We start from the raw sequence: 131990 nt of genomic DNA, 5'->3' as shown, positions 1-131990 counted from the left end.
GGTGGGTGTGTGTTTTTCTTATAGCGAAGCCATATGGGGCTATCTACTTAGCCCACCTAGGGAGTCGAACCCCTGATTTTAGCGTTGTAAATCCGTAGATTTACCGCTGTACTAGCGGGGTACAACAATAGTGTCTGTTGTCTATATAAATGTAACAGTATTGTCTGTTGCATGTCCATGTTACTACTTCGTAGGGTGGATGTATCTTTACCAAAATCGGTGTGGAGGTTCGTTGGGTACATGCAAAGTTACGGTTTGACATTTTGTATCTTGCAGTTTTTATGGGCAGTTTCTCGTTTTTACAATTGCATATAAGAGAAGCAACTTTTCATGTCCTAAGATAACCTTTTATTAAAAAAAAAAGTTCAAATACCTTTTAAAACACGGACACTGTAGATGTTTCAGTAAGAGTTTTAAACCCATGCCTTAATGGAATTGCTGGGGTTGTAATATATTCTCGAGTTTTCATTTATTTTCACAATATCATGCACGCTCGCATGAATTTTATTCATATCATTTGTCTGTATTGTTTTAAAAATCAAGGAAAAAGGTAAATAAAAGCAATGCTAATGTGAAGTTTAAAGTGGTTTTAAAATACTCTACAGTGTAACCACTTGTATTATTCTGAAAATTCGTTCCTCCAGAGTAAGTAGTTTACATATTTTAATCACGATTTTGTCCTCAAAATAATTTTTTTTTGCTTTATTCTTTGCTCGATCAGTTTCGTGTCAGTTAAAGTTTTATTGGCTCAGAATTTTTTTTTAGCTAAAGTTTAGTTAAAATGCGATTCAGTGAGACGAATTGTATTGAGTGAAAGCAATTGTTGTAATGTATTATTAAACCTATTTATGCAAAATTTATATTCTACTCTTGAATCTATAAAGGCCTGGCATGGCCACATGGTTAAGGCACTTCACTCGTAATCCGAGGGTCGCGGGTTCGAATCCCCGTCACATCAAAGATGCTCACTCTTTTAGCCGTGGAGGCGTTATAATGTGGTGGTCAATCCCACTATTCGTTGGTAAAAGAGTAGCTCAAGAGTTGGCGATGGGTGGTGATGACTAGCTGCCTTCCATCTAGTCTTATACTGCTAAATTAGGGACGGCTAGCGCAGATAGCCCTCGAGTTGCTTTGCGCGAAATTCGAACCAAAGCAAACCAAGATCCATAAAACATTCATTATAGAAATTTGCAGATGATGTAACATAATTAAAATATCCATTATTTAATTGTTTGAGAAAATGATAGCATTTTTATGATTGGATTCTTGTAAATAAAACGTTTTGTTACGTTTTATCGTTGAATAAGCTCCAAGAATTGTATGTTTTACATTTTTTTTGTTTTTTTAAAGAATGTTATGCAGGTTAGTAGTGTATGTACACTGTCTTTGCTTGCCTTACATGCCATGTGAGTGATTTATTCAAAACACTGTATGCGAGCATATGAGTTTGTATGTGAGTTGAAGTGTTGTAAGTAGGTGTGAGCGTTTTTGGTTTTCTAAGAATGTGTGTGTGCAGAAGACATTTTATGTGCACGTGCGTAATTTACTACTTTTTTTTAAGAACTATTTTCTTTTGTGTGTACTTAAACTGATTAAACCGCCGTATCGGTTGCACGCGGGTATGGAAGATTCATTTAAATTGCATTTGGAGTTGCGTGGTAGTGATCTATTTGAGAGAGAGAGCATGCGGGTATATCTGAGTCACTTCTTGGAGGACTATATGTGAATAAATGTGCGACTAATTAAAGGACTTTAGGTAAGCCTGTGTTTGTGTGAGATTTTTGAGAGGAATGTAAATGCGTATGAATGAAACTAGTTTTTGATTGGGTGTGTATTCATTATTCATTAATTTAAAAAATTAAAGGTAGGAGTTTGTGTAAGACAACCACAACATCGATTATCGAGTTTTTCTTAAAATATAGGGAATGACAAGGACAAGTTATAACATATATAATTTATAATTGAGTGTAGGAATGTAGAGGGCGTCGGTAGATGCTGAAAATATATGGTTTCGTGATTTTACGCACACATTTAGACAAAAAGCAAAATGAACTAACAAAAGTAAATATACCCCACGATTTAAAAGATCAAGAAACCATATACTGCTGCATACCATATACTCCCGAAATTAGCAGAAAAATAACCAACATTTGGCAAAAGCTAGTAACAAAATATGGCATTCCAGTTAATACCAAATTTATTCAAAAAACCAGGCACAAAACTAAGGTCTATACTATGTAAAAAGTACACTGATAAACAGCACACCAACATTATTTATAAAATGCAATGTGCTAATTGCCACGACTTCTATATTGGAGAAACAAGTAGTAAAATGGAAACTAGATTCAAAGATCACAAGAAGTCACCTTCACACGTTTTCGAACACTGCAAATCAAATAAACACAACATAACTATAGAAAACACTCAAATACTAAATAAAGAAACAAACATGAACAAACGCAAAATTAAAGAAGCCTTACTTATACAACAACTGAAGCCCCAAATAAATCAACACAAAGGAACACCTTTATACCTATATTAATAAATATATCCAACATATAAGCATGCCCTTCACATTCCTACACTCAATTACACAACCGCCTTCAAATATTTGGTCAGCTATCGGTCAATTACCTTTCTTTCTTTGTGAACCTGATGATGACCGAAGAAGGTCGTAACGTTGTTCGCTCCTCTACATAAAAATTTTCTCAACCCATACCAGCCGTTTTTAGACAAATATTTTTCCCTACAAGTGGGTTTTCTCGTCATCACAGATTATAAGTTATAACATAAAACATCAGTAAATCTATTTACTGATTGTATTATATGTAAATACAAGTTGAAATGTAATGTACGACCTACAGTTAGCAGGGTGCTCACCATTCCTCAGGCTTAAAACTTGCAGTGGCGACAGGAATTGTAATCTTAGTAATATTACGCGCAAGTAACATTTGTATGGATATGTTGAATTTTTTAGGGATATTATATTGACGAGTGTTTAGTTGAGGACTGTATGGGTATTTATAAAAAGGGTATATTAGGTAACTTTCTACTGGTTTATGATCGGCGTTGTTTGAAGTATCCTATTCACGTGCGCACGATTAATTTTGTGTTTATTTGAAACTTCGGGTGTGTTATGTGCAAGTGTCTCCAAATGCACAGAAGTATGTTTGTACGTGTGCACATCTAAAGTATTCTATAACAAAGTATGTGTGCGTGTTATTTATTTGTGGTGGCGCATGCGTTTAAGGGTGTAATTCATCTCGATTAATTATATGTGTTCTTAATTTGTTTTAGTACATGAAAGTGTTTGTAGATGCGCGATTCGTTTGAGGTGTTGTGTTTGTTTGTTTAGAATTAAGCACAAAGCTACACAATGGGCTGTCAGTGTTCTACTCACCACGGGTATCGAAACCCAGTTTTTAGCAGTGTGAGTCTGCAGACAAACCGCTGTGCCACTAGGGGGCGACGTGTTGTGTGTGCTGCCGTTATTGATTTCTAAGGAGTTAATCGGTAAGCCTAATCATACGTTAAAAAAACAAACAAATATAACAGCTAGTTTTGCAATTTGAAATTGCGAGTCGTAATAATTTTAACGTGTCTAAACATTAAGATGGAAGAGGAAGCTTTTTACTGAAATTCCGTTTTCGCAAATGATATCAAGGAGAATGAATGCACTGAATGAAGTGGAATCTTTGAACGAGAGGTTTTGTCTACAGAGAAATACGTTACTGAGAGAAAAAGGAAATTTGCGTTTTTCGTTACGGAAATTACAACTCTTTCCGGCAACAGAATTTCGGTGTTTTACCAGTAAAATGATGAACGCGTCTGCTAACTACATACCGAACATCATATCTTCTTACTTGCGCGTAATATTACAAATATTACAATTCCTGTCGGCATTGGAAGTTTTAAACCTGCGAAATGGTGAGCACCCTGGTAACTGTAGGTCGTACGTTACATACTAACTTGTACTTAACGTATAATACAATCAGTAAATAGATTTACTGTATTTATTTATTGGTGTTTCATGTTACAACTTGTCCTTAGCATTCCCTATTTTTAAAGAAAAACTCGATAATGGATGTTGTGGTTGTCTTAGCAACGTTGTATGTGTTGTGGACATTTTATTTTTTTTACAGGATAAATAAATAAAGCATTGTCAAAATGACCTGCCGTTGTTTGAATTCAAATACTATTTTAGCTAAAACTTTTCTTGTTGAAATGTATAGTGACAGATAAAAGAATCTTTGTATAAGCACTTGTAATTTCACAAATGTTGACGGAATATGTAAAGTATTAATCATTTGAAGATAAATGTTTAATCAACACTTATGGGCATGACAATTATCAACCAGTATGTAACGAAGATAGAAAAAGTGTACCACTCAAAACCATCCATGTCTTTCTAATCAAATTTAATTCAGCTTCGGAGATATTTGTTTCATTTACCTAATATTTCTTTAAGGAAAAATGAAATAATTTAGTGTTGCCATTAAGTTGTGAGAAACGAGATTTTGAAGTCGTAATGTTATGCCTAACTTTGAACTTACGAAGTAAGAGAACTTATAGTTTTTTATGACTCAGTTAACTGCGATTTTGTGAAATGTGAAATCTTATGTGGTAATTCAGTTAACTTAGATCATGTGAGATAAAAGGTTATGTTGTTTCTTAATAATTCGGTTAACTAAGATCTGGTGAAATAACGGGGTCTATAGTTTTTAATGATTCAGTTAACTAAATTCTGGGGAGATGCGAGATCGTGTAGTGTGTATAGTTTCCAGCGTTTCGAGTACACTGAGGCAACTTCTTTGTACAGTGGTCATCATTGTCTGTCTTCTCGGTAGCTCTAGGTTACTGAGTGCACTTCTGTGACATTTGATTTTTCTATAATTCTTGAATTGTTTCTACAAAGTTACTGGACAGGAGTTACAGCTCATGGAATCGTCCAAAATTGTTACATGTGGTCCTATATCCAGAACCTACATCTAATTATTAGACCGAATCTGGAAGGTAGTACTCGAATTATTAGAACAGATATGGGAGAAAATACTCTATTAGACCAAATGTGACAGGTAGTACTCTAATTGTTAGAACAAATGTTGGAGCTAGTACTTTAATTATTAGACCAGATGTAGCAGGTAGTACTCTAATTATTAGACCAAATGTGACAGGTGGTGCTCTAATTATTAGAACAAATGTGGGAAATACTACTTTAATTATTATCGTTAGACTAAATGTAGAAGGTAGTACTTTAATCATTAGGCCAAATGTGTAAGATAGTACATTAATTATTATTATTAGACCAAATGTGGAAGGTAGTATTTTATTGGACCAAATGTGAGAGAAAGTACTATAATTATTAGAACAAGTGTGTGAGATAGATAGGATGTGTGAGTCTACTCTTATATCAGTTAACTGTTATACAATAACTGTTGATAACAATTTTATTTACATATAAAAAACCGTTTTTTGTATACAACAGAAGTCTCTTTAAAAAAACATGTAAAAGTCCGCCATTTAGTTTCTGTTGAAACTATTCACCTGAAACTAGTACAAAGAAACCGATTTTTTCTTCAGATACTACCTTGACTATTAACTCTGAAACTGGGTTTTGGTTGCTAATGTTGACGGTCTTTCTTTATAATTTGCTTAAATATAGAAAAATTATTAGCGTTTTACTTTAATTTTGTCTTGAAATAATATTATTTTGAAATAAACCCTTTTCATCATTCTTCGCTGAAAGGATTGTTCGTTTGTTTTTGAATTTCGCGCAAAGCTACACAAGGGCTATCTGCGCCAGCCGTCCCTAATTTTGCAGTGTAAGACTAGAGGGAAGGCAGCTTGTCACCATTACCCACCGCCAACTCTTTTACCAACGAATAGTGGGATTGACCATAACATTATAACGCCCCCACGGCTGAAAGGGCGAGTGTGTTTGGTGCGACGGGGATTCGAACTGGTGACCCTCAGATTTTGAGTCGAACGCCTTAACTCACCTGGCCATGCCGGGCCTTCGCTGAAAGGAACCGAATGCCATGTTTGAAAAAAAAAAATGTTGCAATGCGTTTATAAGTAGGTTTGTTTTGGATAATTACTTTTCAAGAGCGAGACAACATATTTGCTAAGATCAAATACCCTGTTCTTCATCCACGTTTCTCCAAATTTGTTCTGCGTTTTGTCGACCTTGATTGCAAGGAATGATGTTTGTAATGTTTAGATACAGCGATTTACATTATCAGTAGTGTCATTCTCACAAACCTTTTTATTGATGAGTTTATGGACTGCTAGTGTCTGCAGGCGTTGGTGTTTTTTATCAGTTTATTAATATTTTACATTTACTAATGTTATAAACTGATGAAACCTTAAATGAAGCAGTCTGAGGCCTGCAACACCCATGGATGTCTAGAAGTGATTTTTATTCTTGAACCCCACTAATGCAATAAAAATTAAAACAAATCTTACCTCTTTTCTCCTTTAAATTTTGTGAATAATATAACAAAGAAAAAACATTTTAGTTAATATAAAGCAATAAGGCCCAGCATGGCCAGGTGGTTAGGACAATTGATTCGCAATCTGACGGTCGCGGGTTCGAATCCCTGTCAAACCAACCAAACATGTTTGCTCTTTCAGTAGTGAGACGTTATAATGTGCGGTCAATCTCTCTATTCGTCGGTGTAAGAGTAGCCCAAGAGTTGGCGGTGGGTGGTGGTGACTAGCTTCCTTTCCTCTAGTCTTACACTGCAAAAATTAGAGATGGCTAGCGCAGAAAGATCTCGTGTAGTTTTGCGCAGTATTCAAAAACAAACAAACAAAAATGACAATTGTAGCATTATTTCAATATGTATATATACTGCTGGCCAAAATCTTAAGGCCAATGAACATAAAAAAAATATGCATTTTGCGTTGTTAGACACAACTACTTATTTGAGTAGAGCTTTGAAAGATGAAAATAAGAAGAAGGGAAAACAAAAATAAAAACCTTTTTTATGATTTAATAGGGAAAATGTGAACACTATGAAATTAGCCCAAATATTAGTTGGTGAAAAGTTTAAGACCATACTGAAACGAAGCGTTAATCGGTGAACACGTAACGAAATTTAGTCATTTGTGTTCAAGCATTAGCGTTGTCAACATCTCCCACTAACATCTCCTGTGTTACATTAGATAAATACATGGCAAAGTTGACAGAGTTTGAGCGTGGCAGAGTTGTCGAGCTGCAAAAGCTGGTGATATTGGGCGTAATAAAACTGCTGTTGCAAATTTCTTAAAAGACCCTGAGGGATTTGGAACGAGAATTTCGAGTGATCGGCCCAAGAAAATTTTGTCGGCGTTGTGCAGAAGGATTCGACGGGTTGTCCGGCAAGACACCAGCCGATCGTCGAACCAGATTAAAGTCCTTACAAACGCAGAATGCAGCTCAAGAACAATAAGACGGCATCTACGAGAGAAAGGCTTTAAAATCTGTAAACGTCCTTAAAGGCCACGCCTCTTTCCACGCCACGAAACAGCTCGGTTAAACTTAAATGGTTAAATGGGCGTCAGTTCGAAACAGAGCATGATCTTTGTGAAGCCATCTTCACCATTTGGAATAACATTCCAGCATGTCTTTTGCAAACGCTTATATCGACCATGCCAAAGCGAATGTTTGCAGTTATTCGCCGTGCCATTTACGACTGAGACCTCTTTTTGGGCATTTCCTACCCTGTTTAGGACTTCTTTTGGTATGGTCTTAAACTTTTGACCAGCTAGTATTTAGGCTAATTTTATAGGGTTCACATTTTCCCTATTAAATGCTTTTTACTTTTATTTTCTCTTTTTTATTTTCATCTTTCGAAGCTCTATTCAAATAAGGCAAGACACTAACGTGTCTAACGATGCAAAATGCATATGTTTTCTTTATGTTAATTGGCCTTAAGATTTTGGCCAGCAGTGTATATATAATAAAAAGGTTACGAAACTTCGACACTTGGCCTCAGGGTCCTGCATGGCCAGGTGGCTAAGGCGGTCAGTTTCTAATTCGCGGGGTTGACTCCAAGTCACACCATAAATCTCGTTTCTTTCAGCCGTGGAGGCGTTATAAATGAAGTTCAATCTCACTATTCGCTGGTAAAAGAGTAGCCCAAGAGTTGGCGGTGGGTGGGGATGACTAGCTGCCTTCCATCTCGTCTTAGAGTGCTAAATTAGAGATGGCTAGCGCAGATAGTCCTCGTGTAGCTTTGCACGAAACTCAAAACAAAATAGAGGAATACATTAATACACACACAGCGCTAACGTAACCAGATTTCATAGTGGTTAGTGTGAAAGTACGGAGGTCTGAAGGTATACGCTAACATTAGTGAGGATCTGTCGGGAAAACCTTTTAAAAAGTTAGTTTCCATTGCAAAAATATATTTATTTAGCAAAAATTATAACATAAAATACAATGTAGACGTATCATTTCCTTAAAAACGATTTATCCTGATGATTTTAATGAACTTTCATACTACAGTTTGTTTGTTTTGGAGCAAAGCCACAGTTGGCTGCTTGAGTTTCGTTCGCCCCTCGCTAGTACAGCGGTAAGTCTACGGATTTACAACGCTAAAATTAGGAGTTCTATTCCCTTTGGCAGACTCAGCAGATAGGCCGATGTGGGTTTGCTGTAAGAAAACACACACATTGCGTTTCGTGTGGTACAATAATCGCTACGCTATGATGTACAATGGTACAGCAAGGAAAGCTATTGTCCTTAAATTTAATTGAACTCCAACTTTTGTTTAAAAAAATCTGTCTTTAAGTATCACGTAATCACGTTCTACTGATTATTTTTTTCACAGATATATATACAACAAAGCCATATTTTCAGCTACATTCAATATCTTATTCTCAATTAATGCAAAGACGTCTTGGTAAACAGCACATCTTTAAAGCCAGTTGTGACTTATTAAGAGGGTTTGTACACTGAAGTGTTGTTTTGTTTTTTGAAATTCGCACAAAGCTATTCGAGGGTTATCTATGCTAGCCGTCCCTAATTTATCAGTGTGAGACTAGAGGGAAGGCAGCTAGTCATTACCACCCACCGCCAACTCTTGGGCTACTCTTTTACCAACGAATAGTGGGATTGACCGTCACATTATAACGCCCCCACGGCTGAAAGGGCAAGCATGTTTGGCGCGACGAGGATGCGAACCCGCGACCCTCAGATTACGAGTCGCACGCCTTAACACGCTCGGCCATGCCGGGCCACACCGATGTGACAGAATAATATATTTCATTGCTAATTGTCGTAAATTTAATTAACATACGAATAATTTATTTGAATAGAACAGTGTTCCTGGTATATAAGAAAATATGATTTTGTTTCCGTAGTTTATGATATTTAGTATTATTTAAAATGAACATGTTTCTAAGCCTAAAGACTGTTAGTCATCAGGTTGTATTAAAAACAACTGTAGTTACTAACTATTATACATGATATTTATATTACTACGTGATCACCAGCAGTGAAAAAAACACAACAAACAACCATACCGTGTATAAATTACCCCCTCCAACTCACCCGATACGTTTACGGACTTGCAACGATAAAATTATGGTGAGCAGAGTGTATATTATCCGTTATATAACTGCGTTAAAATCACAAATATTTGACTCCCTTTGGCTCAGTAATAAGCCTTTTCGCTTATATTTTTAAAACTGGGTTTTGTTACCCACAATAAACAAAACATAAGTAACTCATTGCCTAGCTTTAGGCTTAACAACAAACAGTATTTTCACAATACGTTGGACTTTTCTGAGTAGGTATTTTCTTCCCACATTACCTCACTGTATTCGCTATGCACTGCTGTGCGTATGCACTTACCGAACTAATCGACAATATATTTATTTTTATTTGCATTCAACAGTATTTTAATTTAACCACGTAACAGTGTTGTCTCTATTCTGTTATGGAAATTTGTCACGGAGTTTAACTTATCTAAATTTCCTTCAGTTAATACATACAGAACTGTAGCACGTGATTCAGTTAATACGTATTAAAGTTAAAAGTTAGAAAGCAACTACTTTATAATTTATGTTGCAACTAATTTATTCTTTAGGTATATTAGAGAACCAACCATGCCTCAAGAGAAAGAGATAGAGCAGTAATAATTCTAAGGCTAGTAAAAGTTTGAATTAATGTATTTTAAATACCAATTGAATGTTATGAGTGCCTCGGAAGCTTTTTTTTTTATGCGTGGTGTAATACATTAGGTAACTTTCAACTCTTAAGTATTAAATAGTATGCTATTTGTTGTCGTTAACATAAAGGGAATACGTGACCTGTTCGTTGACCTCCAACAATGATATTTTCCAGTGTCATTTATTCCATCCTATCTTTAAGTTAATATTGACATTTCCAGTGATTCGCGTAAACAACAACAAATAAGTATCATATTTAATTATTAAAAATAATTTGTTTACTTTTATTTTACTATTTTTTGATAATCTCTATTTAGAATATGAAGATACCAAAAAAAAATGACAGACGGTCTAAAACTTCTCAACAGCTGTTGGTAAGAGTTAATCAACTTTTCTCTATTTTTCTGATGAGATTAGGAGTTTTGTGGCTGACAGCCGAGTTCTCCAGGCTGGGATCAAAAAAGGAAATTATAAGTTGATAAATCCTTAGAAGGAGGAGCAGGTGTTAAAGGCAGGACTAAAGCAGAGGATTGGAGTTTAACGTAAGCATTTATTAAATTAACAATAAATTATATCATACTTTTTATTCTTATAAGAATAAAAATTATTTCTGCGTCTACGAAACTGTGTCTTGTTTGTATTTTTTTAACAAGTAGGGTGGTGCCACCATACGAAGATATTGAGAATTAACTTGGCGGTATTAATACTACATTTGTATTTCAAAAGAACTGAGCCTATATAATTATTATAACTTTCAAGAAAAAAATAGTTGTAGTGTTAATTGTTTTATGTGATTACACTAACAATACAACACATGTGTTTCACTGAGAACTAAGTGTTAAGATTCATCACTAGTTGTCCGGCATGGCCAGGTGGTTAGGGTGCTCGACTCGTAATATGAGGGTTGCAGGTTCGAATCCCCGTCACACTAAATATGCTTGTCCTTTCAACCGTGTGGGGGCGTAATAATTTGACGATCAATCCCACTATTCGTTGGTAAGAGTGTAGTGGGTGGTGACGACTAGCTGCCTTCCTTCTAGTTTTCCACAGCTAAATTAGGGACAGCTATGAGAAATAGCCCTCTTGTAGCTTAGCGCGAAATTCAAACAAACAAATTTCATCACTAGTTTCAATAAAAAAATTAGAGTTAAAATAAATGAGGTGAACCTTTCAGGCGGTTTGGCCCGGCATGGCCAGGCGGGTTAAGGCGTTCGACTCGTAATCTGAGGGTCGCGGGTTCAAATCCCCGTCGCAACAAATATGCTTGTCCTTTCAGCCGTGGGACGTTATAATGTGACGGTCAATCCCACTATTCGTTGCTAAAAGAGTGGCCCAAGAGTTGGCGGTGGGTGGTGATAACCAGCTGCCTTACCTCTAGTCTTACACTGCTAAATTAAGGGCGGCTAGCGCAGATAGCCCTTGAGTAGCTCTGCGCGAAATTCAAAAACAAACAAACAAACCAGGATGTTTTCGGAATACTTCAGACGTCCTCGATTTTCATCTCAGTTGGTTGACAATATTATATATTTATTAACATATTCTTTGTGTTTCCTCTAAAATATAATTAAATAAAAATTGCTTTAAGATTTCTATAAGAAAAATGACATACTTTTGTTGAATAAAACTGCATTATTACAAACTGATTTAGTTAAATTATAAACCTGGCACACCTAAAGAAGTAATAAGAAACTATTGTAATGCACAGTTTATATTATGAACCGTTAACTTTCACATTAGTGATATTTGTATCAAGTAAAAAGTAAAACATTGGAGAACATTTTAAACCACACACATACACCAGTTATTGGATGATATGTTGTTATGCAACTAAAGTGATAGTTTCTTAGACAGAGTTTAACTAGGAAACCAATGAGAATATGTTTATTACTGAAATTATTACGAGTCGTTCCGTTTTCTGATTAGTTTAGCACAGTCTATCACCTGTTAAAAATTAGTTCAGTTTCTCACATGATGATGAGGTATTAAAAACTTATGGTTAAAAAGTAAATACATTTATTACACTAATCAGCTCAGTTTTCTACATGATAATGTCTTGAAAACGTGTGATTAAAAATCAGAATATATTTATTACTCTAATTAGTTCAGTTTCTCATATGATGAGCTGCTGGAAATTTGTGCTAAAAACATATTTTCATGAGATGTAAATAAAAATAAAACATTGATAAGTCTGTACCATTCATTTATTTAAAACGACTCGTGCAGAAAGATAGTAATGACATGACATTCTTCTTCGCCAATATATGGCTTGGCATGGCTAGGTGGCTAAGGCATTCGACTGATAATCCGAGGATCGCGGGTTCGAATCCTCCTCATACCAAACATGCTCGCCCTCTCAGCTGTGTGGGCATTATAATGTGACGGTCAAAACCACTATTCATTGTTAAAAGAGTAGCTCAAGAGTTGGCGGTGGTTGGTGATGACTAGCTACCTTCCCTCTAATCTTACACTGCTAAATTATGGACGGTTAGCACAAATAGCCCTCGTGTAGCTTTGCGCGAAATTCAAAATAAACCAAACCGATCGCCTATACATCCTTCTCGTGTTCGTAACTAATCACATGATTTGTAGTGTTTAACTTGTTTTTTAGGGAGAAGCTCGAATGCGAGAAAGTATTTCAATGAGACAGGTTAGATCTACTTTTCGTTTATTTCAAAGACAAACAAGCTAACAATACGAGTCAACCTGAGATGAAGTTTCAAGTTCTCTCTCTGTGTGCATTTCACCCAGGGAGATAGTACATTCATCTGGGAATTGCAAAGACAGTCTTTTAAATCCTGAAATTGGAAGCAAAAGTGTGTTTGGAAATTTTTAATTGAAATATTGACTTTTATAACCTATTGTCCAGTCTCTTACTTTTGGAAGCATTCTGTTGTTTTTAAAACAGTATGTAGAATCAGTGTAGGGTTTCATGTTGTTCTAAGCTAGATAGAGATATAACTTGTTTAACTCATAACGATTAATTTAAAAACTGCATTCCTCAAAAACCCCTTTCGTATTTTTCAGTACTTGTACTAAGCATAACACTATTCTCAATGATCAACTAATATAATTAATTTTTATCGTAGACTGACAACAGCATTATACAGTTGTTACACATAATAGATAGTTAATATAGTGAGTAGCCCATCTTCAGTTTAGAGGCTATAAAAACAAATAGAAAGTTTAATCTTGGATACAAAAGCTTCATTAATCTTTTTCAGGAAAAGCTCAAGCCTGTTCATTTATCTTGTAAAAAACAGGTTTTAATGTTCTAAGTGCTGTACAGTAAAATTTATTTTAAGCCACGCGGTTGTCCTATAGATTATATACTAACGTATTAAATTTATTTTGTTAAATATCTATATGTATTCATTATTTATGTATTTCTGCAGGATTACTCAGATGTTAATTTCAGAGAACGCTACATAACAAATTCTAAACAAAGAAACATATGAAATATTTCTTTAGTTATTTTGTGGATATGTCCCCCGCTGGTACAGCGTTAAGTCTACGGATTTACAACTCTAAATTCAGAGATTTGATTCCCCTCGGTGGACTCAGCAGATAGCAATGTGGATTTGCTATAAGAAAACACACACACAGACATCTTGTGAAAATAAAAGAAAGACAAAACTTAGTAGTTTTATCTAAATGTTTCAAACCTAAATCTACCTGGTTTGTTTAGCTGTAGTTCCTGTATTCATATATTTTATAAAATAAATATATATACAATTGTTCATCTATATTCATACCAAACTGTCTCAAATTCTCTTTACGAATTTGTGTGTGTGTATATATATATAACACTAAAGCACTATTTCTTTCAAATGTGTTTAATATCATAATTTTTAGAGAAATGACTAAACACCAAAAGTTTACCTACTATTGGAAGCCAAACATTAAGCTACTTTCGTTAAGGCCCGACATGGCCAGATGGTTAAGGCACTCGACTCGTAATCTGAGGGTCGCGGATTCGAATCCCCGTCATACCAAACATACTCGTCCTTTCAGCCGTGGGGGCATTATAACGTGACGGTCAATCCCACTATTCGTTGGTAAAAGAGTAGTCCAAGAGTTGGCGATGGGTGGAGATGATTAGCTGCCTTCCCTCCAGTCTTAAACTGCTAAATTAGGGACGGCTAGCGCAGATAGTCCTCGTGTAGCTTTGCGCGTAATTCAAAACAAACCAAACTACTTTCGTTGGTTTATCATTGTTTGACAAGTGTAAATAAGATTTTAGATAAAGCTTGTGGGTTACCATCCAGCTAAGTGACGAGTTCTGGTATTAAACAAAAAGCTTTACGAGCAGTTATTTGTAGCACAAAATAGACAGATCTGAAATACCTGCTTTCTGATTTCTTATTTGAAATCCGTAATGCATGTAACAAGAATAAAAACAATAACAAATTGTCTACAACGTAATGTGATTGTTATCAAAAACATAGTATAAACATTGTTTGAAAGTAAAAAAAAGGAGAATTTATGGTACAAGGATTTGCCAACATTGTTTAGTTTTGTGATACACCTAGCACGAATAAATTAAAAACATATTTTTTCATGAAACAAACTGTCCATAAACAGTTTTTATTCTATTAGAAAGTTGTATTGTAAATCATTGTGTTCTTAGGACACTGTAATTGTTGTTGTTGTTTATTACAGAGATACCAAATGTACTATTTATTCTCCAAATTATCCAAATGTAGTATTTATTTAGATACTCTTGTCTGGTATCTAAACTTGATTTGAAGCGTCATTAGTCCGGATATTTGCTTTTATCTCTTGAGGGGATATCATCTTGGTTATGGTTGGAAGAGTTTCATCACTTGTGGAAAATAATTATCTTCGATAAAGAACTGAAACATGTTGACTCTTCTGGTTAAAACAGACTTCCTAAGTGTTAGACAGACAGCTACATCACTTAAGAGTTTGTACATCATTACTCCTTATAAGGTTTATCGTCATCGTTAAGAAGGAGAAAAAAAAAAGATACATTTATGTTGTTAATAATATATTAAGTCGTTTATATATACGGTAAAACCTATTATTGAAAACGGACCAACATGTAGTTTTGCTTTACCAATATCACTTTCTCTGAAATAACAACATATCATAAAAACCCTAATCTCGTTACATTCAGTTGAATCGAGAACCTAATAGACGTAAGTGTTTCTTTAAGTCCAAGTGTGCTGTGATAAGTGCCCAAGATAAAGTTAGAAACAGCGGGTGAGAAATAAACTAAAATAAGAAACACCAAATTCAGTTAAAAACACGTATGCTAAAAACTAATTAATCACGTTAAAAAAAAGGAATGAAATCTACTCGATTTAAACACGTTGACTTTTGTTTGTAAGAAACAAAGGAATTATAAGAAATTATCTCTGATGTGTTTGTTTGTGTTTTCTTATAGCAAAACCACATTGGGCTCTCTACTGAACCTACTGAGGGGAATCAAACCCCTGATTTTAGCGTTGTGAATCCATAGTACTTATCGCTGTACTAGTGGGGGAACATTAGCTCTTATAACAGTAAAGTTACACAAATGGGTTTAGCAACTGTTCGTTCATAATGGGAATCGAATCCCGATTTTTATGGTTTTAATCCCTGAAGCTTATTCTGAGCCAAAAGCAGGGTGCCAAATAAAAAAAAAAATTCGCATACAAATACACAAACGAAATGTACTTCTCATTAAATATGCTAATTAGTCGAATTGGTAATTATTATTTATGAAGTAAGTGGTGCAACAGTTATTGAAAATACACACCAAATAGGCACGTTTTATTCGAGTGTTTGTGTGTATAGTTGATTTTGTAATTATAACTCTGTATGTTTATTTGCGCTTCTATCTGACTGAAAACGTTTTATCACCCTCGTCCATTGAAAACCATTTTTTTAATTTTTACTTAATATTTGCATAAATGTTTTAACGATGATTAACAAAGTTTTACGTGTTTTACAACAGTTTCAAAAACATAAACTTAAAAGTCGTTGTATATTTCAGTTTCTCTTAATAACAGATCTTTATTTCTCTGTATTTTTGTTTATTACTCATTAGATACGTTCATCACACATTACTAATATATTTATGTTATCGATCACATGTCTTGGTTTTAATATTGGTTTTATGAACACATTAAATGCTTTTATTCCAAATTTATTTTCACCAGATGTAAAACTGAATGTATAATTTCTGACGTAATTTTTTTAATTATTCACAAAACTACACAATAAGCCATCTGTGCTCTGCTCAACACGGGTATCGAAACTCAGTTTCTAGCGTTATAAGTCCGCAAACATACTGCTGTGACACTGGTGGATTACATAGCGGATTAATACATTCTCTTATTTGCAACACATTGCTCTGTGCTGCACTTTCGTATATTCAAGGATCCGTTATCACAGCTTCAGTGAACTAACTAGAGATTTAGAGTTAGGCCTCTTGAAATGGTGATATCTACGTAATACTTATGGGTTTTTGAGTTCCTTTTAAATCACCATATAGTAACCTAAATTAGTTTAGGTATGTGAATGACATTATGGCATTGTGTCTAATTTATTATTTTATACTGTACAATGGACCAACTCTTTAATAATAAAACAGTGGATCTTTTCCTCAAAGATAAAATTGAAATATTATCCCTAAATTATTTTTTTTTTCATTCCGATAGTTGCTAGTCTCAATGTTACACAATGTGTTTACTGTGCACTGTCTTCCAGGGAGACGTAAACCCGACTTGTAACGCTGGGGAGATTTGTGACTTGAAAGGTCACTCTTTAGTATGTAGTAAACTGAAACATTTACATATCACCTTTCGACTTTAACATGCATTGAACTAACTGCAGTTTGTTTTCGAAGTGACTCGATCATGAATGATTACATCATGAATAGATAAACTGGAAATAATTTCTTTTTTTTTTCCGTCACATTATGTTTAAATAGTGAGAGTAAACAACACACCATATCTCGTTTTTTCTTGGTAACATCTTCATTACTGGATATAATTGACCAGTTTCGCTAATACAATAGCCTCTAGTTCTAATTATGGTAACCATGTTACTGTAACTAATCGGTTATAACTACTGTAAACACTAGCCCTGATCATGGTAATTGTGTTGTCGAAACTAGTCGGCTACAACTAACAATAAAGATTTTAACTTTCAATGGATAAAGATGGAACTTTGTGGAATATTTATAAAATGGGTTCCAAAGTTTCACCAAAAACAATTTATTGTTATCAAGAAGCCAGGACAGTGGGATATGCATATGATATTCAATATCAGCCTGTAACATAACTCTAAACTTGAGTTTTTCAATGCGCAGGAAGCAAACAAAAGGAAAGTTTTTTTGTGAAAATCTACAGAGACAATGGTTATGAGAATATTGATGCAATATTAAAAGCAGTTTTATCATGTTACTGGAGCAATTCTTGGATCAGGCACAGACGAATCGCTGTAGCAATGGTAATGAAGTAATCCAATATTAGCATCTTTATATTAATATGGATCGGCTATTAATAGCATGTTATTAACGCGTTTCTTGTAAGAAGAATGTAGCTATCACTTGGGATTGGATACATTTGGAATAGATGATATTGTATCAACTGATGGACAACAATAATCCACGACTCATTTATCACTTATGCTGAATTTCACGATTCTTCATCTATTGTTTCGCTTATTCTCAAGACATTTTATGTATTAAATACGCTTTTAAAATACATATGGCCAAGTGGTTAAGGCACTCGACTCGTAATCTGAGGGTCGCGGGTTCGAATCCCCGTCACACCAAACATGCTCGTCCTTTCAGTCGTGGGGGCGTTATAATAATACATTCAATTCCACTATTCGTTGGTAAAAGAGTAGCCCGAGAGTTGGCGGTTGGTGTTGACGACCAGTTGCCTTCCCTCTAGTCTTATACTGCTAAATTAGAGACGGCTAGCGCAGATAGTCATCGTGTAGCATTGCGCGAAATTGAAACCAAACGAAGATACAACATGAATTAAACTGATGGACAAAACACCAACTAGGAAATTTTGTGTCGTATCGTGCTATTTAGTCTCCAAAATTGTTTACTTATTATAAGACTTCAGAACCAGGTACACTTTGCTTACTTTTGCATCCATTTGATCACCCAAGGAAATATAACAAACAAACATCTATTTCCAGAGAAACATTGAAAAACCATGGTAATTTTCTACTGTTTTCTTCTTAGAAACACCGTATTACTTCATGACATCTGAATTTCCGAGATTTTATTCCGAGAATAGTGGAAAACTTTCATGGAGAAGCTTTCTGTTTATGAAGCTATCATATTACACGATGTTCGAGCTTGGAAACAAAATGGAAATAGTATATTTTTCTTGTGAGAAGAGTTAACGTAAATATATACATTATCTATATATCTGAGACTCATAATCTGAGGGTCGCAGGTTCGAATCCCCGTCACACCAAAGATGCTCGCCCTTTTAGCCATGAGGGCGTTATAATGTGACGGTCAATTCCACTATTCGTCGGTAATAGAGTCGGCGATGGATGGTGATGGTGAGCTGCCTTTTCTCTAGTCTTACACTGCTCAAAAAGGGACGACTAGCGCAGATAGCCCTGTGTAGCTTTGCGCGAAATTCAAAAACAAACCAACTCTGAGTCCATTACTTTTTGCAAGGGAGAATAACACTAAAACTCTAGAGCAATAAGTTCTATAATTATGCTTTCGCTTACGTAAGAACATTTCCTTCTTCGCAAAATAACAAAAATATGTTAGATATGGCTAAAACCTGATAAAAATGGAACTGTTCCCTTGAGCAACTAACGAAATTCTAAGAAGATGAGAGTTTAGTGAAGCGCTTTGAACAAGCATAAGGAAGGGGTGGGTCTAACTCTCATAATGAAAAAAAAGTACAGAAGTTAGAAGCGACAGCACTGTTGTCTTACTGTCTTTTCATATTTATTATATTTTCTTAATCAACTTAGCTAAACATATTTTTGTGTTCTAAGTAAGAGTACAGTGTATTAGCTCATAGCGAGGTATTATTATATCAAATAAGGCCCGGCATGGGCAGGTGGTTAAGGCACTCGACTCGTAATCCGAAGGTGGCGGGTTCGAATACCCGTCACACCAAATATGCTCGCCCTCTCAGCCGTGGGGCGTTATAACGTTACGACCAATCCCACTATTCATTGGTAAGAGAATAGCCCAAAGTGTGGCGGTGGATGGTGATAACTATCTGTCTCCTCTCTAGTCTTACACTGCTAAATTAGGAACGGTTAGCGCAGATAGCAGATAAATTAAAGAGAAATTACGTAATCATTGGCAGCTGTTAGAACTTCAGGCTGTAAGGATCTATAGAACAAGGTTAATATAAGACATTCTAAATAATTAGATGTTTTTGTTGGTTACGTTACTTTAATTTGCTGTAAGCTTTATTTGTTTAAATAATTAACTAAATGTCAAAAGAAAAATATGGTCATTTTTTTTCATCCAGTAGTTTTGGAGTACATTATTTAGTATTAATGAATATAAAAAAAACTTTTAATTATTTATGTTTATTATTTATTTATTTATTCATTTAGAAGTGTCATTAAATGCTATTTCTTTTAAGCATAATTTCGTTGGATAATTTTTCAGTGAAAGATGCTCAGGGTTTTCTATTGAAGGTGATGTCTTTGGGTTATAGAACGACCGATAAAATTTGAAAACACGTTTTAAAAAAATCTTTAATTAAAACGTAAATATTGGATTGGCCTGTCATGGCCAAGTGGGTTAAGACGTTCGACTCGTAATCCGAGGGTCGTGAGTTTGAATCCCGGGCGTACCAAATATGCCTTTTTAGCCGTGGGGGTGTTATAATGTGACGGTCAGTCCCACTATTCGTTGGTAAAAGAATAGTCCAGGAGTTAGCGGTGGGTGGTGATGACTAGCTGCCTTCCCTCTAGTCTTACCCTGTTAAATTATGGACAGTAAGGACAGATAGCCGTGGAGTAGCTTTGTGCGAAATTCAAAACAAACAAAACTAGTGCATTACGATATTAGTAAGTGTAGAGTAACGAAAGAAATTTATATGAGGACTTGCTTCGTATCGATTGTAAGTTTATCGTAGGCTACCTGCGCTCTGCCCACCACGGGTATCGAAACTATATTTTTAGTGTTATGAGCTACCACAGTAAAGTCATACTTCAAGCTGAAATCAATAAATTATGATTTGATTAAAAACTAACTTTAATTACCTAGTACTTACGCACGTAATTTAGAAACTATATTCTAATTTCTTAACGAATCTGTCTAAACCCTTTTTCTTGTATGTTTGTTTTAATTTAAGCACAAAGCTACCCAGTGAGCTATACGTGCTCTGCACCACGGGTATCGAAACTGAGATTCTAACATTCCCAAAGAACTTTCCATGCTGCTGTATTCTGTGCTTAAAGTGCCAGCCAAACTAGAGTTATAAGATTTTTATTTTACCACATTTGGTTAATTATAGCATTCGCACTTTTATTATCGTGATGCAAGTTTCACAAGTTATGGAGCCGTCTTCTTTGGAAACCGAATTTATCATTTGAAGATTATTTAACGAGTCGTGAAATATATATATCACCCTGGGACTTTCCGGTGGCAGCTGTGTATTTCGAAATTTAATTTTGTGTTCGTTATCACTGAAGTAACTATATATATTGGACTGTTGTTCTGATTAGCTTATCTACTACAACTTTTAACAGAGGCTTTAATTAACGGTCATTGGCGTGACATGTTATTGACGTCATTAACTAGGCAAATGTGAGCTTTCATTTCAGCCGAAGTGAGTAAAAGAGAAACTCAATAAAGTGTATCAAAATAAGATTAGAGTTAATGTTTCCACTATTTGTAACAATAGTATTCACATTCTACGTAACAAGACTGCAAAGTGCCTATTACTTGTTAAGCAACAACAAATTTGCAATTAATGAAACAGCTTCGTGAAAGAAGTTTAAAGTGCCAGAAAGAAATACGCATTACAACTGGTGATACGTCTATTTCACAAGCATGTGTAGGTTGTCATGGAAGTCCCACGACGTTAATCGCGTTGTTAAGCCTCGTACACGGAAACCTTTATCTGAATAACATTTATCACTTGATCCTAAAGTTTGACTAACTAAAGCCGTAGAAATATAAAGTGAAGTGATATTTTCCTCTAAAAATAACATTTTGGAATATGTCACCGAAAGAACAAACTGGGAGGAAAAGCTTTGTTACATAGACAACACAGGTTATTATTGGCCTTCTAGAAAAAATAACAACACACTGTATAATGTTTCGTATTAGTTAAATTCCACGACGAATTTACTAAGGCACTATAACGTTCTATTGTTTAAGTTTAAAAATAGTCGACTCAAATTCATGATGACGAGAAACCCACTTGAAGTAAAAATGTATCTGAGGACGGCTGGTATGGGCATTAACCTGAAAATGACTTAACGAAACGTTGTTCTCTGCCTTACTAGTAAAAGTGTTAATATCCACACCAGCCATCCTGAGATACAGCCGACTCGAATGTTAATCAATAAAAAGCACGCAGTATTATTGTTATTAAATTACCATCTTATCATTTTTCAAATTTATGTTTATTACTTTTCTGTATCATATTAATGCATGTTTATAGATCCACGTCAAAAATGTTTTTTATAACAATATATTATGTCAACGTGCTACTCGCGTGACGTAAGTAATTTAGAATATCTGTATTCTAATCCCTCAAAGAATCTCTGTTGTAAGTATATTTTGCTTGAAGTTAATCACAAGGCTATTAGGGCTATATGCGCCCTGCCCACCACGGGTATCGAAACCCGATTTTTAGTCTTGTAAGTTCGCAGATATACCACTGTGCCAATGGGTACCATTTTTTTTTATTTTTCTTCTTCTTTGTAACACGGTTTAAAGCTACCTAGCGAAAAGCTTTTGCCCAACACGTTGCAAATTAATATAAACTTATAGACGTATGTATTTACTTATTTTGAACACTTTTTCGCTGTCTCAGAAATTAATGTGTTTTGGAAAATAAATCTGATTATATAAAGACAACAGTTTTAAGTACCGAACACAAAAGATTTTTGTTTTAAATTTTGCCCAGAGCTACACGAGAGCTATATGCACTATCCGTGCCTAATTTCGCAATGTAAGACTTGAGGGAAAGCAGCTTGTCATCTCCATCCATCGCCAACCCTTGAGCTACTCTTTTACCAGCGAATAGTGAGATTGACCGTAACATTATAACTGCTGAAAGGGCAAACATGTTTGGTGTAACGGGGACTCGAACCCGCAACCCATGCCGAACACAAAAAAGTACCAAACGTTTGAGTAATTAAATGATATCTAATTACTAAGAAAAGTACAATTTTTGTTCGTCTTTTATAATGCAAGAGGAATTAGAACTTAAAGAGTTAGTGAAACACAACACTTCATTCTTTACCTGAAAGAAGACTTGAGACAAATAAAATAACAATTGATTTTCAGGTTAGCATGAAAGGATGCGTATCTAAGAGTCCAAGGTTCGAAATGCGATGATGCATTTTCAATAGTTGGGTATTACAAAAAGTGACAGTTAACCTCGTTAGCTGGTTTAAAGAGCGAAACAAAAGTCTTTTGCTGACGGACTCTACTGACTGGCTGATTTCTCCTGGTCAATAGTTCAAACTTAGAGGCGGCTATACTACAATCCAAAGGGTTTCATAACCTGTTGATAAACTCACGCGCATATCGTCTGATGTTCACGGTGGAAGTTTCAGTTTCTTCTGGAAGTATAATTCATTTTTACCTGTTACTGAAATCAACGTCGCTACGCTCAACAACATAAGAAACTTTTCGCCCAGATAAGCCAACTCATGAAACATAACTGTGCTTAGTTCTGCGTTGTCAAAAGCATTAATGATTCAAGAGAAAAAGAAACGAATAAAAAATACAAAGGCTAATCTCATAGGAAGAAAATCAGTACTGAGAGACACAAGGTAAGGGACATACTATCCATCTCAGGTGGTGTGACCCAAACATATACCACAGCTATGTTGATTTACATTGTTGATCGATTTAACAAGCAACAACGAAATGTTGACTGAGCTACGACATATTGTCACAATTATTCACTTCGAAGAGCACCTGGTGACGAGAATAGCCTCCAGACATCAAATTGTTTAGATCAGAGCTTTACATTCAACTTTACTGTACATCAATTTGTACTTAGTTACCTTCATCACTGTGATTAAATATACAACGTTGAAGATAAAGAAAATGTAGATCTCTCGAAACTAGAGTTTATATACTCGTTCAGTGTACGAGTTAGGTTTCACGTGTTTCGAATGGCAGTGAAACCAAAACAAAAACTACTTTTCAGAATTGAAAAACAAACAACTCATAAGAATGTTCTGTGCCTTTCCATTTCTCTTTTATTTGTAACATACAAGGAAAATAATTTAGTTGAAATGACTTTGCTTTGTGAAACTCTTGTTTTGCAGGTCTAAGTAAGAACTTAGGTCCGACATAGCCAGGTGGTTAAGGCATTCGACTCGTAATCCCATGGTCGCAGGTTCGAATCCCCATCACACCAAGCATGCTCTCCCTTTCAGTTGTAGAAGGGTTATAATTATGAGGTCAATCCCATTATTCGTTGGTAAAAAGAGTAGCTCAAGAGTTGGCGGTGGGTGGTGATGACTAGCTGCCTTCTCTTTAATCTTACATTGCTAAATTAGGGACGGCTAGCGCAGATAGCCTTCGTGTAGCTTTGCGCCAAATTCAAAAATAAACAAACAAAAACGAGAATACAAATACGTCTATAATTTTCACACGAAACAACTCGAGGGCTCTCTGCGCATAGGCGTCTCTAAGTTTCAACTGAAACACTAACCAGTAACACCCCTTTCCAACTCTTCTACTGTCTGATCTTTTAGTGAGAACACTTTACAATAAGATTCTAAAGTGATTTTTGTAGCTGCGGGACGCGCACCATATACCTTTGGATTCACAGCCCAGACAATCTTATTGCTGAGCGACACCCGATTAATTCCCCACGAAAACTGGATATTTGTCTAAAGTGTTTGGACTTTTGTTAATGCGATTTATCATTTTATTTTATCCTAAATGTTTGTTGTCCTAACGAAGATGCATTTTTGTTCATTTTCAGTCAAGTTTGTTTGTTTTGGAATTTCGCGCAAAGCTACACACTCTGCTTATTAACAGAACAACATATATTAAATGAGGCACTTTGTTATACATCTTTCCTTGAATATGAGAAATATTATATTTATAGATAAGGGAATAGCCTTTCATTCACTTGTTTCTGTTTAAGAAAAAAGCTGACAAATGAGCTAGTTGCGGTGTACCTACCTTGATAATCTAAACCCGAATTTTAGTGTTTTAAACCTGCGGACTTACCGCTGAGCTATTCGGGGCAAACTCTTGTTCAATTATTTTTTATGGTTGTAGAAAAGTATGACAAAAGATGTCACCCTTGCAGTAGTCTAACAACAACTACTAAAATCTGTCAGAGAATACTAATATACATATATATTTTTAAATGTTTAACCAATTTATATTTTTAGACCGGCATGACTAGGTAGTTAAAGGCGCTCACCTTGTAACCTGTGGGTCGCGGGTTGAAGTCCCCTGTCACACCAAACATGCTCGCCATTTCAACTGTGGGGGCGTTATAATGTGATGGTCAATCTCACTATTTGTTGGTAAAAGAGTGGCCCAAGTGTTGACGACAGATGGTGATGACTAGTTGCCTTCCCTCTAGTCTTACACTGCAAAATTAGGGACGGCTAGCGCAGATATCCCTCATGTAGCTTTGCATGAAATTCAAAAACAAACAACTATTGTTTATGACAGTTTATTTAAACATTTCTTTTATTTATCATAAATCTTTCATGGCGTAGTCATGAACTACGTTAACTATATTTTTTAATATGTACTCTGAAGTAGACTGTTCTGGAAGGGAAACTTGGGACATTTGGGAAATAACACCCATGATGCAATAAATTAAAATAATTAATAATAAAACGTTTTATTATATTAATTTCGTGAATTCTTGAAACTTCTACCCTAAATAAATATCTAATAATTTATTATTGATTATTCTGCTCGAAATTCAAAAACAAACAAATCTAGTTTCATTAGGAAAAAAAAAATCATTTTCTTAGCCTGTACACACACCTTTGCTTCGTAATTACGAAAATAATGTCGAAATAACAAATAATGTAATGGGCCGATTGAAATACCTTTAACGTCGACGTTCTCCTGAGGTTTCAAACTTCCATAGCAATGAAACACACCAGAACAGCTGTAACCTGCACATTGTGTTTATATTGAGTTGCTTCTCACGGAAAGCTTTACGCGAGCAAGCCTCATTGGATTCAGAACTATCTAAACCGTCTGCCTGAACGGAAAATACCATTAAATATCTCATCAATATACTTCGGTTTGATCATGACACCTGATTTCGTCTTTATTGCGGGAATTGCTAGTTCGTCAGAATACTCGATGATTAGTCATTCGCCTTCTTTACGGAGACAAGACTTCTCTAACGAGACGCACAACGTGTGATCCTCTCAAATAAAAATGGTAAAACAAAATAGGTTTTCTGCAGTTTTAGAGGTGCAATTGCATCACATGGAGCTCACGAAAATAATTTAGTGTATTAAGTATACATCATTTATGTTTCAAACAATATCTTAATACTGTTTTAACATAAAACAGTATTCTGTGTGTAAAATGTAAAAAGAGTAGATAATAATAGTACACTTCGCCAAACAACATATATCGGCACGATAATTCATTCACAAATATAACACCTTTACATATATGTATAATAAAACACTAGAAATATAAGGATATTCCGTTTTTTCTCACCTTCATTAATTTCGTTAACTGGTCACGTGACTTCAAAGGTCACTCTTCAGAATATGAGTTTAATGACAATAAATAAGGATAATATTGAAATACCGTTTTACAACTAAATATAAATAACATACAGTAAATAGACATATTTTCCAAATGTACAAATCAATTGTACAAAAGTATAAATTAAGTATATTAAAATAGTCAAAAATAAAAATTTGTTAATTTATCTAATACACTTTCCCTTTTAAGTTAAAATATTATTATAATTACATTTTCCCTTGCCATTATCGAAATGTAACTTACTGATTCCGTAATTTCACACCTCTTACTTATTTTATTGTCTCTTCTACAATTCTCAGTAACAGTTTCCATGGTTTCACAACTGCTACTGGCTTTGGCCCGACATGGCCAGGCGGTTGTGCCACTCGACTCATAATCTGATGGTCGCGGGTTCGAATCCCCGTCGCACCAAACATGCTCGCTCTTTCAGTCGTGGGGGCGTTATAATGTTACGGTCAATCCCACGATTCGTCGTTAAAAGAGTAGCCCAAGAGTTGGCGGTGGGTGATGATGACTAGCTGCCTTTCCTCTAGTCTTACACTGTTAAATTAGGGACGGCTAGCCCAGGTAACCCTCGTGTAGCTTTGCGCGAAATTCAAAAACAAAAAACAAACATTACAACAAAACAAAAAATTAAAATTACTCCAAACATATTAATAATAAGATGAACTGTAATAAATTGAAAATCAGACCAGGTGGTTAGGGCGCTCGACTCGTAATCTGAGGATCGCGATTTCGAATTTCCATTAACCAAATATGCTAGCCCTTTCAGCCGTGGGGGCGTTGTAAAGTGACAGTCAATCCCATTATTTGTTCATGACACGTTACCTTCACTTTAGCCTTAAATTGCTAAATTATGTACGACTAGCCTAGATAGCCCTTCTGTAGCTTTGCAAGAAATTTCAAAAACAAACAAACTGAAAATGATTAAACAACAAACAAAATAATCATTTCAAGTCTCTCCATCGTGTATAACCTTGTACATTTCAACTTAACAAGTGCCCAGACTCGCGATAAATCGTTATGTTTATAACAACATAGGTCATACACAAACGCATAATCAGAAGGAAACCAGTATAGTTTTATACGTCTACCACTGGTTTAGCGTTAAGTCAGGGGACTTGTAATCCTGAATATCGGATTTCGATACCCACTGTTATGAGAACACAGATAATCAATTTTGTAGCTTTGTATTTTACAACAAATAAAACGTTGCTTACGTTATTCGCATTTCTTAATAGTGAAAAGTTCAAATTTATTTTATTACACCTCTTGTTTGTTAACTGTCAAAATTTCTTTCATGGCGTTGTATGCTGTTAGAAAAAACACAGTATGTCATGAAAGTAGACAATTACTCGAGGTAAGACGAAATACATTTTGATACCTATACATCAAATGATACTTTAAGTACTGTAATATAATGAAAACAATACACTGATGGTATTAAATTTAGTTCTGTCTTTAAGTTCAAGCAGAAAAAAAGAGAATGCATTATCATTTGGACCTGAGAAAATAGCATTAACATTCATGTTTTATTAAACTAAGGGCTTGGTTTATTTTGAATTTTGCGCAAAGCTACACGAAGGCTATCTGGGCTAGCCGTCCATAATTTAGCAGCTAGTCATCACCACCCACTGCCAACTCTTGGGCTAATCTTTTACCAACGAATAGTGGTATTCACCGTAACATTATAAAATCCGCACGGCTGAAAGGGCGAGCATATTTGTTGCGACGGGGATTAAAACTCGCGATCCTCGCACCTTATCCATCTGGCCATGTCGGGCCTAAACTAAGCGTTTAACACTCCTACGAAAAGTGGGGCCTAATAGGCCCCAGAGCAACTTGAAAGGTTATTAATATTAGGCTAATAATTTTGTATTTAAATGAAATTGCCATTTAAATCCATTAATGAATGGATTAACGAGATTCCCACTGTCCCTATCTACTATCTAGCGAAACCACAGCCAGGGGAACGGGCTTGGAGAAATCAGGACTAGAAACGTCTTTTCGTAGGAGTGTTAACAGATTATGATGAAATCGAGCGATTGTTATTTACAGGTATATTTAATTTACTTATAAAGCGACAGATGGCAGAATTATAAATGTACGAAATGTACAAGAACTGTAATTTCGAACGTTAGTGGTCGTGTTTTCAGTTCGTGTATAACAAAGTAACCTAACAACAGGACACATGATTTATTAGTTGCACTGAGATGATGAAAAATGAGTTGCAAATATTTTCCTGTAAATCGTATCTGGGCTAATCTTGAATATACAGAGTGTTCGAAAAGTCACTCTGCACTTATATATTTATTGCCATGTGGAACAGGTGTATCTGGGAATTTTTCAGCAAATCGCTGTTGCACCACATCTGTGTATCTACCACTTCTCGGAATACGCGTTCGACGAGCCATACACGTTCGTCAGTTGTTAAAACCATATTAGGATCAAAATCTGAAATATAATAACATATGATTACAAAACTGCACAGTGACTTTCCGAACACCCTGTATATCTATTAAGACGCTCAACACTGATCATTTTGTATATACTGAACTTGTTTCAAACATCAAAATAAACTGAAGAAAGGATAAAAAGTAATGCATTTGCTTAAATTACTAAAATAATTAATTAAAAAGGTGCTGGTATTTCAGAATGTCAACCAATTTCTTTATATAATTATTTTTTAGGGACATAGTGTTATTATATTAAGAGCAAAAACTCGACGTTTTTTAGTTTTGTGACAGGTGAAATCCTTAACATCAGTTACACCCAACTAGTTTTTATATTATGGTTACCATTATAAGGGCTTAAATATACAGGGTTAATTTGGTATATATTCAGTTACAACCGTTAATGGATCGGTGCATTTTTATAAACAAGGTCAAGGGTTTGTTTGTTTTTGAATTTCGCACAAAGCTACTCGAGGGCTATCTCCGCTAGCCGTCCCTAATTTAATAGTATAAGACTAGAGGGAAGGCAGCTAGTCATCACCACCAACCGCCAACTCTTGGGCTACTCTTTTACCAACGAATAGTGGGATTGACTGTAACATCATAACGCCCCCACGGCTGAAAGGGCGAGCATGTTTGGCGCGACGGGGATGCGAACCCGCGACCCTCAGATTACGAGTCGCACGCCTTTACACGCTTGGCCATGCCGGGCCAAGGTCAAGGGAAGGAAGGTTTATCAGAAATGAGGGATTACAAGTGCTTTTAATTACACCAATAGTGGTTGTTCAGCGTACCCAGCATGGCCACGTGGTTAGGGTATTCGACTCGTAATCTGAGGGTTGCGGGTTCGAATCCTCGTCACACCAAATACGCTCGTCCTTTCAGCCATTGGGACGTTATAATGTGACGGTCAATTCAACTATTCGTTGATAAAAGAGTATCACGAGATTTGGTGATGACTAGCTGCTTTCCATCTAGTCTTACACTGCTGAATTAGGGATGGTTAGCGCAGATATCCCTCGTGTAGCTTCGCACAAAATTCAAAACAAACAAACTATGGTAAGTTCCGTTCAATATTTATTTTTTTTAAATGCTTACATTTACCCAAGAATAATTAGTGTAGCCATTGTTTTTAAAAACGAACTCCCGCGTTCACAGAATTTGTATTTCAAGTTAACTCTGTTGCCTAAACTAAGTCTCTAACTCATAATAAATATTTTACCTTCCATTGTGCCAAAAGAAAAATGTTGATTTTTATGTTTCGTAGTCTTTAATACTGATTCAGCTGATTTTATTAAGCTTAAATCACAGTTATATATGATATTAACAAACATACTTAATTCACCGAAGCTGAGTAGTCCTGAATATAGACATATAAACATCTTAAAGAGAGAGAAAGAAGATGGACGTCTGATGTCCAAAAGTAGCTGGCTGTTTGTTCTGATTGAATTATTCATGAGGGTTGCTTTTCTATCTTTAAATTACGTCGTTTAAGCCTAGTAGTTCTTATGCACCATGCTTTTGTTTGTACGTAACTGGCAGAGAGGAGAAGAGGATTTGAACCTACGTAGATTAAGTCAAACAGTTTACAGAATGTCAAGTGGATTCTGAGATACTGTTTCTCACTCTGGACTATAAATTTAAGGCTTTGTTTGTTTGGGATGTCGAGTTCTGGATTTTAACTTCATAAGTACGTAAACATCCCGCCGTCCCATCGGAAGAGAATACTGAATATATGTTATTGTGAAAACTATCGGTACAACATATTTTTGTTTCTATTTCTTGTTTACATGAATTTATAAATATTTAGCTAATAACAGTATGCAAATAGTTAAAGTCACTCAAATATAGCAGATAACACACGAAGATCTGTAACCGCACAGGACAAAAAAAAAGCTTCTAAGGTAGCGCTCAGGTAATTTAACACACCAACTATCAAGAGAGGCTGAGATCTCTCGATATTTGACACGCTGGCTTATTTCTGCTGCGAGTCTTTTGACTTAAGTTGACAAAGATTTGTAAGTATCGTGTGTTTGTTTATATGTGGTGTGACTTTTGATAAAATACCACAAAAACTGTAGCTACAATCCGTTACTGGAAGTATCATGAAAGCCGTAGTAACTGCTGTTTGTTTATAACGTTTCGGGAAAACGGGAGGACGGCATTACACCAGAGATTATCAAATACTTTATAATATCTTCATTTGTCCACTTGTATGGATGCAAAGACGTACCTGAAAGCCATCGCTAGTAAAACAGTGAAAGTATAGTTTGGTTTGGATTAAATTTCGCACGAAGCTTCACGAGGGCTATCTGCGCTAGTCGTCCCTAATTTAGCAGTGTAAGACTATATGGAAGGCAGCTAGTTATCACCATCCACCGCCAATTCTTGGACTACTTTTTTAACAACGAATAGTGGGATTGACCGTCACATTATAAAGCCTTCACGGCTAAAATAAAGCGAACATGTTTGGTGTGACGGGGATTCAAATATGCGACCCTCAGATTACGAGTCAACTGCCTTAACCACATGGTCATGCGGGGCCTCATTATAGGTATTACTCCTCTGGTGTACTGATTTATAATGTTAAGTATTTCTACCCAGTTTGTTATGTTAGTTTCTCATAACGTTTCTGCTACTGTTGCGTTGGTTCGATTCTGGTTTATACAGTTCGTTGTTTTGCTTTCATCAGAAGCTCTTAGTAACATCCTTTCATCCTTTTTTTCGGTTCGTCAATCTGCTCATCGGTCATTTCTTATTTATTTTTATCTCTCTTTTCACTCATGTTAGTTATTCTTAGAGCAAAGTCATACAAAGAAACCACGTGATTGCTAAGTTTAATACCACAGTTATTCTGCTATCGAGCTTTTTTAAATAAAAGTCGGATTTAGAAACATAAACAAGGGAAATTCTAGGGGCCTGGTTTATCTGGAATGCTGTTTCTTTTAACCTGGACGTCTCATAAGGTTTAATACCTTATGCGTTCACGGAAGACTGTCATTCCTCAAGATCCAACCACACTACATACGTTTCATCACGCTTCATCCATACTATAGAAGTACGAACCTTTGATTACACAAGTATATTATTTATCGATTTATGCTTTGTCCATTGAGTTTGGCATACACCTGAAAACTAACAACAACCACAAAACAACACTGAGAGAGATAATAAATAAGATGGCTAATATTCTCGAAGTTCGTGGATAAATTGCGTCCTTGTCAAGGTGTTCCTTGAAACCTTTTACACATAATGTAATGTTTTTATTTTTGCTGTTGTTTTTTTCTACCAAGAGATTTATTACTACCCTAAGCCAGTATACGCTACCGCAGCAGTATACTCATCTTAACATTCTTTTATAGGTATTGCCTTCCTTACGTTATTCATTTTGTCATAAAATTTCTGATTTTATGGTGCGTTAAGATTTATGGCTCGTGTCAATAACTAAGAAAGTCTCGAAGTAAAACAAGAACCGTGTTCCCATCTTCGTTATTGTGGGAACTATGCTTAGAATGTTAAAAGCAACAATGGGAAACACAACTAGCAATTTTTTGTTTTATCACAACAGACTTGTTGGTTTTGTAATATTAGCGAAAAGCTGTCTCAACTTTTAAGCTGGTTGTTTAAAGGAAAACAACCATTTAACTTTTTATCATGGAGATAAAAGCAATGTTATAACTACTTTACCAATTTTGAGACTTTATCTTAACTAACAAAAGGTAACTAACAATAATTCTTGTTGATTATTTCTGTTTGTTAAGTACAAAGCTTCACAATGGGTAGCATGTGCTATGCCCACAGCAGGGATCAAACCCCAAATTTGGCACCATGAGCTCTAAACATTATCGCTGAGTCACTTGGGGCAATCTCGAATGAAGCGTAATGTGATTCACAGAACAAATAGGTCACCGATAAACCGCTAAGGCCGGAAAAAAAGTGTTAACATAAATGCTGTACCATCTAGATTGTCATGGACCTGGTGGTTAGAGCTTCCGATTTACAACCTGCGAGTACTATGTTTGAATTCCATCACCAAATAAACACGCATTTTCAACCGTATTGACGCTCAATAACACTGTTCAGTTAGAGTTGCCCAAGAGTTGGCAGTGGGTGGTGTTGACTAGCTGCTTTCTCTGTAATCCATTCTGTCTAAATTGGGGACAACTTTTACAAAAACTGTCTAGAAGCTTTGCGCAAAATTCAACAAATAAACTTGAAACATCATCAACTCATCTGATGCTGAGAGCAACTTAAATTTTCAATGAAACTAGATGATGGTAATATTTAGCTTGAATTTCTAATCCTAGGAAACATTACTAGAAACAGTCTTTTTTATAAAACACAGAAACCAACATTTTTTAAAGAGTTTTAGTAAACAGTTAATCACAAAGCCACGCTATGGGTTATTTGCACTCCACTCATGGAGTGTATCAAATCCCGGGTTTTAGCCGACATACCTCTTATTGTAGAGAGATCATGATTCTACGTGGTTACTACGAAACGTTCTTAAAAAACAAAGAGTAACAGAAACATCCACAAAAATCAGAATATTTTTTACAGGTAATTTTTTTCTTCAATAATGAATATAATTTTGCGTTTCTTTGATATATCAACAATAAATACTTCTAGTGGCTCATCTTCGAAGACTTTATGTGGATCATCACACACAAAAAAGAAACATATTTAAAGTAATTGAAATATATGATTTACTACAAGCCCTCCATTGGTAAAGCGGTATGTGTTCGAACTTATACGACTATAAATTGGGTTTCGATAGCCATGGTGGGCAGAGCGCGGATAGCCCGTTTTGCAGCATTGTGCTTGAAAACAAATAAATGCTACAATTTAATGTTACGAAAGACAAATATTTGTTGTTTGTTTACGTTTTAGCTAAATAATTTTAGTTTATTATTTCCTTCTCTTGTCATATTGGTTATAAATGGTTCTTTACAAGTATACTTACTTGTATGTTCAGTAAGACAAAATAATTTCTAACTACAATATATAATATTGGTGTATTAAATATAATTATGGTATCTGTGACGTGTAGAGGAATAAAATGCGTTAAACATGCCACAAACTCGTTTATAGTGAAAGCAGGGAACGATCGCCAAACGGATTTTTCAATTCCTCAATTAAACATGAAGTAAACGAATGAACTGCATACATAACATCATATAGCAGCCTACACGAGATTGATAGGTCAATTTCCTGTAAAACGTCACGTAATTTCCGGCTTAGAAGTTTTCTTTCTCAATTTCATATTACTCGGAGCTGAAAATTGCATTCACACAAAGAGACAAATCATAACAAGGATGAATACGCACGTGTCAGACACATGTTGTCCTTAGTGAATTGTGTCTTTCCCTAACGTACTTTGAGTGTGTGTGTGTGTATTTTCTTATAACAAAGTCACATCGGGCTATCTGCTGAGCCCATCGAGGGGAATCGAACCCCTAATTTTAGCGTTGTAAATCCGGAGACTTACCGGCATACTAACAGGGGACGCGTACTTTGATGTATGAGTCAAAAGATAAAATAGATTTGATTAATAAATATAGCAAAAGGGCGTAAAAAGTTTCAAAAATTTTCAAATTAATTTAAAATTACTTAAAACGCAGGGAGAAAGATATTCCTTTAGACATAGAAAAGTTACGAAATGTACCAAACATAGGAATATATTAATTACTGTTACTTATTTCCACCCCTCCAGTGGCTCAGCGGCAAATCTGTGAACTTATAACGCTAAACTTTGGGTTTCGATACCCACGGTGAGCAGAGTAGTTTTGCGCTTAACTACAGCCAAACCAACCTTTTTTTAATATACGTTATGTGTTTAAAACACGACAAAATGTACTGGAACTGCTCGAATGTTGATATTTGTGGGAGACAGCGTTTTCTTAAACAACTAAAAATCCGTCTATAGAAATGTTATCTCCTAACTATTATGCGTCTAGGACAATAAGCTTTGTTCTAACCTTATTTTGAAATATTTGAAATACGATTACGGTCTGAAGAGGTTTTACAATTAGCTTTTAACCTAACCAAGGTGCGCACATAGAACGGAACTAAATATCAGCCCAGTAATTTACATAGCTAATCTAATACCTTTCTAACTAGTAACATACAATGCTGTAAGAGAAACAAAAAAAAACCACTTATAAAGATTACAATGCACTGACTTATGAGTTGGGTACCACTAATGCTAATGGCATTTTCTGCCGTAATCCCAATAATATCTAACGAAGTTTGGCGGTCAGATTAGGAGATATAGCTTAGTCCTAAATATATATATATATATGCACACTAATCAAACATACAAAAATAACCTTGATAAGAAAAAGACACACATAATACAAATTTTAAAAATAATATTCATTTTAATAAATACTGTTATTAAACAAATATTTAAAAACTATGTAAGAAATTACCCACTAAATAGACAAACTTTCGTCTGTTTGATTAACATGGACGTCAAAGAATTTGTATTTCTCTGTTTTTACAAGATAATTTTGCTTTAAGTCTGCTATTGTGAGTGATGTGTTTCTAACTTTATCCACTCTTGTTGAATTCTTATATTTTTATCCGAAGATAACTTTTTTTTACATGTTGGACTGTTTACACGCTAAGTTTAATCAAAGAGCAACTCCTAAGTCTCAGGCTATCAGCCTTCGAAATTAGCAAAGAACATTCTCTGCTCTATATCGGACTTTTGCCTGGAGAGGTAATTGGATCACGAAAACTAGATCTTTGAAGAATTAGCCTGAACTCAAGTTTAACGTAAAGAATTACAAAATAAAAATATCGACTCCTTTTAGCCATTAAAATAAAAGCAGCTTCGTATTTTAGGAAATGAATGAAACATGTGATATGATAATCTCATTCTTAACTTAAGGTTTTGGATTTTGATTAATGAAAAGTTAGGATAAAAAAAGAATTAATTCATTTTTCTTAATGACGAGAAACCAATTGAAATTAAAAGGCATCTCAGAACGGCTGGTGTGGAAATTAACACTTTTACTAATAAAGCTGAGAACAAAGTTTCCACCTTCCTAGGTCATCTTCAGGTTAACAAAGAGAGAGTTTGCAAAATAAAGAATGAATTGAACTGCAAAAACCAAAAATTAAATAGATGTAAATAAGCACTTTTTGAAGTCAATTTTTTGATATTTTGAACTTGAAAGACACCTCATCTGATATATGGACTATAAGCGGGCCAGTTAAAAAACTACTGAAGTCCAGGCATAACCATTCACAATTTATAATTATTGTACAGAGATAGGGAAACCAGCGAAAAGCAACTGTCGACTGTGTGGTTGCTCTTAACATAATAGGGAAACTGACTGACACACTTATAACATTCAACAGCTGGTATAATGGAGCGCATTTTTCTCATTTCGTGGCTCGAAATTTGGACGTTTTGTCTTCAAACACTCAATAGAACAATAATTTAATATTGAAGTATCACTATGGCCGGTATTTTGCACGGATAAAAGTTCGTTTTCAGATTCATTCAAAGCAACTGCATGGTGAATGTTTTTTGAATTTCGCGCAAAGTTACAAGAGGACTATTTGTGCTAGCCGTCCCTGATTTGGCAGTGTAAGGCTAGAGGGAAGGCAGCTAGTCATCACCACTAACCGCCAACTCTTGGGCTACTCTTGGAACCCTCAGATTACGAGTCGAACGCCTTAACCACTTAACCATGCCAGGCCTTATTAATGGAAGTAACGAGTTGAAAAAAGTGCTTAAGAAATGATTACCATTTGTTTGTGGACATTTGTTTTGTATTGTTTTGTCTACGATAACTTAACTAAACATACACATAATTACAGAATTTTGTATGCTTTGGGAGACATTATTTTGAAACATGAACTGCCTTGTCTTATTTATTTGTAAAGAATGAGAAAGATATTGTTTGTGTTATGGCAACTAGAACTGGCTAAATGGGCAAAAATGTTTGTACATTTCGTATGATTTTCTTGTTTTTAATTTAGTTATAGCATAGCTTTTCTTAAAGAATCGTTTTATACATCTATCACTTTCAATAGCTTGAACTATGTCGTCTCAAAGAGCAAGGAAACATTACCACAGTAAGCTGAGGAAAGTAATGCTTGATCTGAGTGTAATCATTTCGGCCCGACTGAAAAACTAATGGTTCTACTGTGAAGTTTTAGCTACGTAGTGACATCATCATATGTCATAGCAACGTTACGTTTCGTATCTGTCTTGTTTTGTTTCAGTTAGCACTAGGTGTAATGAATTAAACCCTACCTTACTGCTGTGTGTGGGAAACAATTTAACTGAAAAAGAAAAGAATGGAACAGAAAAAACAAAACAAACTTTTATAAAGCCTTCATGGTGGGTAAAAAAATTAATTTTTCTAAACGAGAAAGAACGAAAATTCGCTCTCAGCTTTTGATGATTCGAGAGACACCTAGTGAAGTCCAAATCCTAGAATAATACAGTCAGACAAAGAACCAGATAAATAAACAAATAAAATAGTCCTCTGCTATGTTACTGGTGTTTATTCTTATAATGATTATGTATATCGATACACTTTCAGTGGAAATGAAATACAATGGACAATGTTTTTGGTTTTTAAGAACTCCACCCTCCTAAATAATATAATAATAATGTAACAACGAGATAAAGAACGTAAAAACAATGACTATGAACGTTTACCCATCATTGAAGATCTGGACAAAGTAGGTTGTCTGTAAAATCAGCTATTATGTGACTACTTTACTAAAACTATCTGTATAATATCACATAGGTTTACGTATTTGTAGAAAGTTTATTTGGAAAGTTTTTGGGCTCGGTTTGGCTTAGTAGTTGATGTGGTCCTAGGTTCAGGCTGCGATGTAGGCTGAAACTTATTTACTTTAAGCTCTGTGGTCGTTATAAAAGTGGTAGTATCCTGCTATTCTCGTTTCAAGTTGTCAGCTTAGTAGGCGGCGAGTGATGTTGACTGGTTTTTCTCTCTCTGGTCAGCAGTTTGAAATTTTAAGTGGTTATGCTTGAACCTTTGACTAGGTAAACCACGTTCTACATAAGATGACATTCATGTAGAAACTATCAAAACTTACCAAAGTAAAATTCCTGGTTTTAGAAACTATAATATATCTACTGTTATTGTTAAATAAACATTGTTTCTTTGGAGTACTTTCTGTAGATAAGCTACAAACTTTCATAACTTTTTGCAGTATATCTGTGACCCTTAATTCATGATTTCAGTTACTTTCTTACATGCAACATTCTTGAAAGGAATCACGAAGTTTTCATCCGAAGTCCATACTTCAATGTAATATTCTAAACTGTATTTTGAACATAGTTTTGGACAAATATTTAAGTGCTGTAGCAGGTATAATCTAATCCCCTCTTTCTACGACATTTTTCAAAACATTTTTACGTTGTTTGTGCAAAGGTTTTTACTTGTTGTTTTTTTTACAAGTTTGCCAGGTGTGGCCAGGTGATTAAGGCACTCGACTCGTAATCTGAAGGTCGAGGGTTCGAATTCCCTTCACATTAAACATGCTCGCTCTTTCAGCCGTGGGGGCGTCATTAAGTTACGGTTAATACCACTATTCGTTGGTAAAAGAGTACCCCAAGAGTTGACAGTGGGCGGTGATGACAAACTGTCTTCTTTCTAATTTTACACTGCTAAATTAGGGACGGCTAGCGCAGATAGCCCTCGTGTAGCTTTGCGCAAAATTCAAAAACAAACAGATTCTTACAAGCTACTAAATTCCAATTTTGCAGATTTTTGGAACTAAATATTCTGAAAAGAATATTTAAAAGGTAAAAGAATAACGTTTCAGAAGAACTAATAAAACAAAGTCCTCTACTGGGACAGCGGTAAGTCTTCGGATTTACAATGCAAAAGTCAGGGGTTCGATTCCCCTCGGTGGACACAGAAGATAGTTCAATGTGGTTTTGCTATAAGATCACACACACTAAGGAATTTAATTTTCAAACTAATTGGTATGCAATGTGAGCCTCATAAATATTTTCATAATTTATTTTATCTAAAAATGTTTACATAACACAAACGTTTCTGTCAGTTAATAATGTTTATCCATCTTTTATTAACTACAGAAAGAATTAAAATAACATTTTTATCGCATGTCTAAGCTTACGTATTTTACGCCATAAAATATAAAGAGTTTCCTAACAAAATAACCAGGATATTTAGAGTGACCCCTAATTTCAAAGTTTCACTTTTTTCTCTTTTATTTTGTAAAATAACACATCCTTTTAAAGAGTTACAATTTTGAAGTTGAATAGAAAACACATTAAGGAAGTAAACTTCAGGCTGCCTGGTAAACTATGCTCTTGCTTGTTTTTGTTCTTCACGTCAACACATTGAATGCATAATGTTCATATTTCGTTTAACAAGATGAAAATTCAATGTTGTGTACTACAGCATTAGGTCGTACAAATTATTTTCGTTAGCCAGGTATTTTGTAGTTTTTTTTCCTTCAATAGGAGGCTTAGACTAATAATTATCTAACTAAATGTTACGAGTTATATATAAAAACACGATATAAAAGAAATCATATGAAAACTTTTAAATAGCTTGACTCCAAGTCACTGAAACTTATAATGTTATCTTAGACAACTAAAGTATTATCTTTTGTCCAGAAAATAAATGAAAAGGTAACAGATATATTATTTGTGCTTTCAACGTCTAACGGTTTCATCCATTCTTCATCTTCGGCTCTTTTCGTTCGTAGTTATAATTTATTCACATAACACTGTACACCATAAGTTAATACAATGCGCCAATCGATCCAATGTCTTAATTGCACAATCTTTTACACCATAGATTATTACAATTTATTCAATGTCTTAGTCAAAGTCTTGTATACATACCTTAAGTTACTACAGTACTTTTGTGACCCAGTGTCTTAAGCACAAACCCTGTACACCATAAGTTACTACAAAGTGCCAAGTGATCTAATGTCTAAACCACATCTATGTGTACAATAAGTTATTACAATGTGTTTAGTGATTCAGCTTTTTAAACAGTACTTTATGTACTATAAGCTATCACAATATGTCTTTCGATCCATTGTCATTAGCACACAATCCTATGGTACTATAAGTTATTACAATACGTCCATCAAGCCAATACTTCAAATACACAACCCTGTGCACCATAAAATATAACAATACATCTAGTGATCCATTGCTTTAACCACTGTTATGGAGACTATAAATTATTACAAAACACCCATTGATTCAATTGATTAACCACACAGTCTGGTACACCATAAACACATTGTTTCAAAATATGTACCATTCAGAATTTCAATATCACAAGCTCACTTACCCAGTATCTTTAGACCACAGCTTTCTATTATCTCGAAATCATCAATCCAAAATATTCATAATACATCATTTTATTATTATAAGCTTACTTACACAACACCTAACAACATATCTGTCTAATATTACAAGCTCAATGAACCAATATACTCACAATACACCATAGTTCACGGAACCTATTGGTTTTATTGTGTCGTAGATTCCAGCCCCCCGCTAGTACAGCGGTAAGTCTACGGATTTACAACGTTAATTCAGGGGTTCGATTCACCTCTATGGGCTAAGCAGATAGCCTGATCCAGAAGTGACATCTATTTTATTAATTGTAGTGCACCAAATATATTATTTTACTTAAAAAATAAAAGATCAGGGATAATGGTTTTCACTATTTACAGAGAAAATAAAAGTTTTATCGAATAAGTTTGTTATCAACCCCTGGTTGCTATAGTAACAACTCACAAATCTTCTCCTTGTCCACGAATTTTTTTAACTTTTCGAATTTTCGTTTTTACGATAGCAGCTTCTATCAAACACTTGCTTTATGAACATTAAGAAAGATAGTTTATCATTTCTCCACTGTATTTTTTACTTTAAAACTAATTTATTTTGCAAAATACCTTTTAATGTAAATAGAGGAGGGATTCAAACGATCAGAATCACTATCATGGTGCCTGTAACTATGAACTACTGTGACAGTCTTGTGTAACGTTATGTTTATAGACAGCTTTTACGTTGATTGGTGGGGAATCAAGAGTATACATGTTTTTTGTTTTGAATTTTGCGCAAAGATACACGAGGGCTATATGTGCTAGCCGTTCCTAATTTAGTAGTGTAACGAATAGTGGGATTGACCGTCATATAATAACACCCCCACGGCCGAAAGGGTGAACATATTTGGTGCGACGGGGATTTGAACTCGCAACCCTCGGATCAGGAGTCGAGTGCCTCAACCACCTGGCCACGCCGGGTCGGCTTTCTGGTGAGTAATGACTGTTATAAATACATATCTTAACCTTTTGTCTTTGTTCTTGTGTGTGGGGATGGGGGGTAATGAGATATTTACTGCTGTAATAAGAAAGATGTACAACTAATGATTCTATGTATTCTAACCTGTACAGGTTTCAATTTTATTCTATTATATGAGAAATTATTTATGTGATTCAGTATTTCAGTTATTTTTCTATACACGTTAGACTTCGTTTCTTTGTTTTGTATAATTAGTTTACGATTCATCAGAAGTTATTAATAATAAATATTCTACATATTTCTTAACCTAATTTTTATTTATTTATTTATCAAATGAAAATTAGGCATTAATAAATAATTCAATTGTACTTTAAACACCTCTATAAACATGCAGAATTTATATCTTTATGAACCTGTCTGTAAACCTTGCTACTCGTTGATTTAAGAAGTGATTTTAGACAAAATTCTTCTATGACGTTTTCAGAAAACTCAACAGAATAATGCTTTAAATTTTTAATGTAGCAAATTACTATATAATACTTGCATTAGAGTGTATTACTTTGAATACCATTTTATTTAAACCTAAAATCTCTATGGTTTTAGGCTTAAAGTATATAAGCTTGTTACCATGTAAGTACGTTAATATATTTTGGAAAAAAAGTAGTTTATTCTAGTTTCAGAATATTTTTTATCAGGATGCTCTACTTCTAAATCAAAGGAATGTTGAGGCAGTAGCGATAAACAGAACCTTATTTTTGTATTTTACTTTATATATTTCATTGGAACATTTATAATAACGTACCGTGTACTCTCAGTGAGTTTCTTTGTTTTCCGGTTACCATAAGTTATGATTTTCGGCTTTAAAGAATCTTATTTAAGCGGAAACTTTCACGTAAAGAGTTTTGAGGTACATCAGTTGATAAGATCTCCTCAAATATGTACCAACAGCGTACGTTTTACGTACAACTTATACCGAAAATTCACACTAACGTTGTAAATGTACTGAGTAAAAAACAAAAAGTGTGAAATATGTGCAACAATGAATATATATCTGTGTAGAAATGATGTGTTGTTAGTGTTTAGAAACATATAGAGTGCGTAGAAGTGATGTGTTGTTAGTGTTTAGAAATGACGTATCGTAAATGATTATAAATGAATGTACATGATCTGTTTAAGTGTTTAGAAATGATCTGTTGCAAATTATTAGAAATGACAAAAATGCTTCGTTGTAATAATAACCGAACATAAAAAAATTCCCACATATGGGAGAATTTTGACCACGACATAAGCTGAAAATCATTCACAGTTAATTACAGAAGAGAAAACCACATAAAAAGAATAATTGAAATGTATAGAGTTAATAGGTTATTGAATGACAACATTTTTGAAACTAAACTATTTTCTTTTCACGAACATCCTACAAGGAGGCCCGGCATGGCCAGGTGGTTAAGACACTCGACTCGTAATCTGAGAGTCGCAGGTTCGAATTCCCGTCACACCAAATATGCTCGCCCTTTCAGCCATTGGGACGTTATAATGTAATGGTCAATCCCACTATTCGTTGATAAAAGAGTAGCCCAAGAATTAGCGATGGGTAGCGATGACTAGCTGCCTTCCCTTTAGTCTTACACTACTAAATTATGGACGGGTAGCGCAGATAGCCCTCGTGTAGTTTTGCGTGAAATTCGAAACGAACCAAACCAAACTTACTAGAAGTACGTGGTCCATGTTACCACGTAAACTGCTTGTTGTGGCCAGGAAGATCATGTAGAAGTGACGAAACTAATACTGTAGTCTTCGTGTCAGTGCATGTGGATTTGATACAGGCAAGGATGCGGTGTTGTATAATCTGAAATAAAGTTTAGATCTAATATTACGGTAGAACAATGTGTTGTTCCTTGGTATTGGATTTATATTTATTTTAATGTGGTATTGAGTTTAAGTTTAATTACTATATGCTGTATTGTGCACTTTAATAAATACGTACCGAGTTGGTACTAAGATATATTGAACTATGCTTTACGAATCAATGCCAGAAAAAATAGAGAAAAAAAACTTTAAATGCTTGACGAGATATATGGTAAGTGTTATCATCAGGTAGGTAATGTAGGTAACAGGTTACCTAAACGTATATCAAAGCTGTGAAAATGGTGTGTAATAATTCATTTACACATATAGTATATGGTATCAAATGGTAAATAAGAAAGGTAACAGTTTACCTAGGCTTAAGGTAAAAATTATCAAGTGGAAGGTAATATAAGTAAAAATGTATTTAAATATATGTTGAAGGTTATTAAATGCTAATTGAAATAGAAAATACTTTGCTTGCGCTTATGGTAAAGTTAATATGAGTAACAGTTTAGTTCGACATATGATGAAAATTATCAAAATTGGCCGTATAGGCTTAAAACCAACAATTTTTGACATTCAGTTCAGTTGAGTAACAACATACAGAGAAGAAAATGTAATTAGTACATACCTTATTATATCCCAAGATTAATTAAATTGTTAAGCCTAAAAACTGTGAAAAGTATTAATATATGCTATCGTACACAGTTCAGGTTCTATCTGCTGGGTTTTCAAACGTTCACACACAAAACAAGTTACAAATTTAATTAGTACATACCTTCTTATAACCCAAGATTAATTGCGTTTTTAAGCCTAAAAACTGTGAGAAGTGTGAATGTATACTATCATGAACAGTTCAGGTTATATTTGATAGGTTATCAAACGCTCATGCGTAAAACAAGTTACTAATAAGTCAGCTGTAACTGTTAGTGATTTGGCTTCGCGCTTAGTTGCATGATCACCTTTAAGAAGTAAACGTGTTTTACTGTACAAATTGTAAAGAATATCCATGAACAATGTTCTCTGTACCCAACAGTAAATTGTAAGAATATTATAAATGTGTTTCTCTATTAATGAGCAATACGTGTTTTTCTTAGATCAGCGCATCGTTTTCAATGTCAGTACTACAAATTTCCAGCATTAATTCGCGAAATAACAACGCTAAAATCCAGCGATCGATTCCACGTGACGGACAGTATACGTGTAGCCCATTGTGTGAGCTTTGCACTAAGAAAACGACATGAACAACCCATCAGAAAGGCATTACAATTTTTTTTCAACTTCAACTTGATGTCTTGGTAAAGTTTCAGGATGTTTTATTATATATAATCTGTAAAAAATCAATTTTGTATGTCAAAATATAGACAATTTACGACTTTTCAAACACAACAAAAAATATACTGAACATTAAGCAATTAATGTTATAAATAAAATTGTTTATTAGCTTTAAAAAGAGCGTAAGTTGCAAAGACACTGAAATTTGTATAGATCAAGTGGAAATAAATCATAGCTAATGATGCAATCAGTCTCCCAGTGTGAACTGAGCACATGGCACAGAAAAAAAACAAAAGATAACTTATGTGATAAACCAATTGATTAAATGGGGACACTTTTACTATAAAGAAAATTTGTGCTTAAAAATAGGGGAGGCGTAAAATACAAGAAATAATATATTACCTTAAAATTGTAAAAATGTAAAAGAACTAATTGTCTATTTTAAGTTATAAGCGTTCATTTTTGCTTCATTTCTACCTAATGAATAAACTGTAGAGTGCAGATAGTTTCTGGTTTTTTCACAGTTCACTATACGAGTATCTGTTTATTTCTGTGTAAAACTACACAATCAGATATATGTACTCTGTCCACCACGAGGAACTCAAACTCTGATTTTAGAGTTGCAAGTCCACGAGCTTACCACTGACTCACTAGAGAACACGAGGTGAATTAAAGTAAAAAAACAAACTAAGCTTCTACATTTTTCCACAAGAAATAGTCTATGTATTGAACAGTAGTTTGATATTCGCACAACGCTCTCTAAGGAATATCTTCTTTAAATGCTCCTAATTCTGAACCCATAGACCAGAAGGAAGGCAAAAGACCAGTGGGCAACGTTCGTCCCTCTGAAAGCAGATATGGTCCGAAAAGCTTTAAAATGTAATAACATATTTCTTCCTGAATTTACTTTAAATGAATATTTAAAAAAGAGTTTAAAGACAACCATCAGAATATTATTTGTTTTTCAATTGTAGTAAGCCCTTTTATCTACTTAATCCATTATACGATATATATACCAAATTATAAAAGTGCATTTTGGTAGATCAGTTCATAATTTATGTAAATGCATATAATTAAAAATAAGTGAATATACTTTAGTTTTCATATACATACATTTATAAGTATAATAAATATTTATAACTTACAATATATTTTCTTAAGTTAAATATTTGTTAATAACTTTCTATCTTATTGTCACGACACAACAAACAGACGCGAACTTCATCTTTTATAAACAATACGAACAAACACCCTCTCATGTTGGATGCCAAGTCCATGTGAGAAAGGATCTATTACATATGTATACAAATTATTCTGTTACGTATAAACGTTTGGTTTGGGACCATGGAAAGTAACAACATGATGTGTTCTTTTTATTGTGGATAGAACTTATCAGGCCAATAAATTTATTTATCAAGTCTTCAGTGTGAGCGTTATCTTTATTACACATCATATTTTCTTCCTAAATAGCTTTTAAGAACTGAAATGTTAAAAACCCTTGTGTTTTTTGACACAGTTTCGACCTCCTTATTTTTTCAGTTCTCATTATGTCATCTTACATGAGACAACTTCATACGTTCACATACAAGAAGTGAATGCTAAACGCTTTGTACTAGGTTTGACAGACATTATTGACTTTGTGTACGAGGCTATGCAATCAGAATTCAACCATGACTTTGTACTATTGTTTTGTCAGGTATAACAGTTAGTTTTGCTTCTATACCTAAAACTATATTCCGAAAATTCCTCAAACTCTTTGCTATTGAATTTATCGTTTTTTCTTTACCAAGTTTAACAACAAATTTCATTTCTAATTTCATCACAATGATTTACCTTCTTCTGGGTTTAACAGTTACTTTCACCTCATTGTTTACAAATTTCATTTCTAATTTCATCACAATGATTTATTCTTCTGGGTTTAACAGTTACTTTCACCTCATTGTTTACAAATTTCATTTCTAATTTCATCACAATGATTTAGCTTCTTCTGGGTTTAACAGTTACTTTCACCTCATTGTTTACAAATTTCATTTCTAATTTCATCACAATGATTTAGCTTCTTCTGGGTTTAACAGTTACTTTCACCTCATTGTTTCTCCGCTATGCATTCAGAATTTCTTAAAATTTTTCTCATTTAATTTGTTCTTAGGGCCCGACATGGCGCTCGACTCGTAATCTGAGGGTCGCGGGTTCGAATCCCCATCACACCAAACATGCTCGCCTTTTTAGCCATGGGGCTGTTGTAATGTTACAGTCAATCCCACTATTTGTTGGTAAAAGAGTAGCCCAAGAGTTGGCGGTGAATGGTGATGACTAACTGCCTTCTCTCTAGCCTTACATTGCTAAATTATGGACGGCTAGCGCAGATAGCCCTCGTGTAGCTTTGTGCGAAATGCAAAAAACAAAGAATTTGTTCTTTTATTGAGTTAGCTTTAAAATGTACAGAAGGATTCCCAGCTACGACAATAACGCAATAGTCCAAAAGATAGTGAAATAAACAATGGTAATGCAAACGCACGATACTCGAAGTGGGCGTATATTCACTGGAAATATTGGAAGAAAAAATATTTTTGAAAATGATTATTATTACTTACAAAACATATTACTTCTCACAAGAAGTAAATTAATATATTATCTAATTATCCAATTTTATAACACTCATTGAAATCACAGCATATCAACTAAAGGGTTTTGGAAAGTCCAAAAAATGAACGATGATTGTGAAGTTTATTTTACTGTTTGTTTTGTTTAAGTCATCGGAGTTAAAGACATGCTCTGAATTACGATTTTTCTATTAAATGTTAAAATTTGTTGTATCGTCTTTCAGCTGATTTACTTTTAAAGGTGTTCAGAGTTTAGAAGTTTATTCTACAAGTTGGTATAGCATCGTAAATAGGGTATTACATACCTAGAAAGAAAATTCCGTCACTGACGTTGGTTTTCATCTCTCTAGTTAGACACAACTTAAACATAACTCATATGCACTGGCTGATCGACTTTCTTGAGAAGAATAATATAGTAATATAAACTAACGTCATTTATAATACATGTTCATATAATATTAACGTCGTTGAAAATGCGTGCTGTTTTAAAATAACTCTATTCAGGATATGAAACGGTATGAAACTTAGGTCATACACAACCATTTAGTGACGTTATTTGGTTTAGGTTTAGAGACATAATAAATTGCTTTCAGGAACCAGAAAATTACAAATAAGAGAAAGAGACCACGTACACCTGCGCAAACACCAGACGAAGTCTCAAAATAATCAGAGATAACCGTTCATGTGTTTTAAAAATAAATCCATTAATCCTTCAGTAATGATTATGCTTCGTTTTATGTCAACACCATATAAAATCTATTGCCAAGTGTTGAATGCATATGTTACTTAAAGGACGCGTAATGTCTCTGGTTGGTCTATATAGGCGCGTGAAAAAAAAAAATTCACACATGATTATGTTTGCTTGTAAGTAACCGCGGAGTTACACAATGGGCTGTCTTTGTTCTGACCGTCACAGTTACTGAAACTAGAATTTTAGTGCCTTAAGCCCTTGGGCTTTCTGATGTGCCACGGCGGTTGTGACGTCATATTTGAGAACGTTTAGCTAGATTTCAGCAATATTCTTACTGTAAAAGTAATATGAAGTCTACTTCTAGCAGTAAAATACAAAAGATTATGTAAGAACAGAAAGATACAGACAGAAAAAGACAATTAAAGAGAGATTTCAAAATTGATCCAAAATAAATTACTAAGATTATTAAGGTATATTTCCGTTTTTTAAGCAGTACTTTAGTGGAAAAGCAGTTCCCAAGGGTTAATTATGCAGACGTACAGTTCTATAAAGACTGTGTTTTTAAACTGTTCACTGACAAATATTCAAGCAGCTTCCTTCTATACCTATGGAAATTTTCCACAATTTATCAGTTTCTATTTTATTACTGTTGTCTTATTGACTGCTTTTGTTTCCCTTGCGTTTTGATAAACTAGAATACTCACTGCCTTTGATTCGTTAAGTCTGGTTATAACTTCTTCCACTAGGCGTCACTAGCTACTCCAAAACTCTGTAATAAAAAAATCGTTTAAATACTGCCTTCCAAATAGCTGAGTTTTAGAACAAGCGATAGAACCGCGCCGTTTTGCCAGGTTTTCAGGTTCGGAAACGAAGACTGGCTGTGAGGTCTCATTATTCAGAATGCTCTCTCTCTCAGTAGCAGAACAGGTTCATTTTCGAAATAAAAAAGGAAATGTAGTCACAGCTTTGCCCGTGACGGTAGAATTCGGAAAGCTTATCAAAGATGATAGAAACACGAGGAATTCCAGCTTTCGTGAATGGAAAAAACAATTGAATAGCGCCCAAGCAAGCGAACAGGTAAGCCTAACTATAAAGAGCTTTGAATTTAGTTTTGCAATTTCTTTCGTATAAATGTTTTACATTTATTTGCTTTGGAAATACAGATCGATCTACAAGGTATATAATAGTTATTTTTACTTCTAAAATAATTACATTTTTGTTTCACATTTGAAAGTGTCGATTTGAATGAACTTTAAGGCTCTAAATATGCAACTGACTCATAAAGACGTGAATGAACTAACTGAGCACAACATTTGGTCTAAACAATCGCATCCTGATAGTGTTTGTCACTTTTAGGCTTCATCTGTTTTGTTAGATTTCGTACAAAGCTACACGAGAACCATCTCCAGGTGATAGAAAGAAGGCAGCTAGTCAACACTATCCCTCGTCAACTCTTGCGCTGTTCTTATTACTCTTATAACGCACCAAATTAGTTTGTTTGTTTTGTTTGTTTCGTTTTTGAATTTTGCGCAAAGCTACTCGAGGGCTATCTGTGCTAGCCGTCCCTAATTTAGCAGTGTAAGACTAGAGGGAGGGTAGCTAGTCATCACCACCCACCGCCAACACTTTAGCTACTTTTTTTACCAACGAATAGTGGGATTGATCGTCACATTATAACGCCCTTACTACTGAGAGGGCGAGCATGTTTGGTGCGACTGGGATTCGAACCCGCGACCCTCGGATTACGAATCGAACGCCTTAACAAGCTTGGCCATACCGGGCCCACCAAATTAGTGATTTTTGTCTTTGCATTCACGGAACCCGAACAATAAAACCACAACCCCGCAGTTGGTACTGGAATAATAAAATAAGTTAATTTTATACATAGTAGAAAAATTAAAAGGAAAGAGCTAAACTACAATAATCAATTACTAACTATAAAAAAATAGTTTTTAAAATGATCTTTCCAAAGAGACTCCTGATTATGTCATGTGTCAGTAAAAACAGAATAGAAATAAACCTCAGAATTTAAAATGGCTAACTTCGTGTGTGATAAAAACCTTCAATAGCTTTCAAGTTGTCGTCGAACTCGATGTCAAGCTCATAAGAAGAAGGATGTTTCCAGAAACTGGTCTAAGCCCAAAGAGTTGGGAAAATATAGAGCTTAATGATGCATCATAACAGTTGGTAAAACACTGAGAATTTGGTGAGTCCACCGAAAGAAATCGAACCTCTGATTTTAGCGTTGTAAATCCACAGACTTACCGCTGTACCAGCGGGGGACTTTTTTGTAATTCTTTGATTTTAAATTATCTCAGTGGTTGTAACCTCAAGATTCTATTCCTCAACATGAACTGATAAACAGTATTACCATGCTAGCTGCCTTCCCTCTAGAACTGATTATGGGTGTTGTTTGCTAGCCGCCTCCCATCTAGAACTGATTATGGATGTTGTTTGCTACCGCCTCCCATCTAGAACTGATTATGGATGCTGTTTGCTAGCTGCCTCCCATCTAGAACTGATTATGGATGCTCTGCACTAGCTACCTTCCTTCTCAAACTGGTGATGGGTGCTGTATATTAGCTACCTTCTCTTTAATCTATCATTTCAACATTATGGACGGCTATTGGCAGATAATTTTTGTGCAGGTTTGACAGAAATTCTGAAATTTATTCACTTTATCGCTAAAAAGACAGAACATTCTAAAAGAAAACTTTGGACTAACACAAATTGTTTTTTGAATTTCGCAAAAGATACTCGAGGGCTATCTGTGCTAGCCGTCCTTAATTTAGCAGTGTAAGACTAGAGGGAAGGCAGCTAGTCATCACCACCCACTGCCAACTCTTGGGCTACTCTTTTACCAACGAATAGTGGGATTGACCGTAACTTTATAACGTCCCCACGGCTGAGAGGGCGAGCATGTTTGGCGCGACGGGGATGCGAACCCGCGACCCTCAGATTACGAGTCGCACGCATTAACACGCTTGGCCATGCCGGGCCCAGATATGCATGAAACAATTCATAAAAAACTTGCTTCGTAAAGAAACAAACTCAGGTACCTTGGTTGAAGGAAAAACTACAGAATATTATATAAAAACACCTCGTACGTGAACCTGTTGCTAGATTAAATTTCATTGCGATATTAGGTGAGGTTTGGGTGCACAAGAATGACTATGACAAAAAAACAACGTTCGACGTAAAATTATACAACATACCTTTTACACAACGGAAAGTCCTTATCGTTGCGTAGTTGCCCCAGGCGTCTTATATAATTGAAAGTTTAGACAAAAAAGGAAAACGTTCTGACATCAGTTTGTTGAGACGAAATTCGCGTATTTTACGGCCGCGATCTCAGAAAGATGTTTGTGTCTGAGAAATAAATGCTGTCTACAGGGCAGAAAACTACATATACTTTAGTTTAGTAGATACTGATGCTGTATTCAGTCTCAAGCCTTGGATTCATGCTGTTAAAACTCATGAAGACGCCTTGTTTAGGTTTGTCCAATATACGAACGAAAATAGAAATGTTTGTTTGTTATAAAAAGAGAATGGAATTATCTTAAAATACGAGAAACAAATAATTTGTCAGTTCCAGTTACTAGTATTATTACGTCATTGTCACCCCTCCCCTCCAGTGACACAGCTGCATGTCTATAGACTTATAACGCTAGAAACTGTGTTTCGATATCCCTATTGAGCAGAGCACAGATAACCTGTTGTGTTTGACAGTAAACAAATACATCAATGCCATTAGCATATACTCCTGATAGCTTTTTCTTTACGAAAAGTTCACAGAATATGCTATAAACTCTATTATCATTAAATTATTTTATCAGTTATTGCTTCTCATTAAGAATGAAACCATAAAAATATGACAACATTTATTTATTTATTTCTATAATGTCGAGCGAGATAAACCATTTAAATTTGCCTTTTTTTAAAACCACAATATATTATTGATAACTGTAACTTTTTAAAAATATATATATTTGATAACTATGTAATATTACACTCATGCAACCAATCAGAACAATAATTTTTATATCCCAAACTATTGTTACCACGTCTGTTGTAAATGTTCCCCTCTGGGACAGCGGTAAGTTTATGGATTTACAACGCTAAAATCAGGGACTCAATTCCCCTCGGTGGACTCAGCAGATAGTCCAATGTGATTTTGTTATAAGAAAACACACACACATTGTTGTAAATAACCAAAGATGCAAAAATATTTAAAAACCATTCAGTTTGTACTGTGAGCCCACACAAGTACGAAGGTAAATAAAGCTATATGTTGTAAATTATCTCTGAAAGTTCTTATCTTCCAACATTCAGAGAGAAATAAACAAAATAACCGTGTTCTAATCTCTCTGTGACCTTGTCTTCCAACCTTTAGAGGGAGATGAAAACCTATCGTGTTTTAATCTAATCTCCCAACAACACCGTCTTCCAATGTTTAGAAGAAGATGAACAAAACTGTCGTGTTCTAATTTACCAATAACATTGTCTTCCAACGTTTAGAGGGAGATGAAAACCTATCGTGTTCTAATCTTGAAATAACATTGTCTTCCAATATTTAGACAGGAATAAACAAAGCAACCTTGTTCTAATCTCTCTGTGACCTTGTTTTGCAACGTTAAGAGGGAGATGAAAACCTATCGTGTTACAATCTCCCAACAACTCTGTCTTCCAATGTTTAGAACTAGATGAACAAAGTTATCGTGTTCTATTCTCCCCAAACCCATGTCTTCCAGCGTTCAGTGAGCGGTAAATAAAGCTAGAGTGTTCTTTTCCTGAAACATTATAAGGAAAATAAACCCAAGTGTTTTCAATTTCCCAAAGAAAAGAGAAACAGAATAGTTTAAATCAACAAATAATTTTTCCTGAAACATTGGCAACAAATAATCAGTGATGTCGAGAAAACCCACTTGTAACTGACCGGAAGCTGACCACATAAACACCGCCCTCTACATTCCGACACTCAGTTACACAACCCCTTCCAAACATGTGGTCAGCTTCCGGTCAGTTACCTCTTTCTTTCGTTGTGAACCTGACGATGACCGAAGAAGGTCGAAACGTTGTTCGCTCTTCTACGTAAAATATTTTCTCAACTCAAACTAGCTGTTTTTGCATATATATTTGCAACAAATATATTCACACCGTTCCAGCTTCCCAAACATTAGAAAGAGATAAACAAAACTATCACAATCTTTTCTCTGAACTCAACCACTACAGTGTGTTTTGCTTCAAAGTTCTAGGGGTAGTCTTCTAGTCTTGGTTCGATAGTCTACACCGCATAACAGATAAGATGTGGACAGTCACGCTACCTTGTAGTCTGGAGGTCGCGGTTTCGAATCCTACCAAACATAGTCACTCTTTCAGCCGTGTAGCATTATAATGTGATTTTCAACCCTGCTACTTATTGGTAAAGGAATAAATAGCTTACGAATTGGTAGTGGGTGGTGATGACTTGCTGCTTTCCCTCTAGTCTTTCACAGTTAAATTAGGGACAGTTAGTGCAGATAGTACTTGCGTAGTTTTGCGCGAACTTCGAAAGAAACGAGCATAAGTTAGTACTTATGTATCATTGATTAGAACTCTGTGCAGTTGCAGTGTATGTAACAATTTGGTTCAACGACGTCGGCAAATTTCTACAGTTTGCACCTCATTAGAACTGCGTTTACTGAGTAAATATTTATTAAGGCATGGTTGGAATCAATAGTTTCTTCTTATTATGAATAACGCCTTTTCGTGCGGTAGACATATTGAAGAACATGCATTGTCACTCCAGTTGACCCTCTCACCACGTGAGCACACCACTTAGAATATAGAAATCGATATCTTTATATATATATATATTAAGTGGTGCCAAAATAAATGCTCTACTGATCTTAATATGTTACGAAATGAAGGTTTGTTTGTTTACAGTTAACCACAAAGTTACGTAATCCGTGCTCTGCCCACCATAGGTATCGAAACCCGGTTACTAGCATCGTTAGTCCACAGACATGTCATTGTGCCATTGGAGGGGGGGGCGTACGAAACGCAGCTATAAAATATTGGTTTCAAACATGAAGTAGTGTTGCCTCTATTTATCAGGATGAATATTTAAACAAAACTTTTAGATACAAATTTTTTGAATAATAAAACAAATGTTCATTTTTCTTTTAATGTGTCTTTAAAACTGGTTCTTCTTTGAACACGTCATCAAATTCTACGTGGTATTTAGCGAACGAACGTCTTTAGCTCGAATACTTATTTTTCTCACGTAATCACATAAAATAATCATTAATGGTTGTAAAGAAACATATTAAATATCATGTAATGTATTCAGTCCAATTTCTATACAAGAAACTGTTTGAAATTCAAGTAGACTCTTTAAGGATAGGATTTTTTCTTTTGTTTTTAATTTCGCGCATAGCTACACGAGGGCTATCTGCGCTAGCCGTCCCTAATTTAGCAGTGTAAGACGAGAGGAAAGGCAGCTGGTCATCACCACACCCCGCTAACTCTTGGGCTAATCTTTTACCAACGAAGAGTGGGATCAAACGTGACATTATAACGCCCCCACGGCTGAAAGGGTGACCATGTTTGGTGTAACGGAGATTCGAACCCGTGACCCTTAAATAACGTGTTGAACATCCTAAACATCTGGTCATGCCGGACCCTTTTAAGGTTAGGATAAGTGGTATACTTCTTTTAAATTTTCCTCAAACTGAATATTCTGAAATATATCACCTATTCAATAAGTTGCAATAATTTCATATAATTCATTTTTAATTTGTGTATGGCAAGTATATATGTAACAACTTGTCAGTTGTGTAGGGACGTAGCATAGAAAAGTTATTGTATAGTGTGTATGTGTGAGCACATAGTTATACAATGACGTGTATCAAAACTTTACTCTTTGCGTTTTAAGCCTTTCACACATACTTCTGAGCCACATTAAAAGAGGTGTGTTTTACTTTCACTTTTTTGAGTTCATTCATAATATGAAATTGATTGAAAATTCAAGACATATAATTCCGATGAAAACATCAACAGAGATTAGGAAAATTATTACCTGTTTAAAGTTCAGTCTGATGATGATGGAGAAACATCACCACTGGAACAGGCTATTTAAGCCTAGGTAGTAAAAGCAATAATAAGTGAGACACTCTGTTTCTATACAGATTTATATACATGACCTAAGCCTAAACTACAGAGCTTCACACATGTCACCAGTTTAAAGATGCTTGTTACTTCCAGACACTTCAGTACTACAATCACTGCATTAAATGTAGAGGAATCGCTGGGCGTTTTCTGTAGTTTCCTTTACTTGTATAAAAAGCGAATTTGCAATTTGTAAACGTTTTTTTTTTTCATTCTTAACAATAGTGCTTCAAGGAAACATCGAAAGAGAATTCTGGCAACTGTCAATGTTGCAGTAATGCTTGGATCTGATTTTTAAAACGTATGAATACAAAGGCACAGAAGATCTAATATATATGTATGTGTATATAATGTGTGTGTGGGTGAAAGAGCATAAATGTGAATGCGTATGAAAACAGTATAAATAAATTCAATCCAGCCGTCCTGGTTTCGTAAATATCTGAGTTCGTGAAATTATTTATAATATTTTACTTGCTTAATTTACAGCAGTCATCTTGGGTTTTCTGCTGCGCCAACCGCGGGGAATCGAGCCCCAGATTATAGCATTGTTATCCAGTAGTCCAACGTCTTCCAACCGGGGGACTTATTCATAAAGATGAATTTATTTAGTTATTATTCAGTAAATATCGCTTAAACCTTAAGTTCATATCTAAATTCATATAAAAATGAATAAAACTGATAATTAACTAGTAGTTACTGGAGCTAGTACAAATTGTATTTACTGTATGTATTTAAATTGAAATGTACTTCGTGCACGGCATGGATAGGTGGGTTAAGGCGTTCGACTCGTAATCTGAGGGTTGCGGGTTCGAATCACCGTCGCACCAAACATGCTCGTCCTTACAGCCGTGGGGGCGTTATAATGTGACGGTCAATCTCACTATTCGTTGGTAAAAGAGTATCCCAAGTATGGCGGTGGGTGTTGATGACTAGCTGACTTTTCTCTAGTCTTACGCTGCTAAATTAAGGGCGGTTAGTGCAGATATTCTTCGTGTAGCTTTGCGCGAAATTTAAAAATAAAACAAAAATTTGCGTCGCAACAACAAAGAAAAGAAAATATAAAAAAACTATTATTCGAAGAAAAATGGCTACATAAAAGTAATAATATACTCTGGTGTAGTAGTATCTTCACTTCAATCATTTTTCAGTATCTTAAATAATACAAACATGGAAATCAATGATAATCATGCTTATAAAACAGCCGCTCCTATCATGTTAAATTTGATGGCCGAATATTTCGAGCAATATAAAATATTGTACTTTTTTATAATTAAGTCTTTATGAATTAAATGGGTTGTTTGAAAGGATTAGAGTTTAATTACCGGTTTGACCACCTTTCGCTGTAATTATAGTCATCAGCATGGCATGAAATGAACGAGATAGTGAAATGGGTCTTATTTCATTGTGAAGCTAGTTCACAGATGTTGCTCGAGGATTAAGGTAGCGAATACGACATTCAGATTTATTCTAAGTATGCTTAACTAGGATGAGAGCCCCCCGCTAGTACAGCGGTAAGTATACGGATTTACAGCGCTAAAATCAGAGGTTCGATTTCTGTCGGTGGGCTCAGCAGATAGCCCGATGTGGCTTTGCGATAAGAAAACACACACACACGCACGCTAGAATGAGATATGGTAATTTTGCTGCACAGACACACACACACACACACAAAGAAAAGCAAATTTTTGGGAACCGATTTTGAATAACAAAAGCACAAAATTATTTACATTATCGTCTTGGACAGGTGTAAATGCAACATTGAGAGGTGAACCCAACAGCTAACAACATTCAGGTATTTTATTGACATTAATGTATTTTTAAGAAACAAAAAATTCTATTCCTCTCACGAGAATGCTCCACATTATTACACCACCTCTAGTAACTCTGGCGAGTTTCTGATATTTGCACTCTACCATCAGTACAGAAACTGATGAAATGCAACTCTTTAGACCAACCACATTACGCGCTGACAATAAAATCTTGTCCACAGTTGGTGTTTTCTGTTTTGTTTAACACTAGTTAGGTCATGTCACATTTCTTGCATAAATAATTCGCATTGTGTAGTTAGATAGTCGAATCCTAACCAGCGTTGACGGATTTGATCAGTTGAGGGACAGTTTAAATTTTTATAATACTTTTCAAATCCAGTCAATAAATAGCCTTTCCGTTCGGTTTGCCATTAGCAGTTAGTGGCTATGGTTTTTCTATTATTAGATCTATTCCACCATTTCCACTTCAACAGTTGTCACGGCGTACTTAATAAAAGTGCAATTACTGTTACGCTATTATTAAAATTTGCAGAGTTCTTTGCCTTTATCTTACAAATAAACCACAATATGATTGTCCCCTACTTAAAGTGCTCAATAAACGACCTGATACATTTATTTGGTCAGTCTGTTTTGCATATGCAAATAAATGGAATATTCTATTTGTGGAAGAAAGTTTCTAATGACGTGGACAGTCAGTGCATATGTTTATTGATATTGGTTCTAAAATAACGTGTTTGTCTTAAATATTTATACTCGGAAAATGACAAGATGAGAATCCACACAATAATTATTACAATTAAATTAGGTATTTGTTTAAAACCTGAATAACATATTATTCAACGTACGAATTAAGAAATTCCAGACTTTTGAGATGTAGACAAGAATATGGATAATTAATTATCAGACCTTCAACCTACACGAGTGATTTTAATAATTTTTAAATGTTAAGAATATTTCGAATCTAGATTTTTTCGTGACATTTACCTAGTTTCAGATGTGGCTCAGATGCTTTTCCTTCTGATAAACCGAAACATTTATACAGTCTTATAGTTAATTACGTATCTATCGAAGATTCGCTCCTACTAATTGCATAGCTCATTTACTTTTAGTGTCATGAAAATATCAAAGCACTACATTATGAGAACTAATAAGATATCATTTTGGAGGTTTGCTTAAATAACACAGCCCTGCGATGGTCATGTTGTCTTGAAATTGTTACATGTTTTACATTAATTTCTAAATGAAATCCGCTGTTTTTCTTCTTAGTGTACAGGTTTTTCACGAAACGTCGTATGAACTATTACATAAACGAATAATTTCCATTGAAATCAGATCAGTGATTTTATGATTAAAATGTTGACTACCACTGGTTCTAGATTTCTCTAGACCAATCGCGACGTGAGAGGGTTATCGATTGTTCTAGAACTCACAAGGAAGCCCCATAATAATACAAAATATTCATTGTGATAAACGAAATAAGTTTTCTTCCTAATTTGTAAAAAAAATTCTTACGTAACAGAAAAAATATATATGTTTAGAAATCTCCGCAACTAAATAATGGAAAATGCAATATTTAAAACCAAAACAACTTTTATGAAGTTTAAATTCAAAGGCTTGTGTATTCTGTTCAGCGTTGTTTACATTACAATCATAATATCGTAATGTGTTCTCATTGGAGCTGATAAATGTTACCAATGTTACTGAGTTAAGCCTGTAGATATGAAGGATCACAATTATTTGTGTTATATCAAATACATACTCAGTTCTGAACGAGTTAATTATGTAAATCCACAACATTTTTATTATCTATATACTAATGTCAACAAAAACGTAACAAAATAATGCAAAATATTTATAAATAATATAATCTTAAAGTGCGAATATCTGCACTAAGAATACTTCGTCTGTCAGCCATAGTTCAAACAACAGACGCAAAGCCAGAAATCAGACGACAAAACGTTTCATATTCCACAACGTCTCACCGTATATAGCATTTTTAAAACATGATAGTTACCCCCTAAAGATATAAAATTATTTGAAGTGATTAATATTGTTGGCTTATTGTTGTTTGAACCCCATTTTGTAGACAACGATTTGCTATTAATATAGGCTGCACCACAAGTGTAGGTAAACTTATTTTTAACATTAACTTCAGAAAAGAGCCCTTTTAAATATAGTACAGGATAAGATCTCCTTCATAAACAGACCACGAATATTTTATTAACGTCGTTATGAACATCTTTAATATGTTACATATTTTAGGATCTAGTTTACCCCATACTACCGGACAATCCAGATGAAAGACCAAAGGCATAATTATTGTTAGTGAGACAATTAGTTCCTTATTTTTTCAATTTTGCACAAAGCTACACGAGGGCTATCTGCGCTAGCCATCCCTAATTTAGCAGTGTAAGACTAGAGAGAAGGTAGCTAGTCATCACCACCCCCGCTAACTCTTGGGCTAATCTTTTACCAACGAAGAGTATGCTCGACCGTTTCATATAACATCCCTCACGGCTGAAAGGGCGAGCATGTGTGGTGCGATGGGGATTCGAACCCGCAGCCCTCAGATTACGAGTCGAGCACCCCAACCACCTGGCTATGCCAGGCCAAAGTAAATATATCGATCAAAATCTACATGGAAATGTTTGTGTACTGAATAATTCGAGAGCTTAATAAAACAGTAATTGTTTCCAACCAAACAGAAGCGCCGAAACAGATGGTCATAGATTCTCAGTTGTCGTTTGAAGTTCTAATATACGCTTAATGTGTAATTAAGCCTAGCAAATCATCAGTAATTATGATGATGTTATAATATTTAAACGTTCAACATTTAACGAAAGAGCATGTACTATGTAAGTGGATATTTCTCTTTGGGAATATTATAGATGATTAACATTAATTAATCTTAAAATATTAATCCTTGTATTACCCTAGTAAGTTAACTGAAACTGTAATTATAAAAATTATAAAATTTAAACTACTCGTCACTTACGTACGTTTCGTCACAATAACTTTAAGTGTTTTTGTTTTGATATTAAAGCCTTCTTTTAAAAGCTAAAACTGGTGTTACTGCGAAAAATTTCCCAGGTTGTTTCCCAACTTAAGAACAATCAATAACTATCACATTATTGTTGCTAATATCGTGATATAGGTTTACTGTTTGATACCAAAACATTACCTAGAGAGTGTGTGTGTGTTTTCTTATACCGAGAGAGAATGGAATATTTCGTGTACGACGATTTGACATCGCATGATCTTTCTCACAGATATAAATAAGTTTCAGTAACTAGATCCACATGCTATAGATATTTCATGTAAATACATATATAAAAGTTTTCTTTTGTTTAATTCAGTATGTTTCGGATAGATGTTGTCTGAAGAAGAACATAACAGACTTCACACAGTACTGTACAGTTTGTTCCATGTTTTCTTTTCTTTTGTAGCTCAGTAAACGGAACAATATGTTCTACATTCAAACAAAGCCTTTCAAAGTATAGAATCATCAAACGTTATATCCCATGAAAACAACAGTATAGGCCATTAACTTATGTTGCTCGAAACACGGTTATAAATATATTATGATGGTCTACTGCAGTTTTACTGCTTGTTTTCTACCTTGGCCTGGTGGCCAGATTATTAAGGTACTCGACTCGTAATCTGAGTGGCGATGGTTCCGAATCCCCGTTACACCAAACATGATCGCCCTTTCAGCCGTGGAAGCGTTATAATGTGATGGTCAATCCCACTATTCTTTGGTAAAAGAGTACCTCAAGAGTTAGCGGTGGGTGGTGATGACTTTTTACCATCCCTCCTGTCTTATATTGCTAAATTAGAGACGGCTAGCACAGATAGCCCTCGTGTAGCTTTGCGCGACGTTCAAAACAAACCAATAAAGTGTTAGAAAAATAATTTCGGTAAGACCCGATTGACCTAGATAGTCCTGGGTCAATAACTATATTTGCTGCGGAGCCATTTTTTTGTAGTTAACGTCATTATGTGTGACTAAACTAAAGTGCATCGTTATTAAAGGTATTAATATCAGGCAACGCGAACGTTTTGCTTTAGATATTTAAATGAGACTGCATAATCAGTGGTTAGCCACATGCATAACTAAGGTATCATATTCTAGGGTTTGTAAAGTCAAGTGTTACTAGAATTATAACTTATCACTTAATTGGTGAGTGTTGCTTGTTGACCAGTCGTCTAAGTAGAGGGACAGGCATAATGTTAAACAGTGTTCTTCCCTGGAAGATTGACTGGAACTATTAAGATGTTCCCTTGCAATTCATTCGTTCTTTTGGAATAGAGCAATTAAAAATTTCTTAACTATTTAGTTATTTTCAATAGGTTTGCAATTCCTCTCCCATTTGGCCCGCATGGCTCGGTGGTTGATTGAGGTGCTCCACTCATAATTTGAGGGTCGCGGGTTCGAATCCTCTTCACATTAAACACGCTCGCACTTTCAACCGTTGGGGCGTTATTATGTGACAGTCAATCCCATTACTCGTTGGTAAAAGAGTAGCCCAAGTGTTGGCGGCGGATGGTGATGACTAGCTGCCTTCTCTCTAGTCTTACACTGCCAAATTAGGGACGGCTAGCGCAGGTAGCCCTCGTGTGGCTTTGCGCGAAATTCAAAACAAACCAAACCTATCGCTCTTAATGGCCTGTCAAAACATTTCTTATCTTTAAATCTGAACTCACTTTTAGTTAGTGGTGTTGAACTAAATCAAGCGATGTCGGAACGCTAATTGTACTGAATAACCATGCAAGGTTCGAAATAGTGGCGGTTCGGCGTTCCGGCTGAAAACAAATGTACAGGTATGTCGTGTCCATGCGTTTCTACCCCACAAAATCTTTCCATTTATCAGTGTTTTATTTACCACATAAATAACAAGGCTTTGAGTATTATCAGATATTCTTTACCTCAGGTTGTAACGTATGACGTCATGTATCTTTAAATATAGCGTATTCTGTCGGCATTTTCCGACACCGTATGACGTATTTCGAACAAATTAACTGTTTCTTTGAGCAAAAAAGAAGTTTTGGGAGATTTCTGGCAGATTCTGGAACAACTTATTTTCCCATGTTTGATCTGTCAACGGAACTATTGAACTATTCTATTGATGGAGTTAGAAACGGAAGGATTTCTTTTGTCTCCACGCCCTAATGGTGACATGCGTATATAAACAAACGTTTGAAACCTGGCCGAACTCCGTATACCCTAATGAGTTAAGTAACCACTAGTCTTTTGCTAATTAATCCATTTACAAAAATAAAAGGAAATTGATGAGATTTTCATTTATTTAATCTAAAGTAATATCTAATCTGTTAAAACGAAGTATATTCATAAACAAAAAATATTCCCATCAAAACATGGACATAACGTACCTCGCAAACTGTGTGTATCATTTTGTCGTTAGTTGTCATGGAAACTTCTTGTTAACTAAGTTGTTGGCTCTAGCAAGTACAGAAGGTTTTTAGGATGTATACATGCTGTCAATAACTTTTAAAAGCCCTATTATTTCACCATTATCGTTAAAAAACATCACTTAATTTAACCAAAATTGGTTTTGTTTGTTTGTTTGCTTAGTGTTAAGCACAAAGTTACATTGTGTGCTATTTAATTCTTTGCTCGAAACTCGAATTTTAGCGTGATCAACCCTCAGACTTACCGCTAAGACATGGTGAACTTAAACTGGACATTTGTACTGAATTAAACCATTGGTGTTAATTAATAGTAGTTGTATGTTCTGACAAGAGTTTACATGATAAATGTTTTCTGATCCGTTCCTTAACTTCCTCATCTGTTCATAAACATCCCCGTTGCGCCAAACATGCTCGCCCTTTCAGCCGTGAGGTCGTTATATGTGACGGTCAATCCCACTATTCGTTGGGAAAAGAGTAGCTCAAGAGTTGGCGGTGGGTGGTGATGACTAGCTGCCTTCCCTCTAGTCTTACACTGCTAAATTAGGGACGGCTAGCATAGATAGCCCACGAGTAGCTTTGTGCGAAATTCAAAAACAAACAAACAAACAAACAAATCGTTCATAAACTACATTTGTAATAAACGGAAGTAAAACTTTCGATTTAATATCAACCTGGATATTCATTCTGAAGACACAAAAATTAGTTCGCAGAATAGAAATGTCCATAACGAGTTATTCTTGATGACAAAAAACCAAATAAAAGTGTTAATACTTATACTAGTCGTTCTGAGATACCATAACCAGTTAATTGTTTTCCTGTATCTCAGAACGGTTGGTATGAGTATTAACACTTTTATTAATAAGGAGAAAACAACGATTCAATTTTCCTATGTCATCTTCAGGTTAAGATAATCTGAGGATGACCTTGAAAGGTCGAAACGTTCTTCTCTCCTTATCAATAAAAGTGTTAATACCCATACCAGCCGTTCTGAGATACATTTTTATTTCAAGTGGGTTTCTTGTTTTCTTTTAATACCTGTTGAAATAAGAACAAATCAAGTTTCTAATAATTTTCCCACAGTTGTTCATCCATCTAACTTTGTCATTTATAATTAACTCAAATTCAAATGAGGAAATAAGTTATGTACTCATCTAAAGTAAGCTGTTTGGCCTGTTCTGATACTGACAACAAGGTGTTCGCGTGCGTTCCATACGAGTAACAAACGTTTCGTTAGGCATGACTGCAATGCCACTGGTGAAATAGTTTCGTATGTACCTAAGGACGTCGTTACTTGGTGTCAGAAAGTCTGGCTACCGCATTTTAACGCTGTTTGTTTCAATATTCCTAAGTGTTAATAGTACGATTTTTTCACGTGGATCTGTGTGTGTGTGTGTGTAATTGTTATACAAGAGGTATAAAACGTTGTTGTCCGCAGATACTGATTTAGTTTACTTAGGAAACACGTGAAATATTGCAATCTATAAATCTGAGAGAATACGAACAGTTATATTTTTGATAATTTAACGCAAGGTATCTAGAATTAACTAATTATTTATTTTATAATTTCTATATTTTGTTCGTTACCGAAAATTTAATTTTAAATTTGTATGATACTGATTAGCTTTAACTACCATTTATTTATATTATTATCGCACACTAACTTGTCTTGTTTGGTGTGCTAAAATAAACTACTATTTTATGTATATAATATAAAGCATGAATCAGACACCAAATGATATACACGTATTAACTTCATCACTAAATAACAAGATAGAAAGGAAGCAAATGTTCAAGTCATTAATAAGCTCGATTTAAATAAACCGATTTTTTGTCCTAAGTTTTATCCTGTAATAATATATTAGAAATGTTTAACGTGAATTTTTCTCTGCAGTGATTTGTATTAGAAACGGTTAATCTGTTTTTTCACGCGTCATTCTGTAATGATCTGTATTGCAAGTGGTTAACCAGTTTCTTGACGTAAAGTGTCTATCTTTGATGACAAGTATCAGAAGGGATGATCTTCACGTAAGCCCTAAATTGAATAAGCGTACGTGTGTATAATCTATGTACATGCAAGTGTGATTCCTTACAAAATCAGGCGGGTAACTTGAACGCTCATGTTAATTAAAATTCATGTTGAATGCCACTTATTTTGTAGATTTAGTAAGATACTAATATCTATGTACATGCGCATGCGTTTCGTTGTGTAGCGAAATTTTGCGTCATTGACCGAAAGGAGCCGAACAAGTAATGTTGTCATTAAGAGGCTTTACCTTTCTCCAGAACAACACTGTCGAGTTTTCAGATCTATTCACTTAGTTTTTCTCCGAAACAGACACTTTAGGTGTCTTACATATTATATCCAATCAATAGTCAATAGACAAGCCAACCCTTACTGTCACGATATACAGAGTCGAAGCTTTCAATGAAATGGTCACGAGAAAACACGCTCGCACTGTAGGGTCTTCTAATGAGCTTTTCACTTTTAGATAGAATTACATTATGCAGAGTTTTAGTCACATTTCAGTGAGATCAAAGATTCGTAAGCAACACCGTTAAGCTAAGGAATGTCTACCTATATGTGTTTGTCTTGGTGTAATTACATTGATCTTTACGTTAAACATACCCTGTTAATAAGTATCACTTTCTATGATAGCTCGAACGAACCCTACGTGGCTAGAGGTAGATTTAGTAACACGTACGTAATCAGAAGAGTGTGCACTCTTTATTCAGGCGTAGATTTATTTACATTTTAAACCTTTTAATATCTTTTTCACTCCAGTGCTGTCTGCGCTAGCCGTCCTTAATTTAGCAGTGCAAGACTAGAGGGATGGCAGCTAGTCATCACCACTTTATATATAAGCAAAGTTTCTTACGTTATAACAGAGAAAGAAAAACAAATAAAAAGTGTTCCCACTTTTACCAAGTTTGGTAACAAGTAACGTCATGTTTGTCTTACTTCTCATACATTAGATTTTTTTAAGTCCAGTAAATCCTTTAGAATGATCGCTTTCTATTTAGATTGTCCTGAAATTCTAGATCCAAGAGATACAAACCACAAAATATCACAAAATTATATCGTTTCTTCATTAACAGTTTTCGTTACCTCTGTGTTTCTACAACTCACACTTTGAACTGAATATATATTTAAAACGAAATATATTATTAGAGTATATATCACAACAATAAACGAAAGTCTTTGGTTGTTTTTAGGCACAAAACTACATAATGGGCTATCCGTGCTTTGCCCACCACAGATATCGAAACACGAGTTTTATTTCCGTAAGCTTGCGCAGACAGTGGGGGGCAAACGAAGGTCAAAATATGCAAGATAATTACGTAAATGGTTTTAGGTTATGTTTCCAGAAGTTCAACACATAATCACATCCACATACTGAAATTTAAACTATATTGATTATTAATGTCGTTCATGTGTTAATGTGCTCCTGAATTAACGACGTCTTCATTACTTAAATCAAGAACCTCTTGTGCTATTAACTGAGAAGTTGTTTAACTCCATTTAGTATGTAAATTCTCGGAGAACGTGAAATAAAATGACAAAAGTTGTGGAGAAATATACATCACTTTAAATAAGTCATTTAACATGTTAGCAGTTAGGTTTATAGGGTATTAACGTCACCTGACTGCAATCAATTAAGTAGTGAAGAAATAAGTACTGCAGAAAGAAGCAGCTAGAAGTCCATGATTTGAAAGTCCAGTTTCGCATGCTTTAAACACATGAAGAAACTAGGTAGAGGACAGTTAGAGAAATCAATATTGTGAAAACCCAGTTTCACGAAGACACCAATAGGGGACTTAACATAGCCCAGTTTCTTATGACTCATTCATAGAGAAACTAAGTATGGGCAATGAGAAGATTTCATATCATGAAATCCCAGTTTCTTATGTTTTACACACAAGAAGAAACAAAATAGGAAACAGATAGAGGAGTTTATATCATGAAATCCCAGTTTCTTATGTTTTACACACAAGAAGAAACAAAATAGGGAACAGATAGAGGAGTTTATATCATGAAATCCCAGTTTCTTACGTTTTATCCTCTTGTACAGACTAGTCAGTTTACATGTGTGGTTTTAGTCCAAGTTAAGAGACTCGTAATGACAAGTTTCAGACTTTTTTGGATGAACGAGATCTCTTTAACATCTAAATCCTTTGAAGATCTTATACTTAAAAAGATAATCGTGATAATAGAGGAAAAGTAGAAGAAAAATGTAGAGAAAAATATAACTATAAACCAACAGCTTCCTATGAATAATTACAGTAGTTTTAAATTTTAAATACGTAAAAAAATCAATATTATATCTCACTCTATTGTGAGTCAGTGATATGCTTACGAACTTAAAATACTGGTTCACTAAATATAGTTTTCGAGCTGATGTTATGTTATAACTTATTATAAAATTTGATGAATAACTTGTCATACTGATTGGTTATTTTGATTTAATTTTCCATTTCATAATGTGCACAAAACATTATTGTTAGGTTTCTCTAGAATAAAATAATTTGTAGGGATGCTTATTTCTTATTTTTGTAAGTCAAAACTGAAACTAATCCAATGCCTTCTTAAAAGAACTACTAGTTTGTTTATTCTTTTGCTTTTCAAATTTTGCGAAAAGCTACTCGAAGTCCATTCGCGCTAGCTGTCAGTATTACTCTTCGCTAATTCTTGGTTTACCCTCTTACCACAGATGAAAGATTGCGCAAATAGCCCTCGTGTAGCTTTGCGCGGAATTCAAGAATAAAAAAGAAGTTATATTGATCCATTATATCCAGATCAGTGCTGTGATAGAAAGACAATAAGTAATATTTCATAGATATATGTTGGATTCATAGAATATCGATAATAGTTTGTTTATCCAACTGAACGATACCATATGCACACAAGGGATCAAATAGTAATATAAAAAACTCATACGTTTTTGACATAACTATTTGTTACATAACTGCTTGGGTACACTCACGAGTACAGGTATTTTTTTATGTTGTGCTTTATCAAGAAAATGTTTCGCTTCAATTGCTTAACCAGTATAAAATTTGTGAAAGTTTGATTAGAGACACGTATCCATTTTTAGTAGTAGTCACTCGGTGTACAAAAAGAAAGGGAACCCTCAGTAGTTGCGGCTATAATTAGATTTCAAACCAGTCAAGAGATGGAGCTATGAGCTAAAAGTTTGTTGTTGTTGTTGTTGTTTTGAATTAAGCACAAAGCTACATAATGGGCTATCTGTGCTCTGCCCACCACGGTATCGAAACCCGGTTTTAGCGTTGTAAATCCGCAGACATACCGCTGAGCGACTGGGGGGCTTAAAAGTTTGTACTTGAGAATTTGGTCTGTTTTAATTTCGTGCAAAGCTACACAAGGGCTATCTGCGCTAGACGTCCCTAATTTAGCAGTGTAAGACTAGAGGGAAGGCAGTTAGTCATCACCACCCACCGCCAACTCTTGGGCTACTCTTTTATCAACAAACAGTTGGATTGACCGTCACAATATTACGCTCTCACGGATGAAAGGGCGAGCATGTTTGTTGGGACGGAGATTCGAATCCGCGACCCTCAGATTGCGAGTCGAATGGCTTAACCACCTGGCCATGTCGGGCGATTTCACTTGAGATCTGAGATCATGACATCGGCTTAAGGATAATACAGTTGCAGATGAGTAATTCTGTTACAATAGGAAATGTGCTTTAGTATGTGTATTACATTGTATGTTATATATTGAAACTAATAATTAATGCCTTACAAAATACCACAAGAATATTTTATTGTAATGCCCTTCAGTGGTACGGCTGAACACTTCGTGCTTAATTCCAAAAATCAACAATCTTATTATAATAATTCGTGCATTTTTATTCTTTTAACTATACCTTTCTAAAGCTTAGAAATGAAAATAGAAGGAAATGTTCTGCCATCAACTCAGTTACGATGAACAATTTCAGTCTAATAGCTCAACGATTTCACTCCAGTAACTCCGTGAATATCCTAAGATTTACGAGTCATGTTTGATACTGCAATAACAAATGAGCATTTTGTAATTCACGTGGACATCTGTTTACATGTGTATGTGTAGTATTTTTACATTTACTTTCGTACTGAATAGGGAAAGTTAGATTTTTACCACAGAAGTACAATATTTATTGTGTTCGCTAGAACATTTTGGTTTAATCAATATTGTTGACGTCTGGTGTATTTCTCTTTATATCGTTTATGATTACGTCACTGCTGGTTTCACCAGTACAGGAAGGGAAGAGAAGTTTTTCGGGTTCATTTCTATTGATCTGGGTTTCTTCTCTTCTTGTTGAGATTTAGTTTCGTTTTGTGTGAGTGTGACAACGTGTCTAGTGTTTACGGTGTAGCAAAGAAGAAGGTACGGTGTTATATTTTGCAATATATGAAATCGGAGCTGTTTCCCCGGAAAATTATGAAAAATCAATTATTTTCACACTTCCACTCTTGATTAAATACCTCTTTCATATGGCAGCAATTATCTAAAAAATCTTAGGTGAATGTATAAAGACTTTCAATAGAAAACGCGAGACTTCCATTCTTATCGACCTCGTGGTCCCATTTTTTGGAAAAATTAAACGTATTCGGAATGATGGATGATATGTTTTGTGTATCTGCTCAGAATTATTCAGCAGATTAAAAGTAAAGGGTTTTTGAATGTTCATATAAATCAATACTAAACGTTTTTCACACGGTCTTATCTTTTATCCTCTCTCATCATATTCTACTGTTTTGAAGGTTAAAAGAACCAGTTGTGTAATTATATTACTAACGGAATAGTCAGAGCTCAGAGTTTGAGTAGTATTGTAAAAAAAATATTCTCAGTTTGGTTCTAAGCGCTCTGCCCATCACGGATAGTGAAACTCCATTTTGAAGAACCGTCATGATCAGATGATTAGGGCGCTTAACTCTCAGTTTGATGGTCCCTTGTTCAAATACCCGCCCCCCCCAAACATGTTTGCCCGTAATACAGCCATGGGGGCGTTATTACGTGACGGTCAATCTCGCTATTCGTTAGTAAAAGCGTAACCCATGATTTGGTGATATGTGATGATGACTAACTGTCTTCCCTCAAGTCTTTCAATGGAAAATAGCTCTCATGTAGCTTTGCGTGATATCCAAAACAAACCAATCTTATTGGTTTTGTTGTGTAGCTTTAGAGAACATTCGTTAATTAAAAAGGTGACTGAAAAACTGGTCTGTTACCATTAACACATTCACAGCTGGCTCAATGCTGAACAAATGTTACGTTTTATTTCGTTACGGGAGTTTACGATTTCGCGCAAAGCTGCACGACGGATATCTGCGCTAGCCGGCCCTCATTTAACAGTGAAAGACTAGAGGGAAGGCAGCTAGCTATCATCACCCACCGCCAACTCTTGGGCTACTCTTTCAATAGTGAAATTTACACTCACATTATACAGCTCCCACGACTGAAAAGATTGAGTATTTTTGTAGGGATGGGGATTCGAACCCTCAGACTGCGACGACTCAAGCGCCATAGCCTTCAGCATATTATAGTAACAATTTTTTCTTGTGGGTGGGTCATAATAATTACTGAAGACCTTTTTTAATAATCTAGTATAGTCTATTTTAACCTGATTAATTACTTCTCTGTACTTTCATTAGAACTTTACTTCTATTGCAAATTACCTTTCGCAAGAAAATTGTTTTTTCCCTCAATGTCTCTTTATTGTTTTTTTTTTAATTTCGTGCAAAACTACACGAGGGTTATCTGTGCTAGCCGTCCCTAATTTAGCAGTGTAAGACTAGAGGGAAGGCAGCTAGTCATCACCACCCACCGTGAACTCTTGGGCTACTCTTTTATCAACGAATTGTGAGATTGACCGTCACTTTATAACATCCCTATAGCTGAAAGGGCGAGCATATTTGGTGTGACGGGGATTCGAACCCGCGACTCTCGGATTACGAGTCGAGTGCCTTAAGCACCTGGCCACGCCGAGCCTTGACGAATGACAAATACGTAGTGTAACAAAAAATAAATTATCGGGAAAAATTCCTATGTTTAATAAGTAATCACCACGAAACATTATTTGGAAATTTTGTCGATTTTAAGACAGCGCCTTACCTTACTCGTTTGTCTATGTGTGTATATTTAATGAACTAATTTGTTTTACTTGTAAGTAGTCCAATAAAGTTAAGTGATATCTACCATTGTATTACAATATAATTTCATAGTTTTAACGTGTTTATTTTATAACCTTAAAAAGTAGATTAAGAAATCTTATTTTTAAAATATAACAAAATTATCAACTTATTCTTCGAAACAAGTTACGAACGAAATCCTTTTCAAAAACTTAGTGGCTTCAGAAAATTAGGAGTTGTAGTTATGTAACTTTTGAAAATGTGTTTCAGAAGTTTCTGATCTAAATTATGACAATGGGTTTCTCATATTTCATAAAGTATTGTAGTGATTAAGCGGTCAAACGGTCATTACCATTTTCCAAATACACGTGTATCGTAAAAGGCACCCGTTCAGTAAACATTAAACTCACATGAGTACATATTCAAATTTATTAAGATATATATATATATAAATGTTAATAACCGTTGGATAAGCAAACAAAGTAATATGGTTGACAATTGTACTATTACGAACAGTTTATTATTGTCTGTATAAACTCGCAGTTCTCGTTTCCCTGTTAGGTGGCTTCTCCAAAAGACCTGCTTCATGCTGTGGTGGCGCTGTACCATACTTGCCTACCTGGATTTTCTCCTCAGTCTGTTTACAGTACTGTTTGTGGAGAGGGTTCACGTACGCTACTTCTTTTACGAAATTCGACAGGTTTGTATTTGATATTTTCAACTATCTGAATACACGAGGAAACATTTTGTACACAATATATTTAACACTGATGAGCATAAATATTTTAAACTTTAAGGAAAGCTGTAATTCTAAAATGAATGTATTATAAACCATCTCAGCCAAAATAAACGATGATAAAATTAACAACACGAAAAGTGTGACGAGTAAATACGTTGAACAAATTCAGTGTAAAACAAAACGAAAACTCAAGTATGTGGCTGGAATTGGTCATTTTGTCTCATTAAAATGTCGGCCTGTCATGGCCAGGCGGTTAAAGCACTCGACTCGTACTCTGAGGATCGCGAGTTCGAAACCTCGTTGCACCAAACATGCTCGCCCTTTCAGTCGTGGGGGCGTTACAATGTGACGGTCAATCCCATTATTAATTGGTAAAAGTGTGTTTTCTCTTATAGCAAAGCCACATCGGGCTATCTGCTGAGCCCACCGAGAGGAATCGAACTCCTGATTTTAGCGTTGTAAATCCGTAGACATACCGCTGTACTACCGAGGGGTCCATTGGTAAAAGAGTAGCCCAAGAATTGGCGGTTGGTGATGATGACTAGCTGCCTTCTTTCTAGTCTTACACTGCTAAATTAGAGACGGCTAGCGCAGATAGCCCTCGTGTAGCTCTGCGCGAAATTAAAAACAAATCAAACCAGTAAAATGTTTTAGAGAACTCAAACTTTTATCAAACATATTATTCTAACATATTCCTAGTTCTTCCCAACAAAACTACACATTATTACAGGTTAATGTATAATAGCTATCGTCAGAATGTTGTCTTTACAGTCGTAATCGCATCATAACCAGACGTCATACTTTAGCTTACGACGAAACCAAATTGTACAGTTGTATTAATGAATTATAATCTTTTTTTTTTTTCAAGAAAACAATTTCCATAAACATTCAATGTTATTTAATTACATAGTTCTGGGGATTGAACATCTCTTAGTGGCTCTGAATCGTTTCGGAATAACGAAACGTTAATAAAACGTAAAGCCGGAAATTAAAGAATAAATATACTAAAACATTTCCCACTTTTAGCACGAACGCGTAATATTCGAATTAATATTTATGACAAATTTATTAATTGGTCAGTGTAACGAATCTGATAATTCATAGCAGTAAAACTTCTTTTTATAACCCCCCCTTTAATATTCCTGACGAAAAAACGATGTACCTCAAAACAACTTGGTTTTTTTCTTGGTTGATGTTTTCGTTACGTTGAAATAACTCGTTTTCATTTCGTATACGCCTGTCTTATTGTTTTATTTTGGATCTGTTTTGTGTGCAAGTGGTGATGTTGGCTAATCATATATACACAATGTAGTGTATCTGAACTATAATAGAAACTTAGAGTTTCTCTGATTGTAGCTTTTATTGTGGCAGTAGAGATTTCGTTATTTAGTACGATAACAAGTCTAATTACATCAGAGGTGTAGCTGTTCCATTAATAATAACTTTGTGAACAACTTTGTTAAAATAGTACCCTGAACACACACTGACACTTATTAAAAATCTGAGTCTAATGGTTGAAGGCGCTCGAGTCGCCCTTTCAGCCGTGGGGACGGTATACTGTAATTATCAGTTCTACTATTCTAGAGAAATTAGGAGCACAAGAGAGCGGTGGGTGGGTTACTTCTTCCCTAGTCTACTACTCCTAAATTACAAACGCCGAGCGCAGGTAGCCTTCGCGAGAAAATTGAAATATCAAATAAACATTAAATGTCGATATCTTATATATCAATCTATTTATATAGTGTATAGTTCAGTCACTCATCAGCCATTCCCTGCTGAAGTCCACCCCGTGACATGGTGGCATATTTGCGGACTTAAAACGATTGAATCTGAGTTTCAATAAACGTAATGAGCTGAAAACAGATAGCCCATCTGTAGTTTTGTGATTAATTACGAACAAACAAATAAATTTTTGCTGAATCAGTGGTAAACCTATGCTACAAAATATAATTTATAAGGTGGCAAGCGCTTTATAGGTTTCGCAAACACTTATCACAAAATTCTGGATAGGCTTTCGTCATATGGAGTCTTAAAGAATCCTTGCGAAACTTTAAACTGGATGAGCCTATGCAGTCGACATAGGTTTTGGTTTGGTTTGTTTTGAATTTCGCGCAAAGTTACACAAACGCTATCTGCGCTAGTCGTCCCTAGCTCAGAAGTGTAAGACGAGAGGAAAGGTGGCTAATCATCACCACCCACCACCGACTCTTAAGCTAATCTTTTACCAATGAATAGCGGGATTGACCGCCACATTATAACACCTCCATGGCTGAAAGGGCAAACAGGTTTGGTTTGACGGAGATTCTATCCCGCAACCCTCATTGCAAGTCGAGCCTCCTAACCGTCTGGCCATGAGGGAACCAAGGTAGAGTGAAGTGGCTAAACAGGTTTCATCAAAGAGTTGGAGGCATAGAGAAGACACAAATAATGCTGTGTGCAACGAAAGCTACCATATCTTCGATGGTGAAGGTGAAGTTAATCCCTGTTTTGTTTGGCTTCTGGTCTCATCTTCACTATTTCAGAGTAAGTCTTTGTATTGGTAAGCTGGATCTTTAATTTGTTCCTCATGAATTTGGTTCTTCGACTGTAATATGCATGTATTTCAGTTTTTTGTTGGATGGAGGTTCTGATCCGATTTCTGTTGAGAGTTGGTTGTTTTAGAGCTTCCAGCAAGCATGGTAAATAGAAGGACACTGGGACTTCCGTGACAGGAGGCTACATGTGGGTCATTACAGTGCCAGTCATTACAGTTGATTGAACAGGTATCTTCTCGTCATCACTAATTAGGTATCTTCTTTATTTCTTGGAACATTGGATAATGATCTCCACAACTGATGTACTTGAGCCTGGCATTGTATATATTTTGTGTGTGACCAAATGTTTGACAGATGAAACATTGCAGAATTGGCATAGCTGATTTAGCGACTTCGATGATATGATGTATGAATCTCAGCTTAATACTATTCTTGGCCAGTTGATCAGCTTGTTTAGGTTCAGGGAACGTGTTCCTGACAAGACTATCAATTTCCCAGTCTTAAGACATCTATTCTTTTTGTTATGGTTATGAGTAGCCTTGACTATCAAATTCTCTGCTATCTTTATTTCCTCTGGAATATGGGTTTGAGTGACACTCTTGATGATTATTGCCCTTTCGTCCAGGAAGACATTAGGAACCTTCGGTCTACCCAAGGGTGGAACTTGTATCAAGTGTAGCCATCTACAGGGTACGTCAAGTCTCTCAGTTCATAGCCTTCCAGTGGGTTTAACAGCAGTGATACCTGAGTTTCTGTAAAAGATTAGGATACCTTTTACGATATTGATGTTGGTGGCTTTAGTGACCAGTCTTTGCTGGTTGTAATTGTGGTGAGTTGGCTGTTAGTGGTAGTGGAATTCGGAGCACTGAAGGATCCTGGTTCTTCTGACTGATTGATTTCTTCTTCTTCAAGACAGGGTTGAGTGGTAACGCCGGGAATTTATTTATGATAAGGCTTGATGATATCGTATGGAACCTTACTGGTGTATTTGATGGGGATGATCTCTGGGTTACTATCCAACTCGCCATCGTCTCTGAATTTGGATATAGTTGCTTCCTAGGAAAGAGTTGTGTGGCCATTGATCGTGTGTCTGTCCGTGCCGAGGCCAAGTAAATGACGTCATTTTAACCCCACATAGTGACGGGTGAAGTTAGAAAATAAATATTTCTTAAAACGGTCGTTGAATGATCTTGAATGAAAAACACAAGAGAGGAAACATAACTATCTGAAGTGCGTCAGTATCTTTTCTCCTCTCTTTTCGTACCTCCTGCTGTTGAAGTTTCCTTAATTCTGTCCACGAATGGCTCGAATTTGCAAACCAAATTAACCTGTGTAGATGTAAAGGCAAGACACTCTCTCCTGGCAACAAGATGGGTCACACATAGGCTACGAATAAGTATAATTTTATGACTAGAATCTATTGCATTTCATTTGGGGCTGGTATTACCAGGTGGTTAGGAAGCTTGACTCGTAATTTGAGGGTCGTGAATTCGAATCCCCGTCACACCAGACATACTTGTCCTTTCTGCCTTGGGTTCGTTATAACGTGACCGTCAATTACCACAATTCGTTGGTAAAACAGCAGCCCCAGGGTTGGAAATGGGTAGTGATGTCTAGCTGCTTTCCCTCTAGTCTTACACTGTAAAATTAGGGTCGGCTAGAGCAGATAACCCTCTTGTAGCTTTGCACAAAATTCCAAAACAAACAATCATTTTATTTTATTTATCTATCCATTATTTTCTTTCTGCTAACATGGCTGAATAAGTATTGCCTTTGAATGGTTTTCTATTTGTAATGAAATTAACTCTTTAATTACTACGAGTTTTCTATTTTCATTTGTAGATAAGCAGTAAAATATTAAACATGTACCTTCATCTATAACTCTGCATTACAAATAAGATTCAAGATGAGAAGTTGTTTATGAACTTAGTAGTATAATAACTAAATACATCTTGATCACGAGTTAAATAGCCCAGTTCATTTGAGTGTGACATATTCAGTGTCACAGTAAAACAGTAACAGTTAAAGCTTTGTACTGTCACTTAAGGTTTGTAATTTGGTACTACTGAATATTAGTAAAACAGTAACAATTAAAGCTTTGTGCTGTCATTTAAGGTTTATAATTCAATATCCATATAAGCAAAGTGTGCGAAATTATAAATTTGAAATAGCAATTTTTTTTTTTGTATAAGAGAGCATCGGATTTTGTGAGCTCAAAGAAAGTTTGTCGTCTTTTATAAAATAAACAATCGGTGAAATTTATTAACCAAGTCGCAGGATTACGTAATTTATGTAGTATGTAGTTTTACTGATATTAAGTAGTACCAAATTACAAACCTTTACTGACAGTACAAAGCTTTAATTGTTACTGTTTTACTAATATTCATTAGTACCAAATTACAAACTTTAACTGACAGTACAAAGCTTTAATTGTTACTGTTTTACTAATATTCAGTAGTACCAAATTACAAAGCTTAACTGACAGTACAAAGCTTTAATTGTTACTGTTTTACTAATATTCAGTAGTATCAAATTACAAACCTTAACTGACAGTACAAAGCTTTAATTGTTACTGTTTTACTAATATTCAGTAGTATCAAATAACAAACCTTAACTGACAGTACAAAGCTTTAATTGTTACTGTTTTACTAATATTCATTAGTACCAAATTACAAACCTTAACTGACAGTACAAAGCTTTAATTGTTGCTGTTTTACTAATATTCAGTAGTACCAAATTACAAACCTTAACTGACAGCACTAAACGTTAGTTGGTCTTGTATTAATGGTATTAAGTATAATGATTTTCAAGTGTTTTCAAAAAAGAACGTTTTAAACTGTTATTTGAAAGTTTGTATTGGTGATTTTTATATCGTTTTTAGGCTGCACGTACTGTTATTGTTTAGAATTGTTTTGGAAGAATTTAACAAAACTGAAGTAAAAAATTATATTTTATAAATTCTTTCAGAAATCCTTCAAGAGTGGGAGGACCAGATATCCAATCCTGAACACAGTCTTGGAGGCAAACAGTCAACTTCTCTTGGTGGTTGGTACAGCACCGATAGTTCATGTGTAATTTGAGTTCAACATTTATTTTTTACCTCCAGGCAGCTGACCAGTTCTTGAATAATAAGAAAAACAAACAATTATTAGTCTGGTTTACCTCGATTCGAGACGATTTTCTATTTGACAAAATATACTTGTTTCGAATGGTCCTGATTATGGGAATTATTTATTTATTTTGAATTTGTTTTGTTTGGTCTTTAAACATTTATTGCAATATTTTATTCAGCTGTTTTTCGTTGTTGTTATTCATTTTTTTGTTCGTTAAAAAGCCATACTTTTACACAAAAGATTTGAACTATATCTGATTTATTTGTTTTTAATTCTGATTTTAATAGAAACAAAGATGAGTACTTTGAACTCGACGTATGTTTATTTTGTAGGATATTGTAAACAAACCATTATTAATATCTGATATTATAAATATTAAGTTTTTACTCTAAATAATTCAATATAAATTATTTAAACTAGGTAATCTTAGTTTTGTTGGAAAGAAATCCTGTTTTAGAAATGTGTTTAAATACATGTTCACATTTAAGTCTAATAATATATTTGAAAACTTTCTAGCCCTTATTACTAACAGTAGTGCATCTGGTAATGTCTGAAGAAATGGAGTAGTTCTGTGGTATTTACTCGAACGGACACTGATGTTTAATTAACTTTACTATTATGTACCTGTAAATACACGCATTTCTACCTGAGCAATGACTCTTTTTCTGGTGATGATATACGATTACAATATTTTTACACGGATTGATCTAAAAAATCTACAGGTAAAGCATAAACTTGGGTTGATCCAATAGATCACATGGTAAAACTTACACTTGGATTGTGTTTTCAAGATGGCTGGTAGGTGTATTAATACATTAATTAAAATAAAGTACAGAATGATGATTCGACCTTTTTTAGTCATATTCAGATTAACAGGTTTTTTAACCTGAAAATGGCCTAAGAAGGACGAAACGTTGTTCTGTATTTTATTTAATTAAACATGATACAGGTTACATGTGGAGTTATATAGGCACTACCCATACACTGAATGGATTAAGACAACGCATCATACATTTTATATATGGATTAGTCTAATCAACAAATCGTTGTGAATACAGATTAGCAAATATGGATAATTTTTGCATCTTTCATATTTTTATTTACCCTGAATGTTAGTTAGATCTAATTGGATAAACTGTATGTGATGATTAGATTGGATAAGACATGTCTTTAAATATGTTTTAAGTTTGTTATTCATTTAAAATATATTTATGGAAGATGGAATATCTTATTTGATATCAGTTGTCCTGATGATATTTTTCCACAGAGTTCTAAGTAAAGTATATAGTCTGCAATGCATATCTGTATGTACCAATTTTCATTGTGATTCCAAAGTTTTAGTTTCACTGTGATATAATCCCAGAAACTTTATTAAAAAACAAAAAAACAGTCCTTGAGCACGTGTTGCAAAAACATAAGCAGAGAGAGCCTTGACTTGATGGGTCTCAATACCTTGAACTAAGTACACTTTGACAAAACAAGGTGATAAAGTACACATCACGTGCTACGTAAACAAAACTATGATTCACTTCACCATAGAAGCCATTATAACAATATAACCCTTCATCACGTAACGTAAACAACACATGAATGTAAAGACTCATTTTTGGCATCTCGCACATTAAAAAAAATGTGATTAAATTAGTTACTCCGTAAAACCTTCATGTATATTAAATCTGGTATTTTAAGGCATAAAAACTATTGTGAATATGTTGGAGTTTGTTTGTTGAGTTTTGTGTGTGTGTGTGTGAACATTATTCAGTTTTGGCCTAAATATTTAATTTTTATATATAATATCAATGATGAAATACAAATGCAATTAGTGCTGTCAAATTGAGAAATGCATATTTTATGTTAAACGTCTATATATACATAATGAGACAGCTTGTATGGACGTTATAAATGATTTATTAGAAAAGCAAACAATTTTTTGAGACACTTGTAGGTAGATTTGTAATTGAAAATTTCACCAATTACAGCAAAATCTTACCAAAGCATATATAATGACAAAATATAAGATTAAACTAGTATAAATAGTGTCTATAACCTTATAATCAATTTATATTAAACATTCAGTACTTGGTATCCTGTCGATAGGTTATTGATGTAACACACAGTGATTTCATCCAAACTTATCAATATAAGGAACTGCAATCCTCCTATAGTATCTGGTTTATGGTCGTAGTAAACAATTTTCCGTCTGAACTCTGCCAATTTGTTCACAATGGAATTACAATCTGGAGACTTTACTGGTAATGACTTGTAACTTTCTCCTCTACAATGTTGGCAGTGACAATGTCATCCTGAAACATATAGTTATCGACAAACTTTGTTGAAGCATATGGCAGAAATATCGTTTCCATACAATAACTTTAAAAGAGGCATCACTGATGTTTATCTGAAAAATATGAAGAGCAGCTTTTGCACCATGATGAATGGTAATAGCTGCCCAAACATGTACCACACCACCTCCTGTGTAGTCCTTATCTGTTTTCTAGGAGAACGACCAAATGAATCCTAACATCAGCTTTAGCAAATCAGGAAAATGATTCATCTGAGAAGATTACATGACAAAAATAACTTTGTTTGGTTAATTCTCCTATTCTGGATATCCTGAAATGAATGTGTTCATGCCGTTCCTGTTGTAGGGTGTTGTAAAACTTCTTTCAACCTGAATGAATTAACCTGAACGAAACACACCGTCATCTCGGTTTGTATGTTTTGACGACTGTTAGTAGAATTTCCTGAAACAGTGTATTCTATAGTCTTAAAACGTTTTAAGACGCTGGATACGGTATACTTGGGGACACTACTGTTCTAGTAATGTCAGTTTGCTTCAAACAATTTCTGAACAGTTGAAACATTTGACGCTCTATAACTTCTGACACGTAACGAGGCATAACTTTACATCAAGTACATAGAAACTGTTTGAACAAAGAGTTGATCGGTTTTGGAAAATATTATACCAATAGCATACCCTTTTACACATGCTACGTATTAAAATTTTAAATAGACTGAAAATGAGTTAAATGATAACTTAAATTTAGAGTAATTATCGATATGTATTCGATTTATGTTACGTAATTTTTTTAATACAAATATATTTTAATATACAACAATAATACAATTTACAATTATGGTTATTACAAATAATAGTCTATGTTTAAATATTTTAGAAATATGTAAACAATATCAAGTCTTCATTCTGGCTTAACTTACTTGATGTCTTATCAAGGGTTCACGATGAACGAGTTAATTTCATGTTGATGTATACACAATTCACTTAATAGGGAGCAAGCTAGCTAGCTTCTGGCCAAATATCTGAAGTTCCCAATTAATGAGCGATCATCATTGTTATAGCTTTGATGTTTATAGTATACCAACTATAGCAAACGAACACTATATACTGTTTCTTGGCGTGTCACTTGGTTACATTTGCAGGCGCGAGGAGAGTTTCTGGAACTTTCAGCCCGCACAACAATACAAACGATACACTAGTGTTTGTGTACACACACGTATTGTTGATTCTTGCACTCAAGAATCTTTTAAATCTGTACTGCCAATTTCCCGCCTATTCACTAAGTTGTATTTATATTTAGAAATGTAAATTTAACTTAAACAAGCATCAGCGTTAAAACAAATATATGATACTACATCCATCACTTACAAAATAGATATGTATGCGTTTTTTTAGAAACAAATGCTCAAACCAACTTATAAAAACAAAAATAACAATTTGTACATGTTTTTCCGATCGTATCTTACCTTTTCTGTTATTACTAGGCCCGGCATGACCAAGCGTGTTAAGGCGTGCGACTCGTAATCTGAGGGTCGCGGGTTCGCATCCCCGTCGCGCTTAACATTGCTCGCCCTTTCAGCCGTGGGGGCGTTATAATGTGACGGTCAATCCCACTATTCGTTGGTAAAAGAGTAGCCCAAGATTTGGCGGTTGGTGATGATGACTAGCTGCCTTCCGTCTAGTCTTACACTGCTAAATTAGGGACGGCTAGCACAGATAGCCCTCGAGTAGCTTTGTGCAAAATTCAAAAAAAAAAACAAACCTGTTATTACTTGGACGTTTAGTCAGTAAGTACTCTGTAGGCAATAACATCAGTATTAAACACCCAAATATTTTGGCCAAGATTGTATCTCGTGTTTCAATATTCATGTAGTAAGGTGTATTTGTATGTCCATGATCAATGTATATTCAATTGTATTTCTAATTCTCATTAATTCAAATGTATGCATGTAATATTTTGTGTCTTCACGTTTATGAAGGGAGATGTGCATATTAAGCTAAGCTACACTACATGGCAAAAGTATGTGGACACCAAACAGTCACATCCATATATGCTTGTTGAATATCTCGTTCCAAAATCATGGGCATTAACGTGGAGTTGCCCTCTTTGCTGCTATAACAGCCTCCACTCTTCTGGGAAGGCGTTTCACTAGATTCTGGTACATGGCTACAGCGATTCGCTCCTATTCAGCCACAAGAGCATTAGTGAGGTTGAGTATCGATATCGGGCGAGAAGGCCTGGTTCGCAGTGGGCGTTCCAATTCATCCCAAAGGTGTTCGATGGGTTTGGAGTCGCGGCTCTGTGCAGACCAATCAAGTTTTTCCACACCAACCTCGGCAAATCATGTCTTTATGGACCTCGCTTTGTGCACGAGGGCATTGTAATGCTGAAATCAAAAAGGGCCTTCCCCAAACTATTACCACAAAATTGGAAGCACACAATTCTTTAGAATGTCATTGTATGCTGTAGCATTAAGACTTTCCTTCAATGGAACTAAAGAGTCTAGTCCAAACACAGCCCCAGACCATTATTTTTCCTCCAGAAAACTTTACAGCCGGCACTATGCATTCAGGCAGGTAGCGTTTTCCTGGCATCCACTAAACCCAGATTCGTCCGTCAGACTGCCAGATAGTGGAGCGTGTTTCATTACACCAGAGAACGCGTTTCCACTGCTCCAGAGTCCAGTGGCGGTGTGCTTTACACCAGTCCAGCCGACGCTTGACATTGCGCATGGTAATCTTAGGCTTGTGTGCGGCTGTTCGATCATGGAAACCCATTTCATGAAACTCCCGACGAAGAGTTCTTGTGCTGGCGTTGCTTCCTGAGGCAGTTTGGAACTGAACTCTGTAGTGAGTGTCGCAGCTGTGGACAGACGATTTTTATGCACTCTGGTGGTCTTGTTCTGTAAGCTTTTGTGTCCTATCTTCTCTGTTGTTGCTCTTAAACTTTTTCACTTTGCAATAACAGCACTTAAAGTTGACCGGTGTAGCTCTAGCAGGGCAGAAATTTGACGAACTAACTTGTTGGAAAGGTGGCATGTTAAGACAGTGCCACGTTGAAAGTTACTGAACTCTTCAGTACGACCCATTCTACTGCCTGTGTTTGTCTTTGGAGACTGCATGGCTGTACGCTTGATTTTATGCACCTGTTAGCAGTGGGTGTAGCCGAAACCACTAATTAGAAGGGGTGTCCAGATAGTTTTGGCCACGTAGTGTAGTTCTTGAGAATTCATAAGGTAAAGCATATTTTATATTTCATGTTAATACTTTAATATTAAAGTGACCCTACATTATATCTTATACTTGTAAGCTTCACGTTCATTTGATTTTAAATTAAAAATACGTGTATTGCTCATGAAAATGTAATTGTACGTTGGATACCCGTGGATTAAGATGTAGTCAAGTAGTATCTTGTGTAGTACCTCCATGAAGTAAGTCGCATGTTTATATTACGTTTTGTGCTAGATGTCGATGACTTAAAGTGACCAAACATTAATTCGATATTTGGTTTTTCATTAAGTAAAGTATGACCTCACCTAGTTTTCCAGTTTTACTCAGTTATCCATATTACTTAAGCATAAAATAAATTTAATATGTCAACTGAGCTCTGGACTCTAAGTCTAAATCTAGCTGTACTGATGGCAGGAAATATTGTTTATCTAGTTTATTTGTTTCTAGGAATAGAAAATAACTTCGTACAGATTTCTTTTGTACGTGAACCTTTCTCATCTTTTATAACATAAACATTCCAAGTTATGGTTATTATTGTATTTTAGGTTCCAGGTTTGGAAATTTAAACTGTAATAAAAAGAAATATTTAGAAATATTTATTAATAAGTAACTTAGCATAAAGATGTTGAGATGATGGTTATTTTGGTGGTTATATAAAGTATACCAGATACACATTTTTTCTGATCTGTAAACCTCGCACATGGTGTAAATGTAAAGGCACCACTTTAAATTCTGCTCAAAGAAAGATAAGACGATAGATATACAGGAATAATAAAGATCACCCAAAACAGATTGTTTGTCCCGAGCAAGAAAATTATAAAACGAAACTTAAGTAAATTTTGTGAATAGATTTTAAAACATGGATAATAATATAAGGGTGTAAAATGTTTCTAAATTCAATCAAGGTAACCAGTGCAACAAACTATAAAATTAAAAGTTAGATGAACGTTTGAAATGCTTAATGAAACGTTTATTTATTTAGCCAACGGCTAAAATGAAAATCTTCTAAATGTTTCGATAGCTTTAGTTACCTAACACGCTCCCCGCTAGTACAGCGATAATGCTAAAATCAGGGGTTCGATTCCTGTCGGTGGGCTCAGCAGATAGCCCGCTGTGGCTTTGCTATAAGAAAACACACACACCCACACAGTTACCTAACATCACAAATATAAAAGACCCATTATTTAAACATGTAGTATCCTAATTTTGGCCGTCAGCCAAAAAAAAGTTTTAGTTTTGTATTTTAAAGGTTGTTTCCATTTTAATTTTAAAATAAAATGATGTGTTCTGCGCCTTAGGTAAATCTTTAGAACAGAATGGAGTAGCATTTGAACTACAATAACCTATACGGAGATGAGTTAAAACATTTCCATTTGTTTCTAAGTTAATCAGTATAAAGCCAGACAGCTGAAGTATACCTGATACCTTATAATTGACAACCTTTAACCAAATGGGTTCGTAAAGTCATTAAAGTTTTGAGCAACTGAGCTTTGGATATGAGTAACTATTTTCGAAATACGGGCCTGTTTAGCCATAAGTTGAGCCAGTTCATTGCTTGGTTTCTACAGAACCCAATGGTGACAATATGTCTTAATTGAATAATACAAAAACTAGAAACAGAATGTTCATAACCACACCGAACGAAGAATTCTTTAACAAGCACACATCAAAATGGATTTCGGAGTTGTTTGTATTTTCCAGGAACATATCCAATGCAAAGCAATGAGTTTTGCCATGTAACTTTAAATCTCAATAAAAAAAACAGACCTACAATAAAGCGATCCTTGACAAAAGTCATTATTGAACAATCACCAACTGCATCATCATAAGAAACGTTAGAATGTATGACGTAAGCTTCGAGTAAAGCATTTGGTAAACCAGGAAAATGATCAACTTTAATTGAAACAAATAACATGGAAAATGTCACAATTTTTCTCCTGATTTTAATTTAAAGATTGGAAAACCTTTCATCATATGCAGATCACATGAGCGATTTTGCTGGAGGTAGAAAGCCAGAAGGCAAGTTCCGTTAACTCACCAAAGAGCAAAAATTGGAAACACTTTAGTTAGTGCAAGAAAACAATGTAGAAAGACAGTATTTAGAATGAAAATAGCAAAATACATGATTTTCAACCTGGAGAGCTACAAATAGTGCTAAATGTAGGTTTATGGTGACTAATACAGAAATATAACTACTGGAATTTGTTCAGTTCATTCAAATTGTATAGGAGCCTTAATATAAAATCATAATATAAGTTAAGCTAAGTAATATGGAAAGTTTTCAAATGTAATAAGCTTAGTTTCCCGCCCGGTATAACCAACATGTGAGAATTTGTCTTTAAGAAACGTTTCTTACAACATGTAGTTCACTCTTCGACAGAACATGTTTTAGGTTGGATTTAAAATGTGGTAGTATGGATGTTTGAGTGTAATAAACCTATTATATCTTACATATTCCTTACTTAAAACGCACTAAATGCTAATATTTCATAAAATATGTGTAACGTTAATATTAAAAACCTGCCATAGCAAATATTTTCCACACGCATCAGTTTTTTTTTGTTGTCGTTTATTTTACAGAAATCAACAACAATCCTCTAAGACTCCACCAAAACGAGGAGCAAGATAACTTAAGGAGAAACTTATCCCCATGGAGACAGCATCCGCGAGAAAGCCAACTTTCTTTAAACAACGAAACATTGCCAAGTGAGCATCACAAAGACCCACCAAAACACGTCAACATACTCAATAAACAGAACCAACAAGTGACAGACGCTGAGGTAACTGTAACGACTGAACAACCACAAGAACAAATCAACAACGAATCGCTTTTGAACAAAATACCCAAGAAAACAAATGACATTTCGAATGTTGACGCTTTGGTAGAACAAAAATACAATGGAAAGGAAAACTCAGATGCTACTGATTCCAATTTATTTCAACAGGTTACAGAGTCAGTTGATGAACGTGATGCTCAGCACGTGACCAAGAGAGACTCGAATTCTGATAGAGAACATTTGTACGTGGATACGTCCATCACCCCGAATCTACTATCGGACAGTACTAACCATGATGACCAATCCACACCGATCAAGACTGAGGGCACCGAAGGCTCAGATAAGGAATGGCTACATTGGGTTCCCAAGTACGTAAATTATCTTAACATAAATCTTAGTTAAAGAGTTATATTCTGTGTGTACATGGGAGAGAGAGAAGACAGTTTATGCAATAAAATGTCGCATTTTTTACTTCCGGTACACTTTTATCAGAATTCATACAGCCATAATTCAATCAGTTAACCAAGAGATTGAGACCGTTTTGTTTGTTTTTGTTTTACGCGCAAAGCTACTCGAGGGCTATCTGCGCTAGCCGTCCCTAATTTAGCAGTGTAAGACTAGGGAAGGCAACTAGTCATCACCACCCACCGTCAACTCTTGGGCTACTCTTTTACCAACGAATAGTGGGATTGACCATCACATTATAACATCCCCACGGCTGGGAGGGCGAGCATGTTTGGTGCGACCGGGATTCGAACGAGTCGAACGCCTTAACACAACTTGGCCATGCCGGGTCTGCGTGAGACTGTGGTTATAAATTACCTTCTACTTTTTCTATTATATACACATAACATTATTCATCTAAACACTCACTTACAGCATGGGCTTTCTGTAACAACCAGGGTTACATTGAACTTTTATTATGTTATAATAATATTTGATCATTTATTATTATAAAAATATTTAGAATTTTATCGTGTTACAATAATATTTCAAGTTTTATTCTTACCATAATAAAGCTTTATTGTGTTACAATAATATTTGAAGTTTTATTGTTATAATAATATTTAAGGTTTTATTGTTATAATAATATTTGAAGTCAATGTAAAAAAATAACTTTACTTTTTATTCAGTTCATTCTTTTGTTAAAAAAAGATTTTCTTTCAGTTGATCATTTAAACAACTTTTTCGAGATAAATTAAGATTAAAAGGAACTTGAAATGATGATGATGTTACATGCACTGTTCTGCGCACCCGTTTAACATGTGACATGACCCCTCAGCATGATTCATTTTTCATTTGAGATTGTATTTATATATTATGGGCCTACGAATTTGTTTATTCATTCAGTTTTAACTTCTATTGCAAAAACTAAAAATCAGGTACTATCGAGCCTTCCCAACACCGTTAATAGCACCCGTTACAGAGTATCATTGGCTACACTGAGCAAGTTAAATCGTGTTTAAAAATTAAACACTAGGGCCCCCATCTTCTACAACTAAATATTTAGATATATTTTGACAGAAAGGTGTTATTATATATACATATATACATTATGTAACGATGTATGTTACGATCAGTTCAACTATTCGTTGGTAAAAGGTAACCCAAGAGTTGGCGGTGGGTGGTGATGACTAGCTGCTCTAGTCTTACACTGCTAAATTAGGGACGGCCAGAGCAGATAGCCCTCATGTAGCTTTGCGCGAAATTAAAAACGAAACAAACTACTCACGAGCGTCACGTTTTCAGAGTTGACATGTGCGGATAACGTGTATTAGAGGTAAATGTGATCATTAACCAAACTATAATCACATTTAATGTTTTACACTGACATCTATCATTCGAAACAAGTAATTATTCATGTAGAAACATCGGACCGTTGAAGATGTATGTCGTTGATTTCTATGTAAGGGAATAACCAAACAGTTTATAATTGCCACGCTATCTATTATATTCTTTCATTAAGTAAAGAAAAGTAAGTTTGAGAGTTTCGATATGTAATATTTAAATATTAAAATACTTTAGCTGAGTAACCAATTGAAAGATTAGCTGCTGTCAAATCATCTTTGTTTTAGATATCAGCGAAATTTACTTTGCCACTTTATTATTGCATATCCGCGCTATTGATTTAATAGATTTTTGTTTTTGAGCTAATGACATTTATGGAAGTCATTACCATATGATATAACATGAAAGGAAAAGGGCAAGTTGTAATAAAATATCTTCGATTTTGAAATGTTTAGTTGAAACACTGGCGCCATTTTTTGATTTGTTGCTGATAATCCTACCCCTCCTCCTTCTCAGTGGGATATTGCTCAGCTTATGAACTTACAACAGTAAAATCCAGGGTTCGATTCTCGCGATGGAAACAAAAGATAGCCTAACTATTTTATTTGTATGCTGAAAGCTTATCTCGTCGCAGATATAAAAGGCTAAATCTGCAGTTTATTACAACTTTGAATATCACGCAATTTTAAGGTAAAATGCATTATGGGTCTGCCCTGTAAAACTCAGTGATAAAGATCGACTGGTGCTACAGTTTCCGTAAGTTAAATAGGTGTGTCCCAAATTACTATCTTAATTTATCATGATCAAGACGACCCGTATATCTACACGATCTACTCATCATTTGGAGTGTATCGCCAGCAAAAACTACAAGTCGACCAGAAGTACTTGACTGTTTAAAAAAAACACAACTACTTAGTTTACAAACGTCGTACTAGTGAAAGAGAAAAGTTTGAGAGAAGGTTTTATTCAAGTTTTCGTGGGTCAATTTAATAATCTTATTATTGGTTAAGATAAGCACTAGAAAGTCAAATGACAAGCTTCAGGGCAGAAGATGAAAATACGTGCAGCTCCTTAAAGAATATTGACAACTTCACTTTGTGAAAATGACTAAACGTTCGCCAACAAAACAGTTTTATTTTCGTATAAAAGTGACTTTTTTAAAATTAGAAACGAAACGAAACTAGTTACAAACAGTAAACTGTAAGATCACTTTATTGCATTAAAGTTGCTAATATTTATGTGGTTTGTTTGTAGTTAAGCACAAAGCTACACATTGGGCTATGTGTGTTCTGCCCATCATGGATATCGAAACCCGGTTTCTAGTGATACAAGTCAACATATACGAGTACGTGTTTTTCTTATAGCAAATCCACATCGGACTATCTGTTGTGTTCACCGAGGGGAATCGAACTCTCGATTTTAGGTTTGTAAATCCGAAGATTTACCGAAGGGGGGAAGTCCACAGATATACCACTGTGCCAATGGGGGGAGCTCGCTATTTATATACCTCTACACTCGCGAGCAACTTGTTTTCTTCATAATCTATAGCTTCTTGCTTTTTTAATAACTTTTTTAAGAACAGTGAATATGCTAAGAAATAACTTCGCGAACATTTTGTATAACCGTCAACAACTGATAAAAAGACCTATCAGGCTTCAAAGTCAGATTTGATTGTACTTCACTTCACTTACCAACTTCTTATGTACAACAATCTACCACGTTTATAATGGCTTCAAACAGATTTATCAAACTCTAACTGTCATATTTCTCTCTAACATCATTACAAAAAATGAAGTCCATGTCAACCCTCAAAGGTTTTTCCAAACATTTATTTCTAAACCATTTGTCTATCAAAGCCTTCGATTACTAGGTTCTTAATAACGCACGAACCACACGAGAACATGTTCACATAAATACTGTCAACACTTCAGTTAATCACGCTAGTTACTGTTGAAGCAGTTTATGGAGCTTATATGTATAAAGTCAGTGTTTCACTCAATCGGTTTGATCATTTCTTTAAAAGAACAATTCTTGATTTCTCAACGTAGACATTGACACGAAAGTCGATAATTTCAGGGTTAAAAATATCAGACACTCAATATTTTTTTCAGTTAGTGTTTTTGTACTATCCAAACATTTCATTTCTGTGTCTGTACCACGTTATAGCTTTATCAATAACACTATGTAACAAAATTTTTACTTTTACTTGTTTCTGGACAGGAAGTGTTATTTCCCAATTGGTTATGCCTAAAGTAAATAGAAAAGACCTATTTTTCTCTTCAAACTTTGCTTTTGTGACCTGGTAGCACATAACGAAAACATGATGGGAGACTATATTTGGGGGCTCATACGTGAAAGTGATTTACCTTACTGTCGCAAATCTCGAAAAACTACTCACTTCTAAACACTTTTGTACAACTTTATTATAAATACATGTAAATCTTGATTCATATATTGTTTTATTCAGACCTTGTGTAAATTAAAATGTCCAAATTTGCCTGTTTTTACATAGAAAATAGGTTAATTTCATTATCCAGGTCACAAAATTAAAGTTTTAATTGAATAATGGCCATTTTCTGTACTTATACAACATAAGCAGTTAAGAGATAACACATACTATTCAGGAACATAATTTGTGTTACGTAGTGTTATATTTTTAAATCTCGTGGTTATACCATTACTCATTTTTCATAATTATGAATACGAGTTTTGTTGCATGATATTAACCTGAAAAATAGTTTTGATATTTTTGGTTCTATTAGTATCAGATGAGAAAGTTAATATGAAATAAATGCTGAGTCATCTGTTATCGCTATTGTCGCTATATTTTACTTTATACAAAATGCATGTTTCTGAACAGCTATGTGAAGGAAACAAAAGATAGATGCGAAATTCTATTTTCACACATCTTTAATTTCTAGCCGAATTCTACAAATTTAGAGGAAGTGAAGAAAAAAACCAAGAACATATCCAGTTAAAGTTTATATATATAAATAACCGTGATTAGGTCTATTGTTTTTCTTGTTGTTTTTTTTACAATATTATGCCGACTTTCGACATTTAAACAATAAGGTATCTTGTAAAAAGTCTCCAGCAGTTAGGGTTACATTTACAGGCTACAATCTGGGAAAGGTGTAATTTCTCAGTAGTGAACAATTAAAAATAGGTCAAAATATTATTATTGAAATACAGGTTTTAATTCCCTGATAAATATCATGTTTGATGTTGTCCGTCAAGTCATTATATAAATATATATCATTTAAATTTCTTGTAGTTTGATCATGTACTTTGTTTTTTTTTTTACTTTATATTTAAACTATTTAAATAACTAGTTACCATCGTAACATTAAATTACAGTAAAGTTTCACTTAATATTCTATTTGCACAAGTTGTAACCTTCAGTTAGATTTGTTCTCGAATCGTAAAATAACGTACCGGAGCGACGTTCCGGTATTTTTTTAAACGTTTTTGACAATAAATACAAACAGTGTTACAGCAAACTGTGTTGGAATTTGACCACATAATTAATCGGCTTCGCTTTGTTCAGCGATATTGTAAGGACAACAAATTCAGGCTACCTGAACATGAACAGTATTTTTGTGCAATATTTCCAATATATATCAATCAAATTACATTTCCTTTTTGATAAACAGCGGATGTTAAAGAGCAAATAAACAGACAAACAAACCTTTTAATTTATATGAACTAGTGCAAACCCTCGGTGGAGCGAATGGAAAATTCTAACTATATTATATATATATATATATATACACACACATTCTCTGTTTGTATACGTGTGTTTTCTTATAGCAAAGCCACATCGGGCTATCTGCTGAGTTCATCGAGGGGAATTGAGCCCCTGATTTTAGCGATGCAAATCCGTAGACTTACCGATATACCTACCAGCGTGGGACTTCACTCTGTTCATCAGTTGATTGGTTCTGCTGCAGTGATAGTGGATGGAATACTGAAAAAGTGTTTTCCCGAACAGAAACAACAATTTTTCAATAACCACTATTTTAAAATGTTTTTTTTAATAAGTTTTAATTTCGTTAACTAGAAGACACTAGTGGAGATAACGTTATTTTTAGTTAATATTTTTTTACTGTTGTTTGCTTACTGTTAAGCGCAAAGCTACATAATAGGCTATCTATGCTGTGCCGCCACGGGTATCAAAACCTGGTTTTTAAGTATTATTATATTACACCGTCACTGGAGCTTAAACTATTGCTGATACGATATAGCGCATTCTGGTTTGCGTATGGTTTATTGGTATGATTTTAATTAAATTGTCTCCATGACAACTGAAATAAACAATGGACATTTGTTTCTACACGTTCAGGAGCTCACCGAAGTTCACATTTCAGGTTTAGACATCACTAGTACATACTTAAAGAAACAATCAATTTGTTTGTGTACACTTAGAGGGCTAGTTAACTTTTAACCAGTAGTTTTTGTGCGTTCTACCGGAATGCGTTTTCTGATCTGATGTTTTAATAACTCAGACTTGTGATGGTTTTATTGTCGTGAAATTGTTACATGTTCTACAGTAATTCCTGTTCACTGAATCCAAAAAGAATATCCATTTTTCTCCATTATGTACATATTTTTTACAGAATGTCAAATGTTTTTTACATAAGTGAATCATTTTCATTGAAATAAAGTCACATTTTGTTGTGTTTAAAATGTTGACAACCACTGCCTATAAATTTCTCTAGACCAATCGCGATGCGAGTCTCATCAATCGTTCTAGAACCCAACCGTAACAAACGTAATAATAATAAAAACTTTATCATAGTAAATGAAAGAATAATTTCATCAAAGTAGGAGTTTTTCTTCCCGATTTGTAAAAATAAAAAAATCTTTACGCGATAGAAACAAATGAATATTATTTTGAAACTCTGAAAAACTGAATTATATAAAATCCGTCATTAAAATCAAAATAACTTGTATAAAGTTTAAATTTGCAGGCCTGTGTAACTATCACCTTATCTTATAATATGCCAGTTTTCTTAATTGTCTTTTTCCCTACAGCATCAGAGGTAAATTACATGAAGCATTACTGAGTAAATTGCTTTATACCTTTCCCTGTTGAACATATGAATATGAGAGGATGTGTGGAGAGACTGGTGGATGATCTCAAATATTATGTTGTTTGTCGATGCCCATCGATTTTATACTCCCAAGAATCTTCCGAAGCTCATAGTGGTTAAAGAAAGCTCAGTTCAAATACCTCTATTTTCACCGATCATGGTAGGGATTTAGGTTTAATAACCCAGGATCAGAAACGAAATAATCTGCTTCGGTTTTGACGTACTCGTTATTAGCAGTGATGAGAGGTTACTTACATTATGTGTAGAGAGAACTCTGAAACAGTCGAGGGGCGTTGAGTTATCACTGAAGCCAGCGTGCACACCAGGATCACGTCGAGTTATTACTGATGTCAGCGTGTACACCAGAATCACATTGAGTTAATATACAATGATGTCAGCATGTACACCGAAATCACGTTTGTTCTTGGGCAAAAACGCAAAATGATTACTTGTGGTTGACTTATCTCTCAGATCCATCTCAGCCAAATCATCATATCTGGATCTGGTAGATATAAGAGGTGGATCAGGCTGAAATTTGCTTTCATGGCCTCTTTGTACCACTGACTGGGGTGTTGTCGTTCTCTAACCACTTAACTGAAAAAAACTGGTACTGGGTCCTGATTTGGTTTTATCGCTGAAGTTTCTTCTAAAGTTGAGTAGAAGATCAAAATCACCAGTGCCATCAGTCCATCAATCATCTAACTGGTGGAACAGATTCATTACTTGTTCAGCAGTAAAGCGTTAGGGTGACATCTTTATACTCGCCATCTTTGTTTTACGACCGATGTAATCAAATTGTCAAAGTTCAGAAGAAAGCTCTGAAAAAAGTCGATTCCAAACACAGATTGTTAATCTGAAACAATTGCTGAAACAAATGACAATGCTTCACGTAAATTTCTGTTTGTTTATAGAAGGTGGAAAATAGCGTAGTTTGGATTAGTTTTCAACCAAAGAGACATATATGCATCGGACGTTATTACCCTCGATAGGTAAACTGAATTTTTTCGCCGAACTTTGGCAGTAGCTACTCGGGTTTAAGGAGTTAAATTTATGTTGTTTGTTCACGCTCAGAGGAACAAACAAGTTGACACGTTGTTTATGTAAACACTATCTGTACTCACAGGGTTACACAAGTTGATAGGGCGTTTAAATGCACAAGAGATACAAACAAATTGGCACTTTGTTTAAATACTCTATTTGTACACAAACACTCACAAGAGTACTCAAATTGACAAACTCTAAATGCACTCAGTAACACAAACAAGTTGACATGTTGTCTGTGGACCGTCGGATAATTACTTGAACGATCAGTAATAAAGATTAACTGGTTGTTGCTTCACACCGAGTCAAGTATTTTATTTTATACTGTAATCTAAAGACTTCAAGCTCAGCGCTCAAGTAAGCTACACGGGTTTCAAAGTTTAAGTAAATATACTTAATGCATTTTCAAGTGTATTGGAAACAATGAAAAATTCTGATTATTTTTAAAACGGTATAAAAGTAAATATTAGGTTGAGGAATAATTCGTGAGCGTTTTTAAATAATTTCATTCAAGCATTACATGCAAGGCTATACAATACTTCAATGCATGAACACATTACACCCAAAACATTTATTATGATACTTTATTTCATGTAATACCTAGGTATATAGTATGCATTGTTTTAAACTAAATTGCAAGAAATTAAATGCGAAAAGCAGATGGTGTCGAAAATGCTCGATTTTGTCCACTTGACATTCCATTTAATGAGCTGAGAATGAAAGCAAAAATTAAAGACATATGAAAATCAAACACACCATCTATTATAGCAAAAAATTATCTACCAAATGACATGAAATATTTTGCGAAAGCGTTTCATTTATGAATATATTTGTTTAACTTGAAAAAACGCTCACGAATTATTCCTCAACCCAATACTTAAAGACAACAGCCTCAAAACTTTGATGAAATGGAAGCCTGCTTAAAACTAGCTTCCGGGAGTTCTGACGAAAAGGTAAAGTGAATTTTTCTTAGCTTCCCGAGTACAGTAGTTTTAATTTACATCTGATTTTGATGATAAGATGAACATACGAGTAGTAATGATAAGATGAACACACGAGTAGTAATGATAAGATGAACACACTAGTAGTAATGATAAGATGAACATAAAAATTGCTTTTAGTCAGTTACAATGATGCCATAAAGATCATTTGTTTTTGCTTACATACCTGGTTTTGGAAAGTGATGCTAGATATATTAGTATAATGATATCGTTGTTTCGTGGCCATGTGCACGTGATGCATTTACTATTTATTCGTACCAGTTTTGTAACAACCCTATTTTTCTGAACCTCTTGGAAATAATAGACTAGTTTGTTTATTTGCATTTAAGTACAAAGTTACACAATAGGATATCTGTGCTTTGCTCACCACGATTATTGAATTCCGGCTTTTAGCGTTACAAGTTCGCAGATTTACCGCTGAGTCAATGAAGAGCCTGACTGACGAGAAAGGAAGGAAGGAAGTTATTCAACAGCGGCCCTAGCGAACACTTAGACTACTCTTGTCTAACCGAAGAGTGGGATTTAACCGTCACTTTTATGACGGATTTACTATTGTATATTTATTTTAATATCGACGTTTGTGTAGCTAAATTTAAAAATTTAGATATGCGTATAATTTACTCTATTAAATGTGTGTTGTAAAATTACCGCGTGGTCACTAAAATTGTAGAAGATTCTCAAGTGTAAAAATCAACAATATACGCGTGTACGAAAGCACTGGCCTATGCAAGTATTGTTGTTTCAGCAGAAATTTCTAGAATCTCGCCTAACGTTTATAAAAGGTATTCAACGCAACGCGCAAAGAGACAGTATATATTGTTGGTTTGCTATATTTGGTATACTGTGAACCTTACAAACTATAACTGTGATTAAGAATTATTAATCGGGAACTTTAGATGTTTGACCAGGAACATTTATAGATTTTGAACATTATAAGATATTTAACTTCAGTGTATTCACTTCGGACATTAGAATTTTTATGGTCGTAACTTCAGTCGTAAAAAAAATTCAGGTGTGATTACGAAGAGCTAGCTAGCTCCCCTTTAAGCGAATTGTACTTGTATCAACTCTGAATTAATTCGCTTGTCGTAAACTCTTGCTAAATAATATGAAGAAAGTGCCAGATCGGATAGAAAACTCATTATTATTTGCAAGTTTTTAAAACTTTTGTACGTAAATCATTGTTTGTAGTAACTATTTGTAATAACCGTTATTATAAATTGTATTATTGTTTGTATGTTAAAATATATTCGTATTTAGAGAGAAAACTGTGTATCAATCTTGTTGGTAAATATAATAAATTGGATACGTATAGACTTAATTAATTTTTAAATTTAAATTACATTTAACTCAGTTTTAGACTATTTTAAATCGCAATACGTCATACAATAAATTGTAGGCTCATTTGAGATCAATCATGGTACGTAACTATCATAACGTACCACATCGCCAATGTGTGGTTTAAGTTCTTCCAGCAACGGGATAGGAACAGTAAATCACCGAATTTATAGTTTGGAACGATTCTATGCCTCTAGCAGTTCAGCGTCCCGATCGATATTCAGGCTAAACGTTGCGGGGAAAAGTGACGCGGTGTGAAAATATACAAGTAAATCGAGAAACTTGTAATTTGTGGAAATACTTGTATGCGTACATACATTAAACTAAATGTAGAAATGCAAGGAATAACTATGCTAATTTTTCTACTAACTAAGTGGTTCAATATGACATTGTACGTTTATTGTTCCCTGATTCTTATAGGAAGACGTTTGTTGCATCAGTTAAAGTAAATCACATTAAGCCTGACGTATCCCTTAACTGTTTGGTTTTACATAGTAGGAAGTAATGCAACGATTGAGAATAACCACGTACAGGGTGTTCGGAAAGTCACTGTGCACTTATATATTTATTAACAGACATGTTTCAATATAGAGTACAGGAGGTAAGTATGAATGACAATTATAAACAATGTTGAAAGTGACCCCCCGTTGGCATCAATACAGGCCTGGATTCTTCTTATTTTGTTTCTAAACACCGCTATCAGTTGCTGGCTTGAAATAGACTGAATAGACATGTGATTACAAAACTGCACAGTGACTTTCTAAACACCCTGTACTATCAATACAAACGAGCTCTTCTCCCTCTGTATAAGTCTTCCTCTTATCATGTAGCGATAATTCTGACAACAACACACGTCAAGTATACGTACTAGAGATTTACAAAAACTCTAAGTAAATGTTCTGGATATGATAAACACGAATACTCAGACAAAATGAGATAAAATCTACTTGTAGATAGAAAAAAAAAAACAAGTTCCTCGATTTACTTGTATATATTTGCACATAGTGTCACTTTTCCCCGTTTAGTCACGACTGTATATCTGAAGTTTCAAATGATGGAAGCATCGAGTCTCTCCAAACTATAAAGACTCTCTAGGGTAGTGTATGTCATATCTGTGAATTTTCAGGCGAAATAAAGGTAATGCGTAACTAAGCTGTGAAAACTAAAGTGAAGCACTACGTAAGACATAACGATCGTACATAATCTGAAAGATTACAGTACGAACTTGTAGGTTCGTAAGAGTTACGACGGGTGCTTCGTAGCCTTTAAATACTACTTGTGTGTCACTTTTTACTGGTGATTTTCGTAGAACAACATGTAGGTGGTTATATCGAAGATTATAGTTCTAAAAGATAAACAGTTTGGTTATTTGAATTATGACATACTAGTTGTTCCGAAACGGCCAAACTTAAAACATCAGCTAATGCTGAGAGTCTACAAAACGGAAGTCAAACTAATTCAGTTCTTTTGTTGTACATTTGATAACACGGTCGAATTTAAAACTAAAACTTGTATTAATATCGTGGAATATAAAGGAGCTCAAACTGGTATTCTTTCTTGTTCTTGTATGTTTATTAACAGAATAAAATCACATGTAATGAGAAAATAAATAACAGAAGTGCATTTATTTTCACAAATAATTATGCATCTTTACTGACAGAATTTTATTAGAATAGGAAAACAAGTCGCACTTTGTTCAACACAATGGAAGAAAAAAAGAAAATATAGCATTATAATATTTTAAAGTCCTTTGTAATTCACAGTATATCAATCTGAAGTGTGTGAATAATATTATGTTATTAGGCTTGATTTATTATTCAATATTACAGAGCTGGTTAACTGGCTACAGATCTTTTTTTCCCCATTTCCGCCAAAGGTAAAATCGAATATATAATCTCTGAATCAGAGATTTTCTGGTTGGCTTCATGCTCTGCTGCGACTACAGTTTGGCTTATTCAAGGCTCATCAACACAGTTTGAATAGCTTGAATCAAATAAATACAATAAGACCTCTTATAAACATGACGTGTATTATTTATACGACAGTAATCACAAAGGCAGTATTGAACGCCATAAAAATATATCGATTCGTTACAGAGACGTAGATATAACTGAAAGAGGTTTTTGTCTCTTCATCAGAAAGAGAAATGAAGAAGACGAGACAGGTTGGAAAATATCGCATTTCGGTTCCAGAAACAACAGGAAGTATTATTTAGGACTGTGTGATAACGTGAAATCTGACCTGGAAACATCTACGGAGTCACCCTTCTCTGACATCTTCAGTGACTCTGGAGAGATTTCTACATCGGACAGGTGAGTTACGAGCTTTACCAGGTTTGTCCATATGAAATGTCGATCAGTTTTAGTTAGCTTAATGTTTAACATACGAGTTAAAGCTTCTGAGTACAACTCTAAAAGTGACAGTTGAATCGATGTTTAAAATAATTTTAATGTTTGTTGTATGCATACACATTACTGTCGAATGGAGACATTTGATTCATAAATCAACAAGTTCAGAACAGGAACTGAATCTGACATGTGAGCCAAGAGCTCCTAAAAGACGTAGGTCAGTAACTCAGACGATCGTTTTACAATTGTCAGTATGGAAAGTATTTTTATACATGTTTGAAAATTCAGTGAATATGAAAAGTATATATATATATTTGATAATTTGGCGAACCTAGAAAGCGATCTACATCTAATAATATTTCCTACAGGTACTTGAAAGAAGGTTTGATTAGTAATTATTTTCTATGTCAAATTTCAAAATTAAAGAAAGGGATTTACAATTTGTGACGTAATAAGCACAGTTTATATGCTAATGAGGAACGAAGGCTGTTTATAGGTTTAAGAGAAGTTTTCGAATAAACCAGACTTGTTGATTTTTAATTAGCCATCCTTGAACTGATTCTTTGTGTGTTTTTTTTATATTTTTGACATGCAGTTTTAGTTAGCATTTTGTTATTTTCCTAATTGAAAATGAACTTAGATTTTCCAAAAGCTGTTTTTACCTCAGCACTTTGCAAAGAGGAAGGCTGTATTAAGAAGGTAAGAAGGGGAGGTAGACTAACAATAAAACCCACGATAACCTTATCACTCAACTACGATAGGTTTATTAGTTTTTACATAACAGTCCTAATAGATTTGTTTGCTTGAAGTTGAAACAGGCTACTTGTGCTCTGTCCACGACAGGTATAGAAATTTCCAGTAGTTTAAGTGTCCGAATAAAATTATCCAAACGAAAATATCCTCTTCACTATCTAATAGCACTCTATACGTAGTGACATGGAAGACGAGGAAGATGGTGATGATGCGTCACGAGGCCTTGAAGCCTTCCTGAGAGCAGTAGCAGCCAGAAGAAAGGAGCGAATAACATCCATAGAGATGGGTTTTTTACGACCAACGCAAGTCGGAATGGAACATAAGCTCATTGCTAGCGCCACCTTCCAGAAAAATTACAGGTGTTTTTTTTTTTTTTTTTCCTTTTCCTTAAACTGTATTGTCTTGTTGCGAATCCAACGTAATTATTTTCCTTTACAGATAACACTGAAAGCTCATTTTGATCACGTAGTTACTAGAGTGAACTAGACATTACTAGGTAGGTACTAGAGTTAATTTAAGAAAATAATTGTCTATACGACTAATACACGATCATTTTATTAATAACAACAGAAAATAAAAACGTTTTGTAGAACATTTCAGTCTTGTGAACATTATCGACTTGAACAAAACTCACCATCCAGAGATAATTTGTGTTTTCGCCTGTTACAGCATTCGGCGTAAAGAGTATTGTTTTGTTTGTTTTTTTAATTTCGCGCAAAGTTACACGAGAGCTATCTGCGTTAACCGTCCTTAATTTTTCAATGTAAGACTAGAGGGAAGGCAGCTAGTTATCATCACCCACCGCCAACTCTTGGGCTACTCTTTTACCAACGAATAGTAGGATTAACCGTCAAATTGTAACGTCCCCACGGCTGAAAAGGCGAACATGTTTGGTGTGACGAGGATTCGAACCAACGACCCTCAGATTACGAATCGAATGCTTTGATCACCTGGTCATGCTGGGTCTGCGTCAAGAGTAACCAACACTATTGTGTGAAATCACTCATTTTACGTACGAAATACAAGAAAGTGTTTGGGAACAATTAGTGAGATTAATTAATGTATTTATAATATTTTAATTACGTGATTTTTATGTTATTAGAAGGACTATAACATACAAACCAATTTCGTGCGTAAATAGTTTAGACAAAAGTTAATAAAAAATCCTTTGGTGTCCAGCTACAATTTTCCGGTTAACATTCCTATCGGTCATAATTATTGTCAAAGGAAGCGAACTCAAACTAGCTTCATAATGAAGGTGTTTTGTTATTACACAGAACATTAAAGCTCAACTTTGTTTGTTAAGTTCCATAGGGATTCATTCACAGCGTTCAAAAACCCAATATTATAATGCTACAACTCTACAAACCACACACTAAGTTCTTATTACTGCCACTAGAGGAACTAATTTAAATTTTGTTGAAAATAAAATAAATTAGTTTGCAACACATTTATTAATGACGGAATATTTTTAAAATGCGCTTTTTTAAATCACAATTACAGAAACGTTCAAATTCAGAGAAAACAAATATTGTAGCATTTTTATATCATTAATTAGAATGGCTAGTTTTTTTATCATCGCGTCAAATGAACTTTATATTCAGTATACGGTATATTTATAATGTTATTTTGTTATCAACTGATGTAATTAAGGAATATTAGAAGTTTTTTTTTCTGTTGTTAAACGCAATATTGCAAAGTAGGTTAAATGTACTATATCAATCGCAGGGGCATTATAAAGCTAAAAACCCATATCTGAGGTAGCAGGAAGTTATTATTTGCAAACCTTTGTCAAATTTTGTCAGCTTCTCGCTATGAAAGGAACTAGACCGATCTAGTGCCGGACCGTGGATCTAAGGTTCCTCAGTTCGTGCTCCTTTACCATTATCGTCATCGTGGTCCGTCTTCGTCAGGAAGGTTGTCTATCCTGTGTTTTTCTCGCCAGACCTTCATATTTTTGCTATCTCAGTCCACACCACGGTACCTTGCCTCGACTCCCATGCTAAACAAAATGAATGGTATCGTAAGTTCTGGTTTGGCTGTCGTACAGGGGGCGTCATCCCTCAAGTACCTGAAGACTGGAACAGCAGATGCGGAGGAACCTGATAGATTGTCAACAGCTCAGACAGCGGGTAAATTGGGATGAGTAACACATTCAGAGCATATCCCTGAAGGAAAAAGATAGGGGTCAGTTACCTTAGAAAAAATTGGAGCTTCCCCATAGAAAAGGAAAAGGTGGGTTACGGCCTTTGGGGGACATGGTATCGTTGTAAGAATGATTGTCGAATCTCATTATTTCGGTTTCATAAGTTACAGCGACACAAAGTGCATGTATCCGTCAAGCAACTTTTCGTGTCGTTCAACAAACCACCGATAAATGATTATAACGTTTTAAGTGTCTATTCTAAACTTTAATGTCTTTGAACTTACACGACTTAAATGTATAAAGACATGACGGAAATTTTAAGAAACATTTTTTTTTCTTTCGTGTAGAATCCCTGGTGCTAAGATTGTCTATCTATCATTCTTAGCTGTCCGGAAAAAATTTCGGAAACGAGGTCTAGGAAGTTTTCTTTTAAAGGTGAGTTTGGTTTGGCTTATTTTGAATTTTGCGCAAAGACTATCTACACGAGGACTATCTACGCTAGCCGTCCCTAATTTAGCAGTGTAAGACTAGAAAGAAGGCAGCTCGTTATCGCCACCCATCGCTAACTCTTGGGCTACTCTTTTACCAACGAACAGTGGGATTGACCGTACATTATAACGCCCCACAGTTGAAAGGGCGAATATGTTTGGTATTATGGGGATTCGAACCCGCAACCGTCAGATTACGAAAAGTTTGCCCTAATCACCTAGCCATGCCAGGCCAAAGGTGAGATAATACCACTGAGTAGCAGTGTTAATTGATTTGTTTCAATAACTAACTTTTTTCACCTACTTGTTTTCCCAACAAAAAAGTGAACTTAAAAATAAATGCATAATATTTTCAGTGGTATTGACAATATATTTTCTACTGGCTTATTATTTTATTTTATTTTAAATATACAATACTTGAAGGTGTGATGAATCTAAAAAACATTCCGTAAATATTATGTGATTCTCTGTGCGTGTGTGTTTTCTTATAGCAAAGCCACATCGGGCTATCTGCTGAGCCCACCGAGACATATCGCAGTACTAGCGGGGGGCTTATGTGATTCTAGTCATTATGTTTAATCAACGATTACATCTTGATATAGATAACACTAAGTTCTTTACCTGAGAAACCTGATTATTTCGTGGCAATAATCTGATTTCAAAAACTCTATTTTAGTTTCAATACTAACAGAGTACTCGATTCGAAAAATGTCAGTGGTGTTGAGCTGTCCCGAATGTAGTTTAATTACAAAAATTTATAAACACAGTGTACATCATCATTAATTACAGAATGTTTGAGTGTTAAGCCTACTGTAGAGACTTGTATGCACATATTAAGAAATATCAATAATGGTATTCCAATATGAATGTCATTGTGACATTGTTAATTATCGAAGTATCTTCACATTAAGAGTGTTATAATTTTAATAACATATACCCCACATACCGTGAGTAAAACAGGTAAAATATTCACTGACAGAGTTGATACTGATTGGCGGAGACGTGAAAAAAACTGTATAGTAAGTGTTTGCGAGTTACTGAATACAAAAGTGTGTTAGGACAATATGTACTCTTTTTACTCTCGGTATTACATCTTCATGGTCCACAAGGAAGAACTTTTTCTTTTGAATTTGAGTGAGGTTTAATTATTTAAGTAATTAATTAAATTATTTCCGATTTTTCGCGCAATGTTACACGAAGACTATCTGCACTAGCTTTCTCTAGTGTAAGGCAACTAATCATTACCACCAATCGCCAACACTCGGGCTACTCTCTTACCAACAAATGGTGGGATTGACTGAACATTATAACGTTCCCAGGGCTAAGAGAGTGAGCATGTTTGGTGTGGGGAGGATTCGAATCCATGACTTTGAATCATTAAACTGTAAAATGTAACAGGATGGCTAAAATCGTCTAACAGATATTTCTTGTTCACCGTTCACAAAGTACACATGTAAGAATGCGAACGAATCTGTTAGGCTACCTAGCTTATAAAACAAATTACTTGTTCGAGAATGGCCTGGTGGTTAAGGCGTTAAACTCGCAATCTGAGGATTCCTGGTTCGAAAACATGCTTTCCGTTTCATCCATGGAGGCATTATAATGTAACGATCAATCTCACTATTCGTTGATAAAAGAATAACCCAAGAGGTGGTCGTGGGTGGCGTTGACGAGCTGCTCTCTTTCTAGTTTTACACTGCTAAATTAGGAACGGCTAGCACAGATAGTTCTCGTGTAACTTTGTGCGAAATTCAAACCAAGCAAACTTGTTCAGTCTTTAGAAGTCTTTGCAAAATACACGTGTTAAAAAATGCAAGTCCGTAGGGTTACATAGAATTACAAAGGAATACCATATTTCCATTTTTCACAAAACTTACGTGTTAGAAAAAAATCTAACAAGTTGATTGAAGTTGACAAATCAACGTTATTTGTTAATCTGTTATAAGTACGTGCTTTAAAATACAACCTTAGAAGTAATGTAGTGCCAAACAAATTTAGCCATTTAAGTTTTACTGTATAGTACACGAAGTTTTTTTTCATATCATTGGTGTCCTCCCAATCTTTAGGGTAAACAAATAAGCGTAGCAAACACAAGACTTCTGAAATTATTTCACAGCATAATAAACAGTAAGAACGTGATTCCTTTTATAGAAATTGAAAACTCCTTCGTTAGTTGGTCCTTATGACGCTTTGGTGGTTCGAAGTGAAAATTCAACTCTCCAGTTTTTCCGAAAAAATGGATTTACAGACGACATAATCTTGAACAGCAAGTTCAGGTTTGAAAGTTTGCTTTTTTTCAACAAAAACAAGAACAGCGTTTTGCTTTTGTTCTTTTATGATTTTTTAGAAACCATTTGAAAAAACAACGACTCTGCACTTAACAGTCAACGAAACTAAGTTGGCTGGGTTCTGTAAATTAAGCCTAATTCTTATGTTAAAGTCTTACAAATCATTGTATACTTTTTAATAATCATTTATATGCGTTTTAATTGATGATAGAAATGCTTATATGATTTATTTTTCTTTTGTTATAGAGACGTCGACGAAGGCTGTGATAACTCTACTTTAATAAGTTATCTTCCACCGTTTGATGGTAAGGCTTTAGTTTAAAAATTGACAATGGTTGACGTCTAGAGTTTCTCGAATCTCATTTTACCGCGCTTTAAACTTTTGTGTTTTTTTTACACCACACTATCAACACATGGAATGCATTTGTTGTATATTCTTGAATAAGGCCTACGTGTTTAGAAATATTTTGAAGATAATTGAACACCCATTTTATCTGATATAGATATTTTAATCCAGTCCATACTTCTTATGATGGTATGAGTTATAACGATACATAAATACAAATATATTCAGATTCAATCTAGAGCTTGCATGCAACTTATAAAGGTTTTATCCTCAGTATTTAATATTTAATTCAACGCTAGTAGACATCTTGCAAAAATAGCATGGCCGTACTTTATAACTTAGAAGTGATGTCTGTATACGTTTCAATTCATAGGTCACTACCCGCCATTCCCAGGAACGAAAGAATGGAACAGGCCAGAAGCAGTGGTAGCAATGGAGGAAGAAATTAACACGTGGTACGTGAAAAGTGTCTGTAATGGAACTAATAAATATTTTAAAATTATTCGCCCCAAACGTTTAAACTGGGATACAGTAAAAACAACGTAAAGAATATGTGTATAGATAAGTAACATACATCTAACAACAAAGGAAGGTCGCGTTCTAAACTTACCATGATGTGTAGCTGTTCCCAAAAGGACATATCTAAGGAACGTTGGTTTGCTATCATCGTTCAAAAAAATACGCTATAACGTTCGTAACTTACGTTTTTTCTCTTCGTTTGAAACGTCACTCTTATAAGATGCACGGTTACTGTTAGATTAGGAATACCTCCACAATTTAAAGAGGTAGTATTTAAGCAACTGCACTATTTGAAACTATTATTGTTTTATTTTATTTTATCTATTCACAGGCGACTAAAAAGCCTTGAAGCTTATCAAGCTCAAGTCACGTGCTTAACGAGACTTCAACAGGAGGTGCTGAGACTTCATGCCTTGGTAAACTAATGAGATTTATGAAAATAAGATTTCGTTTTCATACAAATACAGGAGTTTAATAACCCGTACAACATGAGTTGTACACATACATGTGTGTATGTGTATAAAATAAAAAAAAAGAAGAAGTATTTCCATTATGATAACAGTTATAAGGTTTAAGTTGGAGCACGTTTATTTTAAATGCTTACACTGTAACTGGTTCATTATTTGCTTCTAAACTTAACGTTGGAGAAGCTTTTTACGACTTAAATATGTGAAGTTAGAATAAGTTTGTATATTTTAGAAAATATCTAGTGCTGAAAAATAAGCACCCGGCTAGTACAGCGGTATGTCTACGGATTTGCAACGCTAAAATCATAGGTTCGATTCCCCCCGGTGGGCTCAGCAGATAGCCCGATGTGGCTTTGCTATAAGAAACACAAACACACACAAATAAAAGAGGAATAAAACTAGCCTTATCAGATATTCCCATAAGCCCTTTTTTCCATTAATCAGAAAAATATATGTATATAAAAATAGGTTGCAAAGGCATAGCTAAACATACCCAAGTATGCCCGTGTGTAACATTGAAAATTCAAGATAAGAATTTTCTTTGTTATAAAATTTTCAACTGATTGTTTCATATCAATAGATTAAAAAAACACCAGTGATTGAAATATAAATCTTTACAGTACTGTATGTATCGTTTTTAATAGACTATGCACGCAAAATAGAAGTCATTATAATGCTCCGTTTCATATTTATATTTCAAAACATTTCCGGAGAGCACCCACTGGACTTACATCAGTGGAGAATTTCACTAATACGCCTGATTTGTATCTATTTAAATGACTTGGTCTGTGGGCTTAACGAAGCAGTATTGTTTCGTACGTACAAATTTAGCTACTACTCTCTGAACTAGTATCCTGTTACAGTAGTCCCGTTGGGTTACATTGTTATCGCTATACTAAGACCCTCCAAAAGTTTAAAATATCCCAATATTATTTCCCCCAAAACGGGGCCAAAGGCCAACTGGAAGGATCATCCTTTTTTAAACTCTTCTACCACTGTAAAGTAGTGTGTTGTCTGTTAGTCAGTCAGTAGATACTAAAATGACGTCACATAAGGAACACTTTACGTTACAATATGTATTGTCGTGACGTCAGTAAACTGTTCATGCCATGAATCTTGAGAAGAGTTATGTACTTTGTAGGCTACATCACAGTACGATTTATTAACGAGAAATAAAAATATTTGTTATTCTCAATTTTGGTTTATTTACTTTTGGCACAGAACACTTTCGGGAACCTGCGCAAGTGCATCTCATTAGTTAAGTTTATTTTTATTTTAGACCCCTATATTTAACAAAAAAAAACTCTGATGTTTGAAATTTAGTTCGACAGGTACATGCTATTACGACAATCAGATATTTCACTTAACCGACCCGCATTATGAAAGGAATATTGTTTACCTTTATTGTGTGGCTAGATAGGTGAACATGTTGTCTTCAGCGTACTTTTTCTTTATGATATAATTTTGATCTCAGAGAATACTAAAGCAACCACGTTAGTGTAATATTAGCTGTAAAAGTCACTCAGTACTGTTAATAACAGATTCATTTAACGTTTCTGTTCCTATAAAACAGTTAATGTCAGTTCAAGGACCCGTATAAAAGTTAACTTCTTAGAAAATAAACTACTTCTAAAAATTAATTTTTTTTATAGAAAATTGCAAGCACCCTTTAATTTGTAAACAGCATTTACTTCTTAGATTACTGTATTTAATAGTAAAGTACAACTGATCATAGGAAACTTACTCAGATTTATAATGTTTTTCACGATACATTCGTGTTTTTTCATTCAGAATATTCACTAAAGGTATAGTAAGGACTACCTGCGCATAGCCTTTGCTAATTCTGAGCATAGAAAATAAAGGTAGAGCCACAAGTCAGTAACTTAGGCTACTCTTGTCTGACCAAATAGTATGATTTGTGTGTTTCTATTTTAGTAAACCCACATCCCCAAAATGCGAAGTTTTATTCTTTGTGGCAATGGGTCACGAGCCATATACCTTCGGACTTCACAGTCCAAGTTCCCTGGTCACTAATGCCCGCTTTATCCTCGTTTAACTTTCTTGCATGGAAAGGTAATAACTAGATAAAGCAAACTGACGATACTTTGTTTTTTAATTAAAGGGGTTTCGTATCTCTTAGTTCGTAAGGTTCTGTACGTTTGTTTCTTGAACTTTGCGCAAAGCTACACGAAATATATCTGCGTTAGTTGTCTCTAAATAAGTAACAATGCTTTGAAAATAATCTGTTTTGTAGCTCATGAAATGTATCCATAACACCTACGTATAACTGACCGAACCAATTATTGTTGACCAAAGATTTCAACAGGTCGGTTTTCTTTGTGACAGTGTACGTCCGTTTGTTTGGTGTCCCCGCTCCTCTTCACGCGGTGGCCAAGGAGTAAGTCTGTAAGCTTAGAACGCTAATAACCGAGCTTCGATATCGACCCAGGTTGAGAAATGCACACATTACCCTTTCTGTAGTTTTGTGCTTAACAAGCAAATAAATCTTTATTTGGTCATAAAACATTAGCGTTAAGTTTATTTGTTTTTTAAGTCTTCAGTGAATTTCGTGAAGTAGAAGAGTATATGATAATAGTATTTAAACAACACTGTTATTTGTCATATCCGTTGAGGACGACACGTTAGGTTCGATTCAGTTTTTGTTGTATGCGTGTGTTTTCTTATAGCAAAGTCACATCGAGTTATCTGCTGAGTCCACCTAGGGGAATCGAACACCCGATTTTATCGTGATGTTCATACAGGTTTTGTATGTTTTTTTAGCCGTGTGCATGATATTAATTGGAATTCTCATGTATATTTAAGATTAATGATTTACTTTCTATTTATCTTCAGTTGTTTTTTTTAGGTTTTAGTTATTATTTCATATACGATAATTTTAATTATTTGTAAAGATGTCTCTTTTGTTAGTTAAATTAAGTTTAGCACTTGTAAATACTGATTTTTAATTAATTAAAACTTTATATCTGTGAAATTTCTCTTTGGTTAGTTACATGAATGTTACTGGCTATAGTGACTGCGATAATTTGGTTGAGATTTATATTAACGCTCATAAAAAATATTTTGCTTATTTGGTTTAATTTTAGGTTATTTAGAACTAACACAAGTAACTGAAACTAAAAGAACTTCGTAAGACATTACTGGATTTATAACCATAAATATTTAGAACAGTATTTTATCATTAGAGGTTTCAGGTTTCTTGTGAAGTTAAGTACTTCTGGCAATTGCATTAGATTTGGTATGTTTTTATTAAGTTTACCTTAAAATTTGGACCAACTTACCACAGTTTTGATCAGAATTTCTTATTAAGTATCATACATACAAATTTCCCCATCGTTGCTCGTGATATTAATATATGTTTGTTTTAAGATTCATTTTACCTATTTTTAACTCCACAGCTACGAAAGCAAGAAGCCGTAGTTCAGTTTCTTAAAAGTGAAAACCAAAAACTTCAAAATAAGCTCCAGAAAGGTACGTTGTGGTTACGTCTGTTTCGATCATGTTATGTATTTTCAAACATCCATAGTGAAATAGCAGTGCTATTATTTTCGTCTTCCGGTTACATTTATTATCAGTTTACTACCACTATCCGAAGCGTGTATGACTAATGAAAGTGAGGCATAAAAATGAACATGTACTGTTATTGGATAAAGCGCAAGAAAGATCTTTATCTTGGAATAAATATCTTTATAGAGGGAGCCGCAAAATACAAATTTATTTTTATCGTTCAAAGACAAACGATTTGTTTGTTTAGAAGTAAGCACAAAGCTACACAATGGCCTATTTCTACTCAACCCACACGGGTATCGAAACCCGATTTTTAGCGGTGTGAGTCAGTGGGATGGGCAAGACAAACAGAACCTCCCTGTCACTGACCATGCTCGCCCTGTAAACCGTGTGGTAGTGATACATCTTTTAATAAGTCCAAATAGTTGTTATCCATATTAAATTATATTATTACCTTTAATTACAACCTTGGTTTAATCTCATTTTTCCTTGCGTAATCAGAATGAAATTTTCGGAAGGAAATTCTCTAATTTATTCAAATTTGTTAATTTACATAATATTTGTTTCTTTGTAGTTAAGCTTATATCTTCTAAATGTATGTGAATATATACATAAGTGGTTAAGAAACTGTTTAGACTGACCCCGAAGTTTGGGGAACATCAACTGATTGTTTAATCTTCGAGATGTCTGACATTTTTTACACGTTCAGCATCTATTCAATTGGCTCAGGTTGAGCGAGTTGTTTCTGTACTCTTTAGACGGCTTATTTTCGTTATGCTTTAGCTAAGTGCAAGCAAATATTCAATATGTTTTTTAATTACATGTTACGATAAGCTAATGTTTGTTTCATTAATAAAATAAATCCTCTGTGTGTGTTTTGTTATGGTAAAGCGCCATCTAGTGTGTCCAGAGAGGGAAGTCGAACCTCTGATTTTGACGTTGTTAATCCGAAGGTTTACTGCTGTCCCATGACAAATGTGGATAAATAAAGAATAGTAAACCATATAATTTCTCGGATTACGTCAGTTACATGCTATTAATTTAATATTAAACTAACATGTGATTCTTGTATTTTCTAAAATCTTAAACAGTTTTTCATGGTATCCAGCTGAGATATCATGCGAGGAAAGAATATTATTCAGGTTCACAATTCCCACAAAGGAATAAAAATGTTAATACACAAAGCTGTGAATGTACTTTATATTTATGCTTTATGAAAGAAAATAGCGTAAATTATGCTTGTCGTACTTTTATTTCAAAATGAATGTCTATTTCAGGCTTTCTTGAAAAGGCACGCAAGGTCTGTTTGTTCACAGTCGTTCCCAAATTTAAACTAATAAGCTACAGTTAAAGGGTTAGGTCATCAGTATCCACCATTAACTCTTTGACTACTCTTTTCTGATTGGTCAGTGGGATTTGACTGTCACACTTGTACAGTACCCACGAACCTCAAAATGCATCGCTGGTGTTTCGGTTTTTTTTTCTTTTTGAGAGCAATGGGTCGCGAACCATTACACCTCAGACTCACAGTCTGGTGACGCTAATCATTAGCCACTCTCGGCTCCAAAGTAAAGGTGAATACATATTTGAGAAACGCTAAGTTCTACCTTTAATGTGTGTCTATTAATATGTTATACTAACATCCTCGTACGCAAATTAAAGTAGTTCTAAGTAGATAGCCTGCCGTTCGGATGGTTTAAGGTTTTATCCACGATACGTCAATGAAAATGATGCACAATTTCAGCTGTGAGAAAATCATAAATGTAACAGATGATACCGAGATTCGGTTAAGCCGAGTAAACGCATAATAGGCGGTAAGTGTTTTTGACTTGTTACAATCCTTCTAATCAACAGTTCTAACAGATGTCTGATCTTTAGCAATTTTTAACCAGATCATTTGGTTCATGTGTTACATGAGGTGCCGTTAAGGTTGAAATAAAGATACTATAAAAGTAGTTGTTTTTTTTCTAATTAAATATTTGATGTCGCTAAATAAAATACAAGACATAAGTGTTTGAATTTCGCACAAAGCTATACGAGGACTATCTGCGCTAGTCGTCTCTAATTTAGCAGTGTAAGACTAGATAAAAGACAGCTAGTTTTCATCACTCACCGTCAACTCTTGGGCTACTCTTTTACCAACGAACACTGGGACTGTCCGTCACATTATAACGTCCCTACGGCTGAAAGGGCGAGCATGTTTGGTACGACTGGGATTCGAACCCGCTACCCTCGGATTACAAGTCGAGCGCCCTAACAACTTGGTGATGTCGGGTCGTAATTTTGCACGTTTCGATAAGTCTCTGTATATGTACATAAAAAAAATTCTTGTTAAAATACAAGCGTGTTTATTTTCAGAAATGAATTAAAATTCACTTCTTTTTTGTGTTTGTTTTTGAATTTCGATCAAAGCTACACAAGAGCTATCTGCACTAACCATCCCTAATTTAGCAGTGTAAGACAAGAGAGAAGGCAGCTACTCACCACCACCCACCGCCAACTCTTGGGCTACACTTTTACTAACGAATAGTATTTGCATTCTTTACTTTTGAAGAGCAAAAGCCCGCTTTTCTAGAACATTTAAACCAATGAAGTGAAAATGCATGATCTGACGGTTCAATAAAAGAAGAAGACATTTCAGTTATTATGGTAAAGTATTGTACCTTAACAACTGTTTTTCCGTGACTTACGTAAGTTTTCTGAAATCACAAGGATCTAATTTAGTTACTGTTTGGAAACTGATATATAGATTTTCTGACTTTTTCTATGCTCAAAGAATGCTTAAATACAACGTTCGTTTTCGGCTGAAGCATTTCAACAAGTATTGGTGTTCGATACCTATATTTCCCTAAGACTAGAGGGAAGGTAACTACTCACCACCACCCACCGCCAACTCTTGGGCCTCACTTTTACTAACGAATAGTGGGATTGACCGTCACATTAGAATGCTCCCACAGCTGAAAGGGTGAGCATGGTTGGAGTAATGGGGATCCGAACCCGCGATCTTCCGAGCCTAGAAATAAGTGAAACTTCTCTAACACTATAAAGAAACGACGTCATTGCGATAAGCCTCGACACATTTGCACACGTCAACAAACGCCTTGTTATACACATTTCTGGAATAGGTTTCAAGCAGAAATATGATTTCAAATAATCGCTCTTTATTCCTAGTAGCTCTAAAAGAGAATGGTAAACAGCCATTATGTTGGTTCATGTTGAGATAATGTTTGATATGCATATTTCAAATGTTTATTTATTTATTTTTTAATCATTCTAGAGGAGAGAAAGTCTACAAGAGATCTGGTCGAAAGTCTCGAAAAAGAAGCTTCAGAATTTGAAAAATTGTGCACGTTTCATCTTCGACAGACAAGAAACAATTAGACTGTTCAATCAAAACAATTTTGTGATCAGTAACTATGTTAACAGCTGTTCTTTCTCCAACTGAAACACGTTTAATGTCAGTTGATATTTAATAACCGTTAAAACATTCGGCTGAAACGTTTTCTGTTTATTACCAATACATTTAAAACGTTGAATCGAAACATTTAGCAGTTAAGATATAATATTAAGACATGTTTTTTTTTCTCTTTTGTACCAGTATATTCTTAGAACACTATCAGATCATTCTTCGAACTGGAAAAATTAGCAGTTAAACATTATATGAAAACAACTACATCACATTTAACATGGTACTAGTACAATTAGGAAACTTATGAAAGTTTAAAACTCCAAACAAAAACTGTTCAGTTTTCTATTATTATAGTTATAATATTAATAGCTAAACGTTTATGTTATATTTATTCCATTCAGTGTACTGATACGATTAGATAACTGACATAAAATGGTTGGCATTTAAAAATAAACTGCGTACCCCCCATGCTCATGAAAAGTCAAAATCAAAAATAAACATGGCACTCGTGTAAGTGGAACAAACAAATTTTGAATTTGCAACTAAACTGTTTCTGTTTAATAGTAACAATATATATAAAGACAAACAATCCAAACTGTTCCCCGCTGGTACAGCGTTAAGTCTACGGATTTACAGCGCAAAATTCAGCGGCTGGATCCCACTCGGTGAACACAGCAGATAGACCAATGTGGCTTTGCTATGGCAAAAAAACAACAACAAGATGTTTGTGTGTGTTTTTCTTATAGCAAAGCCACATTGGGCTATCTGCTGAGCCCACCGAGGGGAAGCGAACCACTGATTTTAGCGTTGTAAATCCGTAGACTTACCGCTGTACTAGCGGGAGGCAAAACAAACAAAATTCGAATTTTACAATTGTTTGCGTTTTTCAAAGTTTAAAATATTCAGTAAAATTATATTAAGCATCATACTTATAATTGCAATATTTAAAACTTAATTCGCATATTAATCGCTTTCTAAGTTCCATTTATTTTAGTTTTAGAGCTAAAAAGTGTTCAAAATATTTCACTGAAAAATATTGAAATTCAGTAAGCCTTACTTTTGTGTATTTACAGGTTCAAATTCCAATGCCTAATTTAATGAAATGTGTTTTTGGCTGTTTGCGTTGCTACTTGTGAATACCTCACCACTGTGTTAAAAGTACGTCTAATAATTATATTTAATGAATTGTCCTTTAGTGTCTGATTAATAGTTTCATGTTTATATTTTGTCGTCCTCTCTTTCCTACCTGGAACGTCTTTGACCTTCTCTGAGTTTTATTGTTGACCAGCTAGTTTCTTAAGTGTTCCGACAAACTATTCTTAAATTAATCTAGGTTCCGAAGTTAGATTAGTTGAAATTGTGCACATATTCATTTGAGAAACTTGTTGTTTAAGGGCTAAGGTAAGGTACCAGGGATCTGAAACCATGTTTAGGTTTATCGATCAATATGCAGGAAACTTTAAACAAAATTGTTATTAATACTTCAGAAGTTTATTGTAACACACCCCAAGTTGTTAAAACCTTTCATCATATAAACGGCTATGGACAGTTTATTGTAAGGACAGTTTCTTACACTGTTGTAAATTCATTAAATTGTATTTTATCGTATCTTTTACTGAAACAGCATTTGATTTCTTAAACATCAAAACTCTTTAAAATACAGTTTAATACAAAAATAATAATTTTTTACTAGCAGTTTTATACATATATATATATATATGTATACCATCTGTTTATTTTCACTGCAAACTGTGTTTGTGCTCTTTCTCTATTAAGATTTGGTCAGTGATCTTTGGATAAAACATGGTGGCAAAAGTGAAAATAAGCTTAGCAGTTCATAGACAATTATGTGTTCCAACAACCTATCCTTTAACTTTTCTAGGATATGACGTTGACCAGCTAGTTTCTTATGTGTTCCAACAACCTATCCTTTAACTTTTCTAGGATATGATGTTGACCAGCTAGTTTCTTATGTGTTCCAACAACCTATCCTTTAACTTTTCTAGGATATGATGTTGACCAGCTAGTTTCTTATGTGTTCCAACAACCTATCCTTTAACTTTTCTAGGATATGATGTTGACCAGTTAGTTTCTTATGTGTTCCAACAACCTATCCTTTAACTTTTCTAGGATATGATGTTAACCAGTTAGTTTCTTATGTGTTCCAACAACCTATCCTTTAACTTTTCTAGGATATGATGTTAACCAGTTAGTTTCTTATGTGTTCCAACAACCTATCCTTTAACTTTTCTAGGATATGATGTTGACCAGCTAGTTTCTTATGTGTTCCAACAACCTATCCTTTAACTTTTCTAGGATATGATGTTGACCAGCTAGTTTCTTATGTGTTCCAACAACCTATCCTTTAACTTTTCTAGGATATGATGTTGACCAGTTAGTTTCTTATGTGTTCCAACAACCTATCCTTTAACTTTCTAGGATATGATGTTAACCAGTTAGTTTCTTATGTGTTCCAACAACCTATCCTTTAACTTTTCTAGGATATGATGTTAACCAGTTAGTTTCTTATGTGTTCCAACAACCTATCCTTTAACTTTTCTAGGATATGATGTTGACCAGCTAGTTTCTTATGTGTTCCAACAACCTATCCTTTAACTTTTCTAGGATATGATGTTAACCAGTTAGTTTCTTATGTGTTCCAACAACCTATCCTTTAACTTTTCTAGGATATGATGTTGACCAGCTAGTTTCTTATGTGTTCCAACAACCTATCCTTTAACTTTTCTAGGATATGATGTTGACCAGTTAGTTTCTTATGTGTTCCAACAACCTATCCTTTAACTTTTCTAGGATATGATGTTAACCAGTTAGTTTCTTATGTGTTCCAACAACCTATCCTTTAACTTTTCTAGGATATGATGTTAACCAGTTAGTTTCTTATGTGTTCCAACAACCTATCCTTTAACTTTTCTAGGATATGATGTTGACCAGCTAGTTTCTTATGTGTTCCAACAACCTATCCTTTAACTTTTCTAGGATATGATGTTAACCAGTTAGTTTCTTATGTGTTCCAACAACCTATCCTTTAACTTTTCTAGGATATGATGTTAACCAGTTAGTTTCTTATGTGTTCCAACAACCTATCCTTTAACTTTTCTAGGATATGATGTTGACCAGCTAGTTTCTTTTGTGCTCAAGCAAGTTATCCTTCAACTTTTCTGGAAGAGTTAAAGGATAGTTTTTTGTTTTTCTTTTGGAACACCTAGAAATTAGCTGATCAATGCCACATTCTAGAAGAGCTGATTAGTAATCTTCTTATGTGTTCTAACAAACTACCCTTTAACTTTCTAGGATATGATGTTAACCAGTTAGTTTCTTATGTGTTCCAACAACCTATCCTTTAACTTTTCTAGGATATGATGTTGACCAGCTAGTTTCTTATGTGTTCCAACAACCTATCCTTTAACTTTTCTAGGATATGATGTTAACCAGTTAGTTTCTTATGTGTTCCAACAACCTATCCTTTAACTTTTCTAGGATATGATGTTAACCAGTTAGTTTCTTATGTGTTCCAACAACCTATCCTTTAACTTTTCTAGGATATGATGTTAACCAGTTAGTTTCTTATGTGTTCCAACAACCTATCCTTTAACTTTTCTAGGATATGATGTTGACCAGCTAGTTTCTTTTGTGCTCAAGCAAGTTATCCTTCAACTTTTCTGGAAGAGTTAAAGGATAGTTTTTTGTTTTTCTTTTGGAACACCTAGGAAATTAGCTGATCAATGCCACATTCTAGAAGAGCTGATTAGTAATCTTCTTATGTGTTCTAACAAACTACCCTTTAACTTTCTAGGATATGATGTTAACCAGTTAGTTTCTTATGTGTTCCAACAACCTATCCTTTAACTTTTCTAGGATATGATGTTGACCAGCTAGTTTCTTATGTGTTCCAACAACCTATCCTTTAACTTTTCTAGGATATGATGTTAACCAGTTAGTTTCTTATGTGTTCCAACAACCTATCCTTTAACTTTTCTAGGATATGATGTTAACCAGTTAGTTTCTTATGTGTTCCAACAACCTATCCTTTAACTTTTCTAGGATATGATGTTGACCAGCTAGTTTCTTTTGTGCTCAAGCAAGTTATCCTTCAACTTTTCTGGAAGAGTTAAAGGATAGTTTTTTGTTTTTCTTTTGGAACACCTAGGAAATTAGCTGATCAATGCCACATTCTAGAAGAGCTGATTAGTAATCTTCTTATGTGTTCTAACAAACTACCCTTTAACTTTCTAGGATATGATGTTAACCAGTTAGTTTCTTATGTGTCCCAACAAACTACCCTTTAACTTTCTAGGATATGATGTTAATCAATTAGTTTCTTATGTGTTCCAACAAACTACCCTTTAACTTTCTAGGATATGATGTTAACCAGTTAGTTTCTTATGCGTCCCAACAAACTACCCTTTAACTTTCTAGGATATGATATTAATCAATTAGTTTCTTATGTGTCCCAACAAACTACCCTTTAACTTTCTAGGATATGATGTTAACCAGTTAGTTTCTTATGCGTCCCAACAAACTACCCTTTAACTTTCTAGGATATGATGTTAACCAATTAGTTTCTTATGCATCCCAACAAATTATCCTTTAACTTTTATGGGATGTGATGTTGACCAGCCAGTTTCTTATGTGTTCCAACAAACTATCCTTTAACCTTTCTACGATGTGACATTAACTAGTTAGTGTTTTTATGTGTTCTTATTAAACTGTCGTTTGCATTTTAGAGTTTCTGTTGCTGACATTTTAGTTGCATTTTTGTAAAATAAATACATTTAGGACGTTTAACGTTTATGTATTTTCCATATGATTTTTAAGGTGCAAAAACAATAGTCATTTGATATGAATCTGTTGTTAGAACTCAACAAAATAAAACTACAAAGAACAATTTTATAACAAATATGAATCATATGTGTTTCACTAGGTTAAGGTGGGTTTGTGGAACGGTTCATTTATTTTCTTGTAATGTTTTATGTAAGACTACACAAGTATTCTTTGACGGATTGTTTAGGCAGTGTATTCATGATGGATAAACTGGGATAGACGACGACTGGCTGTTGTAGAAACACAAGTGTAGAGGTCGACGCTTCGAAAAATGTAAACTTTCGAAACGTCATCCTCTGCACTTGTGTTTTTTACAACAGGCAGTTATCGTCCATCCCAGTTTACTCGATATAAATACCAGAAAAATGTAAACTTTCGAAACGTCGTCCTCTGCACTTGTGTTTTTTACAACAGGCAGTTATCGTCCATCCCAGTTTACTCGATATAAATACCAGAAAAATGTAAACTTTCGAAACGTCGTCCTCTGCACTTGTGTTTTTTACAACAGGCAGTTATCGTCCATCCCAGTTTACTCGATATAAATACCATCTGTATGAAATGTTCCTAACTTTGAGATGATAGACTAGTGGGAAGGCACCAAGTTAACAAACCTGCCAGCAACTCGTGGGATTTGATTGCAACTCTTATAACGCCCTCACGGCTTCACGCGATTTTACAGCAACGGGACGAGTGTGTTAGCCAGTGAATCAGAGGGTCGATGGACACGAGAACACCCTTGTTGAATTTCAGTTTAGACATATAGATAAGTAAGAGACATGAAAATAATACATCGTGAATGTACCACTGTAATACCATTTATCTGAAATTATAAAATGTGATAATTAAAAGTGGTATACAAGTGTGATAATAATATTCTCGACTTTCGAGAGTGTAAACTATCACTCGAGCTTAGGTTTTTTTTTTCCTTGTTATCTTAAATGTAATGGTTTTCATTTAGTGAATAGGAAATGATTAATACGACAAATGGTACATTTAAATGTTTTATAAACATCAGATAGGGTATACCGATTAAAAAGTAATAAAATATCGTATTAAAGATGCAAATTTTTATTTTGTTCACGTTTTTTTATTAATGTTTATCAAAAGTTTTATTTCCATTTGTTTTTCAAAATTCGTTTTCCTCATTATTTAACATGTTTAGCTTAAATTTAGGTAGAATAGAATGTTTTAAATAATTTTGTTTCTTTTCCTCCTTTAAATGACGAAGTTTTTGTTTTGATGTAGCTTACTTGTTTTATTAAAAAAACAATAGACGTCTCTAGTCGTCGCTAACTTAATGATGTGCGAAATTATTCTGTGCTGTTGCGGAAACTTATTACTATTTTTTATTCTTTTTTTGCTCTTCGATCTACAACCTTTAAATAAATTTGCTACCTTTAGTTTTATGTTTGTTTGTTGTTGAATTTCGCGCAAAGTTACATGAAAGCTATCTGCGCTAGCCGTCCCTAATTTATCAGTGTAAGACTAGTTTAATAATAAATTTAGTTTAATAAACTAAATGGTAAATGAAATATAGTCAGAACGAATGTGTAAGAACTTAATCAGAGAATTTCCCCTACTATTCAAATCCATATGGCCCGGCATGGCCAAGCGCGTTAAGGCGTGCGACTCGTAATTTGAGGGTCGCGGGTTCGCATCCCCGTCGCGCCAAACATGCTCGCCCTTTCAGCCGTGGGGGCGTTATAATGTGACGGTCAATCCACTATTCGTTGGTAAAAGAGTAGCCCAAGAGTTGGCGGTGGGTGGTGTTGAATAGCTGTCTTCCCTCTAGTTTTACACTGCTAAATTAGGGACGGCTAGCACAGATAGCCCTCGAGTAGCTTTGTGCGAAATTAAAAAAAAACAAAACAAAAAAAATCCATCTTTTCTGAAGAGTCACTAGAATTACACGGAGGGAAATGCTTCCACCATATTGGTCATCAAAATAACAATATCCTGTATTTTAAAGTGTTCTTTCTTGTATTATACCTTTACATCACGAAGTAAATGACTTAGTTTATAGTATTCCTGCAAATAACGATACTGTGAGGTTACAAGTGCCCTGTATTGTGCTATTGCTATAAATTACGCTACTGCAGTTACAAATGCTCTATACTGTTCTATTGCTATAAATCACGCTACTAGAATTGCAAGTGCCCTACATTGTACTATTCCTTTAATTTACACAATTAGAGTAACAAGTGTGTTTAGAGCTATTTTCTTAAATTATCCAGGTGTAAGATTACGCTTCCGCCGTTACAAGCATATTACACTTATTCATAAAATATGGTCCTGTAAGGTTACAAGTACTATTTTATGTTATTTAAGTTACATTTCCAGAGCTACGAGTGTCTTGTGATGTAGTTTTTATTAATTTGACTCAGATGAAACTGTTGAAAAGCTACATCGTACAATTAAGTGAAACCGCAAAGCTTGAGATTATAAGTAAGGCCTTCTAATCTTAAACTCCGTGTGATGAGCGAATAACTGTGGTTCCCGCCCGTCATAATCTGAGTTAGAGATATTAGTATAAATATACTAAAAAGAAACTTTATTTCGCATCCCAAGTAACCTTCTAAATGTATTCAAAACTGGAAACGCTCTTATTTGAGAAACATAAAATTTACAGACCAAAACTACAGAGTTTTAAATCTTTTCAAAGTTTTTTCTGTTTGGAGTTATACATAGGCCATTAGGTCAGTATCTTTAAGTTATAGATTATTGATTTCTTAATACCTTATTATACCTCACTTCAAGCTCTTACACTCTAAGCCTTTTACCATATAAATGTTTAATGACAGTTTATTTCAAGGACAGTTTTTCCACGTATTAAAGAGAGAAATTTTCATCAACAATTTTGTGTATGTAATATATTACCTATTCACCTTAATATTAAATGTGTTTCTTTTTATCTTTACTGAGACTTATTCATCTCTGTTTGGACAACGTAGTGGTAAAAATCAAATCAAACCTAGCGGTAAGATCAACTTTCACAAGTAGGAATATAGCTCTTGTGTTTAATTTGTAGGTTACACGGTGATATAGGAAGAACAATTTTTTTTGTTGTAAGAAAACAGAGCGAATTGTCTAGTTATTGAAGTTAAGTATCTTATATATAGTTTCAATGTGTTATTTTCATGTTCTCTGTAACAAATGTTTCTTCCCAAAAAAATTAATGACCCAGCTGACAACATTAAGAATCAGTAATTGAGGTTTTATGTTCTTGTTATGTGTCTTTAATTTATTAAAATAAGTAACATGAAATTAATCATATGATTTAAATAAACTGAAGTTTTCAAATGTAGTTTTTTCTTTATAATAAAATTTTCATTTATTTCACTAAATCGGCTTTTTCTCTTTGTTTGTAATTAAGCACAAAGCAACACAAAGCAGGACTATCGCTGCTCTGCCCAACACGGGTATTGAAATCCAGATTCTAACGTTCTAAGTCCGCAGACACACTGCTGTGCCACTGGGGGGCATTAAATCGATAGAAGGTGGTTTATTTCTATCTTGTTTTAAAAGTTCCTCCAAGAAATTCAAAAACAAAAAGCATACATGTAATTCGCAACATTTGATCTAATACGTCCTATCACATCCTTAAAAAGCAAGTAATATTGTAGAGAGTTTTACGAGACAACTAACTATGAACTATTTTAATTATATTTATATCTTTTGTGTAATTAAATAAATATTTTTTTTTTTACTTTGCATATGATAAATCTCTTGACAGATTAATTAATGAATATATTACCTTTAATTGAAGGAAATTGATGCGTCAATCACAAATGTAATACTTTAATAAATAACACAACGATTTTACACTAATACAAGCTTAATGAACCATTAACTTTTAATAAGTTTACTTTTATGGTGACTACGACGATTGTACAGATAAGTGAATTATTTTCCATTTTTTCTCTGACATCCAACGGAACTTTTTTTGCCAATAAACTAAAGTTTTTTTTATTCAAGTTCTGTACTTAACTTTGTGCTCTCTAAACAAAAAGAATAAATGCATAAATTAGTTAATAATTTCATGAAATATTGCAAAAACTGAAAACAAATTGAACGAATGGAATTAATTTCTCACTTTTAAACATTTTTTTTTCTCAGAATTTCGTGTTTATTTAGTTCACGTGCCACATAATGTCTTTCATTTATTTTAATTTTTTTTTTTGTGACTGAAGAAGTTTCTGTTTTATTCTATAAAATATACACTTCTTTATAATTTATTAAAGTCGGGTATGTTCGTATTGTCTTCAAATAAGAAGAAAAGTACGGTTATGGTCAATACGAAATTAAGGCATGAGCTAATTTCTCTCACTAATCTTGTATGTCATTCATTTAACAGAACTGAATCGAAACTGTTCCTTGAGGTGTCGTAATGCACAAAGTGGCTTGTTATCACTGTCACAAAAGTGACCTACTTAAAATATAAAATGACTGTAAGTGTTACAAAGCTCCATATCAATATAATATGAGTAAACGCTTGTAGCATTTGACCATTGGAGTGTATCCAAAACCATAGAAATGAAAATATTTATGAAAACAATTATTACTTGTGGGAATGCAACTGCATACATTTAATAAATCATATATGTAAAGCAACAGTACGTGTAAATATATTCCACGTCAAACTATTAAAAACTGAATATCAAAACTAATATTTTAGTTAGAGTTTTATTCAATTCTAAAATTCTCTACAAAACAAAACTTACTGACTGCTTCTTCACTGAAAGTTTATGGAATAACAAAAAACTATTGTGGTGGAAACGTAACGCAGGCCTGCGAATTTAAAGTTCATAAAAGTTACTTTGTTTTTAACAACGGATTTTCCCTAATTCGAAAATAATATTCTTTCTGCAACGTGAGGATCTTTTTTATGGAGATGTGTTTTCCCGCAAAATTAATTTTTCTTTTTAAATTGGCCAAAAGGAGGTTTTTCAAGGAAGTTTTCGCGTGTAGCACATTCACATAATTTTTGAACTGATTATATTTGAGTTACTAAAGTGGTCACAAAATAAATCATCTACTTTTCGGGAAAACATATACTGTCACAATATACGAAACGTTTATTGTCTAATTGACGTTTCTTATTGACATGGTTGAAGTTTTAAAAAACTCTTTGTTTAAACAATAATATTTAGTTGGTAACACGCCCAGAAGGCAAACAGACTTAGAATGTTTACGCTCAACATTTCAAATTCTACGCACGCAAGTTCTTTGAATTCTGCGCATTTTTTAAAACTGTACGATTCGACGAAGAGTGCAAGCTCGAAACGTTAGCCTTTTTTAAATAAAAACATATAAAAAGTTGGCAACTATTCAACCTATTATTTAATTAAGAAACCGTAGAGCTATTCCCAGAAGTTAATAACATTGCTAGAGTCATCTGCATTACAATTATGTACGACACTCAATTCATGAAAGAATTCAGTGCTACTAAGTGTGATCTATTGTTTTTTATCGTTATTTTTTAATCGAATTCCATTCAGTTGTTCTTGATGTGGGCCTAAGGAAAAAAAAACAATATTTATCGTAAATAAGACATCATTTTTATTGTTTCGCCACCTTTCGGCATCTAATAGCGAATTCTTCAGATTAAGAGATGTAGATTATTTAAGCTGTAAGAGTGAAACGAATCGAACTCTTATTGTCAGTTAAAAGATATTAAAGCCTAAGTACACATTGAACTCCATGGTACCTTCCAAAGTTTCTTATTTGTTCAGTTGTTGTTATTTGTTATTAAGCACAAAGCTAAACAAAGAGCTATTTGTGCTCTGCCCACCACAATTATCGAAACCCGGTTTCTAGCATTATAAGCTTGCAGACATACCATTGTGCACATTATAATGAGATATTTTTTGGTATGTTGTAAAACGTTGTTTATCAGTTTATTTGCTCAAGTTTTTAGCTTTGCCACTTCATCAGAACCTTACATTTTTTGTTTAAGTTAAGATAATTGTATTTTAAGAATCTGGGGAGTAACTTATGAGATTTGCCATATACATCACTTAACAAAAGGAAAATGTGCCATCGTTGTATTCATTTAGTTGGTTTCAAGGGGGTGGAGAGGCGGCGTGCATCTGCATCATTTGCAATGAAGGTCTATTAAGTACTGGCATAAAAGTTGCTAAACTTTCACTTAGCCTTATTGGTTTCTAGGCGCTCTGGAGTAGAGAATAAAGGTAGTAAGTAGCACGGGGAAATTAAAATGACCGTTAAAATATTATTAGTTATTAGTCAGGGGGATTAGAGAGTTCCATGGTGATCGTAGGTTTAGTTGTTTGAAAACTTGCGTCAATACCACAAGCAAATATATGAACAATTTTACAGTATAGAGTTTTATAAATTTGATTTTGGAACAAAAAAAGACATTTAGAAAATATGAAAGTGACCTATTTATAGTAGAATTCATGTTTAGTGTAACAGTATTAATAAATTTTACTTTAATAATCATTGTTACGTGAGTGGACATCAGAAAGAATATTACGTTGCTTTGAAACAAATATATAAACAATCTCTTCAGTCAAGATAAAACAGGTAATGATAAATCCTGCCTCCAATCTCCAAATAAAGAGAAAGTGTTAGTTAGTTGATAGCCCTATAGTTCTATGTGTACTTTGCGCGAAATTGAAGACAAACAAACAAGAAACGATTTCAGACTTATTAAACCATTATTTTAATAGTATAGGACAGAAACCGATTAAATATTTATTTGTTTGTACTACCTCTACCGTTGCTTGCGAAAAGTAACTTGTCACTCATTTGTTTCGTGAAAGAAAAGTTTCACATTTAGAAAATGTGGCTTAAAACGAGGTATAGCTTCATTCACATATGTATGATTAGGAACTTAAAAATGTATCTATAATAAGTAATGAGATTTCAGATTGAGCAGAATGGAGTATTAGCGTCTATTTAGAGAAACAATGCGACTCTAACAAATTGACTATATTAATTCATATACCTAAACCTAAACTTATATTGTATCATAAAGTTATTCTTTACGTGAAGTAACTGCTAAGAAAAACAGGTTTTGTTATTAAAACCTATTATTAAATTAATTTATATTTCAAAGTATATTCTAAATAATATTAAAACAAACAAATATATATTGGCTCAAAGGTTAGGCTCCAGTGACTGATATAACATTTAAACTAGTTTGTAATATGAAAAACAAGCAACAAATTTCTTCATTATCCGGAAACTAAAAAAGGTTTTTATTGTCTATATTATAAACTACTTTAAATGTTATATCAAGCACTAAAATATAACTTTTGAGCCAATACACATTTGTTTGTTTTATATTATTTAGATTGTACTTTGAATGCTGAATAAAAACTTTAAAATATAATGTACTTTACCTTCAAAACATGCTTAACTATATACTAATACCTGCTTATTTTAAGAAGGTATCATTGAAGGGTGTGTTTTTTCTATAAATTTACGTGGTTCGATGGTTTTTCCTGAATTCAGAAACAGACAACCGTGATTACATATTATTTTAAACCTTTAGACAGAGTTCTCTCTGTTTTGTTTAATTTCGTTGTCCGATAGTTTGACGTGAAAAACGGAATTGAAACCGTTCTCCCAAGAGAGTATAACTGCTGTTACATATAACTCGATCAAGCCAACACATGCGCAATACCAGTGTGCGCTATTTGAGTATCATGAAAACTTGATAAAGAACTGGAAATATTTTTCGTTTACACTCCCTCTCTCTCGTTCTGTACTCAGACAATGAACTAATAATTCGAACCTAGCAGTACGGCTTAAGCCTCGCTATCGATGGCTGAACATCAATAAAAAAGAATGATTTAGTCTAATCTGAGAACTAGCACCAAAACTTATAGTTCTGAGAGTAGCGATGTTACACCATCAAGTGTTTTCGGATTACTACATTCGCTACAAGCACTCTACTACATAGACCAAAGAGCACCGACATGGGTGTTTTGTATAATTTAGGTTCTTAGTGGATACGTTCAGAAATTGACTGTTACTGCTATCACGTCTCTCTGCAAAAGCAAAACAAAATATGAAAAAGTTAATCACATATATCCTTACTATATAAATCACAATTAACAAACGTAAAAATAGTTCCACGGTAGCCCTTCACAACTATCTTTTGTATCGGTGTTTATGTCTCACAACCTAGATCTCTAAAATATTATTTCTAGGACTTCCACGGGCATTGTAATTAAACGTGTGTTTAATTATACTTAAATTAAACTATCTTCAGAGTATTCATCCTTTTAGAGATTTTAAACTGCCGTTGCTTTTAAGTTTGAAATTTTTGACACAAGTAAAAATTGTATTATATATTCTTCGAGTGCTGCTCACTTACAAAACTTTAACAATAATAATTTTAACAAAGATGAAATTAAGAAAACTGTACATTTTCATTCATCACAACTGCTTTAACTGACTTTAACTGTACTGTTTAAAACTTCCTTGAGGACATATTTTGAATGCGCTGGAATGGTTTGTTATTGGACTAGCTTAAAGCCAGGGTTTAAAAGTCCATTGCGTACCAATCAAAATGAATTTTCTTATCTGGAAAGAGGGTAAGTTGATCGTTAAATGCTATTTTAACACTGAAGAACGTTCTTTCTCCCATCACGTTGGAATTATATAACACTGAAGAACGGGTTCAATCCCGGCATGGGAACGAACGTTTTACACTATTCGTTCTCTCCCATCACGTTAGAATTAAATACGACACTAGAAGAACGTGTCGAAATTCTCTCCCATCACGTTGGAATTATATAACACTGAAGAACGTTCTCTTTACCATCACGTTAGAATTATATAACACTGAAGAACGTTCTCTCTCCCATCACGTTAGAATTATACAACACTGAAGAACGTTCTCTCTCCCATCACGTTGGAATTATATAACACTGAAGAACGTTCTCTTTTCCATCACGTTGGAATTATATAACACTGAAAAACGTTCTTTCTCCCCATCACGTTGGAATTATATAACACTGAAGAACGTTCTCTCTCCCAATCACGTTGGAATTATATAACACTGAAGAACGTTTTCTCTCCCATCACGTTGGAATTATATAACACTGAAGAACGTTCTCTCTCCCATCACGTTGGAATTATATAACACTGAAGAACGTTCTCTCTCCCATCACGTTGGAATTATATAACACTGAAGAACGTTCTCTCTCCCATCACGTTGGAATTATATAACACTGAAGAACGTTCTCTCTCCCCATCACGTTGGAATTATATAACACTGAAGAACGTTCTCTCTCCCATCACGTTGGAAATATATAACACTGAAGAACGTTCTTTCTCCCCATCACGTTGGAATTATATAACACTGAAGAACGTTCTCTTTCCCAATCACGTTAAAATTATATAACACTGAAGAATGTTCTTTCTCCCATCACGTTGGAATTGTATATTACGAAGTCTGAAGTATTGAAGCAGTCATTTTAAACGACCCGACATGGCCAGGTGGCTAAGGCAATCGACTTGTAATCTGAGAGTCGCGGGTTCGAATTTCCCATAACTCCATACATGCTCGCTCTTTCAGCCGTGGGGGCGTTATCATGTTACGGTCAATCCAACTATTCGATGGTAAAGAGTAGCCTAAGAGTTGACGGTGGGTTGGTGATGATTAGCTGCCTTCTCTCTAGTCTTACACTGCTACATTACGGACAGCTAGCACAGACAGCTCTCGAGTAGCTTTGGTGATAATTAACTTCTTTCCTTCTAGTCTTACACTGCTGCATTACGGACAGCTAGCGCAGACAGCCCTCGAGTAGCTTTGCGCGAAATTCAAAACAAACAAATAAAGAATCGTTTTAAATAATATCAAAGATTTTGACTTGTAAGAAGTAATAAAGAATTATATTTCTTCGAAACGGGTTTGAAGACTAAGTGTCTATTTTAGTTAGTATTAGTACTCCCACGTTAGTCAAAGTATTTTCTCACTTAATGGTATTTATTCCAAAACACTGTATAAAATATTTTATCCATTAATATGTTAAAAGCCATTATCTAAATTACTTATATGCGTGCCAGAAAAAGGTTTAGAAAGCTCGAAACTATACATTTCCATAATGAATAACTAGTTTCTGTAAACACTGTGTAAGCTTTCATTATATTATGTGAAATACGTAACACATAAACAAAGTTTGATATCTAACTGTCATATCTTGAGACGTTTTAGAATTACATAAGCTAGTAAGAGGAGACAACCGAAAAAAGTACAAGTCTTCAGAATATTTTCTTCCCAATCGAATTAATCTTTATTCGACTTACTGTCAGATGTCAGACTTGTCAAAAGCTTCAATGCAAACATCACTTGTTTTTTATTTGAAAGTAGTTGGTATGAATATTTTTTATATTTCTAAGATGTACCTATAAAAAAACATCCAAATGCTACACACAGAACTGAAATAACTTTATCTTTTATTAGTTCTTCTTATTTTTGTGAGACTCAGTTCTACGTTCCAAATCAATACAATAACTTACACATAGATAAATTTATAACTCGTAGAACATAGAACAATTGTTTCTTTACTGAATTTCTTGTAATTCTACTCGGGGCCCACCTGCAATGGCCGAGCATAATAGAGACGTGATAAACTAGATGAAAGAAACAAGTTAGTCCTAACCACCGCCAACTCTGAGGCTACTTTTAGCAACAACAGGTGGAACTGAGTATTAAATTAGAATGACTGAAAGGGGGATTATGTTTGGTGATGGATTCGAACGTACAGCCCACATTTTGCGAGTTGAGCCCTCTGACTATCAGGTCATGCCAGATACGAAACACAATAATAATACTCGTGGTTTATCTGATAAACACAAAACATGATAAACAGCACCTAACCCACCAAAACACGATAAACAACACCTAACTCATAAAGAATGTTCGAGAAAGGATGAGATAAGCACTAGGAGATGAGATAAGCACTTTTTTTTATTTTTTTGAGAGATTAAATAAACATGAATAATATGTTTTTCTTAGACATCCAGTGTTTAAGTTAAAATTAAACAAAATATTATACATTCTGTACACCGAGTGGATTGAAGAAAAAAGTCAGTGATGTATAATAGAAGTAATAAAGAACTATATTTTTATTTGACAAAATAAACTTTTCTCTCGGGTATCATGCATCAATTTCTTAGAATCTTCTCATTATTTAAAGATATATGAAAATGAATTATCTGCAGTACCAAAACAACCATAACACCAACTTAGAAAAATTATTAAATCATACAACAAACTCAAACTGAAGAATTAATCGTTTGAAAGAAATATTTAATATTTTAGTGACTTTATCTTGACTTATTGTAATAAAACAAGGAATATATATTTGTGTTTATGTATACGTATCTTTTGTCAAAACAAAGTTTGCATTATATATTTTTTAATTTGTTGATCTAGACTTTCTAAAGAATGAGAACAAAAAATATAAGCTGACAGATTTGAAAAATAATAAATTATTAACATTTCGCGTTTTGGCTTAAAACAAAACATCATAAGTTCTTTTATTAATATTCACTAGCACGTGAGCATGCGCATTATGAAATTAGTTCAAATGATCTTACTTTTATATTTAGTAAGGATAACTTCATCCAACTTTAGATTAAACTAGTACATGAGATGTTCATGTTTTTGCCTGAGGGACGTCTTAAGTGATGTATAGGTTCAGCAACCACGCCTCAGAACCCTGACATTAATGATGTACAATCACACTGAGTTATCAGGAATAGATGTTTCTCCCTCATATCGGCTTTTCTGTACGACATACGTATCAGGCAATAAAGACATGCCACCGGGCGATCGATTTATGTGTTTGTTTATTTCAGAATCTCGACCAAGTCTACACACAAAGGTTTTCTACGTATAGTAATCTATGCTTTTTAACTAACAGTCTGGAGGGAAAGTAGTCAGCAAAGTATTCACCATCAACTCTTGACAGATTCAATAAAAGGATTTGACCGTTACTCATAAAGCACATCCACGACTTCAAAGTACGGAGCTTGCTGCTGCAGCAACGGGACACGAGCCGTGAATCCGTGTATGTTTCTCATTGTTTCGTTCCTTGGTTGCCTTCGAGGCGTCAACATTTCATTGTTTGTTTGTTTGTTTTCTTATAGCAAAGCCACATTAGGCTATCTGCCGAGCCCACCGAGGGGAATCGAACCCCTGACTTTAGCGTTGTAAATCCGGAGACTTCCCGCTGTACCAGCGGAGGGATCAACATTTCATAAACGTGATATTTGATGATCTTAAAAACAACCAAATAGCAAAAGGTTATTGAAACGTTTCTTTCTATGAGACCCCCGTGTAAAAACCAATTATTTGTTATTGAAATTAAATACGATTTCTCTACTGTAGCTGATTAATTACTTTAAAAATTATTAAAATATTTTATTAACTTTAATGATTTATATTTTACTAATTACATTTATCGGATGTTTGTTTGCTTGCTAGCAATTACTCACAAAGTCAAAGAATGATCTGTCTATGTTCTGTCAAGCACAAGTACCGAAAACTGGTTTATGGCGAGGCAAGTTTATGGACAGAACACAATACAATTGCGAGCGTTTATCACACGAAATACTTAAAGAAATAATATATTACAAATTCAACTGGCAAATTTTCTTATTCTGAACACTTTTTGAGTTTGTTTTTTTAAAGAATTAAACAGCTTAATGGTATTTTATGACTTCTCCGACTACGTGGGGACTTAAAGAAAATTATGACCTGTACTAGCAATTATGATACGTGTTAGAACGTTCTATTATTCTCTGCACACTGTTCTGAAACTTCATAATCAATTTCTGACAGCATAAAAGAAACCAACAAAAATTCTGCTAATGATCAGATAATGTAATTTTGTTGTTAGATACTTGTTTTTGAAACATTTTCAAACTTACCTATAGCTGAGACTGCTTTGTTAGGGAAGCTTCGTAAAGCTTGAATCGAACTTCTCAAAAAATTAATCCTGTTTCCCTTGTGAGCGTTTCGGAAAATATTACTTGCCACTATTGACCAAAATTAATGTATTCATTTCTTTTTTTGCTGAGACAGGGCTTCTGAGAAAGTATTGGCCTCGGGGAGACAAAGACGCTAATATAAAAACTTAAGCTAAATTCATGTTGGCAATCTATTTTCATATTTATGTGATTCTGTTTTTCGAATATTTCCTAGACAAAATCCTTCCAAAATGAAGTGCAAATGTTAGGATTGATATCTCGGTTTCATCGATTTTGTTATACGTATAAGGCTTAGAAGGCACAAAGTTTTTTCTTTGAAAAAATTGCCAGTTTTAAAACTAACCGACTATTTAAAAAGAACTAAAATACTTCAACTCTTAACTTTCACTCAAATCCACCAATCTTATCTCTTTGTATCTATAAAAACCGGAGTTAGTGTTGTGTTAGTAGAAAAGAACAAACAAAAAAAACGTCTTTTCTCTCTCTTTATAGACATTTCATAAAACGAACAGTTCGAGAGGCAATGTAGTAAGAGCTTGTAATTGGATAAAACAGATATAATCTCAATATATTATCAACTGATTTGGTACTCCAAAGACAACACTGTATTTTGAAGGAGACTTCCGAAATCTGGATCATGCATTTCAGAAAAAAAGATAAGGAAAGGAAACGTTTTCCTTTAATACATCTTATAATCACCGAACTTAATCGATTACTCTCCAATGTTAAAAACCATGTTTTGATAACCATGATAGGCAGAACAGGAAGAGTACGTTGTGGAACTTTGTGTTTAATTACAAACAAGCGACCAAGCAGTTTTAATCGATCTTATTTAAGCGTGAAAGAAATACAACAGCAGAAAAATAACAATAAAAAATTATACAATCTAACGAAGTCAAGTGTCAAAAGCAGAAAAATAATAATAGAAAATTTATATAATCTTATGAAGTCAATGTCAACATCAGAAAAGTAATAATAACAAAATGTATACAATCTGATGAAGTCAAGTGTCCTGTATTATTTAAATCGTGTTTACTTCTCCTCATGTCTTTAATCGTTTTATGTATCTAATTTACAAAATCCTATGAAGTCAGGTATCAGCAGCAGAAAAATAATAATAAAAATATTCATACAATCTTATGAAGTCAAGTGTGAACAGCAGAAAAATAATAAAGAAAAACTATACTATTTTATGAAGTCAAGTGTGAACAGCAGAAAAATAATAAAGAAAAACTATACTATTTTATGAAGTTAGGTGTGAACAGCAGAAAAATAATAAAGAAAAACTATACTATTTTATGAAGTTAAGTGTCAACAGGAGAAAAATAATAATGAAATAACCTATTCAATTTGATGAAGTCAAGTGTCTTGTATTATTTAAATTATGTTCACTTTTCTACATGTCTTTAATCGTTTTATGTATCTAATTAACACAATCTTATGAAGTCATGTATCAGCAGCAGAAAAATAAAAATAAAAAATTGTACAACCTTATGAAGTCAAGTGTCAACAGCAGGAAATTACCAAAAAATTGTATAATCTTATGAAGTCAAGTGTCAAAAGCAGAAAAATAATAATAGAAAATTTATATAATCTTATGAAGTCAATTGTCAACAGGAAAAAATAATAACAATAAAAACTATACAGTCTTATGAAGTCAAGTGTCAAAAGCAGAAAAATAATAATAGAAAATTTATACAATCTTATGAAGTCAATGACAACAGGAAAAAATAATAACAATAAAACCTATATAATCTTATGAAGTCAAGTGTCAAAATCAGAATAATAATAATAAAAAAAAAAAAAATCTTATGAAATGAAGTGTCAACATCAGAAAAATAATGATAGAAAATTTATAGAATTTATGAAGTCAAGTGTCAACAGCGTAAGAATAATAATAAAAGATGTATACAATCTTATGAAGTCAAGTGTCCTGTATTACCTAAACTGCGTTCACTTCTCCACATGTTTTTATTCATTTCATTTATCTAATTGTTGTCATTTTTGACATATCTTTCCATTCACAAATAAATGTTATCACCATTTTACTTATGATTTGTGTGAACTGTCTCAAGTTATATGGGTTTTGCAGAAAACCATAAAGTACTATAAAATATTGAATTTAAAAATACTTAATTTGACATGTTCAAAGATAGCTTGTTATGAAAGTAGAAGCTTCCGTTAAAATATTACTTAAAGTAATAAAAAAATAAGTAGTTATTCAATTTCGTTTTTATGGCTGCGGATTCTTTGGTTACAAACTTTCGCTCTCACGACGACATGTTATTGAGTGTTTGTTTGATTTTTGAATGTCGCGCAAAACTACACGAAGGATATCTGCACTAGCCGTCCCTAAATTAGCAATAATTAGTCATCACCACCCACCTCTATCTCTTGGGTTACTCTTTTACCAACGAATAGTGAGATTCACCATACCGTTATATCGCTCCCACTTCTGAAAGGGTGAGCATGTTTGGTCTGATGTATGTTAAAAACAGGGACCCTTTGATTTTGAATCGACTGATAACCTTTGGGTTAAACATCTATCAACTGTCACATTTTTACGCTTACTTGGTTGAAAAGGCAACCATGTTTAGTTAAAGGGATTCGAACCTGCAACCCTCAGATTGCGAGTCGAGATTCTACACTATATCAGACTGTGTCGGGCCTCACATCTTTTAAAATATTAATTGGAATCATTTCGTCATTCTGTTACCTTGTTTTTATGTTAATATTTCACTAGTGTATATTTTGTTGTTTTTTAAAGCAAATAATACGTATTTTATAATTAATTTTTTACTTATATTCGACACATTTCTCTTTGCAAATGAGGATAATACACACATTGCTAAAAGTAGCATTTTACACATGCTTTAAGAGTTATTACATCTTCTAAGCTAAAACGGAAATAGCAGCTAAAAATAAACATCTGTATTACAATTCTTATTTTTGGATGATGTATTTTTCTAACGCTGTATAATACAATTAAAAAACAACATCATTAAGTTAGTTACGTAAACAACGCACACACAATATCATATTTAGTTCCAATCAGAAAAATTAGGTCTAAATAAATTATTTAAAAAATATTTCAATATGTTTAAAGAATCTAGCTTTAATATACGCTCTTCGCTTTGTTTTTGAATTTCGCTCAAAGCTAGCTGTACCTAATTTAGCAGTGTAGGACTAAAGGAAAGGAAGTTAGTCATCACC

At 34.4% G+C, this 131990-nt stretch overlaps 1 protein-coding gene across 1 annotated transcript; it reads left to right on the top strand.

The window, feature by feature from the left end:
- The first annotated feature begins 48058 nt into the window (after positions 1–48058).
- LOC143241978 (uncharacterized) lies at positions 48059–114175 on the top strand. The gene is made up of 13 exons (XM_076485327.1): positions 48059–48316; positions 70279–70417; positions 75958–76035; positions 84214–84778; positions 96810–96983; positions 97952–98131; positions 100266–100353; positions 102558–102682; positions 102941–102999; positions 103414–103495; positions 103891–103975; positions 107443–107515; positions 110829–114175. Exons 1-13 carry the CDS (start codon positions 48140–48142, stop codon positions 110930–110932), a joined length of 1929 nt encoding a protein of 642 aa, XP_076341442.1. The 5' UTR covers positions 48059–48139; the 3' UTR covers positions 110933–114175.
- Positions 114176–131990: the final 17815 nt, after the last annotated feature.

This window comes from Tachypleus tridentatus, chromosome 2, assembly GCF_004210375.1.
Source record: "Tachypleus tridentatus isolate NWPU-2018 chromosome 2, ASM421037v1, whole genome shotgun sequence".
In the NCBI taxonomy this organism is placed as follows: domain Eukaryota; kingdom Metazoa; phylum Arthropoda; class Merostomata; order Xiphosura; family Limulidae; genus Tachypleus; species Tachypleus tridentatus.
The sequence above is the reverse complement of the archived record's forward strand: the minus strand, read 5'-3'. Positions and strand labels throughout refer to the sequence as shown.

Coding starts and splice junctions, on each gene's coding strand:
- LOC143241978 (XM_076485327.1), top strand. CDS start 48,140: ATGCTCTCTCTCTCAGTAGCAGAACAGGTTCATTTTCGAAATAAAAAA. Junction 70,418..75,957: donor TCTTTTACGAAATTCGACAG/GTTTGTATTTGA, acceptor AAATTCTTTCAG/AAATCCTTCAAGAGTGGGAG. Junction 96,984..97,951: donor GAGATTTCTACATCGGACAG/GTGAGTTACGAG, acceptor CTCTATACGTAG/TGACATGGAAGACGAGGAAG.